At 43.9% G+C, this 121896-nt stretch overlaps 1 protein-coding gene across 5 annotated transcripts; it reads left to right on the forward strand.

Annotated features, from left to right (window-relative positions):
• Positions 1–23205: 23205 nt before the first annotated feature.
• ARHGAP25 (Rho GTPase activating protein 25) lies at positions 23206–117935 on the forward strand. 5 transcript variants are annotated; one of them, XM_015473507.3, is made up of 11 exons: positions 23206–23323; positions 69200–69399; positions 76133–76220; positions 83509–83625; positions 99474–99681; positions 105421–105553; positions 107552–107625; positions 109206–109327; positions 110102–110286; positions 114078–114604; positions 117071–117935. In XM_015473507.3, the coding sequence occupies exons 1-11, from the start codon at positions 23245–23247 to the stop codon at positions 117276–117278; spliced, it is 1941 nt and encodes a 646-aa protein (XP_015328993.1). In that variant the 5' UTR covers positions 23206–23244; the 3' UTR covers positions 117279–117935.
• The last annotated feature ends 3961 nt before the right edge of the window (positions 117936–121896 follow it).

Here is a 121896-nt window from a genome sequence, read left to right on the forward strand (position 1 = left end):
GTGAAATTTTAAAGGCACATTTTAAAACACTCAGTGTAGAGATTTTTATGATTCTCCCTTGCATTTACCCATCTGTGATTTGACGTATTTGATAGTGACATACATTCACTCTCTCTTTCCAAAGCCATTAACTTAATTTTCATAAAAAGAGTTCTGCTTTTTTCTTCACACTCATATTTCATTGGTTTAGGTAATCAACTTAATCCTATAATTAGAATAGTAAGTACAGCTTGTATTGCCTTGGGACACACTCACTTGGGAACAGAGCCAACTGAGTTTATATGTAGAATATACTTGGTAGGAGTGGAAATGAGTGATGCGACCTGCCCTGGGCATGCCTCAGACACCTGTCAAAGAGGTGTCTGAGGACTGGACAGAGTTGGGAAGGTGCCAAGCAAATGTATTCCCTTTGTCCGTGTTCACTGTTGGTGGAAATGTAAATTGGTGCAGCCACTATGGAAAACAATATGGAGGTTCCTTAAAAACTAAAAATAAAATTACCATATGATCCAGCAATTCTACTCTTGGGTGTATATCTGGAAAAGACAAAAACTCTAATTTGAGAAGATTCTCCTTAGTTCGTAGTAGCACTATTTACAATAGCCCAGACATAGCCAAGCACCCATCAACAGACAATTGGCTTAAGAAGATTATATATATATATATATACACACACACACATATATGTATATATATATGAATACACATACATGCATAGACACACATATATATGTGTGTGTGTGTGTGTATACACGTGTGCAGGCTCAGTCACTCAGTCACGTCTGACTTTTTGTGACCCCATGGAGTAGTCTGCCAGACTCCTCTGTCTATGGGATTTCCCAGGGAAGAATATTGGACTAGGGTGCCATTCTGTGGCTCATGCATTGGCAGGTGGATTCTTTACCACTGAGCCACCTGGGAAGCCATATATATGCACCCACACACATTAAAAAGAATGACATATTGCCATTTATAGCAACATGAATGGACCTACAAAACATTATACTTAGTGAAGTGAGTCACACAGAAAAAGACAAATATATGTGGAATCTAAAAAATAATACAAATGAATCTATGTATAAAACAGAAACAGACTCACAGACATAGGAAACAAATTTGTGGTTACCAAAGGGGAAAGAGAAGAGGGGGTAAATTAGGAGTATGGGATTAACAGTTATAAGCTACTATGTAATAAAATCGATAAGCAACAAGGAAATACCATATAGCACAGGGAACTATATAGTCAACACCTTGTAATAACCTATCATGAAAAATAACCTGAAAATATATAGATAATTGAATCACTTTACCACACCCTTGAATCCAACACACTATTGTAAATCAACAATGCTTCAGTTTTTAAAAATACATGTTCCTCTAGAGAGCCTGGCTACTCAAAGGCTGATCTGGGGACCCACAACGTTGCATCATCTGGAAAGTGTTAGCAATGCAGCGTCTCGGGCCTCATCCGAAACCTGAATCGGAATGTTCATTTTATTTATTTTTAATTCAACAACTTTTCTTACAATTCACATATTTCATAGAAGAAGGAATGTAGCACACAATCAGGGTGTATAAAAAACAATAAAATGCAGATTTGTTGTGGTTGCTCTACTGACACCTGGGGCAGGCTCTCCCCGACATCAGGCAGAGCAGCTGTGCTTGTCCAAGGCCTCTCTGCAGATGCAGCCCCGGGCACACTTGCCCAGCCTCCAGGGCAGCAGGAGTAGCAGCTCTCCTTGCAGGAGGTGCACTGCAGGCCCCTCGGGTGCAGGAGCTGCCAGTGGACAGGAGCGCTGGGGGCCCCTCGGGAGGAGAGCTGAGGCCTGAGGTCCAGAGGAAGTGGGCAATCAGATCTACTGGTCTGGTGCGGGGGGCATACAAGGTTCACTTTAACAAGAACCCTGATAATTCAAAGTCACAGAAAAGTCTGAGAATCACTGCTCCATGGTCTGCTTTAAGGCCTCTGTTCTTCCCACTCTCCATACTGTAAAAGCTATGTCATGGATAGGTTATAATCTTGTTCTGAAAAAAACGGAAAGATTGTTTTACTGGAAATTGCCTCCCTGGCCCAAGCTAGCTTATGAACCACCCAAGAAAATCAGTTTTAGAATCTTTGAGTTTTTGCTTGCTCTAATGACAAATTACCGCAAACTCAGTAACTTAACCTGGATTTATTTTGAATAATACTAGAGATCAGAACTCCAAAACCAGTCTCACTGGGCTAAATTCAAGGTCTTAGAAGGGCTTCCCTGACGGCTCAGACTGTAAAGAATCTGCCTGCAATCCAGGAGACCCAGATTCAATCCCTGGGTCAGAAAGATCCCTTGGAGAAGGGCATGGCAACCCACTCCAGTATTCTCACCCAGAGAATCCCATGGACAGAGGAGCCTGGTGGGCCACAGTTCATGGAGTTGCAAACGATTGGACACGACTGAGTGACCTGCAATTTCTTCACTTTCAGCAGAGCTAGTTCCCTCTGAAGGTTCTGAGGGAAGACCGACTGTCTCCTTACCTTTTCCAGCTTCTAGAGGTCACCTGGATTCCTTGGCTTGTGGCGCCTTTCTCACCGCACTCCAACCATGCTTCCATATTCACATAATCTCCCCGTCTCCTTCCTAGAAGACCCCTGGTGTTGACACTGGGCCCACCTGGCTAGTCCAGGATCGTGTTCCCATCTCAAGATCCCACTTAATCACACCTGCCAAGTCCTTTCACATATTTTCAGTTTCTGGGGATTAGGATGTGGAATCTATAGGCTGACCATTATTCAGCCTTCCACATCGTCAGACATTGTTTTAGGGAAAGTTAGCCTTATTATCCGGAGAAGGCACTGGCAACCCACTCCAGTACTCCTGCCTGGAAACTCCCATGGACGGAGGAACCTGCTAGGCTGCAGTCCATGGGGTCGCTAAGAGTCGGACATGACTGAGCGACTTCCCTTTCATTTTCCACTTTCAGGCATTGGAGAAGGAAATGGCAACCCACTCCACTATTCTTGCCTGGAGAATCCCAGGGGGAGCCTGATGGGCTGCCGTCTATGGGGTCGCACAGAGTCGGACATGACTGAAGTGACTTAGCAGCAGCAGCGGCGGCAGCCTTATTATCATTGTGGGCATGCTGCATGTTAAGTCGCTTCAGCTGTGTCCGATTCTTCGCGACTCCGTGGACTATAGCCTGCCAGTCTCCTCCGTCCATGGGATTCTCCAGGCAAGCATACTAGAGTGGGTTTCCATGCCCTCCTTCAGGGGATTTTCCCCACCAGGGATTGAACCTGCATCTCGTATGTCTCCTTCAATGGCAGGTAGGTTGTTTACCACTAGCATCGCCTGGGAAGTCACTATTTAACAATGCTGCTATGTCCTGGCACTGTACATCCATGAAGCCTAAGCTTCACAAGAATTATCCATAGTAGATATTATTATCTGGTCCTTGTAGATGAGAATCTGGGATTCAGACATCACAGTAACACAGAGACTGTTACCCAGACCCTCATGAGTCCAGACCTACCGAGCACCCCTTGGTACCTGGCTTGTTAACTCAGCACAAGTGATGAATCCAGGCTTGTCCAGTTCCCTGTTATGCCCACTGATCTTAAAGCACATGTTAATTTTGAGAAGAAATTTTGAAATGTTATTCAAAGACTAAAGTGATGGTTTTGGTGAAAAGCCCAAATGACTTCCTGTGTGCTATCAACTGAGTGATCAACCCATTTCTAGAAATCACACACCTAGACAGGAAAGGTTCCATCCTTAAAACTGCAGAAGTCAGAAATGCTGTCCCTTGGCAGGAGGCAACTTGTGAGATGCCACTCTGATGAGCTTCCAAGGCAAACCGTGGGCAGAGGAATGAAGCTGGGACAGAACAGAGGTGGCAGACATGGAGATGTTTCAATTTGTTTGTTTTTCTAAGAAAAAAATTGTTTTCAAACAAAAAAAGTTTGTTTTTCTCTTACACTTGCTCTGGAAGCTGTACTATGGGCAGAGGTCAAATTCCTCTCAATATGTGGCCATAATCACCTTGTTATTGGGATCATTTAAAGGGCAAGGACCACAGTTTGCTTTCAGGATTGCCCCATCCCCCAGATTCAAACATCCTTTGGCAAAGGTGGGCAAAATCTATGCGACTGTAAAATGTGTAGGCTCTTTTCTGATACACTTACCCCCACTCCCCACCAGATGTTCTGGAATATTTGAAGGTGATCTTGTTAGACTCCTCTGCTTGAGCAATATTATCTTTCAAACCTAAAATAAGCTTTTGTAGAAATCCAGCTGTGCTTACAGACTGAATGCAGAAACACTTACCGTATGCCCAAGCTCTAAGGTCTTACCATGGGTTTAAGTCTTCATTCTTTTTTCTGCCCAAGTGTCTGGAACCACACATGAAATTCCTTGGTGACAACTTTACTACCATCTCTCCATTAACACTGAAAAGAGTGATGTTTCAAAATGTGTCCAAGTTTTAATTTGTGCTGGCTATGTAAAATTTCATAAACAAAGCTTTTTTGGAATAGCATATAAAGTATGTCGACTCTTTTTCTAAGACTGGCCAAAACTCAGACATTTTACTGAACTCCTCTTTTTACCATCAGAACTAGCAACCAAAAATGAATTCCTGAGACTTCCCTGGTAGTTCTGTGGCTAAAACTCCATGCTCCCAATGCAGGAGATCTGGGTTGGATCCCTGGTTGCAGAACTAAAATAAAAGTTTGAGTACCCCAACTTAAGGGTTCCATATACCATGAAAATGAAAGATCCCAGGTGCAACAACTAAGACCTCAAGCAGCCAAATAAATACTTTAAAAAGGAAATGAATCCCTATGTATAAAACAGATAACCAACAAAGACTTACTGTATAGCATAGGGAACTATACTCAATATCTTATAATAACATATAAGGGGACAGAATGTAAAAAAAGAATATGTGTATGTTCTTATATGTATTAGTATACGCATATACATATACATAAAACTGAATCACTGTGCTGTACACCTGAAACTAACACAACATTGTATATCAACCGTATTTCAACAGAATTTTTTAAAAATAAATAAAATTAAAATTAAGAAAAAGAAATGAGTCCCTTGCTTTATTTTGCATTTTATATTTTCTTTTAAGGATTATGTTGTATGTTTTGGGATTATTAAGGTTTGCAACAACTCATGGACAAAACATACATGTCTGACCTTACTCTTAAACAAGTTAGCTCTCTAGTCCATGCTTCAGCTTTCTGATCTGTAAAATGGGATGAGTCGTACAAGTTTGTTATGAAAATCATGAGGGGAAAATGGGTTTGCAATGGGTGTGAAAGTCAAACTGTTCTCATCAGCAACGTGTGGAGTTAAAGTTCCATGCTCACACCAACTCTTCCCTTCCCTCAGCAGCAGGGTCTGGCTGTACTGTGTTAATCTCTCAATGTGAACCACGGGTTTTATATCACCGATGAAATCAGCTGCCCTTGTCATTTCCTGTTCTGGCAGCACCCTGTGAACATCTTGTGATCTCCGGGAACTAGAAGCTGGCTGACAGAGGATGGGCCTAACAATATAGCTACCCAGCTGTTGGATTAGATTTCCTCTTGGTGGCAAAGCTCCAGGTAGACAAGAGACAACACGTTTACCCTTCTGCAACTTGAATCCCTTTCTCTCATCTCGGTGTTGGGATTAGAACGCTACCCCCTCCCCACAACACCACTTCCTTCCTCCAATGTGTCCAGGCTGGCAGAATTGGGTGTGTCATTGTTTGCCCACGTGCTGGGCTGCTGTGGGGTAGGAGGGAGGGGAGCTCTTTAAACCACAGTGCTGGTTTGTGGTCCAGAATTAGTCACTACTCTCAGCATCTCAGCCCTGCAGTGCTTTGTGGACAGACAGCGCCCTTCCTCACTCCTGTCCACGCCCCTCCCCAACCAACCCAAGTTGGCTTTGCAGCCTCATGGACCACTGAAACAAGGCCGGGCCCTCCTGTTCCCCAAGTGGTAGCTGATACAGCACGTGTTAACTTCTAGCCATCAGCTTGCTGCTGCTGCTAAGTCACTTCAGTCGTGTCCGACTCTGTGCAACCCCATAGATGGCAGCCCACCAGGCTCCCCTGTCCCTGGGATTCTCCAGGCAAGAACACTGGAGTGGGCTGCCATTTCCTTCTTCAATGCATGAAAGTGAAAAGTGAAAGTGAAGTCGCTCAGTCGTGTCCGACTCTTCGTGACCCCATGGACTGCAGCTTACCAGGCTCCTCCATCCATGGGATTTTCCAGGCAAGAGTACTGGAGTGGGGTGCCATCGCCTTCTCCAAGCCATCAGCTTACTTTCTTATTAAATCACATGAAGTGGAACTTCAAGGACTCTTCAGGACGCATCATTTTGCCAGTACAAATTATATTCTTCTTCAACCTTTATTAAGAACTTGCTATGTGGCAGACACTACCTTCAGTGTTTTTGATGTATTGTCTCATCTGATCATCTCATCAGCTCTATGAGATAGATGTAATTACCTTCATTTTGTATATGGGAGAAGTAAAGCTTGGAGAAGTTCATTAACATGGTTACAGTCACACAGGTAGACTAGTGAGCAAGGAGGATTCAAACCTGGGAGTTGGCTTTAGAGGCCCTGCTCCCCATGGTGACTCCCACCCCAATTCAGGCTCCTGACCCTCCCAACACCCCACCCCGAGCCCCACCAACCTTTCCACATCAGTGATGGGTTCCTGAGCCCTCAAGGACAGCTTTGTGAAGCACTGGGCCAAAGACTCAGGGCAAACACCAGCCAGTGCCAGTAGGTGTGGATGCCCTTGGGCAGGCGGGGAATAGGTGAACCATTTCCCCACTCTCTGCACTGAGGGGAGTGCACTTGGCTTGGGTCCACACTGAAGGGGGTGTGCTTGGCCTGGGTCCACACTGAAGGGGGTGTGCTTGGCCTGGGTACACATTGAGAGGAGTAAACTTGGCCTGGGTTCACATTGAGAAGAGTGAGCTTGGCCTGGGTTCACACTGAGGGGGGTGAGCTTGGCCTAGTTCACCCTGAGTGGAGTGAACTTGGCCTGGGTTCACACTGAGGAGAGTGGGTTTGGCCTAGGTTCACACTGTGAGAAGTGAGCTTGGCCTGGGTTCACACTGAGGGGGGTGAGCTTGGCCTGGATTTACACTGAGGGGGGTGAGCCTGGCCTGGGTTCACACTGAAGAGAGTGAGCTTAACCTAGTTCACCCTGAGTGGAGTGAGCTTGGCCTGGGTTCATACTGCGAGGAGTGAGCTTGGCCTGCGTTTACACTGAAAGGAGTGAGCTTGGCCTGGGTTCACACTGAGGAGAGTGGGTTTGGCCTAGATTCACACTGTGAGAAGTGAGCTTGGCCTGGGTTCACACTGAGGGGGGTGAGCTTGGCCTGGATTTACACTGAAGGGGGTGAGCCTGGCCTGGGTTCACAATGAAGAGAGTGAGCTTAACCTAGTTCACCCTGAGTGGAGTGAGCTTGGCCTGGGTTCATACTGCGAGGAGTGAGCTTGGCCTGAGTTTACACTGAAAGGAGTGAGCTTGAGCTTGGCCTGGGTTCACACTGAGAGGAGTAAACTTTGGCCTAGGTTCATACTGAGGGGAGTGAGCTTGGCCTGGGTTCACACTGAGAGGAGTGAGCTTCACCTGCATTCACAATGAGAGTAGTGAACTTGGCCTGGGCTCACACTGCGAGGAGTAAACTTGGCCTGGGTTCACACTGAGGAGAGTGGGTTTGGCCTAGGTTCACACTGTGAGGAGTGAGCTTGGCCTGGGTTCACACTGAGAGGAGTGAGCTTGGCCTGCATTCACAATGAGAGAGGTGAACTTGGCCTGGGCTCACACGGCGAGGATTGAGCTCAACCTGGGCTCACATGGTGAGGATTGAGCTCAACCTGTGTTCACACTGTGAGGATTGAGCTTGGCCTGGGTTCACACTGAGGGGCGTGCACTTGGCCTGGATTCAGTTGGCATATGGGCCTGTATTCCAGCAGAAGGGCACCACCACCTCTTTGCTCTCTCTCCTTATGGGCAAGTGTGACAATGGCTATGTTTTGCTCTTGAGCTGGCCATTCCCGTGCTCACATAGCCCCATGGCTGAAGATGGTAAGGAGAGTGGAATAGACAGCAGATTCCGTGATGCTGGGCCCACTGGGAGGAGTGGTCATAAATGGAATTTCTCTAGTCAGAGATTTCCAGCACATGATAAAGGGGGTCATTTATCATCCAACAGTGTGTGGCCATCCATTTGAGAGAGATGGGCAATTCTGTGGCCTAAAGTGAAGCCCCGTGTTTGGGAGCAGGGAGCCTGGAAAGTTCATCTGTTTTAGCCAGACCCCTGGGGATGGAGGCCTTCTCACTTAGCTGGCAGACAATGCGTTTCTATATCTGATAGATTGCTAGTTGGCCTTCCTGGTCCGTGGTGGCTGTTCCCTCACTGTGCTCGTTTTGAGCACGGATCCTGCAGACCTCTGGGTGCTATGGGCTCACTGTCATGGCTGCTGTACCCAAAGGCTCCTTGTGGTTTTTCATTCCAAGTATTTTTAGTTTTCATAAGTGGACCCCTCACTCACCCCCGTAGAGCAAATCCAACATTTGCAGCCAAGAGGAGGGAGACCCTGGGTACCCACTGATCCTCCTGCCCATGGTCAACCCTGCACAAGTGATGGAACCAGTGTTTCCTCTGGTAAAGTGTGTTAATTTTGAGTAAATGCTGCCCAACTAGGTGTGCAGAAGGGCTGGATGGGGTCCCCAGGGTGGAAAGATGTCTCCCCCACCCCAAGGGTGCTAACAGGTCAGAAGAGAGCAGTAATCAGAGTGGCCACAATGTCAGCAGACCACTGAAATCCCTGAGAGGGCGGGTACAAACCCTAAGAAGGCGTGGCAGTCTGGTGGCCATGCATGGTAGACTCCCCACCTGGGGGAACTGGGGCCATCAGCCTGCAGCCCTTCCATCCCTCTGCTTCTCCTCACAATCTGGAAGGACTAGGGGAAAAATGGGACCCAAGATACTTCCCTTGGATGGAGCAGTTACTGTATGAATACACTGTCCAGCCTCTGGGAGAATGAGAACTGGGGTCCCTAAGGTGTGAGCCACCAGAATCTCTAGATGAAATCTCTGTGCTGTGGAGTGACAGGCAGCAAAGGGCTAATGCAGGCATTTTTTTTTTTAATGGAAAAATAAAGTATCTAGTCTAGCCGATCAAGAGTGGGTACACACACCTGGCCTAGCCTTTTTTTTTTTTTTCATTTTTAATACAATTTTTAAAGGTTATTTTGCATTTACAATTATCACAAAATGTTAACTATCCTCCTTGTGTTGTACAATGCATCACTGAGGCCTATATATTTTTAAATTTATTTATTTTAATTGGAGGATAGTTACTTTACTAGGGGTTTCCCTGATAGCTCAGTTGGTAAAGAATCTGCCTGCAATGCAGGAGACCTGGGTTTGATTCCTGGATTGGAAAGATCCGCTGGAGAAGGGATAGGCTACCCACTTCAGTATTCTCGGGCTTCCCTTGTGGCTCAGCTGGTAAAGAATCCGCCTGCAATGTGGGAGACCTGGGTTCGATCCCTGGGTTGGGAAAATCCCCTGAAGAAGGGAAAAGCTACTCACTCCAGTATTCTGGCCTGGATAATTCCATGGACTGTAGTCCATGGGGTTGCCAAGAGTCGGACACGACTAAGTGACTTTCACTTTCTTTCACTAACTTTACAATATTGTGATGGTTTTTGCTGTACATCAACATGAATCTGCCATACACATACGTGTGTCTCCTCTCTCCTGAAATCCCTTCCTACTTCCCTCCCCACCCCATCCCTCCAGGCTGTCACAGAGCACTGGCTTTGCATTTTCTGCATCACACATCAAATTCCCACTGGCTGTCTATTTTACATATTTTTGTATATGTTTATGTTAATGTATATGTTTCAATGTTATTGTCTCAAATCATCCCACCCTTTCCTTCTCCCACTGAGTCCAAAAGTCTGTTCTTTATGTCTGTGTCTCCTTTGCGCCCTGCATGTAGGACTGTCGATACCATCTTTCTAGATTCCATATATATGCATTAATACACTGTATTTGTCTTTCTCTTTCTGATTTACTTCACTCTGTATAATAGGCTCTAGGTTCATCCACCTCATTAGAAGCGACTAAAATGCATTCCTTTTTATAGCTGAGTAATATTCCATTGTGTATATGTACCACAACTTCCTTATCCATTCATCTAGGTTGCCAATGGACATCTAGGTTGCTTCCAAGTCCTGGCTATTGTAAATAGTGCTGCAGTGAACACTGGGGTACATGTGTCTTTTTCAATTTTGGTTTTCTCAAGGTATATGCTCAGTAGTGGGATTGCTGGGTCATATGGTAATTTTATTCCTAGTTTTTTAAGGAATCTCCATACTGTTCTCCACGGTGGTTGTATCAGGCCTATCTTACACCCAATAGTTTGTGCCTACTGACCCCTCATCCTTATACTGCCCCTCCTCCTCTCTCCCCACACCCAGCTCAGTCTTAAACTGGACTCACAGTGGATACATTTACATACCCATGTGGGGAACACGGGAAACCCCGGATGCAAAGTTGCACAGCCCTGCCAAGACCACAGGCAGCACCTGGATCAGCCTGCCCTGTGAAATCCCAGGCAGAATGGGGTACAATCCCCACGGCTCCATCTAGGAAAGAGGGGAAAAAGGGTAGAGAAAGCCCAAGAAGGGAGCTTGGGTCAAATAGCCATGAGAGGCCCTCACCTGAAGCAGTTTTGTTAGACAAGAAATGGAGGAGTTTCCAATTCCTAAGCCATAGGGGGAAATGCTGAAAGCCCAAAAGGGGAACCAGGCTTGGCAGAGTCTCGGGAGAACCCGGGCACGTGTGCCTGAGTTCTGTCCATCTCTGCATGGGGCAGCGGGCTTGTGTTCAAGGCCGGGGGACCCAGCTGGGCTTCAGAGAGCCTGTGGGCAGCCAGCTAGGTACCAGCACTGTGGCTGCTGGTTAATAGCAAAGAAGGCTCAACAAAATCAAAGTGAAGGAAGCGGGGCTGTCAGCCCAGTGAGGGGCATTTGGGTGGGCTTGCCCTTGCTGGACTCCTTGGGCAATCTGTCCAGACCTGTGGCCCTACTGTGGGACCAGCTGTGAAACAGAAAACCAGTGGGCTCCCTGCAAGCCTGGATGGGCCGTTTCTCAAAAATGACAGGAATGGACCAGATTTATTGAGAAATTTCTCTTGTGATAGTTGGACAGAGTAAGAAGGAACAGATTAAAAACCTCGAGCAGGTATGAGAGGGAGGGTGATCATCCAGAACACAGTCAAGGTCAAGGAGGAGAAAGAGCAAGAGGACTCCCTTCCTGCCCTAGGGCTCCCTCTAGGGATCAGCGCGCCCCTACTCCCCACTGGGCTCCAAGAGTGAGGGGAAATAAAGGGCACTAAATCTTGGCACCTCAACCATTTCCACCCATCTTTGGGGTCTGGGGTGAGCTGAGTGCTTGGGAAATGCTGGTCCGTAGGGACTTCCTGGGAGGTAATCATAAGGCCCAGGCTCCTCTTTGACGGAAGACCTCTGGGCCCCTGAGAGTGGATGAAGGAGGGGTGGGAGAGCTAGTCCTCCATCCCTTGCTCACAAGGCCTGCTTGGCCATGTGAGCCTCCGAGCTGCTCTGACCTCTCCTCCTTGCCTTCACTGCAAGACACTTGTAAAAGGGCTTGAATGAGGGGGACTGGGAGGAGACAGGCTCTAGTACTGCTTATAGCCAGTCAGTCTGGGATGGACACAAACTGGACCTGAAGATGGGCGTGGGTTTATACTAACACACTTTCTGGTCCCTAGAGGTTCCTTCTAGTGGCAGGATGGAAACTCTCTGAGCCTATTGCTCCAAAGAGAGGCACACATCACCTGACTCACTTGGGAAGGAACAGAAGACCCCAGCTGCTTGACCATGGACATGCCTGACACCGGGAGGTGGTGGAGTAGGGTAACTTCCCAATCCAGACACCACAGAGCTATGTTCTGTGTGCCGAGCCACTGGGGTCAGAGAGCCGAATTAGAGCTGAGCAGGGATGTCCGGTGGAGACTGCATGGCTGGGAAACACAGGGCTTCTCTTCTACCAGTGGGAGAGGCTGAGGCATCCCTGGACTCAACTTCCCACTGGACAGGGGGCCCTGACTCTCCAGGTTAAGGAGCGGATGTTTCCCCCAACCCCCTGAACACCTGGGGTGTCCCTGAGACCCCTTGACATATGAGCCTGCTTGACATCTGAGCCTAAATGGTATATATCTCCTGGGCAAGACCTCTCATGCCAGCCCCAGGGAAAAGGAGGACAACCTGGGGGAGCATCCCCACGGGGGCAAGGCCCACAGTGCATTATCTCTGCAGGATGCAGGGAAAACAGGGCCAGGAGCTCCTGAGGCCCTCAGGTTAATACCAACTGTACTTACTGATGTTCTTCCTGAGCCACTAGGGGGACCAAAATAGTGTAAGGTCAAGGAAGTGTTTGTTTACATGATGTAAAATATCCATCCAATGGATCTCAGCCCTGAACGCCAGACTCCCACCCAACTGCCCACTGGACCATCTCCACTTGGAGGTGTATCGGGCATCTTTAGCTCATGATGTGCTGACCTCCACCCTCTCCGCCTGGCCTGAACCTTCCCCATCTCAGCCAATGGAAGCCTCATTGTTCCATTTTCTCAGGCCAAGACCCCTGTATTTTCCTTTGATTCCTCTCATTCTCTCACACCCCTCACCCTATCTGTTAATAGAACTGACAGGACTCATCTACGAGGCATTTAGAATCTCACCCCTTCTCACTAGCTCCTTGGCCACTGCCAGAGCCTGTGCTGGTCCATATAGTGATGCTTTTGTAATATTTAGAAAAATATCACTCCATGACTTAATGGGTAGACAGAGCCTTTGAGAAAGGAATGGTTCCCCTTCTTCTGGAGGAATGCAGTGCCATACTCAGGCTCTGGCTGGATCCCAGGACCCCTTCAACCTGTTGGTATGGCCGGTGCCTCTGCAAACTATCAACCATGTGTGGTGTGCTGGCTGGTCCACACCAATCCGGACCCACCATGCCCTCTCACCTGCATTGTTGCAGTCAACCTCTGAAGTCTCTGCTTCTGTCCTTGCCCTTCTCAGCCTTCACACAATTTGCCCCTTTTTGTTTCCTTCCCACCTACTAAAGCTGGGATCTCTTATCCCCTCTTCCCCAGACCTCAACATGGAAGCCATAGCGATCTTTTTTTTTTTTTTTCTATTTACTGAAGTGCAGTTGCTATGCAATATTATATAAGTTACAGGTGTACCATATGGTGAGTCACACTTTTTAAACGATGTACTCCATTTATAGTTATAAAATGCTGGATATGTTCCCGGTTGCCGTGCAACCCCTCCTTGTAGATTATTTCATACCAAGTAGTTTGTCCCTCTTAACCCCCTGCCCCTCCCCCTCCCTCTCCCCACTGGTAACTACTAGTTTATTTCTCTATCTGTGAATTCACTTCTTTTAAAAAAATATTTACTAGTTTGTTGTACTTTTTTTAGATTATGCATTTAAGTGATGTCATACAGTATTTGTCTTTCTCTGTCTGACTTATTTTGCTTAGTGTAATGCCAAGTCCATCCATGTTGCTGCAAATGGCAAAATTTGATTCTTTTTTATGGCTGAATAGTATTCCATTACATGTATATTGCTCATATCTTCTTTATCCATTAATCTGTTGATCAGCATTTAGTTTGCTTCTGTATCTTGGCTGTTGTAAATAGTGCTGCTATAAACATTTGAATTAGTGTGTTTTTTTTTTTTGGATATATAACCAAGAGTGGAGTTAATAGGTTTTATGATGGTTCTTGGACTTTCCTGGTGGCTCAAGACGGTAAAGTGTCTGCCTACAACGTGGGAGACCTGGGTTCAATCTCTGTGTCGGGAAGACCTCCTAGAGAAGGAAATGGCTATCCACTCCAGTATTCTTGCTTGGAAAATCCCATGGACAGAAGAGCCTGGTAGGCTACAGTCCATGGGGTTGCAAAGAGTCGAACATGACTGAGTGACTTCACTGATGCTAGTTCTACTTTTTTTTGAGAAATGTCCATACTGTTCTCCATACTGGCTGCACCAATTTACACTCCCACTAACAATGCATGAGAGTCCCTTTTCTCCACATCATCACCAACGTTCGTTACTTATGTTCTTTGGATGGTAGCCGTTCTGACAGGTGCAAGGTGATAGCCCATTGTGGTTTTGATTTGTATTTCCCTGCTGATTAACAATGTTGAGCATCTTTTCATAGTGGTCTTTTAAAACTACAAGTCAAGTTACTCTTCTGCTCAAAACCTCACTCCAAGCATAAGCCAGAGTCCTGACCAGGTTCTAGAAGGCCCTGTGCAGTCAGCCCCCTGTTACCTCATCGACCCATCCCCAGTGATCTCCTTTTCTTCCCTGCATGCCATGTACAAGGCTGTCTCACAGTTGTACTTGAGTGGGGCCCTTGCATTCACTCTCCTTTCTTCTGGAATGTTCTTCCACAGATACGCACCTGGCTCATTCCTCACTTTCTCAGGTCTTTACTCAAGTGGGGCACGTCCACCCACTTACAGCTGCAGCCACCCCCTCCTGAAACTCAGCACCACTTTTCCCTTCCCAGGGCACAACTACTCTCCCCTACAGTTCTCACCCCTGCTTAACATAGCACACTCACTCTACTTATTATTGTGGTTGGTTATCTCTCTCCTTTCACTAGAATGAACTTCACAAAAGCAGGAGGTTTTGGCTATCTTGATTTTGGCCGTGTTCCCAGCACCTGGAACAGTGCCTGGAACATCACAGGTGAACAACTTATTTGCTGTTTGTTGAGTGAGTGAGCGGCAGGAAGCACAGTGGGACTTTTACACTGAAATATATGAAGCTGTTTTTGCAGGTTAAAAGTGGTCAAATATCAGGAACTTCATGCAGTTCATTCAGTCTAATATGATGTAACCCATGTTTGGCCCAAAGGATGTATTATGTGGGGGGACACTTTCCTCACATAACACTTGCTCTGTGTGCTCCCAATCAAAAACTTAAGATCCTGTGTAATCCTTGGGTGACAAATTTCCCATTTAAATGGATATTTGTCTTCCTAATCCTATGATAGATGGAACAACCTTCCTCTAGGTAAAATTCAACAGCATTATATATCTCTATTTCTATCTCTATATCCATATATATATATATATATATGTTTATGGGATATTTGGAATCAGTGAAGGTTAATAGACTGTCAAACTATGAGCAACCATAAAAATCAACACTAGAGCCTTGGCAGACATGAGATCAGTATCAAGTAGGGCAGGCTGACCTCATGGTTCAGGCCTGGAGGAACAAGGATCCCAGCAGAGATGCTTGTCTGCCATCCCTTGACCCAGACAGAGTGTTCAGTGGGCAGAGTCTCTTCCTCTACCAGGCTGGATTTCTTTTTTAATCTATTTTACTCATATAGCCAAGGGAAAAGGAATAAGACATTGAACTTGTGCTTTTTAAATTTCACTGTCTTAAAGGTACAGACTATTACAATCCATATGAAACACGATATTTCTCTTGGTATCTCTAAATGCCACACTCCAGAACACACCTTCTGTGTAATCAGTTATATCCCTGAAGGTGCAGCCTTTAATCCTGCAAGGGCTTCCCTGGTGGCTCAGACAGTAAAGAATCCGTCTGCAATTCAGGAGACCTGGGTTTTATCCTTGGGTCGGGAAGATCCCCTGGAGAAGGAAATGGCAACCCACTCAAGTATTCTTGCCTGGAGAATTCCATGGACAGAGAGCCTGGTGGGCTACAACCCATGGTGTCACAAAGAGTCAGACACAACTGAGTGACTTTCACTTCACTTGAGTAGTAACTTAAAGGACAGTTGCTGGTCGAGTGCACATCCAATATGGGGCACACATCCCAGTGCCAGTAAGAGCCAGGTAAGGAATATAAGTATGTGAGACTAGCTCACTCATGTCCACAAAGAACTGTTTTCTCCCAAATGTCTTGACCTTCCCAGACTACCTTTATTCTCCCCACTTTAGAATGAGACATTCTAGAATAAGTTGAGTAAACTCCAGGAGTTGGTGATGGACAGGGAGGTCTGGTGTGCTGCAGTCCATGGGGTCACAAAGAGTTGGACACGACTGAGTGACTGAACTGAACTGAACTGAGAATGAGACATGAGTGCAAAGTATCATACTCTTCTTTAATCTAGCCCAAGGAAAACAGCAGTACAAGTGTAACGACAAATGGCGCCTGGCTCCGCCTCTCTGGGGCAGAAGAGTCTCGGCACTCCCCACCTATGTGACCAGGGTAGACCCTGCTGAGCTTCTGCAGAATGTTTTTCTAAGCCGAACCATCTGATTCAAATTCCATGCTCACTGAAAAGCTGACAAGATGAGGTGGGTTGTTACAGACAATGACTGGGGAAGGTAGGGTAGGCGCTGGAATAGAGGTTCAAATCCCCAGACAGCTGGCGTGGGAAGGATCGGAAAGGACTGGGGATGGTGTTAATATTTGCAGGTGGGCAATCAAATTTCAGGAGCCCTGGGTGGGGTCCACAGAAAGGAGAGAATTCTCAATGGATGAGGTGGGATCAAAATCAACAGGGGTTGTGGGGGCCTACCAAAGTGGGGGTTGGAAGTGGTCCAACTAAGGGGAGGAGTGTTTTAGTAGATATTATTTAGAATTATCATGGGCGGTGATAACAAAAAAAGCAGATGGCTTTTAATTTTGTTATACTTTTTAAATTCTCCACAGACAATGACATTTATTGTCTGCTTAGGGCAGGTGCCTCCCATTGCTCCCTTTCCCGGCCCCAGCCCCACCTCACACTTACTACTGAGAAATAAAGACATTAGAGTCAGAGATCTGCCACCATAGACAATGCCTTATTATTATTATTTGACCAAGCATCTCTTCAAGGACTAGGGGAAACAGGTGGGATGACAGCCAATCCTTGACCTCCTGTTAGACTCCAAGATTTTGTTGTTAATAGTGAAATGGAAAGCCTCTTTTGTTTCACTTCCAATGCCAAGATGCTCAAGATTTATCTTTGTTTATATCCCACCTCCCAAAATATACAAGCAATGCTATTAAGGAAGGCCATTGGGCCAGCACTAGCAACAAAGCTTCTCTCTGTTCCTCCTAAGGAGAATCTTATTGATCACCAGTGTGTGTGTATGTGTGTGTGTGTGTGTGTGCACGCGTTAGTCACTCAGTTGTGTCTGACTTTTTGTGACCCCATGGACTGTAGCCTGCCAGTCTCCTCTGTCCATGGGATTCTCCAGGCAAGAATACTGGAGTGGGTTGCCATTTCCTTCTCCAGGGGATCTTCCCGACCCAGGGATTGAACCCAGATATCCTGCATTGCACGCAGATTGTTTATCATCTGAACCACCAGAGAAGTCCAAAGGTACTGCCCTATTTCACAAGAAGCTAAGATTCTGGGCTCAGAGAAACCTCCCTGACTTTGTCTCATAGGCAGAAACATCCTGACAAAGGTGGATACTCAGGTGTTTGTCCTGGAGTCTGTTATTCACTCAGAGACACACACCGTGGAGAATCTGGAAAGCTGAACTGCCTTCTCTGTCGTACATCTCTCTGATGCTCATCAGTGAGGTGGCTACTGTACCATCCTCCCTTCTTCTCTCCAGGCACTGCTACAAATCCCTGCAGAAAATACCAGCTACAATAGCAGTGATGGTGAGGATGATGATGACAAACACAACCTGGAGCATGTGATGGGGAAAGAGAGGGAGAAATCAAGGGGCAAAGGATTCTCTCTAGCAGACCTGACCACTGCTGGTAAGATGGGACTGTGGTTTCAGACCCAACATCACCTAAACATTCATCAGGCAGCAGGTAGGGGAAAGTGGTAATTCAGAAGTACATAGGAAAAAGACCACCAGAAATTTGGAATGAAATTCAGCATGATGTGCGTCAGCTTCTCCTTAAAGAAGGGCTTGAAGGAACGAAAACAAAGTAGTAGAAATTGGAAGCAGTCAAAACTGGAAGTCACGTTTTAACTGAATGTGGTTTTATAGAAATGTACACTCTTTATAGCTACTTCTTTGGATGTTTCAAGAAGCAGAATTTAAGCTTTAAAAAACAGAAACAGCCAATAAATAGATGGAAACATTACTGCCTTCAGGAAAATGCAAATCAAAAATACAATGAAATACCATTCCGTACCTACTAGAATGGCTCAAATAGATGATAACAAGTGTTACGGACAATATAGAAAAAATAGAACCCTCCGACATGGCTAGTGGGGACATAAAGTGAGGCAGCCACTTTGGAAAACATTCTGGCAGTTCCTCAGAAGTTTAAATGTGAGTCACCATATGATCCAGAAATCCCACTGCTCTGTATATACCCAAGAGAAACAAAAGCATATTTACATGAAAATTTGCACATGAATGTTCACAGGAATATTATCATAATATCTCCAAAGTAAAAATAATTCAAATTTCCATCACCTGATGAACAGATAAACAAAATCTGTCCGTATAATGGAATATTCTTTGGTCACAAAAAGAAATAAAATTCTGATATATGCCACAACATTGATGGACCTTCAAAACATTATGCCAAGTGAAAGTGAGTATTATTTTTCAAAAAACACATATTATATGACTCCATTTATATGAAATGTCCAGAATAGGCACATATATAGATTCAGAAAGTAGACTAGTGGTTGCCTGGGGCTGGTTGGGCGAATGGGGAGGGTCTGCTAAAGGGCATGGGTTTTTTTGCGGGGGATCGCTGACTCGATGGACGTGAGTCTCAGTGAACTCCGGGAGTTGGTGATGGACAGGGAGGCCTGGCATGCTGCGATTCATGGGGTCGCAAAGAGTCGGACACGACTGAGCAACTGATCTGATCTGAATGAAAATGTTCTAAAATTGTGGTGATGTTTGTGCAACTCTATGAATATAGTAAAGAAAATCACTGAATTTTACACTTTAGATGTGTGAATTGTGTGGTATATTATTAATCATATCTCAATAAAGCTGTTAAACAACCAAACCAGTGAGATGAACAAACACGAGAGACTGTCTCAAAATGTAGAGGACTATAACAGAAGTGACAAAATGAAAGACAAAGAGGCAACAAATAAAGAGCTAGCAGGTAGCTAACTGGAATTTCTGGAGATCCAAGTGCCAGCGGAACAAGTCACTAGTAAAGGTGTAAGATAATCTCCCTCTTGAGCGAGCTCCAGACTGCTCGGACACATAGATACCTAGGCATAGTTAAACCCTACAAATGGCCAATATGCATATTAAAAAGTAACTTCAGTTTCACTACTAATAAGAAGTTGTTTGTTTAATTGGCAATGATTCAAAAGAAAACATGCCAACTGTTAGCAAGGCCATGATGAAACTGGAGCCCTCCTATAGCACTGATGTGAACACGAACTGGTAGAACCTTCTGGAGGACAGTGTGAGAACACGTCAAGATAACTACTCATGTGTTTTTGTCAAGGCATGTTAGTGTTTATCAAACAACATGCATTCTAATGTTTTAAAAATTAAAACTATACATAAATATATATACAGACACTTCCCAGGTATATATACATAAATATATATGCAGACACTTCCTGCCTGCCAATGCAGGAGACATGAGAGATGCAGATTTGATCCCTGGGTCAGGAAGATCCCCTGGAGGAGGGCATGGCAACCCACCCCAGTATTCTTGCCTGGAGAATCCCATGGACAGTGGAGCCTGTTTGGCTACAGTCCATGGGGTCTCAAAGAGTCAGACACGACTAAGGCAACTTAGCACACAAATACATACACAGGATGTACTGTACAGCATGGTGACTATAACTAATGTTATATGTTTGAAAGTTGCTAAGAGTAGATCTTAGGCATTCTGACCACACACACACACACAAAGAGTAAGGATGTTAACTATGTGAGATGATGGGTGTGTGAATAATCTTAATCTTAGTAATCACACATGTAGAATGTATATGGATATCAAATCATCCCACTGTACACTTTCAGTATAAATAATTATATTTGTCAATTATTCCCTAATAAAGATAAAAATACATATACACCCAGTACATCCACAGAGAAGACAGAGAATGAGAAACATTTTCATTACATCTTAAACAATAACAGTGACTTTTATTGTCTTTATACTTATTTAAATATATGGAATTTAGAAAGACGGCAATGATGATCCTATATGCCAGGCAGCAAAAGAGACACAGATGCAAAGAACAGACTTTTGAACGATGTGGGAGAAGGCGAGGGTGGGACAATATAAGAAAATAGCATTGAAACATGTACATTACCATCTGTAAAATAGATGACCAGTGCAAGTTCGATACATGATGCAGGGCACTCAGAGCCAGTACTCTGGGACAACCCAGAGGGGTGGGGTGGGGAGGGAGGTGGCGGGGGTGGTTCAGGATGGGGGCGTTTGGGAGCACCCATGGCTGATTCATGTTGATGTATGGCAAAACCCACCACAATATTGTAAAGTAGTTATCCTCCAATTAAAACAAATAAATTAAAAAAAACTTGCATAGACATCTCTAATGGTAAAAATAACAATAAAAGAAATGTTTAAGAAATCCACTGTTGACTCTCATCTCAGGGTAGAGTCCAACCCCTCAGCCAGTGCCTGAGGCCCTGCCCCTTTGGCCCTTTTTCCTTCCTCCAGCCTTACCCCGCAGCCATATACTGCTCCAGGAACTTCCCTAAATGGGCTTCCTGTTGTAGCAGTTCTCTGCTCTTTCATCAGCCAGGACATCTTCCTCCCGCGCCCCGACCCTGCTCCTTGTCTGCCTGGTCTCTCCTGGGTCACCTATCCTGGGAAGCCACCCTGGCCACCCAAGCAGAGCTCACATTTCCTGCTCTCACCCTGCCCTGTGTGTGCACTGTTTTTATGCCACCAGTGACATTGCCGTGATGTTTACACTTCTCTCTCCTGAGTCATTTGAGGATTAGGCAGGTTGTTAATCATCCTGTTTACTCAGCATTCATCCAGCACAGTCCTGGATAAATGTTTATGGAGTGAAGTGGGGAACGAATGAATGTGAGCTCTGGGCTCTCACACCAGCAGAACATCTGCTCTTAGCACCTAGTAGCTCCAACCTGCCCTGGACGGACAGAGCCCACCGTCTTCTCCCTGGGGTATCTCTCCTTCCTCATTAGCAACGCTCACTCTTTCTGTCCACCCCCCATCTCTGTGATTGGAGCCTCCATCTCTGCAGGGACAGGGGCCAGGATCGTGGGCATCTTTTTTCTCCCATAGGAACTTGTCGGGTGCCATCAATCTTACCACCTGGCTGGCTCTTACCTTGTTTTCCCTCCTGCCATCTTTCACTCTCACTCTCCCTTGGATGTCTATCTCAGCCTCCCCATCCTTATCCCAATAAAAAGCTCCCCAGTGGCTTCTACTTCCTCCAGTGTAAAGTCAAACCTCTTTCCGGGGATCCAGCCCTGATCCAGCCCTGGTCTCTCTCCCCAGATTCACCTTTCCTCTATCCCTCCTCTTTTATCCTTTTTAGGAGCAACCTGATGAGTTCTTTCTTGCTTCTGTGCCTCTTGCATGCTGTTTGTTTCATCTAGAAAACATTTTAAATCCTTTTGCTTCCCTAACTCATTCATGAAGCCTTAAAAGACACTTCCTCCAGGAAGCCTTTCCTAACTCCCTAAGGCTCAATTAGGCCCCTCCAAGGCCAACAAAGGTCCATCTAGTCAAGGCTATGGTTTTTCCAGTGGTCATGTATGGATGTGAGAGTTGGACTGTGAAGAAAGCTGAGCACCGAAGAATTGATGCTTTTGAACTGTGGTGTTGGAGAAGACTCTTGAGAGCCCCGGGACTGCAAGGAGATCCAAACAAGTCCATTCTGAAGGATATCAGCCCTGGGATTTTTTTGCAAGGAATGATGCTAAAGCTGAAACTCCAGTACTTTGGCCACTTCATACGAAGAGTTGACTCATTGGAAAAGACTCTGATGCTGGCAGGGATTGGGGGCAGGAAGAGAAGGGGACGACAGAGGATGAGATGGCTGGATGGCATCACTGACTCGATGGACGTGAGTCTAAGTGAACTCCGGGAGTTGGTAATGGACAGGGAGGCCTGGCGTGCTGTGATTCATGGGGTCGCAAAGAGTTGGACACGACTGAGTGACTGAACTGAACTGAACTGAAGGTAAAGTCTCATGCTTCCCAAACTTTCAATTCAACATGCCCCTTCTCATGTCATATTTAATTGCTTACTTAATTGTTCTCTCTCAACAGACTGTAAGTTGAATGTGAAACAAGAGCGGCTTGTTTAACATTCTGAACGTGAACATTCCGCCAATATCCAGGAAAAAATTAACTCCTGGGACTGCCCTGATGGTCCAGTGGTTAAGACTTCACCTTCCAGTGCGGGGGTGAGGATTTGATCCCTGGTCAGCAGCAGCAGCAGCATGCCCAAAAAACCAAACATAAAACAGAAGCAATATTGTAGCAAATTCAATAAAGATTTTAAAAATGAACCACAACCTAGATGTCTATCGGCAGACGAATGGATACATAAACATAATGGAATATTACTCAGGTATAAAAAGGAATGCATCTCAACCAGTTCTAATGAGATGGATGAAACTGGAGCCTATTATTTAGAGTGAAATAAGTCAGAAAGAGAAAGACAAATACTGTATATTAATGCATATATAAATTAAGTTCTCAATAGCTGGTTAGAATTCAATAAGCAAAGAGATGAATGAATGTTTGCTTTTCCTTTTGCTGTTGCAGATGCTGATTCAGTCTTCGGAACCAGACAAGACATCTAGTTCTTCATTTTCTGGAGCCCAGGAATCGGGAGCAGCATGGCAGTGGTGCTGCCCTCCACCCCTACCCTGGCAGCGGAGGGCCCCAGAGCAGGCTCTTGGAGGCAAGGCAGTGGTGCTGGGCCTTTCCGGGGTGCTTTTCTTCTGGCTGCCTTTCTAAGTATTCACAAGCAACTTCCCCATCAGTCACGAGTTTTTCCAAGACTTACAGGAACGTACCCTGAAGAGTAAGGGAAGTTCTCTGCATGTTTCTACATGCTACCTTTAAGATCTTTTCAGAGTCCTTGAGTTTAAGGTCTCAGGGCTGAAACTTTGGGTGATATCAAGTTCCCTGTTGAGATGCTGCTGGGCTGAGCTCAGGATGGCTATCTACCTGTGCCCTCTCCCCACGCCCTCTCCAAGTGAGGACAGAAAAAGAATAGTGTTGTTTCGGTTGGGCAGGCAGTCATGCAGAGTGGGGGCTGTGAAATGTGCAGTTGGCTGAGTCAAGTTCAGAGGAATCCAGCACCCCTGGGGTGGTTGGAAGGTAGGTGGCTGAATGAGCTGGGTTGGTGGGATGGATTGGAGTATTGATCAGTCTCTTTTAGTCTCTCCTCCCTTCTTCCCCCTCCTCCTCAGGGCTGTGAGTATTTCCTGTCTCACTGACTTTGGACTTGGTCACGTGATATGTGTTGGCCACTGGAATGTGAGCAGGTATGGTAAGAACAGAAGCTTTAAATGTGCTCCTGTGGTTCTTCCCTCTTACAGACTTTTCACTCACAAGAAGGATATGCCTCAGGTCACCTTTGCCCCTTCAGCCTGGTTCCCCAAACATACATTTTGGAACAGCTTTGTTTGAGATGGTTATTCATTATATGAGCAGAGATGTATATGACTGGGGGGTTCAGGGAACAATTTGGGCTGGAAATCTACATTGGAGGGATCAGCAGATGCATAGCATGCAAGCCTTGAGAGAAATGAGCTCACTGAGGTGTGGGTATAGATGGAAAAACAGTTCACTGAGTGCATCCTGGTTTCTTCCAATGTTTAGAATTCAGAGAGATGAGATGGAGTCAGCAAGGATATGGAGATGGGGCAGAAAGATAGGCAAACAACCATGCCAGCAAGGAGTCGTGGGGGCCAAGTGGAGAGTGGGCCTGGAGCTGGAGGAAGTAATCAAATGTGTCCAAAGTGAAATGACAGGCGGAACTGACCAGTGGGTTCAGTGGCAGTGATGTTATCAATGTACTTGATAAGAATATATTTGGGGGAGTCATGGGATCAAAAGATATACGAAAGAGATTCAGAAGAGAATAATAAGACAGATATTTGCAAATACATACAATTCTTATGTAAACTTTGCTCAGAAATGAAGGAGAGAAATAGAGCCATAACCAAAGGGGGAAGAAGCATCAAGTGAGATTTTTTTAAAACTATAGGATGAAAAAGAATAAGTTTGAATGCTGGTAGGAATGATCCAAGAGAGGAGAAATTGATGATGCAGTAAAGATGGAAGAGTGGTCACACGATTCATCCTTTGTAGCCAGCAGAAGACTGAGTGTGTGAGCTTTCTTGCGTGGAGGTGGGACCTACAGTGGTGGGAGCTTACAGAAATTCTCCTCCATTGCATCAACTTTCTCAGCGAAACAGGAAGCCAGGTCACCAACAGAGTGAGCATGTGGGAGGCAAAGAAGAAAGCACGGCAGAGTCTTCTAGGAGAGGGAGAAGGAATGAACCAAAGTTTGCAGCTAGTATGCTGGCCAGTAGCGACTCTTGTGAGCCTTCTTACCTATTGCTGTATTAGCCCCATTACCCTGTGGTCTCATTAGTCTTATTACCTTCTATCTTTATTAAGCCTCATGACAGCCCTGTGAAGTAGGTCCTATTGTTTACCTCATTTACAGATAAGACTATTGAAGTACAGAGTAGTCAAGAAACTCGTCAAAATTCATACAGCTTGAAAGTGGTTGGGCCATGGTTCGAACACAAGCAGTCTGGCTCTGGGCCCAAGTACTTAATCATTAAGTTAGTCCAGCCCAGTTGAACATATGAAAGCCTGTCATGGAACCGAACTAAATGGAATAAGGATTGAAATATGTTTGTGGTGCACCTACTGTGTGTTCTAGATGCCTTCACAGCTCTGTGCAGTCATGGTTATTATCAACCCATTTTACTGCTGAGGATACTGAGGCCCGGAGAGATTCAGTTGCTTATTAAAAGCTATAGCACTAAAAAGTAGAAAAACTGAGTTTTGAACCCTTATCAGTCTGATTCCCAAACCCACAGCCTGTACACAAGGTCAAAGAACCATTGTAACACCTAAGTGGGTCTACTAAGCTAATGTTGACTTAAATACATCAGAATCCTCCTGACATCAGGTTGAGATCACTTGGAACCTTTACCCAGAGCAGGTGGAGAATTTACTATGTGGGCCTTATAGCAGGAAGAACTCAAAGAGGGTGCCTTCGAGGGAGTGCTGATTGTCTTACTGATCATTTTTGGAAGCGCAGTCTGTTCAGTGAGAAAGGAGGCTTAGAGGTATATGGCCAGAGTCTTCTAATTTTAATCAAACCTATAAAGTTTATAGCCCAACAGCAATTACTCTACTTATATAAGCATTTCTAAAACCTATTCTCTGAAAAAAGAGCTTCAGAGCTCAATGTATCATCTACACTGAACAGCCACCCACTTCCTCAAATGCAAGGAAGCAGACAGTTAAAAAAAAAAAAAAGCCAAGAGGCAGCCGTTGTTTATCACGACCTCGCCTCAGTGAGGCCTGAGATTCTTTCGAACAGGAGCTTTGCTTCCCATGACGCAGAGCGAAGTGTCAACTGGGATATTTCTGGTAATACTGAAAGCAAGAGAAGCTGGGTGTACACTTCACAAGGCACCAGCCCCACGAGGGACCGTGGGAGGGCTTGGGTGCCATCCCCCATGACAGATGGATGGACCTTTCATCTGAGAAAGGAGAAGATACTTGGGCAGATCAACCTCAAACCCAAGATTGCTTGTGAAGCAATTGTAAAGGGGAAACACACACACACACACACACACACACACACACACACACACAAGCTCGAGAGGCAAGAAGACCAAAAAGCCAAGAAGGGCGCGAATTGTGGCAGATTTCCCGCTTCAGCAGCGACTCACCCAAACCACAAGCAAAATGTCCCTGAAGTTGCCAAGAAACTGGGATTTCAACTTGCGAGGGGAGGCTGGCAAAATAGGTATGGTCAACGTCTTTTTGCTGCTTTTGTGGTTCTTACACTTGAGTTCCCACCATTTGCATGTTGGTCTGCAGGGAGCATAGTCTGCTTAAAAATGGATCTCTGGGCAAAGCTGGGTGTGGGGTGAAATTTGCATTCAGATTGGTATATTGGCTCAAAGTCCCCAAGCACCAGGGGAAGGCTTCTTTTTTTTTGGTTTGTTTGGAGGTGGTGGGAATGGAGCTTCTTGGCATGTGGGATCTGGGGTACTTGGCGTGGACTAAGGCTACAGATCTCACAAAACATGGTGAGTTTTTCTCTGTTTATCTTGGAAGGATAATTTCCCTCCTGTTTGGACACATCCATGTATGAGTGGGTTTTGATGGAGTCTTGGAAGTGCTTGATCTGTTCTGTTTTGTGAGCCTACTGGGTCGCCAGACCTCTGTGAACTTGGGGCCAAAATGGTGTTGCTTATAGCAAAAAGTAAACAGTGTGGAACATACAGGCATTTGAAGGTAAAGACACTTTTAATTAAAAAGGACAGAATGGAAGGGAAATCTAGAGGAGTTGAAATAGATGCATTCGAGATAAATTAAATTAAAGGACTCTGGTATGCTTTCTGAGATACTCTGGCCTTTAATTCTGGCTTCTTCTCATTAACAATATGGTGATATATTGATTTTTTAAATAAATTGTTATTGAAATACAGTTGATTTATAATATTGTGTTAGTTTCAGGTGTACAGCAAAATGATTCGGCTGTGTATGGGTGTGTGTGTGTGTGTGTGTATTCTTTTTTTTACATCGTCTTCCACTATAGGTTATGATAAGATATTGAGTATACATTTATGTCATTTTTTTAGATTCTACATGTAACCAATATCATATGATATTTGTCTTCCTTTGGCTTACTTTACTTAGTATGATTATCTCTAGGTCTACCATGTGATCCTTTGATTTTAATCTGTTCCATAATTGTTATCATCAGTTTCTTTATATGGGTTTGTTCTACAATTAAATTGATCACAGTAATTTACAATAGAGTAATTGGCTTGGAAATGATTCCCGTGTTTTACCCGTATACATGTATAGTGAGATAACTTCCTTGATACTAGACATAGACAAGTGTTAAGGTGTTTCTAATGACTTAGAAATGTTCAGTTTGGAACAGGTCTAACTTGGACTTCTAATGATGGTTAATGTGCTCTAAAACAAAGGGTGTGTTGCAAAAAGTCACGTATCTGAGTGTTAATGATTCCAGGTCTAAGAAAAGATTTGAAAAAAAATTGAGAGTAATCAGAGAAGCCATTTATCTTGGTAACCAGAGAGGATTAGTGGTCTCTAATCAAGCTGGGAACTATTGCAGGTTGGTTCAGAGAATAAGGAGAGATTTTAGATAATCAGAGATTTTTCTCCTAACTACTGTTGATAGCAAGGTACTTGGCTAATGCTCATTCTATTGTATGTCATAAAAATTTGCTTTTAGAAGTAAAACTTCTATAGTTCTGTTCCTTTGAAAGTGTCTTGCTTCTATTTATGTGGGGTCATTCTACCCTCTCCTCATCTGTGTTTCAGTCTTATTCTCCTTCTGTTTAAAAAATGGGAAATGAGACAATTAATGGTTAAATGATTAATTGATTAAATAATTAAGGTTTTTTTTTTTTCCAGCATATAGGACATTACCACATTAGAGTACAGGCCTACATAATCTCAGACTTGGGATTAGGTTGGGTAGATTTCATGTGATATCAACCAATGTTTCTTAAACCATGGTCCCATAGTTAGCCTGTGTCAGAAGTCACCACAGTGTTAGGTAAAAATACAGATTCCTGAGCATCATCCTGACTTGTAAAATCAGAATCTCTGAAGGGAGACCCAAGCATCTGCAATTTAATAAGCCCCCAGCCCTCCATCTCACCTCATCAAGAAGTCCTGCTGTAGGGGCTGTGGTCTAAGTCAGTGGATTTGGGAAATTGCCATTCATCTTATATAGCATGGTGCTTGGTCCCAGTGGGCACACAGCAAATATTTGTCAACTGAATGAATGATTGAGTACAAGCAGATGATGTTGTTTGGTACTATTTAATGAAAATATCAGGCTTCCCTGGTGGATCAGTGGTAAAGAATCCACCTGCCAAACAAGAGATGAGGGTTCAATCCCTGGGTCAGGAAGATCACCTGGAGCAGAAAATGGCAACCCACTCCAGTATCCTTGCCTGCGAAATCCCATGGACAGAGGAACCTGGTGGGTTATAGTCCATGGGGTTGCAAAAGAGTTGGACATGACTTAGCAACTAAACGACAGTAATAACGAAAAAAATTATAATCACAAAATGAAATGCAGAGGAGCCCTTGTCATTATCTATTCCATTTACAAGTTTGTCACCCCAAGGATGGGACTGCAGCCAGAATACTTTTTATGAATATCACGTTGGTGAGAATTCAAATCACAAACTGAGCCCTCCGAGGGAGGAGAGTCACTGACTCAGCCATGGGACCTCCGGTTCCCTCTCCAGCGTTCTGGGTCCAGGTGTGACTGTAGGAACTGACTTAAGAATAACCAATAAAGCTCATATCTATTAAGATATGAGCTGAGGGTCATGTCAGGGTGTCAACGACCTGTAGTTTCTCCAGCCTGGGCGAGTCAGGAGTAGATTAGTTTCTCAAGCTGGACACTACAAATTTTGGGGCTGGTTGATTGTTGTGATGGGGGTTATCCTCTGCATTGTAGCAATGGTCCTCAACCTTTTCGGCACCAGGGACTGGTTACATGGGAGACAGTTTTTCCATGGGCTGAGTGGGGGATGGCTTTGGGATGGCTCAAGTGCGTTACATTTATTATCCCCTTTATTTCTATTATTATTACATTGTGATAATGCAGTAATGTGAGCAATGGGGAGTGGCTATAAACACAGATGAAGCTTCATTCACTTGCTCACCTCCTGCTTTGTGACTGGGTTCTTAACTGAGTGGTTAAGCCCAGGGGTTGGGGACAGATATGCTGTCCAGTATGATGACCAGTACTGGTCCACGGCCTGGGGTTTGGGGACCCCTGCATTCTAGGATGTTAGTAGCATCCCCGGCCTCTATCCAGTAGATGGTGGTCGCACTCCCCTACCACCACTAGTGTGACAACCATACATATGTCCAGACATTACTAGATGTCCCGGGATGAGACAGCTCTCCTAGTTGAAAATCACTGAAGCAGATTATCATCAAGAAGGTGTGGTTATCAGGCCACTTGGATCTGGAATTCAACTACCACATCATGATTCATTGTCAAGGGCAACTTTCAAGAGGCTCTTAGTAAGTTATAACTTCAGGGGCTGGACAGTACCCTAGAAGGACACCAGGTTCAGCATTTGTTTAGGGAAATAGCAAGACACTGATGTGGCCCAGGAAAGGGCCCAATATCTTTTTGCTGAGTGGCACTTCTAATTCCCCTAAATCTTATCTTGAGAGTGCTGAGCTGAGGCTTCAATGAAAGTGAAAATTTCCAAGGTGGGGAGCAACTCTGTACTTCCATCTCAGAGACTGAGGAGACCCCAGTGAATGGGAGGTGGATGAAAGACCACACTGTGGGTCTGGATGTATGGGAGAACGTGACCCAGGCCACCCTGGATCTGATCTATTGGTCTTGGGAGGGAACAGGGGTTGGAGGTAAGGGAAATGCCGAGCCAACGACTTGACTTGAAATGGAGCCAAGAGCACTCATTTCTTCCTTTGATCCTTTGTCATCTTCAGTTTTAGTCCAACACTTAAAATTGCGACAGCTCTCCATTGCTTTCTTGCAGTGTTTTGTCTTATTCTTTGCAAATATGTTCTATCACTTATTTGTCTTTCTAACAGAATTGTAAGCCCTGAAGGGTGGTTTTAGAATGCAGTGTCCTTTCTTGCACTCTGTCCAAGGGTCTGGCACATCCAATGGATGGAATGTAGGTGCTCTATTGAGAAGTCATTGACCATCGAGGGAAAGCCCCTTCTGCCCTGCGGCTGGAAAGTGCTTAGTTAGAAGACGACTGGGTGAATTTCAGGACTTCATTGTATCCATCCAGTTGCAGGCACATCTTACTTTTTTCTCAGGTACCCTAAGCCGAACTAGGGGAGAATGGGCCCTAGAGAGCATATGACTCTGAGATACATTTTTAAAAAGAAGTGACTATGGAGGGGTACTGTTTTCAACTTTCTTTTGTGTGTGGACATATAGTTTTAAAAATTTTATTGGAATATAGTTGCTTTACAATGCTGTGTTAGCTTCTATTGTACACCAAAGTGAGTGAGCTATACTTTAAAAACAAATTTATTTTTATTTATATTTTGACTGTGGTAGTATGCGGGATCTCAGTTCCTTCACCTAGGGATCGAAACTGAAGCCCGTTCAGTGGAGAATCTTAACCACTGGACTGAAAGTCCACTCAACTTGTTTTTTCTTGCTGAAATTTAATGTTGAGAAAAACTTATTCAGAAACAAAAATTTATTGTTTTACTCTCCTAAGTAGTACAGTGAATAATGACAGTAGAGGAAGGTTTTTTCCCCACTTGATTAATCATTATTTTTCTGATATGGAATCTAGTTTTGTCCTTTAGAAAATTAGCATAAGGAGAATAAAAATATTTGTTACTTAAGGCCCTAGAACTAGATCAATTTCCAGTGTAAATTATTATTCTTGTTTAAAGAAGTTAGATTTGAAAGTATAGTTTTAGATAGATAGATGCATAGATAGATCAACAGAGACAGAGAGAACTGAATATATAAATAAGTCCAAGAATCCATAAAAATGCTTTAAAAAATGAACAAGCAACATGAATAGGCCTTTTACAGAATAGGAATAATGGTTCCAATAAATAAATAGAAATATGGTTAATCACAGTAATTAGGAAATGTAAATTAAAAGTACAATAATATACCTAATCTCACCCACAAAAATGATTAAAATTAAAAAGTCTGACAATACCAAGTGTTGTTGGGGATGTGGAGTGATAGGAACCGTCAGGCACTAATAACAACTTTGGAAAACAATTTGACATTCAGTTTAGTGAAACTTGGAGAAGGAAATGGCAGCCCACTCTAGTATTCTTGCCTGGAAAATCCCATGGATGGAGGAGCCTGGTAGGCTGCAGTCCATGGGGTCGCTAAGAGTCGGATATGACTGACTGACTTCACTTTCACTTTTCACTTTCATGCATTGGAGAAGGAAATGGCAACCCACTCCAGTGTTCTTGCCTGGAGAATCCCAGGGACGGGGGAGCTTGGTGGGCTGCCGTCTGTGAGGTCGCACAGAGACAGACACGACTGAAGTGACTTAGCAGTAGCAGTTAGTGAAACTGATGATATACAAACTCTATGAAGTAGTCGTTTCCTTCTGGAGAGTGCCCCCTGGAGAAAATATTGTGTGTATGAACACAAAGAGATATATAGCAGTTCCACAGTGGTATTTCTTGAAATAACAAGGGACAGGAAACAACCAAAGTGCCCATCAATAAAAGAAAAGAAAAAGAAATTTTAGTATCTTTATAAAATGAAAATACATTTATAATAAATTTATGAAATGTAATACTATCCAAGAGCAAAAAACTAATTGTGATGTATTTCAATGAGACTGAATGGTAAAAACTTACTATTAGACAGAAAAGGGAAGTCACAAAATCAGAATGGGATTCATTTATAAGAAACTTAAAAACTATGTACGTCTACGTATGTATATGGCAAAACTACAAGGGAAATAGAGAAACCAATTAACATAAAGTTCTGGGTGGTTGTTACTTCTGGAGGGAAAAGAACAAGAAATACATCTGGAAACTCCAAAGGTACCTAGATGGCTCACTGGTAAAGATCCTGCCTGCCAATGCAGGAGATGTGAGTTCAATCCCTGGTTCAGAAGAATCCCTGGAGTAGGAAACGGCAACCCATTCCACTATTCCTGCCTGTAATCCCATGGACAGAGGAGCCTGGTGTGGAGTCAGACATGACTTAGCGACTCAACAACAACAAAGCTACCTAACTAATCTTAATTGGTAGGCACATAAGAGGGTATTTTATTAATGTGTATAAAATGAACAAAGAAAGAAAGGTGTAAATAAACCCTCGAAAATCTGGAAGGAGGTATACAATTTGTTTATACACTTGACCCTTGAACAAGGTGGGGGTTAGGGGCACAGGGCCCTCCCTCCCCATTCCGTGCAGTCGGAAACCTGGGTACTGTTATCTCTGCCTCCAGAACAAAGGAATTGATAAATGACTCACCCAAGGAGGTAGGATATTGAAATAGGAAAAGAATCTCCAATTGGACATAAACTTTTTGCTACACTTAGTTTATTTAAAGACCTGTAAAGTGAAAACACAGAAACTATATTTACCAAAAAAATAATCACCTATAATTGGACATGCCAAGTTCAAACCCATGTTGTTCAAGGGTCAACCATAGTAGCTAATTATGGGTGAAGGATTTATGGGTGAGGTATACCCACACATATATGTACTATTACATCATAGGTATTTGCCAGACTTTGTATAGTGAACAAATATTATTAATAACTATATCATTAAGAATGTGTGGGTGCTCAGTTGTATCTGACTCTTTGCAACCCCATGGAATGTGGGCCTTCAGGCCTCTCTGTCCATGGGATTTCTCAGTCAAGAATACTAAAATCTTCCAGGGGATCTTCTCCACCCAGGGATCGAACCCATGCCTCCTGGTGCTCCGGTGTTAGCAGGCGGATTCTTAACCACTGAACCACACAAAACAAATTTCAGTGCTTGGCCAGGCAGGTTGACATGAGGTTTGGCAGGCGGCACATGCTCTTTGGTGATTTAGAGCCAGTTGCAAAGCCCTCCTTCAGCTACAGAGGTTGCAACCAGCCAGGACTTATACATGGCCATCTGCAGACTTTCTGGGCCTCTAGCCTTGGGATACAGGGTTTTTTTTTGAGCTACATGGTCCTTCTGTGACCAGGCCAGCCTGGTTGAACTCCCCAGATTGGAACAACCAAGATCATGTAGCCTGTGGTGACTGGTCTATGTTTGTGGCATTCGACTCAGGTGAAGGCTTTCTTTATAATTCACTGCCAAACTTCCAAAGCGCTCATCCAGACCAGCCTGGGGTCTGGCCCAAATGTATGAGGCTATATGCTGTAGCTGCCTTTGCACACCCCGAGCAGCTCCTGGTCCCTGAGGCATAAGGGGCACCCCCACACACGCCGAGTCCAAAGGAGGAGTGTTGATTCCTCAGCCCATGACACAAGGGTACTACTCCTCTCGGGACCCACCCCTGTCTCTGTTCCTTGTTCCAGTAAAAATGTCTCTCCCTATGTAGTCACTGACTTACCTTTAGATACAAATTAAATACATGCCTCTTGCTGCCGAGGTCGAGAGCCTCCTGACCACTTGGGGAACGAGGACTGACGTCATCCTAAACAGCAGCAGAGCGAAGACCAACTTGAGTAATGATGGGAAGTCAAAATCTTGTTTTCTGCTCACTTATGGATAAAGTCCTCCTGGCAGACACTAGGCAAGGCTGACTTTGATTCTGACTTAGCTTCTGCACTTTTGTTAGATTGGAGCCAAGTGCCCTTGGATTGGCAGAGGTGAGCTCAGTTGCTCTTGGTACATGAACTTCCAAAAATGTGTCTAGGGTGAGCCTAGACATACACCTAGGCATGGCATACACAGACGTAAGTACCTTCCAGGCATGGTCAAGCTGTTGTCTCTGGCTCTCTGTTTATAAAGCATTGGCAGAGAGCATCCTATGGGAGAACTAGGGAAACTCTGCCCTTTCCCTTCACAGCTGGAGCGTGGTCCTTTGAGAAAAGGACACTCATTATATGGCAGTTAGAAAGATCCTGTGACTGATTAAAAAGACTAAGTTGGTGATAATGGTCCCACCACACACAAGACAGCTTGAAAGAAAAAAAAAAGTAACCTCTCATGAGGCAGCTCTGTTGTTGAGTAACTGGATATGAGAAGGGAGTGTATAAGCAGCTTTTATGAAGCCCCAGCTGTGGCCACAGCAGCTGACACCAAAGGACACTCATAGAGATTCAAGGAAATACCGCAGGGAGAACCAGCGTGGGGCACAGGCCAGTGGGAGGGATTCTAGCTAGAGCGTGGTATATAAATTTTGTATAATCCCCAGACAGGAACTGAGATGCAGAAGTTACAAACAGAGAAGATAAATTTACATTTCTTGATACTTTACTCATCACCATTTTTCTCCTTGAAAACTTGATTTTTCCTTTGAAAATGTTCTAAAAAATCAAAATCACTTTGCAAACAAATGATACCCATAGGTCTGACAAACAAATATAAAGGCAGTCAGTCCTGCTCTCTGCTTTTTCAAGGCTTACAGGCTAGTGGGGCACAGACAAGCAATCACAGGACATCAAGACAAGTCCTGTGATGAGAACAGTCATGGGAGCCATAGGAGGGCGCCTAGGAATCTGCATTCTGGCCCCGCCACCTCTCTCCCCATTACTGCCATCCCTTTTCTTTAATATATAGATGCATGTGTTCTTCAGTGAGTCCCAGACTTGCCATCCTTCTCACACTGATTTTCCTGTACATGGTCTTTGTTCTTTCAGAGAAGAAAAAAGTTCGATAATTTTGTGTAGCTCCTCCCTGTGGAGGGATTACACCTGCCCACTTGTCTCTTGTAGCACCTGCTTCCCCAAGCAGACACAGACAGACACACTCTAGACCCCAGTCACATCTTCTGCAGTTCCTGCCCTTTCTCATCTGTGTGGAAGCCAGTCTCCTCAGGGCCCCCTTAACCACCACCCAATTCCTGCTCACGTTTTAGCCTTCCCTTGATCTCATTGGACAGACTGACATGCTTCCTCCTTTCTGTAAAGACAGTTGTGAAACTGACTGTGTGTCTTTTTTGTCTTGGCTGCCAGGAAGCTCAGAACTAAATCGAAACTCTATCATGTTTTAGTCATAGCATAAACATCTTGTCCCCTGGGAGTCCTGAGCCTGCAAATCACTGGAAGGAGAATATAGCAATCCTTTCCCAGCCCATTTAAACAGAGACACTCACAGCTCTAGAAACTGTAGACTTCCTTTGTGGTGAACTCAGTGAAGGCTCCTGAACATTCAAGATATGATTAAAACCTACTAATTGATCACTTGGTTTTAAACAAAGCATTTCTCCTTAATCAGTAATGTGCCACACCGGTGCCCTAGGCCCTCCCTGGAGAGAATTAACTTGAATTGTCTGTAGAAAGTGGCATTGACTGAGGTGTGTCTAAGGGATGAATTGCCCATTGGTTTTTCTTGATAGGAGTGTAGGAGAACAAGAGGGTATGTGTGGAACTGAAGACAGTGCATGAGCTTGGGATGCCTTTTCTGACTTGCAGAAACATTCACTTCATTATTAAACAGAATTAATAATACATATGTTGAGAGGAAGACGTTTCATGCATATAACACAGCAGATGTTTAGCAACACCTGTTTCCTTTCTTTATAGATAATCTCATTTCTAACCTCAGATCAAATGAGAAGCTGTACTAGGGCTGCCTTCCCTTGGCGTCCTCAGTGAGACGAGCTCACTGAGCTGGGCTTTACTGTCACATCATCAGTTTTGAATACCACCACAGGTAATGAGTTCTTGAAACCTGCTCCTGATTATTTTGTAACAAGGAGAACAAGAAATGAACAAGGCAGGTGACTCTTAGATGTAATTCTAGGTGAGAAAATTCGCTGAGAATTCAGTGCCTGTGCTTTGTCTCCTTTGAGGGATTGACATTCTTCCTCCTTTCTGTTAAGACAGTTGTGAAACTTACTGTATTTCTCTTTTTATCTTGGCTGCCAGGAAGCTCAGAGTTAAATTGAAGCTCCATCACAACTTTCACCCATGCAGCTAGCACGCATATTTTCCTTTGTCTTTGGTATGAATTTATGTGTTCATTGCAAATGAGTTTTCTATTTGAATATGAAAAACCCATGAAGTCTTTTCTTTTAAGGAGAGAGTATAAGTATATGCAATCTATCAATATATACCTCCTCAGGTATCCTGGGAGTAGATTTCCTACTTATTAGTGGCAACTGGATATTGTAATTTTTCTAAAACCAGTGTTCAGAGAATATTGGTGCTGAGAATCAATTCTTTTAGTTCACAAATGAAAGCACATTTCTATGGTCACTCATATTTTTTCACTACTTATATAAAATCATGGTGTGTTCAGTACACTGAGACCAAACATTTTAATTTCATTCATTCATGCAACATTTATTTGCTCACCTTTACATTATAGACCCTTTTAAGGAGCATCCTCAATATCACGCCTAGTGATAGCTGGTTCACTTCCTCCCTGTGCTACTCAGTTCATTTCAGTCACTCAGTTGTGTCTGACTCTTTGCGACCCCATGAACCGCAGCACGCCAGGTCTCCCTGTCCATCACCAACTCCCGGAGTCCACCCAAGCCCATGTCTGTTGTGTCGGTGATGCCATCCAACCATCTCATCCTCTGTCATCCCCTTCTCCTCCTGTCCTCAATCTTTCCCAGCATCAGGGTCTTTTCAAATGAGTCAGCTCTTCGCATGAGGTGGCCAAAGTATTGGAGTTTCAGCTTCAACATCAGTCCCTCCAATGAACACCCAGGACTGATCTCCTTTAGGATGGACTGGTTGGATCTCCTTGCAGTCCAAGGGACTCTCAGGAGTCTTCTCCAACACCACACTTCAAAAGCATCAATTCTTCAGTGCTCAGCTTTCTTTATAGTCCAACTCTCATGTCCATACATGACCACTGGAAAAACCATAGCCTTGACAAGATGGACCTTTGTTGACAAAGTAATGTCTCTGGTTTTTAATATGCTGTCTAGATTGGTCATAACTTTCTCTCCAAAGAGCAAGCGTCTTTTAATTTCATGGCTGCAATCACCATCTGCAGTGATTTTGGAGCCCCCAAAAATAAAGTCAGCCACTGTTTCCACTGTTTCCCCATCTATTTGCCATGAAGTGATGGGACCAGATGCCATGATCTTAATTTTCTGAATGTTGAACTTTAAGCCAACTTTATCACTCTCCTCTTTCACTTTCATCAAGAGGCTCTTTAGTTCTTCACTTTCTGCCATAAGGGTGGTGTCATCTGCGTATCTGAGGTTATTGATCTTTCTCCCAGCAATCTTGATTCCAGCTTGTGCTTCTTCCAGTCCAAAATTTCTCATGATGTACTCTGTATACAAGTTAAATAAGCAGGATGACAATATATAGCCTTGACGTACTCCTTTTCCTATTTGGAACCAGTTTGTTGTTCCACGTCCAGTTCTAACTGTTGCTTCCTGACCTGCACATAGGTTTCTCAAGAGGCAGGTCAGGTGGTCTGGTATTCCCATCTCTTTCAGAATTTTCCACAGTTTATTGTGATCCACACAGTCAAAGGCTTTGGCATAGTCAATAAAGCAGAAATAGATGCTTTTCTGGAACTCTCTTGCTTTTTCCATGATCCAGCGGATGTTGGCAATTTGATCTCTGGCTTTTCTAAAACCAGCTTGACCATCTGAAAGTTCACGATTCACGTATTGCTGAAGCCTGGCTTGGAGAATTTTGAGCATTTCTTTACTAGTGTGTGAGATGAGTGCAATTGTGCAGTAGTTTGAGCATTCTTTGGCATTACCTTTCTTTGGGATTGGAATGAAAACTGACTTTTTCCAGTCTTGTGGCCACTGCTGAGTTCTCCAAATTTGCTGACATATTGAGTACAGGACTTTCACAGCATCATCTTTCAGGATTTGAAATAGCTCAACTGGAATTCCATAACCTCCACTAGCTTTGTTCATAGTGATCCACCCCCAAAATGTGTACACACAGATCTTGTTTCCAGATGGGGCTGGTGACACTCTACTGCTGGAACTCTGGCCTATGACTTCTGAACCATCTGTATGTTTCCTTGTTGGTTTGGGGGTTTCAAAGTGAAAGAGGAAGTGGTACAGTATTATGTTTCTGTTGCTTATATAAAATATTTTTTAATATTTACAAGTAATTTTATAAAGTTTACCAAAGAAATTTATAACAAAGTCTGAACTAGCTACAGTGGCATGAACCAACTATGTATAGTATGGTAGTTAGAAAGTTACCTTGGAGTCAGACTGCCTAAATTTGAATACCACAGTCACTTGTTGCTGGTCGTGTGACCTTGGTTCTCACTTTCTTTATCTGTAAGATGGGCATAATCACAGTGCTAACCCATATGGCTATTGCAATGATTAAAGGAGATGATCTTGGTAAAAATCCTTTAGCATAACAGCAGACATTGACATGTGTTTCATAGATATCACTTATCATCATCACCATCAAGGGCATTACTACAATCTAGGTTTTCTACTACAACACCTTTTAGCCAAGCCATTGGTGAAGGCCACAGCCAGCAATGCTAGCGTCCACTTTGGTTTGTCTTGGTCCATTTTAGTTCCTCTCTATTTTCTTTAGACAAATGGTCTTTGCAATATCTGCTGACCCACTTTCCTGCCCAGTGTTGGTCGCCTGGCATGTCTTGTTTCTGACTCCCTTACCTCCAGTCTTTCAATCTGCTATCCTTCTTTAAGACATACAAATTTCATCCATTATGTTTATATAACTTTGTCATTTTTCCTTTTTCTTTCTTCTTGCTTTTCTCTCCCTCTCTTTTTTTATTGACATTTCTTTCCCAAGTTGGTAAAGAACCTGGGTTGTGATTTTCCTATAAGGATAAGGAGGAGCTTCTGGTAAGTTTCCTGTAGGATGCCTGCTGTTGAAAGTTCAGTCTCCATGCTGTTGTGATGGGGGCCATTCCTCATGCTTCTCTTAACTCTGGGTGGGAAAAGAGTGAGTGACTCTGGGTGGTACACCACTGGGAAGACCTCCTACTGTTTGAGAAGCTGTCTCCTCCAGGGCTGCAGGCATCTCCCACATCACAAGTCTCTGGCCTCTGATGTGAGCTTGCATCTTGTTTGTTTGGGCCTCACTCGGGTCAATGTTTAATGTCTGTGATCACTTACGTGTGAGTTACAGTAGCAGCAGACTAGATTTTCCAGTTCTGTAAGAATCCTGCATGTAGCCATCCATTCATTTCCACATCATTATTTTTAGATACAAGTGAAGAAAGAGCAGGACCTTCTAAATGAGATCTCTGTTTTTCTTGGCCTCAATTCTGCTGTTGCAACTGAAGGGCTCTTGTGAGTGTCTTCTCCTTTCCCTGTCCTTCTGCATTTTGCTCTGAACATTTGGTCATTTAGATACTGGAAACCCATTTTGCTGGTAGATGAGGAATCTCACCGGGCATGCAACCCAGAGTTATTAGGATCACAGGTACAGAGCATAGTTGTCACTCTCAGTCCATTCTTAGCCAGGGCTCTTTGTGCTCCGTCCTGAGACCAGCTTGGGCAGCCCTCTTCTCTGTGTGAGCCATCCTTTCTCCCACTCAGCTAGCATGACCAGCTGTCCTGACTGGCCTGGAACTCAAGGGGTTCTTGAAATATGAGACACTCAGTATAGAAACCAGAAAAGTCACCCTAGTCCCATGCTCTGAGTTTGAGATGTTTTGACAGACAATTGCCATCTCTCTATTCATTGAGCTGGATTTCCAATGAGGTTGTACAGTTTAGGGTAAAAATAAATAGGAAGAAACATCTTTAAACCTTGACTTTTTCTTTTTTTGGTACTTATGATCAAAAGTCCTTTCAGATTCTTCCTTCAGGTTACCTGAATCTGCCATGCTAACTTTCTCTGTTTTCATGAAATTTTAAAATTCTTGCTCATACTTTCTCTTGAAGAATTAAGAGCCACACCTGTCAGTCATGGCAAGGAACGTCTTCCCAGAATGACACAAAAATCCCCCCTTTGTGGAATCTATATCTGGCCCCTGGGTTTGCCATTATACTTTCTGGGTTTTCTTTCAATTCTACCCCTTCCTCCCCACCACTATGGCCACCACCCATGTGCCTCTGGAAGGCTTCCTGAAATTGCCCAAGTATACCCCCGCTTGTGTGAAATTGTTCCATTTTGCTTCTCTTTTGACGAACACATTTATCAGACACCTACAATGTGCTGGGCACTGTGCTAGGCTGGGGGTGTAAGAAGATAAGAAACACTGATCTTCACGTGGAGTAGCTCAGGCTCATTGGAGAGACAGGAAAGCAGGGCTCTCCCATTAGAATCAGAAAGTCATAAGTGACGTAAGTCGATTGTAACATTTAAAAAGCTGACGCAGGGTTTGTTCTGTAACTAAAGTTTCCTAGCCCCAACTGAACCACAGCCCCTAAGTACCTACAAGTGGCGAGTTTTCACTTGTCAATTATAATACGCGCGCGCCCCGCCTTCTTCCCGCAAAAGCCTCCACCTCCAGGTGGCTATTCTGACTAAGTGCCAGTAGAGGGCGCCCACAGACAACATAGCTACATTAACAAACGGGTTGTTTTCCCTGGTTTCTCTCCAGAAAGCCCTGGATTTAACCAGGCTGTGATCATCATAAAGTTGTCCCCATATCTCATTCCTCTGTGGCCTGAAACACCCAGCATTATAACAAAAGTCACCTTTGTAACTTTAGAGATACAAAGTGAGTTCCAGATAATACCTGTTTCTTGAAAGGGACTGCTCATAGTCCTAAATAAACCATGTCATTCTTTATCACTGTACCCTCTCTGAAGTCTCACTCGCAGGCTTCCCACATGGAAAAGTGATGTGACCACCACATCTTACCTGCCCAGGCTACGCACTCCAGCAATTCCTCCCATTCCATTGGTTCTACCACTTTTCCACCATCAATCATCCATTATATTCTCTTTAACATACACAGATAATTATGGGATTGCAGAGCTGTTAAACAAACACCCTCGACTCCTCTGCCCTTCCATCTTGCCTTGATAATCACCTGGTAAAACCCTTCACTATGTTTAAACTCAACAACTGACTTTCTTGGTGCCTTGGGCATCTAATCAATGGTAGGGAAAATCAGGCCATTGAGCTGCCTGGATTTACTTAAAATTTGTGATCGATCATGTTAGGTGGATGTTCAGCCAAGCCAGAGAAGCCTACTATGCTTACCTAATAAATCTCCTTTCCTTTTTGCTGGAACATTTTTTTCTTTTCTGAATGCTTTAACACCTACTTCCACAGTCACACTCACTTTTACATTTCTTAGAGAAAAGTGGGTGCAACTGATTGAGAACCGCCTTGTTTTCCTACCACCAAGTGCTTCTGTCTACCCACATCTACCCCCATCTTCCCCTCAAGAACTTCCCTTTAGATCTGGACATGGGACCCCCATTTGGAAACTTGGATCTTATAGGGTCCTGCTCAGGTCTGGCTCTGTGTTCCTCCTCATAAGACAAGGCATCTTCCCACCTGTAGCCTGGGCCCTGCATGCCATCTAGAGCACTTGGGAATGTGAAATTCCTACAAGGATGGCCAGAGCTGTCTTCCTGGGTCCCCCCAGTGGCTGTTCTACAGATGGTTGTTGGCGAGGAGGCCCAGAATAGAGCTTGGATGTCTGGGCTGGTGTGTCCACATGCATGTATGTGAAGCCCCTCACTCTGCTAAATGGAGCTGGGATTGGGAGGAGAAGGGGTGTGGGCTATATGATGAGAGGCCTCTATCTGTATTCTTGCCATACTTTCTCCAAGGTTGGTGGTGGAAACCTGGCCACTTGTCATCTACAGTCAGCCAAGGTAATCACTGGGGACCCCACTCCACTAAGAATGTCCTTGTCAGCCTCACTGATTGTTGGTATCTGGGCCAAGGGTGCATGGCTGTCCTGGTCTCATTCTACTACCCTGCAGCGTTTCACCGAGTTAGCCATTTCCGCCTTGAAATAATCTCCAGGCTGGCTAGATGCCACACTCGGGGCCTTCCTTACTGCATTAGCCACTCTTTCTGAGTCTTCTTTAATGGAGTCTCCTTCTCTACCAGACATTTAGCTTTGAGATGTTCAAGGCAGAACTGGCTCCATCATTTTTAGGGCCTGGTGCTGAGTGAAAATGTGGCGCCCCTCATTCCAAGTTATGAAGAATTTCAAGATGGTGAGCTTGAAGAGCACTGCAAGTAGAGCACTGATGCAGGTGCTGAGATGTGGGGCCCAGCGCGACCTCGCAGGCTATGTGTCTGTGAGGCCAACCAGGCTCAGGACTCAGTTCCCTGGTCTTCTACTATTTATCCAGCCTCACTTATTGGGCACTCTCATCCCTCCCCATGGCTTTAAATTCCATCTACCCTTTTCTGTGTTCACCCTAGTCTTTCTGCTGGGCTCCAGACTGCTCACCCCTTCTTGGGCTTCGCTCTCCCAGTATGTCCAACACAGACTCCAGAATTCTCTCTCTTCCCACTCCTCCCTACTCTGTTTACTAGATCTCAATAAAAGACTCCACTTTTCACCAGGTTTCTCAAGCTTCCACCTACAGTCATCTTCCACTCAGCTTTTTCTCTCTCACCCTGCATCTAACCCATCAGAAAAAAATTTTTTGATTCATTATCGATTTGAGTTCCCCATCTGATTTTTTTTTGGTTATTTCTGATACTGTAAACACCATCATTTCCGGCCAAGTCTTCTGCATTTGTTTGCTAATTAGTCTTCCTGTCTCCCATCTTGTCCTATACAATTTACACTCTGCACTGTGGCCAGTCTCAATAGTGTTTTTTTTTTTCCTTTTCCCCCCTTCAATTATTTGCTTTAATATAATGAAGTTGTTATCCAGATGATTTTTACAACACCAGTCCTGATTTCTCAGAACATTGAATAACCACCCCCTCAATAGAATTTAAAAGCAGAAATCAACTTGTGGAATGCTTTCTCCAGTATATTTAGAATGAGATTCAAACCAATGAGACCTGCCTATGGAATCTGACCCCAACCATTTTCCCCAACCCACCTGCTGCTTCTCTGCTTCTCTCACATTGCCCTTCAGCCACACTCACCTTCTAGTTCCTTAAACACTTGGAGTTCAAGGTCACCTAGAGGTCTGTCTTGCCACTGTCTCTCTGACATGCCCTTCCCCAGCTCTTACCATGACCTTTCATCCATTTGGCTTCAGTTCAAATATCCTCTCTTTGAAGATGTGTTTCCTGCCCACAGCATCTAGTATAATAACATCCCCTTACTCCAGTCTCTCTTTATCTCATTACTTTATTCTATTTTCTTCATAGCACTTTAGTACCAGAAATGATATTTATTTGATTTCATTTTATGATCTCCAATTCCTACTAGACTATAAGCACCTTGAAGGAAGGGCTTTGTCTATTTCCCTCACTTTTAGGGCATTGCTGCCAAGAACAGAGCCTGGAATCTAAACAGGTGATCTTGGAGATTTTTGTGGTATATCTGGGGACTCTCCTGTGGCCTGCTAACTTTTCTCCACCCCAGTGAAATTCGTGAGTAAAAATAAGATCAATGCATGTTTTTTTCTGCTGCCCTTACTAGTGTGGAGCAATGATTTGATTCAGAGAGACGATTCTGAATTTCTTTAAGAGAAGGAAGTAGAACTTTTGGTTTCTGAAGCTATTTTGGAAGAACATGCAGGTGACTGAGCGTCAGCTGTTCTCAAGAGAGGTCAGGACCAAGTCACAGGGTTTAAGTTGCTGAATAGGGTGGCAAACTGGACTGGCTTTGGTAAGCCCACAACCCTCCCAAATTTGTATGAACAATTATATGTGCAGATTCTCAAAGGAGTCTATACAAAGGCTAAAACCACTGTTTTATGTTTCCAAGCACCAAAAAAAAAAAAAAAAAACAACCCTCACTAAGGAACCTGGTGATAATTAAACACAATGTAGTGGGCACGTGGGTCCGTCCTCTGTCTTGTCCAAGGGTATTTTCTGGGTGTCGTGTGTAGAGAGTGAAAGGAGAGAAGACTCAGTGGTGGGAAAATGCCACACGGCTCCCTAGTTCACGGCCTTTCCTGGCCCCACAGTGTTCCTGGCCTGGGGCAATTTGAGGGTGACAACTAACTGGGAAGTTCCTAGAACTGCTTCTTGTTGCTGACCTGCAGGTCCAGGCATCCTGGACCACATCCCGGTCATGGATGTGTAAGCTGAAGTGGACTGTGGCCACCAGAGGGCAGCACACTCAGCGGCAGCTGGGGCGGATCTGTTGGCCCAGCCAGACCTCTGAAGCTCCCTTGGGCAACTGAACCGGTTCAAGGCTGCCATTTCATTCGCTTCAAAATAACGTGCTCTTGTGCTGCAGATGACTGATTTTGGCCCCCATTTGCTATGTTGGGGCGGGGGTTGACTGTACTTTCTGTACACTGACTTGGTCCTCAAACCATAAAGTTCAGGTGGAAAATTACCCTTCATATCCTGATAGCTCTAAGAGAGAGAAACTTGGGACTGACATAAGCAAGCAAAACTTATAAATGTTTGTGGAATCAATTATGCAAACAGGGGAACATAAATTATGGTTCCATTTGTTGTACAGTAGCATAAAAAATGCAAACTGTTCTTCAAGGGCGAAAAAAGAAAGCTTATGAATTCCATTTCAAGGAGAAACCTACTGCTTGTACTTCCAAGGGACTTGAGAACCACGGTCATTTATTTAACGGTAGGCTTCTAGTGGGTAGGTGGCCTTGTCATCACTTTACAGATACGTTCAATAACGTCTTGGGGGATGTATTCCCAGCTCCCCCTCTTGGCTTCTAACCCATCTGCATGGATGGCCACAGGCTCAGCCTTTGCAAGTCTGCCCTTGGACAGAGCTGACTCAAGCTGCATCTAGCTTGTTCTCTCTCAGCCTGAGGTTCACAGAGAATGGGCATTTGCAACAAAACCTGCAAATTGTAGGGCGCTGAGAGAAAGGTCCTTGAACTCTAAGAGCTCAAAACTTGCAAAATCTATCTTAATTTCTGATCATCTTGAGCCATGGTATTTTTCCCCAAATTGACTTAGTTTTTTAAAATAATTTGCTATCTTTACAAAAATTATGCACACACGCACATACATACATAAGGTATACACATGTACGCGTGTGTCTGTATCAGGGTTTGTCAGCTTCAGCACTGGCCCATTTTGGTCTAGACATCTGTTTCCTGGGAGGGCTGCCCTGAACACTGTGGGGTATTTACCAGCATCCCTGGACTTCTCCACCTCATGGCAATAGCAACCCTCCAAGTTGTGACAAACAGAATATCTCTGGACATTGCCAAATATACCCTGGGGTAAAAACGTCCCCCAATAAGAATGATTGATTGATCTAGCTATTGGTTCATGTATGTGTGTTTGTGTGTATATATGTATGTATGTACACATGTGTCTATCTATCCATCTATATTAACCAGCTTGATTCAGAGTCTGTTTTTTGCAGCCAAAAAAAAAAAAAGTTAGTAAGACAATGATAAAACATGAATAAATTCTGTAAACTGCTCAAATAAGCACACAGTAAGTTAGCAGCAAAACCAGGCCTGGAAAATCAGATCTCAGAAACACTGCCCAGTGGGACTTCTACTACTTGCTGCCAGGAAACTCCTTTTGGGGGTCTCTCAGCCCACCAACTTGCCTATCACTGTGCTCTCCCTTGTACTACAGCATGGTAACACTGCAATGAAGAAATGGTGTGGAGGTGAGGAAACAGCATGGCTGCGTTGCCTTGTTAGCCTGGGACACCAAAATGAGTCACCCGGGTGAGGATCACGGTCAGACTTTCTTCCTTGGATGTAGGCTTGGTGCTGGGGATGGCGGGCTATGAGGTGGACCAGCCTTTGCAGGGCTACCATCCACCCTTCCTGTGCTCCTGCTCCCTTGCCATCTGGGGAGATTTGGCTTAATATTTTGGTCCTCCTGACATTCCCTTGTTTTTTGAGGTCACTCACCTCACCCAAGTCCTGTGGGATGGTAGGAGTCACTTTTTTTTCCATTCAGAACTTATATTAGCTATGGAAACTTTTGAAGGTCAGGAGGAAGTGAGACTGTCAGGTGGTTCTGTGTAACAAACATACAACAAATGAGAGTGGATGAAAGAATTATTTTGAAATTCACATCTAGGGAAACATATTTACTTTGGTCTGTAGTTGTGTGCATTTTGGAAAGTGCCTAGAGTCATGTGATAACCATCACAGTCAAGATACAGACAGGTCCAGCACCATCTCTTTTTAATCATCCCGTCTGGGCCAACCCTGGGCAGCCTCTCATCTGTTCTCTGTCCCTATAGTTTTTCTTTGTCCTAAATGCTGTGTAAATGCAATTGTGCGGGATGTAGCCCGTCTGGAGTCCAATCTCTTTTGCACAGCAGAATGTATTTGAGGTCCATCCATGTTCCTACTTCTATCAATAGTTGTGCCTTTTTATTGCTGAGTATTATTCCATCATATAGATGTAGCCACCTGTCAAAGACACTGGATTGCTTCCAATTTTTGGAGGTTATGAATCACCTGCTATAAATATGGTGCTTACAGGTTTGGTATAAATATAATGCCTCATTTCTCTTGGGTAAATTTTGAGTAGTGGGACTGCTGGGTCATATTGTAAGTGTGTGTTTAGCTTTGTAAGAAACCACCAAATTGTTTTCCAAAGTAGCGGAACCGTTTTGTACTCCCACCAGCCAGGTTTTAAAGTTCCAGAGGCTTCTCATCATTGCCAGTCCACACTGTTTGTTTTGAAATTTTATTTCAGTCATTCTAATATGATTGTAAAGGTATCTCTTGTGGTTTTCCTTTGTTTTCCTAATGGTTGATGCTGTTTGGCATCTTTTCATTTAGCAAATTATCTGTTCAGTGTTTTACCCATTTCAAAAATTGGTTTGTTTGTTTACTTATAGTTGAGTTTTAAGAATTCTTTATGTATTCTGGGTACAATAGCTTTGTCAGATATGTGATTGGCAAACATTTTTTTCCCCCAATCTGTGGCTTGCTTTTCATTCTCTTAGTGCCTTTCAAAGAGCAAAAGGTTTTAATTTTGACGAAAGCCACCATCAATTTTTTCTCTTCTAGACTGTGCTTTCGGTGGCAGGAGTAGTTTCCGCTAACTCTGACCCAGGATACTCCACAGATATCAAATATGTTTTGAAAATGTTATAGACTCTTTGAGTCTCTCATTCAGCTCCTGCCTGCAATGGTTTGCAAACATTTTCTTTCATGTTTCCTCTCCAGCACTGCCCATGTGAACACACCCACACACTTAAGCATTACAAGCACAGATTTCCTGTGTCACTCTGAAACCTCAGCCCTCCTTTTCCAGGCCTCCTCCCAATGATCACAGAAGTCACATTTTCCAAAGTACTTTTTATCATGCAGAGGAAAGTGCTGGAGATCGAAACGGTCAGTGCTGTTTTTAACGGCCAAACAGTCCAGAACCTCATTGTGAAGCCTGTCTGAAAATCATGCAAGTAAAAATGGCATTCTGGAATCTCGTCCCTGCAAATACATCCATCCCTTGTGTAACAAAGCTCACACTTTGTGTCAATGGGATTTAATGTTCAAGTGAATTAATCAGCTATGTTTGTCTACTTGTATTTTGAAATATCTTTCCATATATTCAAAGGAACAGATGATTTTGGGGGCTATTTTTAAGTCTGGGTACAACTTCCTGTCACTATCTTAGGTGAGATTTGAAGTCCTCCCATTTCACAGCTGATACAAACTAAGGAAATGCCAGAAAAGTGAAGAAGAGAGGGGAAGGGTGGAGTTAAGGAATTGAAGGAGAAAAAAAGTGTGATCCATTCTTGAGCACATGAATAAATCTTTTCTTCCATGTTTAAAATTCCACATTAAGACGCTTGCTACTTCTTTTCTGATTGAACCCCATGGAAGTCATTATAAAACATGTCGGTTATTTTATCTTTATTTAGTGCATACCTTGAGTTGAATGAAATCACTCCCTTTCAACAAAACCTCATGCAAGCATAAGTGATTTTTTACGTTTTATGCTGTAAGATGGGCCAGACCAGAGGGACTTGGGACTGGGGATAAATCTTGCGTGTCATAGGGCCAATCACTAAGTCACCCATGTGTGGTTCCCTGTCTTCTGCTTCCTGTTTATCCATCTGGGCTTCCTGCTTCTTCAGCTTGTGCGCCTACAACTTCAAGGCTTAGTTTGTCTTCCAATGGCCATTGGCTAAAAGCAAACAAATGGATAATGGAGGAAGAAAGAAAAGTGATGTTTTTCTAGATCTTCTATGGACAACAAGAGATGTAGTGCAGAGGTGGGAGGACCGAGGGTGGGTGGGGGGAAAGGTCAGCTACAGAGAGCCATCAGGGGAAAGGTCTGTGTCTGCCCATCAAAAAAACCCACACTTCAGACAGATGCTTTCAGAAAAAATCCTAACATTTTTGTGAGGACCTTGAGCGATAATAGGGAAACCCCCTTGAGCATTTTTTTTTTCAGACAGCTGATAACGTTTGACAGCTTTGAAGAGGAAGCACAACTGTAGGATGTCAGCAGCAGAGTCACAGGGGAAATTCTGTCTTCTGCGAAGCCTCACTCAAATACTGTGATGCACAGCCTGAAATGGATAGAAATGCTGGTAAAGAATATTATTTCATAAAAAAGTGAAATCTCAATGATTTCCCACATCATTAGCTCTATGTGAGACCTTGACGTTAAGTTTTTGTTTCTATCGGATTATGTTTTGTGGACTTTAATTTCTTCTGTCAATCCTCAAAAAAATGTTTCATGGAACTGTAAACTGTCCCCGCAATGGAAATGTTCACACATTCCACAGCCCTCGATTATATGACCCGGGAAAAGTGGCAGGAATTTTCTGCTGTGTCATCTTCTGTTTCTTTGCAATTCTCACCTTCATCACTTTTCCTTACACAGCTAAACACCAAACACTTGGCCCTGCTCCTAAGAACTTTCTTGACGTTTTCTTAAAGATGCTTTCAAATTTCAGTAGTTGAATTTTAGGCAATGTAGAGTATCCTTTCAGCTTCCTGTTTCTGGTTTGAGATAGACCTTTCTTACCACCTAAGAATGTATTCTATTCTTGATAATTAATTTTGTAATATCAATCGATATTGTTAATTTATCACATGTAAATTCAAAATATTAAAAAAAACAAAATGGCTTTTCAATTCTTTATTGCTGTAATAAACCATTGTATAATTTTCTTAATAATGAAATATTTGCCTTCCTGGAGTATTCTAGACACTTGGGCTACCTAAGTGGGAAAACAGGCAAATCACTTAATTTGTGGAGTTTAATGATCTATTTTAAATGGTGAAGTGAAAGTCACTCAGTTGTGTCCGACTCTTTGCGACCCCATGGACTATACAGTCCATGGAATTCTCCAAGCCTTTATAAATGAGTTATAAAGTGGAATTATAAAATGGAGTGGAGCTACCCACTCCAGTATTCTTGGGCTTCTCTTGTGACTCAGCTGGTAAAGAATCTGCCTGCAATGCGGGAGACCTGGGTTCAATCCCTGGGTTTGGAAGATCCCCTGGAGAAGGGAAAGGCTACCCACTCCAGTATACTGGCCTGGAGAATTCCATGGACTCTATAGTCCATGGGGTCACAAAGAGTCAGACACGACTGAGAGACTTTCACTATAACATGAGTTAGGAATTGTTCCTTGTACAGTAATTAACCACAACTCAGTTTTAGAACAATTTCATCTTTCCAGAAAGTTCCCTCTTGCCCATGCACATTCAGTCTCTACTTTTACTCTCAGCTCCAGGCAACTGCTCATCTGCTTTCTGTCTCTATAATGTTGCCTTTTCTGGATAGTTCTTACATGGATTTGCAGTATGCTATCTTTTGCATTCAGCATCTTTCACTTAGCATAAGGCTCTTGAGGGTCACCATGTAGCAACATGTATCAGTTCTTCATTCCTTTTTATTTGTGGGGCAGTGATGCATTGCATAGCCATGGCTTTGTGTTCATCCATCCAGCAGCTGATGGATTATGGATCTTTCCGGTTTGACCATTATGAATAATACTACTGGAAACACTTGCATGCAAGCAATCTGTGGACATGCGCTTTCACTTCTTCTGAGTAGATTCCTAGAAGTGGAATTGAGGCAGCATGGTAAACCTTACCTGTAACTTTTAAAGAAGCATTCAGTTTAGGAAGTTCAGCTTTGTTCACGGGCAATTTTTTTTTTCCTCTTTGGGGCCACCCCAGGTTAGCTGAAAAAATTTCCCCCACTCTAACTGGTTCAGTGGCCCAGGTTAGGCATCTGCAAGACAGGACCTCCCTTGCTTTTCTGGCAGGACTGGTATAAGCTGGAGATGGCATAGCCTGCCCAGCCAGGCCTCCGTGCTTTGGGGGTCTCCCTCTGCTCCCCTCTCCAGTGCTGCTGTTCCGCTTGAGGAGGTGGGCAGATTCTTTGGGGGACCATCCCCATCTCTTGGACAACTGCCCCTCCACAGACACTGAACTGTGGGTTGGTCAACTCTTCTCTCAGTTTAGTCCTGCTAAGCCTCCAGGTCATAGAAATCCTCCTCACCACCAGCAGCTGACACTGTTTCTTCTTTAGTTTTACTTTCATTTCACATGTCCTCTTATTACTGAAGTCATTCTTTGGTCGTTTCGATGGAAATTTGGAAGTGGGGCTGTTATACCATAGGGTCAAATCGTCCAAAATTCCAGGGGATCCTTCCTTCCTGGGATCCCTCAGGTTGCCTCTTCTTTTTCCCCAAGCCCTGCCCTTCTTAACCCCAAAGAGCTTGTTCAGGTTCTATGGTTTCTGTGATGTCTTGGCTGACGGCTCCAAACTATACTGATCTCCCTTCCTCCCTGAGTGCTTTCTCTCTTATTTTCTTTCCTAAAAAATTAGTCGGCTCTGCTCCCCTTTTCTCTAATTCTGTATTCTGTGTGCATATTGTATTAGTAGAAACTGCTTGGATACGGAGAGTAGAAGAATTTGGGGCTGAAGAGGACCTTAGCAAGACTCCTGCTCAACCACTTCATTTAAAATATGTAGAAACCAAGATGTGCAGAAATTATTCTTATTAATGACAATGCTGTGTGTGAGTGTGTGTGTGCGCTCAGCTGCTCAATTGTCCAATTCTTTGGGGCCCCACGGACTGTAGCCCACTAGGCTCCTCTGCCCATGGAAATTTCCAGGCAAGAATATTGGAGAGGTTTGCCATGTCTTCCTCCAGGGGATCTTCCCAACCCAGGGACTGAACCCACGTCTCTTCTGCCTGCATTGGCAGGCAGATTCTTTATCACTAGCACCACTAGCATAACTGGGAAGCCTGCTTAATGAGGATAATACTAAGCAAAATGTCCTATCCCTCCTGTATAGGACAGTTATATATTGTATCCTGCTGGCAAATAATACCATCAGGCAGGGAAGGGGGATTTGCCCAAGATAACATACTAGTGTCTGAAATGCTTTATTTGAAAACTTTTGGACTTTACTTTGGTTTAGATTATGGAAATTTTTCTAACACTGGGACAGATTCCCCTCATTCAGTTCTTTCGTTTTTCAACGCATGGCCAATCTTGTTTATGAATAATAATGAATTATTCTAAAGTTTCAGTCAGTTCTTTCTTGACTCACACACATTAAGTTTTAAAATTTTTAAATTGGGAGATAGCCTGTAGATCCCTGAAGAAAAAGCCGATGTAGAGATTTTACAAATAACTGTTGTTTTCTTTATGAAAAAATGACAGCAGGTAGAAGACATAAAAATTAACTATAATTACACCTACCAGGAAAGTAACCTATAACCCTACATCAGTTTGGTGTGAATATTGCATCATGTTTTTCTGTGCTATACCACACACATATTTGTGAATTTCCTGCACTATAATATATATGTGTGTGTATTTAACAAAATGAAGTCATATGCTATTTTGGAGTAAGTAGATTTTAACCTAGCTATCAGTATATAAATTCAATGTTTCCATGTCATTATAACCCAGGGAAGCATCAACTTTAATGCACAGCATTTTATTTTATGGGCACACCATACTTCATTCAACCGATTCCATGTTGTTGAACATTTAATATTTACATTTTTTAAACAATAATGCTGCAGTGAGTACCTTTACTTACATTATTGTCTCCTTAACTAAATTAGTAGAAGACTTCTTGGTCAAAAAGGCATGGATGTACCTGCAGATGTTGATATGGAAAGCATGATTTAAAGTTGGAGAGATGCATCCAGAAAGATGATGGGTCCATAATATCTGGGAGCTAAGGTGTCATGCCAGAATAAATCGATCATGCAGCCTATTTAACTGTCAGTCGTTGAGGAATAGTTACAGTGGCTTTTGTCTTTGTGTTTCCTATCCTGTATTATTAGTGGGACTTCTCAGAGGAATCTTCTTTAGCCTTCTATTGAAATTAGCACTATAACTAGAGTGTGCCTAATCATCTGGTTTGATTAACATCACCAGATTATGTCTTTTTCCACATTAATTTTTCTTAATCAATTACATAAATGCATTGCTAGAGACCTGTGATTTTGGTATGCAGTCTTGACTGGGTTGGCAAATTGTTAGACATGTTGCATCTGAAAAGCAGAGTTACAGCACAAAGTAGTTGGCTGAAAGATATTTAATAGGCTAATCGGAAAAATTTAGAGTTGAAAAAACTTGTTTCTAATTTAGAGTTGGAAAAGCATTCAAGGTGCTTTATTCTCATCCTTTTATTTTACAAAGGAGGAAATGAAGACTCAGAAAGGCCCAGAGAATGACACAGCTGCTTTGTGTCTGAGCTGGAACTTGAGCTTCGGTCTCTTGACGCCCAATGAGATGGCCTTCCACTGCTCTAGGCTGACTGCCTGTCGGCTTGTCTGCTGCAGGCTGGGGTCACCATCATCAAGTGTAAACGAGTTACCAGGTTTCAGTAGCCTATGGACAAGCACTTCCTTCAATTCTTGTCATTGTAAATGCTGATAATCAGTCACTCCATTCTTTACATTGATCTTGAATTAAGCGTCCGACATCCCAGACATTACTTCCGGCCAGAAGGAATTGTTAAGCAAGACGAAGCCTCTTTGCCTGCCTTGCAACAGCTGTTTTTAAAGCTCCTTCTGCGACCCTGGGGAATTGTGTGTGTGTGTATGTACATGCACACACACAGACCATCACCACCACTAACAGTTTGAGTAAAAGCCGATTTTACAGGAAATATCCTAAATTGAAAGCGTCAGGGGTTCCTGGGTTCTTCCCCTTCATTAACTGATAAAGTGACAGAGCTGGGAAACGGAGGGGCAGGCTCTGTCCGGAGGGGAATGCGTACGTGTGTGGTAGAACATCTGTCTAACATCACTCTGGGACACTCAGGGGAACATCCAACAGGTCTGGAAATGCAGGCCTGGGAAAACCAACAAGTTGAAGTTCAGGGCAACAGCTGATATGTGCAAAAAATTAAGCTTAAAAGAATTTATTTTTAAAGACTAGTGAATCTGGAAGGAGTCTTTTTAAAAAAAATTATACATACATTTCAAATACCAAAATAGAGAATAAAAATAATGACCCTCACCATGTATATCTATTACTGAAATTCAGAATTATCAAGATTTTATCACATTTGCTCTATTACTTTCTTTTTCTTTTTTTGCTGAGATATTTTAAAGCCAATCCCAGACACTGTGTAACTTAATTCCTCTTACTTAAGTGTGCACCTCTGAAAATATGGACACTTAATTTCCTAACCATATGCCTGATTACATCTATGAAACTAATAATTTATAAGTATCCTTTGTCCTCCATCCATAATCTAACTGCCTCCATTTTTAATAGAATCTTTTTATCAGATCGTACAGTACGAGAAGAGCCGACTCATTGGAAAAGACCCTGATGCCAGGAAAGATTGAGGGCAAGAGAAGAGGGTGACAGAGGATGAGATGGTTGGATGGTATCACTGACTCAATGGATATGAATTTGAGCAAACTGGGAGATTGTAAAGGATAGGGAAGCCTAGTATGCTGTAATCCATGGGGACCTTGAAGAGTTGGACATGATTTAGCGACTGAACAACAGTAAGAGAAACATGTCTTGTAAGCGAGGCCCATCCCACTGCAAGAACTGTTCATTGTTAACACTCTTAATAGAACTGTAATATTAAAAATCACTATTCCCAAGACCATAGAGGGCCCCTAGAAACAGACTGGAGTGACATCTGTAGGCTAGTTAATGGCTTGTAGCATCATCAGACCCACTCCAGTGTTCTTGCCTGGAGAATCCCAGGGACGGGGGAGCCTGGTGGGCTGCTGTCTATGGGGTCGCACAGAGCTGGGCATGTCTGAAGCGACTTAGTAGCAGCAGCAGCAGCATCAGGGCCCAGTGTTTGATTATTGGGGCCAGCCCTAGGGCATGGCCCTGGTTGGATCCCTACTGTGAGTTCCCGGAGCCACAGAATTTATTTGGGCTTATAAAATGCAAATAGTTCAAGCATTCTAATGCACTACTTATTTATGAATGCCAGTGACTAAGCAGAACCCCTTGCCTAGAACACATGACTGATTTCGACAGAGGAAGGGTCAATACTGATGAGTACATCTGACTGTGCTAATGTCCTACCGGTCTTAACGATGCAGAGTGCCTCCTTCTGTTCATGTCTGGGGAGCCAGGTAGCTTAGATACAGTGAAGGGGCCACAGTGTGTGCTCCAGGGTGCGTGTGCCACTCAGTTGCCAAATCTCCTCTTCACCATGAGCTGAGGAAGAGGCAGCCTTGAGCAGTGTTTATTCGGAAGTGCTCACAATTCTGTGTGCTTCTTGTTTTTATGCTGGCTTCCTGTTATGCAAAGATCGGCCGAGGGGGCCAGTGAAGTGTTGCAACGGATGGAGACACACACCCACAAGAGGCAGCAGCTCTGTGCATTCCCAAGAGACACACAAGTTCCAGAATGTGAACACCAGAGGGGTGGCCCTGGAGAGGCAGCCTAGGTCAGGTGAATTCAAAGTGTAGACCTTGAAAGCCTGAAGACCCTTGTTCTCTTCTTCGTAATCTACGGAGACCACATTCTTACCTATTTCTACAAAAGACGTAGCTGTGTGTGTTAAGCCCCTTTGCAAGGCAGAGTTTGCTTTTTTAGACTGAAAGGCTCACTTGTCAAACAATGAATGTCTCTGAGCTATAGAACACAGGAGCATTAAACCTGCACAGGTCCTGGGTCTGGAGGCAGGTATTCAAGGAACAACTTTAGGTATTTCTTTGAATTCTGTCTTGTGAATTTGTCTCAAGGCCAGTGTCCTGGGTAGGCCCATGTGACCTCATTCTGGGTGCACAGAGCTGTCCTCGGTCTTACATCTCATTACCTTTTGCAGGGGTGGGGGTGGAGCAAAGATTTTCAAGCCAAAGTTAAAAATGAAACTGAGAATTTATGACAAAATTCCAGGAGAGTAATCACAGGATAAATGTATTCTAAAGTCTAAATGCCAGGTTTTGAAAGTGGAAAGATTTTTTAAAGCTCCCCACCTCCATGAATAGTGGGTGTTTCAAAATAGAGGTCAGTTTGCCTTGGAGAAGGAAAAGAGAAGAGGAGGAGAAAAAGTGGGCCTGGAGGTTCTGAAGTTAAAAGACGTCATTTTTTTCCTAGGAAAGCTGTCTTCCCACAGTCTGTTAACTGGATATCCGAGGGTCTGCATGTGTGGTGGGGCGGATAGTGTGTGGGTGGGTGTGTGACTGTATGTGAGTGCGAACGGATGTGTAAGTTTAGGTGTGAGTGTGGGGAGTATATGTGTGTGGGTAAATGTAAGTGTGTGTGTGTGCACGCGCGAATGTGGCTATGTATGAGTGTGGAAGGGGTGGGTGTGAGTGTGTGTGTGTGTGCAAATGTGTGTGGCTATGTATGAGTGTGTAGGGGGTGACTGTGAGTGTGTGGGTGTGTATGAGTGTATGGGTGTGTGTGCAGGGTGTATGGAGGGTCTAGGCAATGGTGTAATGACCCCTAGTGACCATCTCCAGGAGGCAGCCATGAGGGGCTACTGTTTCCCACGGCTGCCAGGGCTGCCCCCTCAGCCACGTGGGGGATCCGCTGTGAGCTGCCCTGTGCACCGAGTGCTGGGCCCCCTGGGGTTGGTTCCAAGTTCCTACTTCCCAGGTCTCAGCCCCTGGGATCTGCTCAGGTCTCCTCGAAGGAGCTTGTGCAGAGAGCCAGTAAGGCGCGGCAGGACTGCCTAATATGTCCATTTTCCCGTGGGGGTGTCAGCACCGCCTTGGTGCCGGGTGGCGGTTTCAGTGCTACTGTTCCCCATCGCTCTTTCATCAAGGCCTGCTGAGCCCTGCAGAGCTTACGTTGGACGGAAAAAGTAGCACAGAGTGGTTTACACATGACATTGCAGCAAGATGGGTGGAGGCCAAGGCAGGTGTCTCCCACGATGGGCGGGGAACTGGCTCCTCTTCACTTCCCTCTGACTGTCTAGCTCTGTGAATTTTTACACACGATTCCCACTCCCAGTGTCTCTCTTTGCCACTACAATACGTGCCTCTCTGTGGGCTCTTAGGTGGTGCTAGTGGTAGAGAACCCACTGTCAATGCTGGAGACTTAAGAGACGCAGGTTCAAACCCTGGGTCAGGAAGATCCCCTGGAGAAGGAAATGGCAACCTACTTCAGTATTCTTGCCTGGGAAATCCCGTGGACAGAGGAGCCTGGCGGGCTACAGTCCACAGGGTCACGAAGAGTCAGACACGACTGAAACAACTTCGTGCACAGCACATGTGCCTCTATGGACTGTGTGCCTGGGTATGGATTCTGGGCTTTGAAATTAGATTTCTTGCCGTGTACCTGGGCCAGTCACTTCACTTCTCTGAGCTCCAGTTACTGGTCTGTAAAATTTAGAGCTTTCCGTGAAGACACAGGGTGAGCATTCAACCACGCTGGACTTGACCCTGATAGTGTGCTTGCACGGTGGCTGGCACAGCTAAGACCTCACTAAACACAGCACTGTTTGTGTGGATCTTTCACATCAGGGGTTTCATCTTCCCTGGCTGCTCTGACTGCATGGGCACAAGTGAACATATCTAGAAATCCCTTGGTTGCAAATATATACAATGTCTGGTGATGACTCACATTTCTCACTAAAATATTTATTTTATTCACTCAAGAAATATTTACTGACAACCTTTAGTTGACCAAATGCTTTTCTAGGAGGTGTGGTTAGACTGGTGAAAAAAGTTTATAAAAATCCCTGTCCCTGGGAATCTACTTTCTCATGCCTGAACTTCTGTCTTTTCACACTTTGCGGTTTGTGATCAACAATGAATCCCCTTTTTTATACAAGAGGAATATGAGAGGGCTCTGGTCCACCAATAACTAGGTCAGAGTGGAGTCAACTATAGACATCAGGGTGCAGTAGAATGTATTTTTGTGTGCCAGGCTGCACAGCAAATGTTTGAAGCCTTGTAAGTCTTGAGTTCACTCATTTAGAGGGTTTCCTCTATATTTTAAACTCTGCACATTACCTAGCAGCATGCTCTGCACACAGGAAATGCCCAAGAAATTTTACTGGTTGGTTAATTTAAAGGATATAAGTTTCTTTGTTAAAGAGAACATATCCTATGAATCTTCTGCCTGTGTGTGGGCTTAGCAGCTCAGTCCTGTCTGACTCATTGAGACTCTTTCAACTGTAGCCCGCCAGACTCCTCTGTCCATGAGATTTTTTTTTCAGGCAGTAATACTGGTATGGCTTGCTATTTCCTCCCCTGGGAATCTTCTGGACCCAAGGATCAAACCCCCTCTTCCTGTGCTTCCTGCATCGTAGGTGGATTCTTTACCTGCTGAGCCTTATTCAACATTATTTTCTCCCCTTCTAACACACACACACACACACACACACTTTCCTCCTCTCTCTTTGTTACTTCCAATTAGCTTTTCTGAGCAAGACACAGTGAGGGTGCTCCTTCATGATACCAAATGAATAAGACATGGTCCTTGTCTCAAGAACTGCTTCATAGCTCTAGCACCTGCAGACATGCAATAAAAAGCACAAAGATATTTATTCCTTATACTGAGCCATAGTTCAGTTCAGTTGCTCAGTCATGTCTGACTCTTTGAAACCCCATGAATCAAAGCAGGCCAGGCCTCCCTGTCCATCACCAACCCCCGGAGTTTATTCAAACTCATGTCCATCGAGTTGGTGATGCCATGCAGCCATCTCATGCTCTGTCGTCCCCTTCTCCTCCTGCCCCCAATTCTTCCCAGCATCAGAGTCTTTTCCAATGAGTCAACTCTTCGCATGAGCTGGCCAAAGTATTGGAGTTTCAGCTTTAGCATTAGTACTTCCAATGAACATCCAGGACTGATCTCCCTTAGAATGGATTGGTTGGATCTCCTTGCAGTCCAAGGGACTCTCAAAAGTCTTCTCCAACACCACAGTTCAAAAGCATCAATTCTTCGGCACTCAGCTTTCTTCACAGTCCAACTCTCACATTCATACATGACCACTGGGAAAACCATAGCCTTGACTAGATGGACCTTTGTTGGCAAAGTAATGTCTCTGCTTTTGAATATGCTATCTAGGTTGGTCATAACTTTCCTTCCAAGGAGTAAGCATCTTTTAACTTTATGGCTGCAATCACCATCTGCAGTGATTTTGGAGCCCCAAAAATAAAGTCTGGCACTGTTTCCACTGTTTCCCCATCTATTTCCCATGAAGTGATGGGATCAGATGCCATGATCTTAGTTTTCTGAATGCTGAGCTTTATGTCAACTTTTTCACTCTCCTCTTTCACTTTCATCAAGAGGCTTTTTAGTTCCTCTTCACTTTCTGCAATAAGGGTGGTGTCATCTGCATATCTGAGCTTATTGATATTTCTCCAGGCAATCTTGATTCCAGCTTGTGCTTCTTCCAGCCCAGCGTTTCTCATGATATATTCTGCATATAAGTTAACTAAGCAAGTTAACAATATACAGCCTTGACCTACTCCTTTTCCTATTTGGAACCAGTCTGTTGTTCCATGTCCAGTTCTAACTATTGCTTCCTGACCTGCACATAGGTTTCTCAAGAGGCAGGTCAGGTGGTCTGGTATTCCCATCTCCTTCAGAATTTTCCACAGTTTATTGTGATCCACACAGTCAAAGGCTTTGGCATAGTTAATAAAGCAGAAATAGATGTTTTTCTGGAACTCTCTTGCTTTTTCCATGATCCAGCAGATGTTGGCAATTTGATCTCTGGTTCCTCTGCCTTTTATAAAACTAGCTTGGACATCTGGAAGTTCACGGTTCACGTATTGCTGAAGCCTGGCTTGGAGAATTTTGAGCATTACTTTACTAGCGTGTGAGATGAGTGCAATTGTGCAGTAGTTTGAGCATTCTTTGGCATTGCCTTTCTTTGGGATTGGAATGAACACTGACCTTTTCCAGTCTTGTGGCCACTGCTGAGTTTTCCAAATTTGCTGACATATTGAATACAGGACTTTCACAGCATCATCTTTCAGGATTTGAAATAGCTCCACTGGAATTCCATCACCTCCACTAGCTTTGTTCGTAGTGATGCTTTTTAAGGCCCACTTGACTTCACATTCCAGGATGTCTGGCTCTAGGTGAGTGATCACACCATCCTGATTATCTTGGTCGTGAAGATCTTTTTTGTACAGTTCTTCTGTGTATTCTTGCCACCTCTTCTTAATATCTTCTGCTTCTGTTAGGTCCCTACCATTTCTGTTCTTTATCGAGCCCATCTTTGCATGAAATGTTTCCTTGGTATCTCTAATTTTCTTGAAGAGATCTCCAGTCTTTTCCATTCTGTTGTTTTCCTCTATTTCTCTGCATTGATCACTGAGGAAGGCTTCCTTATCTCTCCTTGCTGTTCTTTGGAACTCTGCATTCAGATGCTTATATCCTTCCTTTTCTCATTTGCTTTTCACTTCTCTTCTTTTCACAGCTATTTGTAAGGCCTCCCCAGACAGACATTTTACTTTTTTGCATTTCTTTTCCATGGGGATGGTCTTGATCCCTGTCTCCTGTACAATGTCGTGAACCTCCGTCCATAGTTCATCAGGCACTCTATCTATCATATCTAGTCCCCTAAATCTATTACTCGCTTCCACTGTATAATCATAGGGTATTTGATTTAGGTCATACCTGAGTGGTCTAGTGGTTTTCCCTACTTTCTTCAATTTAAGTCTGAATTTGGTGGAGAGGGGAATGGCAAACCACTTCAGTATTCTTGCCTTGAGAACCCCATGAACAATATGAAAAGGCAAAATGATAGGATACTGAAAGAGGAACTACCCAGGTCGGTATGTGCCCAATATGCTACTGGAGATCACTGGAGAAATAACTCTAGAAAGAATGAAGGGATGGAGCCAAAGCAAAAACAATACCAAGCTGTGGGTGTGACTGGTGATAGAAGCAAGGTCTGATGCTGTAAAGAGCAATATTGCATAGGAACTTGGAATGTTAGGCCCATGAAGCAAGGCAAATTGGAAGTGGTCAAACAGGAGATGGCAAGAGTGAATGTCGACATTCTAGGAATCAGCGAACTAAAATGGACTGGAATAGGTGAATTTAACTCAGATGACCATTATATCTACTACTGTGGGCAGGAATCCCTTAGAAGAAATGGAGTAGCCATCAAGGTCAACAAAAGAGTCCAAAATGCAATACTTGGATGCAATCTCAAAAACAACAAATGATCTCTGTTTGTTTCCAAGGCAAACCATTCAATATCACAGTAATCCAAGTCTACACCCCAACCAGTAACACTGAAGAAGCTGAAGTTGAACGGTTCTATGAAGACCTACAAGACTTTTAGAACTAACAGCCAAAAAAGATGCTCTTTTTATTATAGGAGACTGGAATCCAAAAGTAGGAAGTCAAGAAACATCTAGGGTAACAGGCAAATTTGGCCTTGGAATATGGAATGAAGCAGGGCAAAGGCTAATAGAGTCTTGCCAAGAGAACGCACTGGTCATAGCAAACACCCACTTCCAACAACACAAGAGAAGACTCTACACAGAGACATCACCAAATGATCAACACAGAAATCAGATTGATTATATTCTTTGCAGCCAAAGATGGAGAAGCCCTATACAGTCAGCAAAAACAAGATCAGGAGCTGACTGTGGCTCAGATCATGAACTCCTTATTGCCAAATTCAGACTGAGCCATAAAAAGGATGAAAATAATACAATTTGAAGCAACATGGATGCAACTAGAGGTTATCATACTAAGTGAAGTAAGTCAGAAAGAGAAAGACTAATAACATATAATATCACTTATATGTGGGATCTAAAATATGGCATAAATGAAATCATCTACAAAATAGGAACAGACTCACAGACATAGAGAACACACTTGTGAACACCAAGGGAATAGTGGGGGAAGGAGCGGGATGGACTGGGAGTTTGGGTTTAACAGGTGCAAACTATTAAATATAGGATGGATACATAAGGTCCTACTGTATAGCACAGGGAACTATATCCAATATCCTGTTATAAACCATAAAGAAAAAGGAAAGAATATGAAAAGGAATGTGGGCACATGACTCCCTGGTGGCTCAGTTGGTAAAGAATCTACCTGCAATGCAGGAGACCGGGCTCAATCTCTGGGTCAGGAAGACCCCCTGGAGAAGGGAATGGCAACCCACTCCAGTATTCTTCTTGGAGAATTCCATGGACAGAGGAGCCTGGTGGTTACTGTCCATCAAGTCACAAAGAGTCAGACATGACTGAGTGACTAACATACACACACAGACATATATGTAACTGAGTCACTTTTTTGTGCAATGGTAATTAACACAACATTCAACTAGGCTTCTATAAAAGCATAAATTAAAAAAGAGCTATTTATTTCCAAGCCATGGGGCCTTTGCTCACCTACACAGCCAAATATGCTTTTCTGAAAGTGAACACTGAGATCAGAAGCTCAAACACTTCTTTATAAAGGACCTCTTGCTTTTGAACAGTACCTGTACCCTTAAGGGTCCTCTAACAGAACATGGACGTTTGTGTAAGTGTGTGGTCGAGAGTCTTGGCAGAAAGAGTGATCAGGGCTGAAACCCAGCCAATGCTCCTCTCATGAAGCTGTTAGCTGGCGAGTGGCTACATCCATCCCTCCAGGGGTACTATCCTCTCCTCCAGGACAGCTCCTGGCCCAGGGGTGTGAGATGGGCCAATACTGGCCCTGGATCTTTGCTTAGCGTGGAATGACAGCCTCTCCTTTCACATCCCTTCCAGGCATCAGCCCCTGCTCCATCACTAAACTCTTGGGGAGACTGGATTTTCTTGCTGTACTTCCCTTCTTCCACACTTACACCTAGTACAAGCTCTCTGTAAAGAGAAGGAAAACAGTAACTTTTCTGCCTTGTATCTAAGTTGATCTCCAGTGCCCTGATTTAAAAATGTTTCCCTCAATGCTAGTCTCCCCTGGGCTCAGCTTTTTCTTTGATTTCTGAACATCTGTTATGTTACTTTCCAGATAGGAGACTCTCACATCCTTTCACTTATACCTCTTTTCCCCCAATAACCTCTTTCTGAACACATAGGCCTCACCTGTCAAAACCAGAATTCTGGGGAAGTCAAAAGCTCTCAGTTCGGTTCAGTTCAGTCGCTCAGTCATGTCCAACTCTTTGCAACCCCATGAATCGCAGCATGCCAGGCCTCCCTGTCCATCACCAACCTCCGGAGTCCACCCAAACCCATGTCCATTGAGTCGGTGATGCCATCCAACCATCTCATCCTCTGTCGTCCCCTTCTCCTGCCTTCAGCATCAGGGTCTTTTCAAATGAGTCAGCTCTTCGTATCAGGTGGCCAAAGTATTGGAGTTTCAGCTTCAACATCAGTCCCTACAATGAACACCCAAGACTGATATCCTTTAGGATGGACTGGTTGGATCTCCTTGCAGTCCAAGGTACTCTGAAGAGTCTTCTCCAACTGCACAGTTCAAAAGCATCAATTCTTCACCACTCAGCTTTCTTTATAGTCCAACTCTCACATCCATATGTGACCACTGGGAAAACCATAGCCTCGACTAGACAGACTTTTGTTGACAAAGTAATGTCTCTGCTTTTTAATATGCTGTCTAGGTTGGTCATAACTTTCCTTTCAAGGAGTAAGCATCTTTTAATTTCATGGCTGCTATCAGCAGCCCACCCTTATATTTCATCACACCCAGAACAGGACTTTCCTGCCCATTCCAACCCACCACGCTCTCTGCTTCTTTCTTTGCATCTACAAAAGGGCCTCTGAGGTCTATGAACTGTCTGGAGGCAGGGTTATTTCTAGCTGATCTTAGATCCCAGATCCAGTCCCTGTTTCCAGTCTGTGCCAAGTGCTTAGCCAATATGCATAGAATGAATGGATGGAGAAGGCCCCCTCACCTGAGCCACTCAAACCCCAAACCTCACCCCCACCTCCTGTTCAGCCGGGTGTGGGGCTCCAGTGATCCACCTCACCATTACCTCTCCTGTGCTCTCTGTCCCCCTGCCATCATCCTAATTCAGACCTCTGGATTTGTACCCAGAATATTGTACACTGTCCAGTTAGTTTTCCCCTTTTCCTTTCCTCCTTTCCTCTTCCTTCCTTCATCTCTTTCCTTTCATCATTTCTATCTTTTCTCTCATTTAATATAAAATCAAATCTATACTATGATAATAATGCTAACAATTATGACCTCCATTTAATGCCCATGTTTTAAGAGGCAGACATAGGCTGACACTTGTCCTGTTAGAGTTCAAGTAGAGAGGGAAGACAGAATAAGAAAAGGACCAGAAGGCATGATAAGTGTTTTGAAGGACATGTATCCCCAGCTAAGAGAGACCAGAGCCCAGGGCTTGATTGAGTCTGTCTGAGCTGAAAAGGCTTCTTGTGGGATGTGTGGCCAGAAGTCCTAAAGAATGAACAAGAACATTCCAAGAGGTCCAACTGGGGGTGGCTAAGGATGGGTGGGAGAATATTCCAGCAGAGAGACTAGAATATTGTCATGGATAAAGTTCAGGATGGGTATGGAGGAAGGGCAGGAAACACCATAGGAAAATCACAAAGGATTCTGAATCCCATGGTAGGTAGTTTAGCCTTCATCTTTTGGGATAAAGATGTTGGAGGGTCATTGAAGGCTTCTAGGTCAAAGAGTGACATGGTTAGACTTGTGTTTCAGAAGATCCATGTCGTAAACAATGTTATCAGTGGGTTAGAGGTGAGATTGGTGGGAGGGAGACAGGTCAGGCAACTATTGTAGAAATCCAGGGAGATTTTTGGGCCCCCCAAAATGGAGGAGGGATCAGAGAGAAAGAAAGCTGTTGATTGTGAGGATGTAGGAATGGAGCAGCCTTCTGGATTGGCTGGTTGACTGGGAAGAGGTCAGTCACAACAAACCATAGAAAAGCAGGTTTGAATGTGTCTGTTGCACAACATGAAGAATGGGTAGGAGATGGGGGAGGAAGTGGTTAAGTTCAACTAGCAACACATGACCTTAAGATCTTCACGGTGGTACATGTGGGCAGTTGGGTAGATGAGTCCACAGCTCAGAAGAGGGTGTCTGGGGGGCAGCCATGTAAATTCTACCCCCTTTTCAAATTTATTTAAACAAGGTTCCCAGACTAATGCACTGCTCAGATCAACATATTGAGAAAATATCTTCAGAGATTTCTGGCTTTGACCGAACTATTCCCATCTCACTCACATGTTCACAGCTTCTAAAATAGAATCTAAACGGATGCAGAGTTGGGAGAAGTTGGAAGAAACATCTGCGAAGTAGACCTTAGAAGATTTTGTGATTGATTATCTGGAGGGGAAGGGGTCAGAAGATGAGAAGATAAAGAAAGGAAGTGATAATGCCTCCCCAGCTGACTTCTCTGTTTAAACTTCCTCCTTTAATTTTTTCTCATTCCAATTTGGGGCAAAAAGCACCTAACTTCTACTGTAGAAACTTCATCACTGAGAATATGGAAATTCTTCTGTGTCTTTTTTTCTGTGTCTCATCTTGCCCTCCCTCACCTGCAGACTAGAGTGCAACCTATTCAGTTCAATTAAATCACTTGTCTATTTTACCACAGACCTCTCTTGCTCAGATAGGTGAGCTGGCTCCCTCTAACCTCTCAGATCAAGGCTGAACTTCTAACTCTGCCATCAGAAGCCACTTCTTGTCTGGACCCTCCAGTTTCATTTCTCTATTTGATGAAATGATACTCCCACCGTTATGGCCTGTTTCATCTCATGCTTGAAGTGCCAACCAATAGAACTTTCTGTGATGATGGAAATACTCTATATTGTCTATTACTAGCCATGAGCCTCATGGGATATTGAGCCCTTGAGATGTGGCTGGTGTGAACAAGGCACTGAATTTAATTTATTCTAATTCACTTTGATGTATGTAGCCAGTCATAACAAGTGGTTACTATATTATTGGTCAGTGCAGGTCGTGGGGCCTATTCTTTCTTTATCTATGAGAGTAAAGGTGGATTTCCCACATCCCTAGAGTGTTCTGTAAACTTTTTAACAACTGCCTTCCAACTGCCCACCTTGCCTCACTGGCCACTCGCCACCCCCTCTCCAGCCCACAGTCCAGCTCAGACTTCCTGCCTGAAGGGCTGGGAGCATGCAGTAGTATGTGATGACTGGCTTACAAGCAAAACTTATTACACTTATTATTTTTATTATGAGAAACAGCTCCCATAAATAGTAACAGATTTCTTTGTTTACTTTATTCAGGAACAAGTCACACCCACAGAGAAGAGAGACTGTTCGAAGGAAAACATCAGGAAATGTAGTTAAAACTAAGTCCAACTTAGGGCCCATCAGGCTTTCTTCTCTGGTATTTGACTCATCTCATGATGAACGGGTTGGCTGAGGGGCCTTACTGAGGGCCGAGGTGGGAGACAGCTCTGATGTGGGACAGAAGGAGCCCCGGCTTCTTTACTGTCTCATCAGAAACTCTGCTATCATCTCCCCAGTATTCAGGCCTGATTCTAGCAGTGAGAATTTGTTCTGAATCACCTGTACTCATGGCCCAGTGCCCCAACTCACATCACATTTGATGGACGTACGGGTGAATGGGATAATTTCTGAAATATAACAGATGGTCAGCCAAGGCCTAGATCCCACACGTGTGGACAAAGTGGTCACTCACTCGCCTCCAGGACATCAAGACCCCTCTTAACCAAGTCTGAGGATATAAGCTTCGTATATCTACTCTTCCTCTGCCAGGCTCTTCTACGATGCACGGATGCTTCTGGGGGGAGGTGTGAGCTTGCATGTTTGTTTCTGTTACTGCTGTTTTGGCCACTTTTGTTGTTGTTGTTCAGTCGCTCGGTTGTGTCCGACTGTTTGTGACCCCATGGACTGTGGCACACCAGGTTTCCCTGTCCTTTGCTGTCTCCCGGACTTGGCTCAAACTCATGTCCGTTGAGTCAATGATACCATCCAGTCATTTCATCCTGTCACCCCCTTCTCCTACCCTCAATCTTTCCCAGCATCAGGGTCTATTCCAATGAATCAGCTCTTCGCATCGGGTGGCCGAAGTGTTGGAGCTTCAGCATCAGTTCTTCCAATGATTATTTAGGGTTGACTTTCTTTAGGATTGACTGGTTTGATCTCCTTGCATTTCAAGGGATTCTCAAGAGTCTTCTCCAGCACCACAGTTTGAAAGCATCAGTTCTTCAGCACTCAGCCTTCTTTATGGTCCAACTGTCACAATTTTTGCCACTATAGAGCATGAAAAATTTCCCAGAGCTATCCCAGCATCTGAATTCTTCTTCACTGAGTTGGTTCTCTTCAGTCTCCAGTGTCTTTTTGGGTCCTGCTCCACTGCTCCTACTTCGTCAGTGCTTCTGGAGTCCTCTGGTTTCTCCTATCTCCTGGAGGAGTTCTAACAGTTTCTGTGGATCTCTTGGTGGGGGTGGGGCATAGCCTGAGTCTGGGGATACCAGAGTCTTCAGAACCACCACATGGTACCCACCCGATTCCCTGCTCTCCTGCACAGGCTGCCTTTAGTGGCACCATCCTAGAAGCCATATGAACGTTTCTCATTAAGCACTCGCTAGGAGGGATGCCATCCCTCCCAAGTCTGGTGCTGCTTCAGCTGAATGATCACATGAGTCCCATTGAGCTGGGCTACACAGAGGCTATTGAGGTGAGAGAAGATCCCTGTGCATCCGTCAGAATCCCTCACTCTTCAGTCTTCTTCCAAAATTCTGAATACAAACCATTCTTTCCACTTCTGCCCTCTTTCTAGTACAAATGTGAGTCTTTCCAAGTGACAGTCTCTGGCCTAGAGAGACACTTCAAATTCCCTCCTCCCTTTGGGTACTCCTACCCAAACCCTCCTCGGGTTCCCTCGGATCACTGAAACAGCCTTAGAGCAAGTGATCAGCCCCACAGTGGCTGTTCTTTGAGTTACAGATGGAAGACCTTGAAGACAGCAGTAAAGGGAAGAGCAAGATCTAAGATAAAATCCTTAACTGGCAGGCCAGGACACATGGATATAAAGCAAATGTGTGGCTAGCGTGCTGCTGAATTGTCATCAGAATGTCAAGTTACTTTTTACTACAATGGGGTATCTGCACTGTTATGATGTCTGTGCAAAGGAGGTTGAATTAAGTATGTCTTGTGTCCTGGTGTACAACACAGGCTGACCCCTCCAGTCCCTGGTGAGAGGCAAGGGGTGATGCTGCAAGCTGCACCTTGGGAATGACAGTATGTGGCAGGAACGCAGACCCTTTGTGGGGTCAAGGAAGCCTAGTTAGGGAAGAGTCCATCTCAGACAGCAATACAGGATGAAATATATAAATAGGGTGATAACTCTGGATCCAATTAGAGTCAGTGGAAGAAAAACTCTGTAATGCTGTATACAATTCTGGTATTTGAAAGCATGTCGTGAACAGAAATACAGGATGAAAAACCAACAGGGAATCAAAAGCCATGAGAGAAGTTGTTGCTTCAATGCACTGAAGGTGGGAATGAAGGAAGAAGGAAGGTTTGATGATGGAGCAACATTTTGAAACGAACAGGGAAGCTTAGGAGATCCTCAATGGTGATCTCCATCTTCAAAGTAGGAAGTAAAGTCATCTGTTGATAAAAATAATGAGTGACATTTGTTCACCTTGGACGAGAGACTGTGCAAAGTGGTATATATATATATATACATACATACATATATATTCATTTAATCTCCACAGCAATTCCATAGAATAGGGGCTATGATGATCTTAGTTTAACAAGTGAGGAAACAGGCTCAGAGAAGTTGCCTGATGTATCCAGGCTGAAAGATCCAAGAAAGGAAAAACCGGTCTTTAACCAGGTGAGATGAGATGGGCTGAGAGAGGAGCTGGCTTAGTTCAGCAACGTCATGAACGTTCTGGGAACTGACAAAAACTGGACAAAGGGATTATAAGATGGAGACTTCCTCCAGCAAGTAGGAAACTGCAGACACAGCAGACTGACAGGTACGGAGTTCACTTAGCACAAGGTTGAGGAGACAGGGAGTGCCAACATGATTTTAAGGGCACTGTTGAACCAGCTGGGAAACAAGGAAGGGAGAAACAGAGAAAGGATGTGCTGACCCGCGGGGGACCCCCCAGTTGGCTGACCGATTGCTGTGGAAAGGAGGGAAGGAGAGAGTTATCCTCAGTGGGAGTTACCATGGAGACAAGCTGTGGTCGCCTGGACCTAATCTGATGACAGGCAGAGCTCTCCTGTGAAAGCAAAAGGAAACTACACAGTGCAGTGGGTTGAAGGGTCTGGATTCAAATTCTGCTTCTGTGTCCTGTCGGCAGACTCATGTTCCTTTCAAATGCTTGTATGCTGTCAGCCACACGGAAGGGGCAACCCAACCGAAAGGGTAATGGGAAGGCAGCCACAGGAGGCCCTTGGTCCAGCAGAAAGGGCTGTGAACTCGCCCAGTGGGCAGGGGGACAGAAAGCACTTGACGACCCTGAGCAGAAGGATTTGGGAGGTGCCCACATCCTGCATGGTGGCTGTAAGGTCGGGGTAAGGGGCTATTGAGGGCAGCCGGGGCAGGGCAGAACCAGACAGTGAGGTTGGGGAACACAGCAACTCCTTCTGCGGAAGAAGTCAGGCAGCTTCTGGGGGCTCTGCAGCTGCGTGGGACTCACCCTGAACCCTGAGAGCAAGAGGCACTATTTTCTCCCCTCTCTTGTCAGATATTGACTCCCACGCAGGAAAAAGGAAGCACCTTTTGTCAGATGCTGCGGCCACTTCCTCTTCAGACGGCTCCAGCCAATCTCTGGCTTTGTAGAAGGAGGGAGCAGACTCCAGCTGCCGGACCTTGCGGGTGGAGAGCCCCAGGGCCGGCGCTGGTGGGAGTGGGCCCCTCGGCTGGTTCGCTGGGTCCCGGGGCATCCTCTCTGCAGCAGATCTGGAGCCCTGAGCCCGGCCAGGCTGGGGCCCAGTGCCTCCCGGGCCCTCCCTGCACACTGCTTACAGCCCAGGTCAGCCCGCCTGTCTGTCCCTCTCCACAGCTCGGTCAAGGAGCGTGATGACCGGAGAGCAGATGGCAGCCTTTCACCCTGCATCCACCCCCAACCCGCTGGAAAGGCCCATCAAGATGGGCTGGCTGAAGAAGCAGAGGTCCATCGTGAGAAACTGGCAGCAGAGGTACTTCGTGCTGAGGGCGCAGCAGCTCTATTACTACAAGGACGAGGAGGACGTAAAGCCACAGGTACCCAACCAGGCTTTTTGCACCTTCTTCCTACAGCGGTCCCCTCCCGGGCGTGGGAGGCGGATAGAGCGCCGGAGATTCCTACAAACTCACAGGGGGCTTCTCACTAGGATAACATCCTGTCCATTCGAAAGGACTTCTCTGTCTTTCTCAGCCTTGTCAAGATAATATAAACTGGGCTTCAGAGATGACATGGTGATGATGCTCCATGGAGCCCCAAGATGATCACTGGGGCTGTTCCTAAACACAGCACAAAGTCAAGCCTGGCAGCTGTGGTCTTTTCTTTTTAACTTTTTATTTTGTATTGGGATATAGCCAATTAACAATGCTGTGATAGTTTCAGGCGAACAGCGAAGGAGACTCCGTGACAGCGTGGTCTTGATGGTGATGCAGAGCACAAGGGCTCAGGGAGAGTGGATTTGGGTTCAGGAAAACTGATCTGAGGCTTTGATTTATTTGTCTGTTCAATCAGTATTTGTTGAGCATCTGCTTTGCACCAGGCAGTGTTTTGGGGAATTGAAATAACCCCAGTGAGTAAAACAGATTAAAAAAAAAAAAAAAAAAAAAAACCCTGGCATGTAGAACTTAGAAGACAGGGTGGGGAAGACAGAAAATAAACATAATCATTAAGACAAGTATGTGGTTTGTTAGAAAATGACTATTTCTATGAGGAAAAAAATAGAGTGGACTAGGGGGATTGGTCATTTGAGGGACTTGGTACTATTTCAAGAAGGGTGGTCAGGATGATTTCATGAAGAGTGGGACATCTGAGCAAAGATTAAGGAGGAGTGGTAATTGGCCAGGCAGATCTCTGGGGAAAGAGCACTCCAGGTGGCAGGGACAGGCAATGCAAAGGCCCAGAGGCCTGAGGTAGAGTGTGTCTGACACGAGTGGGAAATAGCAAGGACAGCAGAGTGGGGATGTAAGAGTTCGAGAATGAGAGTATCAGAGGGGATGAGTCAGAAAGGAGAGGGCAGGAGGTGGGGGTGCAAATTGCAAAGGACACGGTAGGCCTCTGTGAGGACTTGAGCCTTCATACTGAGGTAAATGGGAGGCCTAACAAGGTTTCCAGCAGAAAGGGGTCATTCTTGGTGTGTGTTGTAAAAAGATGGCTCTGGCTACCATGGTCCAAAATAATCCAAGGCGGAAGTGGAGAGGCATAAGGGTGATTTAGATGAGAGGCTATAATGTTTAAAATCTCAACAGGAGTTGGGGGCTGCAGGAAAATGACCAGATTGCCTGGTATACTTTGAAAGTACAGTAAACGGGATTTCCAGGTGGAGTGGATGGGGCTAGAGAGGGCTTTGATCCTAAATCTTGGGCTTGGGTCTTTTCTTCCGGCCTCATGGCCATTGTGGTAAATGAGAGCAAAAGGAGATGTTACTGACATCTGAGAAGCCCCAGGTGTTAACTGTATGTCTCAAGGCAACCAGGAGGGCTGGACACCCTCTCCTAGAGTGGTGGAGGTGAAAGAGTAGGCTTGGCTGGAAAGGGTTTACTAGGGAGAACAGAGTCTAGAACCTTCTGGAGGCAGGGAAAAAGTCCCCAAGAAGGGTGAAGATATTAGAAGTGGGTGACAGGGTATGTAAAGAAATGAGAAGTTTCTTTTGGAAGAGGACAGTTCTCTCTAAGGGCGGGCTTGAGGCTCTGTAACACATCAGCAATGCCTGGTTGCCCCTCCACCCAGAGGGCTGGGAGTGTTTGTTCCTACAGAGGCTGGAGAGGGGCTGGAGACCCCACCACTGATTGAGCTCTTGATCAGTGTCCTGTGTGTAGAAACCAGACTTTCTTCACTTGACAAACAGACCCCATCAGAGTCAAGCAATTACAGGCTAAGATGGAGTTCCTAGTGCGTTAATAGTGAGTCAGGAAGTCTTCCCATCTGCGAAGAGTGAGGGAGATAGCAATGTGTTGGCCTTCTGAAATTAGCAGAAAGGGCAGCTCAGTGAGACTTACTTCACTGAGGTGTAGGGGGGGAGCTTATGTTTGGTTCGACTACTATCCGGCCATGTAATTATTTAATTTTTCTAGACCCCTCTTTCTTCTTTTGTAAAATGAGACAGTTATCTGCCACAGGATTATATGAAGCACATGTAAAAAGTTGTTTTGTAAAAGCATAAACTGATGTCAAAGGATAAAATAAATTTATTGGTGGTCTTAACTTTTTTCCCTTACCTTGGGGTGAGGAAACTCAGAATCCTCTCAGGATTAAATTAGTAAAGCTGCTTCGAGGATGACAAGTGTGGCTTATATTTTAGGAAACCTATTAATGTATCAAGCCAATAAGTCAAGATCCAGAAGTCAAATGAGAAAAATTACACATCCCCTAAAGAGATGGCTGAAAAGAGAATTTGATAAAATTCAAAACTCATTTCAGATATAAAAAGTTTTTTAAAAAAGCTTTTAGTAATAAAATGATAGTTTCTTAGAATATTTTACATTATATGGGTATGAACATTTTGACTACAAAAGCCATATGGGAACATGGTAGGAAATTTGGAGGATGCAAAAAATCAGAAAGTAGAAAATAAAAATTATTCCATTAGGAAGAAATAGCTACCCAAATCCTCAATTCTTCCAGTTTTTTCTATGCATACACATTTAGAAATATCTATTCTAAGTGCAAAATTAGTATAATAATATTTTAATTAAAAATTAATAATATGTCATGAATATTGTCCCTTATTATTAAATATTCTTCTACAATGTAATTCTTAGTGGTGGCAAAATAATTTCTTGTGTGGACATTCTATAATTTTTTAACCAATTTCATCCTAGAAATTAGTTGAGAATTTGGGCTGATGTTTCTATATTACTGTAACAAACAAGAATTAAGTGGACATCTTGTAGACTTTTCATGTATCTATCATTATTTCGTTAAGATAAATAAAAATCTATACAAACTAAAGAACTTTTATTATACTATCATTTAACATTGTTTTGGGATCCATAGACATTGCAGATATCTTGAAGTGAAATCAAAGATATAAACTAAATTCGTGGGAAAAAAATAAAGGTCTATTTCCACCCTATGTTTCACACCATTCATGATGCTGGATGGAATAGACTTACGTGTGAAAACAAGTTCATAAAGATCCTAGAAGAAAGTGTAATTACCTGCATGATCTTTGGGAAGCAGGTATTTCTTAAGCACATTTTAATTTCTTAAGCTGATTTTAATTGCATAAATAGAAATTTCTCTATCTTAAAAACCAAAATAACAAGGTGAAAAGGCAAGGAATAAACAGGAAAAACTGTTCATATACATCTGGTAAATATTCTTCATATCTAAAGTACTCTCGAGCCTATAAGAAACAGCAATAGGAAAATGAGCAAAGGACTTAAACGGACAATTTCCCAAAGAAATGTAATAGGCAAAAGGCATATGTAAAAAATTTCACTCTCAGTCGTAATTAAAGACATGCAGTGGAAGTTAATGAGACATCATTGTCCTTTTATAAAACCGGCAAAGATTTTCCAGAAATTCCAATATTAGTGAAGACTAGGGAGCAGGAATTCTCATGCACTATTGGTAGAAATGAGAATCTGTACAACCTATGCCTCTTTAAAAATGCAAATTATTTGACCCTGCATTCCTAACGTAGGGGTTTATAATAGTGACATAGAAAGAATATATAGCAAAAGGGGCTAAGTTATATCAGGGAACTTATATATATTTATACAATAGAATATAATTCAGCTGTTGATGCTGAAATTGATACTTTTTGAAAATGAAAGACATTGATAATTTAATTGCTTGGGAAAAAAGCACTTAACAGCAGAGGATGATTTATATGCTAATCCCATTTTTGAGGGAAAAAAGAATCATGAATCTGTAATTTACGGGAAAAGACTTGGAAAGAAATACACAGATGGGTTAACTGAGTTATCTGAGTACTGGAGTTACACAAAACTTTAATTTTCTCTTTCTCTATAACTAAAATATAAATTAGTTGTAAATTTAAAAAGAACACACATCCCTAAAAAGCTCAAAACACAAAAATGCTGCAATCATCTTAGAGCAATGATATGAAAAAGGCCCTCATGTATACTGATGATGAGTACGTGCAGCCTTTCTAGAAAGCAATTTGGCTAGATTTCTAAGAGCCAAAAATATCATATCCAGAATGACCCTGTCATTCTGGTTTTAAGAAGCTCTTCAAAAGAAATCAGATATGTGTAGTGCTATTTGTAAATGAGAAGCATTGGATAAAGTGTCTGACAAAGGAGAATGATTAAGTAAATTACAGAGTCCTGTGTAATGGACTCTTATTTATGCTCTTCCAGGGGGGGGTTTGGGAGAAGGCAATCTGTACATTTTTTCCTCTGAGTTCTCAGAAAGGTCTGTCCAGCTCTAACAGTATAATGCCCTGTAAGTCCATGACCTAGTTTTCTATAACTCATTCCAAAATTTCTTTGTCAAGGAAGTTGTTTAAAACGGAATCTCAGTGAATTGCTCTAAGTCTGTGCTACAGTAATGGTTTTAGACAATCCTGGTATAGCTGTCCCGTTGCTTCATCTGGTTTCTCTGAAGTCAGAGCAGATGGCTGTCTATGGGGGGCAAGCTGGGAAGTATTTAACCAACAGCCTGCCGGTAGAGGAACTATTTTGGATGAAGCACTTGCCAATTTCTGTGGTGTAAATACTCCCACCATGGCTGATTCAAGCTACCAGCATCCCTGAACTCAGAATTGAGAATGGAAGTACAGTAGCACAGTGTTAGACACTATTTCTACCACACAGATTGATTACATGTAAATAACTACATGAAGAAAAATGATAGTAAACTATAGCAAATCATTAGGTAAATAGAAATTGTTTTTATATATTTATATGAGATGATGGATGTTCACCAGACTTATTACAGTGATCGTTTCACGGTGTTTGTGGGTCAAATCATTGTGCTGTGTGTCTTGAACTTGGACAGTGTGGTATGTCACTTGTGTCTCAGGAGAACTGCAAGAAAAAAAAAGAAAAAAAGAATTAGAAAATTATAAATTCCGCATAGTACTATCTTTATTTTTAATACAAAATATTTCATTGAAAGGTCATAGAATTTAACTTTTAATAATGGCTATTAGCTATGGGAACAAAACAAAACACTTGTTTTTTAGACAGGAGGGAGCCCTGCCTAGTAGGAAGAAAAATAAAATGTCATTTCAGAGGTGTCTGTCTCTCCTAAATACATCTCTAAACTATTATTTGATAAATCTAATTCAAATAGAGTAAAAATAAAATGTGTAAGTACCATTTATTGAATAGTTATTTGGTGCTGGGATCTGTGTTAAAAGTCCTGCATATACTATCCAGCAGCATAATCTCAGGGTCAATTTTTTCCTGAGGCCACTGATATTTAAAGATAATGAGGAGTGTGTAGGTGGTGGCTATTTTTAAATAATAAAATTAGAGAAGTATAAGCAGATATTTTTCATTTTCCTTCTTCCCCTGCCTCCCTCCTCCCACTCCTTCTCCTCTTCCCCTTTCTCCCCTCCCCCTCCTCTTCCTCTTCTTGTTTATTTTCTACTGTTTCTCAGTCTTAGACATTTTCATTTCTAGACCCCCAAGGAACCTTTATTCTTTTGGGATTCTGGGCTGATATGAGAGTTGCTTAAGACTCTTCCTTTATAACTTCTCTGTTGCCAATCCTTTCATCTGTGGTTTGTTCTAGAAATAAGACGTCCCTGTTTACTCAACTCTGAGTCAGATACACTACCTATTACAGTCAGTGAGATGTAAATTATGAGTGAGTAACTCGAGGACAAATTAGTTATGTCCTTTCCTGCAGTTACTTAGACTTTGAAAGCATTGGTTTCCTCATCTGTGAAATGGGTGTGGCCATCCTGCCCTGCTTTTGATCTGGGGCTGTTCTGAGGTCTAAGGAGATAGTGCGTGTGACGGTGCACTGTCAGTGGTGAAGCAGTGAGTGCACACGTGGTGGAGGTGACTTGTTTTTCTGATGACATTTTCATGAGTAAGGTCACAAGTTCCACCCTCGCTCTTCTACCCCACCCACCCCCGCGAATCCATGATCCTCCTCCCCTGTCCCTTCAAGGGACATTATGCTGAAGGGTCTCAGCACCTCAGCTGTGATGTGAAGAGCACAGGCTGTGAACTCACTTCTGAGATGAATTTCTGCCACTTCCTAGCTCTGTGACATTGAGCAAATCACAGAACCATTCTGATCCCATTTCCTCACCTGTGAATTTGTGTAGCAATACTTTACTTGGAGAATTGATGCAAGGACTATATGAATAATACACAGTTGAAGTGCTTAGCAAAGGCACAGACTCCTGGAGTATGCTGCTGCTAAGCACTGCATCTCCTTGATGACCTTGGTTCAGTCCTCAGTGCCCCCTCTGGTGACCTGGCAGGTGGTAGGATCCCCCCAGTCTCAACATGGCCTCCACAGAGATCAGGTGTCTGGTTTGGCCATGAATTTGGGCTCTTGGAAAAGTAGGAAGAGACACAGGTTGTTGACAGCACCCTCTCCGCTCATTCTGTGGTCAAGACCTTGTCCTCTTTGTCTCCTCAGGCACCTCCCTTGTGCTCACATTGCTTCCACTTAATTTGACCGAGGTCTGAAGAGCCGAAGGGCCCCATTCGAAGCTGAGATGCTCACTTTCATGTTCCTCTCCACCAGCCCATCACTATCCTGCCTGTCCTTCAACTTAAGTTTAGTTTGAAGCTGATGACATTTCTGTTTATCTTAAAGGCCTCGCTTTCAATCTTTCAGGGCTGCATGTATCTACCTGGAAGTACAATCAAGGAGATTGCCACAAATCCAGAAGAAGCGGGGAAGTTTGTCTTCGAAGTCATTCCAGGTAGGTGACAAAAAGTGGGAGAGATGTTCGTTACATTCCCGGGTTACTTCTGATCCCAGAAGTCAAGGCCAGATTCAGTGAGTCTGTCAACCAGCTAGCCAACCAACCTAGTAAGAATGCATAATAGTTCTATATATAGTTAATGATCCTATACTCATTCATTAATAACATAGAAACTAAGTGGATGTGTGTCTGATTCAGCTCTGTAAGCATTTCAGGGGCACCCTCTTGGAGCCAGCTATTCATTGGGCACTGGGACACTGATCTGAAAGTATATCACCCTCGCTAACTAAAAGGGAGCTTCCCTGGTGGCTCAGTGGTTTGTAAAGAATCTGCCTGCCAATGCAGGAGACACAGGATCGATTCCTGGATCAGGAAGATCCTCTGGAGAAGGAAATGGCAACCCACTCCAGTATTCTTGCCTGGGAAATCCCATGGATAGAGGAGCTTGGCAAGCTACAGTCCATGGGGGTCACAAAAATGTTGAACTTGACTTAGCAACTAAGCAACAACATGGAAAGGAACTTAGCTTTGAAGGTGAGTGGGACAATAAAATGAACAAAGTATAAACAGAACCATGAGAAACTGCCGTGTTGGTAGGTCAAAAATGGTTGATAATCAGCAGTCTTATATGGTGCAATGTGATCTAATAAGAAATGACAGCTCCAACTTACTGAGAACTCATTACGTGTCACATGCTGTAATTCACCTACTACACAAGTTAACAGCACGCTGGAGATGCCTCTTTCTAATCAAGAGTTACCTTCCTCGAGTGCATGTAGGGAACCGGGGAATTTGTCTCAGTTTGTCTCAAGGGGAGTTGATGTGTCACACCGAAGCTGCTTCTGCCCGTCTCTTGCCCCACCAGGAACTCCAGGGCTGCTGGTCCAGCTCTGCAGCCAGGTTTTGCTGCTGCCATGGTGACACAGCAGGAGAGGCCCCAAGTCCCCTGAGTGCCCCTTCCCTTAATTCTCTCTTTAACCCTCACACAAGTCAGTCGTATGCATAAGAAGCTTGAGGGGGAAGGCAGTACAGCAGAGAGGGTACACGTGCACTGTTGGAGCCAGCCTGTGTGGGGCCACATCTGGCCCTGCCGTTTGCTGTGTGTGTGATAGAGTAAAGTGAAAGTCGCTCAGTCGTGTCCAACTCTTTGCGACCTCACCAGGTCCATGGAATTCTCCAGGCAAGAATACTGGAGTGGGTTGCCTTTCCCTTCTCCAGGGGATCTTCCTGACCCAGGGATCGAACCTGGGTCTCCTGCATTGCAGGCAGATTCCTTACCATCTGAGCCCCCAGGGAAGCCCCTGCTATGTGTGTAATTGTGGTCAGTTATTGAATTTAATAATTTAATTATTTAATTTCTCCTTGCCTCTGTTTCTTTACCTGTGAAATAGGGACAATGATGATGATAGTGAGGATTAAGTAAACAAATATATATGTCATACTTGGTATAGTATCTGGTAACAGTGTTGTCATGTCAGTGTTTGATGTTTTGGCAATAACTAGAGGAAATTGTTGGAGAAGGCAATGGCACGCCACTCTGGTACTCTTGCCTGCAAAATCCCATGGATAGAGGAGCCTGGTGGGCTGCAGTCCATGGGGTCGAGAAGAGTCGGACATGACTGAGCGACTTCACTTTCACTTTTCACTTTCATGCACTGGAGAAGGAAATGGCAACCCACTCCGGTGTTCTTGCCTGGAGAATCCCAGAGACGGGGGAGCCTGGTGGGCTGCCGTCTATGGGGTCGCACAGAGTTGGACACAACTGAAGCGACTTAGCAGCAGCAGCAGAGGAAATTGTAAAATTCAGAAATCAATCTCCAAACTGGCTATGACTGTTATAGAAAACAAAGAAAAATAGGATTTTTTTTTTAAAGTTCAGCTCTTCCTAAGTGGCCACCTCATGGGCCTTCCCTTGATTTTTATATGAGGAGCTATCCATTTTTCTTCCTTCTGAAAGAAGAGCCTACTTTTCCAATCTCTCTTTTCTGGGAGAACTCCACCCCTTTCCCACAAAATTTCTTCTCTTTCTAGGGCCCCTTTCCCAGCACAAATCATGAGACACAGCCACTTATGATAACTTGTGTTCCATAGCCTGATTTTTCAATATAGGGTGATCCTACTGAGAGTTCCAACTAGAAATTTACTGTGGGCTTTGCACCAAGAAGCCAGTGCCTTTGGAGACTCTGTGCTAGGGTAGGGTGAAGATTTGTCCTCTCATCGTAACTTACACTTGCAGTTGTCTCCTGGGCTGCTGGGGCAGTTCTTGGGCAGATTCACACATGTATGTAGGTGCACGCACACACTCATCACATAAGGAAAAACAACACTTATAAAGCAATAGTAAGGTAGGGAGCCATTTTCCCAAACATGTCATCATTCACCCAACCTGAAATGAGACAATGCTTTCTATTACAATGTAGGGAATTTTCAGTTCCTTTTTTGGTCATCTTTTTGTATGAAAAGATTCTCAGGGGTCAACCCTGGCATAAGAAATGGCCTTCCTAATCAGGGCCCCCTCTCTGTGATCACCAGTGTTAGCTGTACAAAGCCCACAGAGAAGAATTCCACTGTTGTTACGCTCTGCTTTTCTTTATTTGGAGCAGGCAAAGATTTGTCGCAGGCTTCCCTTCCCTACTTAACTCAAGCAGAATAGCAGTCTCCCACCCAAAGGGAATCATCAGGTAGCGGGGGGCTATTCCTTCTGTGGAATATGTAGGATTTAATTCTCATACTGCTTTCTGAGATGTGGCACAAAATTTCTTGAGCACCCGCTATGAGCTTCACATGTTGTAGGAACTGGGAACCCAGCAATGAATGAAACAGCCTGTAAGCAGCTTAGAATCAAGGGGGGAGACTGACAACAAGCCAAATGAATGAATACATTGTATAGTTTTATGATGAGATCAGTACTATAAGAAGAAAACAAAGTAAGAGGCAGTTCTGGGTGAAGTGGGGATGGCAACTGTTGATTTATCATTTGAAGGAGAGCAGGCAGAATAGACATCATTGAGAAGGTGACCTTTGAGCCAAGATCTAAAGGAAGTGAAGGCATGAGCCAAGTGTGTATCTGGAGAAGAGCATTAGAGGGAAGGGAACAGCCGATGCCAAGTCTCTGAGCCTATTTCTCATGTTCAGGAAACAGCAAAGCGGTCAAGGTGGTTACAGTGGAGTGCTGAGAGGGGAGAAGAGGAAGCGATTTGGTCAGGGGTGGGCCCAAGTTTCACAGGCACTGGTCAGTAACCACAAAGTTTGATTTTTGTGCTGGAAGGATGGAAAGCCATTGGGAGTTTTGAGCAGAGAAGTAACATGATCTAACTTTTGTTTTAAAACTCTTTTGAGGCTAAAAAGGGGCAAAGACATAGCAGGAGCAGCAGAGAGGAGGTTATTGCAATTATACAATTGAGTGATAGAGACAATGAAGGGGATGAAAAATAAAGCAACTTCTGGACACATTTTGAAGACAGAGAGTACTTCATTTGCTGACAGATTAGAGGTAGCAAAGAGAAGTCAAGGTTGACTTCAAGGTTTTCACGCAAACAGGAAAGCTGGCTTTCCTGAGATTTGTGCATGTAGAAGATCAAGGCTTTAGCTTTGTATTTTTGTTTTAGTATTAAGTAGTTAACTTGATTTTAATGACAAGGAAAACAATGTTCAGGGTAATTTAGCTACTGCTTCCATAGAGGTAAGGATATGATGTTAAGAGATTTAGAAAAAAACTCCCCACTAGATTTGGAATGGGAGGGGAGATGTGAAGGAAGGGTCCCTAGAGAAAATAACATTTGTACTATATTTTAAAGGATGGGCTTCTCTGATAGCTCAGATGGTAAAGAATCTGCTTGCAATAAGGGAGACCCGGAGTTTGATCACTGGGTGGGGAAGATCCCCAAGAAGGTAATGGCTACCACTCTAGTATTCTTACCTGGAGAATTCTGCGGACAGAGGAGCCTGCCAGGCTACAGTCCATGGGGTCACAAAGAGTTGGACACAACTGAGCAATTAAACTTTGACTTTAAAGGCTGGCTAGGAGTTCCTTAGGCAAGGGAAGAAAAGAAGGCAGGTTCCTCTCTAACAAGATAAACAGCCCAATAGGTGACACATGCTGAACAGACTGTTTAAGTCAGAGAAAGTATGTGTCTGAGGGAAGAGCTGCTGTTCTTGGGCTTTGTATTAATGTCAAACAGTTTCTCTCAAAGACAGCTCTTCCTAGCACCTCAGTGTGTCTAAACACTCATTTGTTTGTAGGGCAACAAGAACTTTCAAATTCCTTGTGGTTCTTGTCTCTCAAATCTATCTTAATCTCATTCAGCCTCACTTTCCTTAGCCTTTGAGAGAACCTACTTCTGAATCCATCTTGTCATCAGCTCTTCTGATCAGAAAGATCAGTCATAGAAGCTCTGATTATTTAGAAACATCAAGATCTGGGTATTTCTTAATTGTTGCCATTATGCAACCAAACGAATCTCTCAGGAATGAGTGTGAATTGAAAGGCATGTTCTCTCAGACTGGAGTGTACGCGTGATGGAAGACACCAGATGAATTTTGGCCAAGGTCAAATTTGAAGCACCATGGGCTGATGGAGACTCTTGAGAGAAAGATCTGTAGCCTTGCCCTGAGTGTGGTGGTAACTTACTGGGTAACTTCTGGGCTTCTCATGTGGTGCTGGTGGTAAAGAAGCTGCCTGCCAATGCAGGTGATATAAGAGACGTGGGTTCAATCCCTGAGTCGGGAAGATCCCCTAGAGCAGGAAATGGCAACCCACTCCAGTATTCTTGCCTGGAAAATCCCATGGGTGAGGAGCCTGGTGGGCTACAGTCCATAGAGTTGCAAACAGTTGAACATGACTGAAGTGACTTAGTACATACTGGGTACCAATGGGCAAGGCCCGTTGCACCTCTGGGCTTCATTTATTTGTGGAGCAGAAATGATAGTAGAGCCTCATTCTACTTCAAAGGGATATTGTGATTCCTTTGGGATTCCTTAGTTCTTCCCCGAGGGCTTTTTACTGCCTATTTTACTTCTGGAAACATCTGGATGTTCCTCAATAGCCAGTGCTTCCATGGACTGAGACCAGAAGAGCTGTTGATGACCCAACGATAAGATGGATTCAGAATCAGGTTTGTTGTCATTGTTGAGCCACTAAGTCATGTCTGACTTTGTGACTCTGTGGACTGTAGCATGCCAGGCTACAGAATCAGGTTTCTCCAAAGCATAAAGAAAGTGAGACTGGGTAATTTTAAGGTGGGTTCAAGAGACTGGAAACAGAGGAACTTTGGAAGTATTCTGTTGCTATGAAAGAAAATACAGGTTTGGGCCCAACTGGGCAGATATAACAGGTTCTTTTTAAAAGTTTTTTTTTTTAAACAGATGAACCTATTGCCAGGAAGGAATAGAGACACAGACATAGAGAAGGGACATGTGGACACCGTGGAGGAAGGGGAAGGTGCGATGAATTGGGAGAGTAGCATTGAGATACAGACACTAGCATGTAAAATAGCCAGCTAGTGGAAGGCTGCTGTATAACATAGGAACTCAGCTCAGTGCTCTGTGGTGACCTAGAGGGGTAGGGTGGAGGGTGCGGGGGAGGGACGCTAAAAAGGGAGGGGGTATATGTATACATATAGCTGATTCACTTTGCTGTACAGCAGAAACTAACACAAAATTATAAAGCAATAATACTCAAATAAAAAAATAAATGAAAAAACAAATAAAATTGGGACTATGTTTTCTGACATCTAAAAGAAATTGAACTTATTTGATGTACATTATTATGTAAATTACAGGTGTCCAATATAGTGATTCACAATTTTTAAAGGTTGTACTCCATATATAGTTAGTATAAAATATTGGCTATCTTCCCCATGTTGTACAATAAATCCTTGTAGCTTATTTTATTTTATACCCAATAGTGTGTGCCACTTAATCCTCTATCCCAGATTCTCTCTCTCTACTTCCCTCTCCCTACTAGTGACCACTAGTTTGTTTTCTATATCTATGAGTTTGTGTCTCTTTTTTTTTTATTATTATATCCACTAGCCTGTTGTATTTTTTAGATGTTATCTATAAGCAATATCATACAATAATTATCTTTCTCTGTTTGACTTATTCTACTTTGCATAACGCCCTCCAAGTTCGTCCATGTTGCTGCAAATGACAAAATTTCATACTTTTTTACTGGCTGAGTAATATCCCATTGTATGTATATACCACATTTTCTTTATCCATTCTTCTGTTGATGGACATTTAGGTTGCTTCCATATCTTGGTAATTGTAAATAATGCTGCTATGAACATTGAAGTGTTTGTATCTTTTCAAATTAGTGGGGTTTTTTTTTCTTTTGTTTTTTGATAAATACCCAGGAGTGGAATTTCTGGGTCATATGGTAGTAGAACAAACTCTTTTTGAAGGAAATGCCCTGATATTTTGAAAAGAATGGGTTGATATCCCCTAGAACAATTTGAGATTTAATAGTATCTTGTCGTTGCCCTTATTTTCTTGCTGTTTTTAAGACCTATGTTTGACATGTTCCCTCTCTACGCCTCTCCTTCTCTCTCCCTACTTGTCTCTGTCACTTTCTCTCATTCTTTGTTTCGGTTTCCGGTCCCTACTCTGCCCCCTCGTCATTTCCTCTACCCTTTTGTCCACTTGAGAACTCCAACCCAGGACATACTACAGATGTATGTCTATAATATTGGGTTTAAAGTGAAAACAGACTTCATTGGTCTGTCAACTATGTATCAATAGCCACTGTTTGCAATGTCTCGTGCAGGCAGGAGAGCAGTAATCCTGAACAAGAAGCACTGATTCACAAGAGAGACACCTGTGTGCTCACTGTCCCTCCCTCCTGAGTTGCTGTTTCCTTTCCCACACCCACAGCTGAGCTCAGGGTAGCCGAAGAAAGTATCCATGACTGGCGTGATAGACTGAAGTCTTCAAAACTTGTACGGGCTGAGCCTGTCTCCTCTAGTACTGACATTGCCCCTCGCACTTCCTCTTACTTTTGGTAGGAAATGGCTTCTGTCATTCAAGGGAGCAGATCTCAGCCCAAATCAACTCAATTGTCAACCACTGGGTTCAGTGATTCATCTATAGAATTGGGAGTTTCAGCAAAAACAGCAAAGGTGCATGGATATTCAGTTCTTCTGGGAATAAGTAGATGCTTTTGTGTTGTTTGACTGATTGTTTAATTGGACCAAAGAAGCAATTCAGGCTTGACTTCCCCCTTGCTGCCCCTTGCTCTACTCCCTGGCAAATGTAAGACCTTCATTAATGTTACTTCTTCCTCCAGCCTCATGTGACCAGAGTCGTACAGGACAGGATTCCTATGTCCTCATGGCCAGCTCCCAGGCGGAAATGGAGGAGTGGGTTAAATTCCTTAGGAGAGTCTCTGGCACGCCCTCTGGAGGTAAGGACCCCTGCAGGCTTTTCTGAACAGGTGTCTGTGACATCTCAGAGATGGGAAGGAAGTAGTTTCAGACATGATCTTTCCTGGAACAGTGTTCAAAGAAGACCACGAGGGGACAACTCTGAGGCCGTGCTCATTGCCAAGGCTCTAACTTCCCTCCCCCAGTGATATCAAAGCCAACTCTAGATTGGCTGGAAAGATCTGTGTTTGCACTCATCGACAAATGTGTGTGATGCCCTGAAGTGGTCCTTTCTCCCCTCTGGACACAGTGCTTTTGTCTGTAAAATGAATGGATTGGAGCAGCTGATGCCAGTCTCCAGCAGCACTAACCTTCAGCGGTACCAAGAGTCTGCCCAGTTATAGGGACTTCGGAACCTAAAAGCGTTGATGGCAGGATCTATGCTAAAAGCATAATTAAGGCTGATCAGCACAGGAAAGGAAAGTTGCTGTGGGGGTCAGACTGGGGAGAGGTTCTGGATTTGTGTCTAGTGTAATAGGTATGCAATGAATTCAGAACTGAACACTTTTCTGGCTTACAAGTATTTGAGTGTACAAGCTCAAGTTCAAGGTTACAAGCCTGAGTATTTGAGCTCTCTGACATACTTGATGTTGTGTCCACCAGGAGCCCTGCCTGTGAATAACTAATGTGAAAAAAAATGAAATTAATAAACAGGTGAATCCAGTATGTGATTTTTCATGTCATTAAAAAATATGAAAGAACTGATGTGGACATGATCTCAAGAGACCACATAACACAAATGAGTGTATTCAACTTTTTTAAGAAGACACTCATTTTTGTCAACTTCAGGATAACTGTGTAATACATGATTATTTATCAGTTATGCTGCCTGTTAATTTATAAATCATTGGAGGGGGTGCTTTTACAACTCAAATATTATGTATTTTTTAATTGCCCAATTATTTCTTTCAAAAATGATGAGCACCTTAACAATTTTGTGGACATTTGAAAAAATATAGGAAAATAACCACCCATAAGGCTACCGAAGATATTTTTATATTTTCCTTTCAGCCAGTGTTCATATATACACACTTCTTCCCCAGGATGATAAACATAGGTTATATGCAATTCAATGCCTTTTATTTTCTAGCTTAATTTTCCAAAATGGTTGTATAATCTTAATTGGAAAGATGTATGCAAATGATGTTAAACAAGAAAGAGGGACGCACTGGGCATCTGTAGTCACTTCTTCAGGAAACCAAGGGCAGGAACTTCCAGGAGGACTCAAGGAGCTGAGACTGAGAACTGATCAGCATTAGCTTATCCTGTTTGTTTCTGAGGGGCCATGCAGCTGTTCATTCTGTTTTTCTCTGCCTGCTTGTCTGTTTTCATCTAGTTAACAGCCCTCTACCACTCATGCCAGTCCCAAATACTGCTGTGCTAGCTCCAGCTTTCCTGTATTTCTCCCTTAACTACCAGTGGAGATTGAGCTCAACCTCTTGTTGTTCAGTCACTAAGTCCTGTCCAGCTCTTTGCGACCCCCATGGACCTGCAGTACACCAGGCTCATCTGTCCTCCAGTATTTCCCGGAGTTTGCTCAAATTCATGTTCACTGAGTCAGTGGTACTATCTAACCATCTCATCCTCTGTCGCCCCTTTCTCCTTTTGCCTTCAATCTTTCCCAGCATCAGGGTCCTTTCTAATGAGTCGGCTCTTCACATCAGGTGGCCAAAATATCGGAGCTTCAGTTTCAGCAACAGTGCTTCCAATGAATGGGGTGGCAGCAGAGGCTGAGCTCATTCCCTTTCATGGATCACAGCCTTGTGGCGAAGGCACTTGCCTTACTCAATGAAACTATGAGTCATGCCTTGCAGAGCTACCCAAGACGGATGGGTCATAGTGAAGGGTTCTGATAAAGTGTAAGGAAATGGCAACCCATTCAGTATTCTTCCCTGGAGAACCCTATGAACAGTATGAGCTCAGCCTCTACCATGGCCCCATTCCAAACTCCTGGCTCAGCTGTGGTCAGGATCAGGGGCAGAGATGCTGTCCTATGACCTGCATGGGGGGTTGAGGGGTGGGCTGTGAGAACAGAAGTGACTTGGATGGGACAGCCCAACTCAAGAGTGCCTGCCTCCTACAAAGAGCTGCAACCTATTACCAAAAAAAAAAAGTGTGATTTCATTAACCATTTCCCAATTCCTAAATATGGCATTTTTGGGGGTGCTAATCTAGTAGAGATGAGATGTTTATTTATTAAATGTCTATTCGGTGATGCTCACCCTGGTGAGCTGTGTCTCACCAGCTGGTGGCTAGTCTTATCTGTGACCTTCCTTACTGCCCTGGATTGTGAGATGGTTGACGTTTTCTTTCCTGGATCCAGTGCTTTCACTAAACTGACAAGGGTAGTAGATGCCTTCTAAAATATGTACCTGTTCTGAGTCAGAATGCTGTGGCTGTGCTGTGACCAGCATCCGTGCCCCCTGTGGTGCTCTGCTCCGCCTTGTCAGAGTGAACTGCTGCTACAGTCATAACACAAACGGGGATTTCTTCCTCACCCCACCTGGAGGCCACCACCATCAAAAGCAAGTCAAGCATAAGTCCTGTAGGCAGAGGAAAGTCCAGGGGAGGAAAAATAAGAGCACGGCACTATTTATTTATTCAGAGAACAAGGTTTGGATTTGATGTGGCATCTCAGACCCTTAAAAGTTTTCCGTTGAACCAGACTCAGAGATCTCAGGATGAGAAGGCATTTGAAGACAGCAGAGTCCAGTCTGAGGCCATGGGACAAGTCAGACATTTGCCTTTCCTGTTTTTAAGTCAGGACAGTCCAGTCCTGAGGAAGTAAATGATTTTTCCAAGGGGCCCAGGTATCAAGGGGCAGCAGCAAGGCTACTGTCTCTGTAGGGGGCCCTCTTTCGCCTTGTAAAGTGCCGCGCATCTGCGTCTACTGGATCCCCAGGGCACATCCTTCAAACACCGGGAAGACACTGAGATCTGCTGCTGCTGTCTTTTTCCAGCTCTTCATGAAACTTCTTATGACTTTTTTTCACCCAGAACCTAATCACGTCTCACCACCTTCACTACCACCATCCGAGTTGAGATGCCAGACTGTCTTGTTCCAAGTGCGGCTTTGATCTCCACACTCTCTCCAGGCTTTCAGCCTCTCCATCTTACAGTCTGTTTTCAACAGAGCAGAAGAGCAAGCCTGTTAACTCTGTCATATCAAGATCCTGCTTTACTCATCACAGTCCAATAGCTTCCTTTCTCTGTCAGAGGAAAAGTCAGAAGCGTTAGGATGAACCTGTACACAATCTGCCCCCATCCCTGTGACCTCTCCAACCTTGTTTTCTAGAACCCTCTCCAGTGCTCATTTCATTCCAGCTTCACCAGCCTCCGTGCTCTTCCCCAAACACCCTGGACACAGTCCTGTCTCAGGGCCCTGGCACTTACTGCTTTCTCTGTCCGTAATCCTCCTTTCTCAGACAGCTGTGTGACTTGGTCCTTTGCTTTGCTCAAGTCCTTGCTCAAATATCACGTCAGCAAGCCCTGCCGCAATCGTACCGTTTAATATCAAGCACTTTTCCCATCAAGTCATTCTCATGACAGTTCTGCAGAGCTGAGGCTTCTTCCTGCCCCAGTTCCTTTTCTAACTCCCGTGATGGGAAAGATAGTCCACGTGGTTCCCACGCAAACCTAACTTCTTCCCCATGGCTCTTCCTGCCTTGGAACTGATTCTGAACACGCCTATAACCGTGTCTGATTCTGGGACCAACTTCGGCGGATATGTGTTGTAGGGAGGGGGAGGGTTCCCCCACAAGTTCAAGCAATTCTCCTACAGGAGCTAGGTGTTATGCAATTGAACTCAATTTTGACACTATCTACAAAGGTAAAGAGTCCGCCTGCCAGTGAAGGAGATGCAGGAGACGTGGGTTCAATCCCTGGGTTGGGAAGATCCCATAGAGGAGGAAATGGCAACCCACTCCAGTATTCTTGCCTAGAGAACCCCATGGACAGAGGAGCCAGGTGGGCTACAGTCCTTGGGGTGCAGAGTCAGATAAGACTGAGTGACTGAGCACACACGCATTCATCAAGAGATAGCTTCAGGTTTCACAGATTAAGAGCTCAGTCCTGCAAGACTGCCCACAAGCACACACTCACTTCATATGCCTTCAACAAGTCCATATTGTACCATATGTATGTGACCAAACAGCTAGAGATTAGAAATTCCAACAATCCCTCCTTGGGTTCTAATAATTTTCTGGAGTGGCTCAGAGTGCAGAGGAAACCAGTTTACGTACTAGATTACTGGTTTATTATAAAAGGACAAAACTCATGAACAGACAAGTAGAAGATATGTGTAGGAAAGGTATGGGTAAGCCCTCTCCCCGCACCCTTCTATCAGTTCCTCCTTGTGTTCAGCAACCTGACATCTTTCTGAACCCATTTTGTTTGTTTTTTTCTGGAGGCTTCATTACATAGGCAGGATTGATTAAATCAGTGGTCACTGGTCATTGAATTCAGTCGCCAGCCCCTCTCCCCTTCCAGGGAGGCTGAGAAGGCTGAGACTGAAAGTTCCAAACCAATAGTCACATGGTTGGTTCCCCTAGCAACCAGCCCCCATTCTTAGCTAGGATCCAAAAATTACCTCTTTAACATAACAAAAGACACTTGATCACTCTCATCTCAGGAAATTCCAAGAGTTTTAGGAACTCTGTGCCAGGAAATGGGTGGAAGAGCAAACATATATTTCTTATTATAAATCATGATATTGCACCTTGGAAAGCAACATTTTGGTGCACCTTGGTATTCCAGCTTTTTCTTTTTTTTTATCTTGCTAATAAAGATATTTATAATTTACAAAGCAGTGGTAGTATTTGCACACATTCATTGTGTTTTTTTTATTTTGAATCAATTCTTTATTTATAAATTCAGTATCTTTTTTTTTCATTTTTATTTTATTTTTTAAATTTTATTTTATTTTTAAACTTTACAATATTGTATTGGTTTTGCCAAATATCGAAATGAATCCGCCACAGGTATACTTGTGTTCCCCATTCTGAACCCTCCTCCCTTCTCCCTCCCCATACCATCCCTCTGGGTCATCCCAGTGCACCAGCCCCAAGCATCCAGTATCGTGCATTGAACCTGGACTGGCGACTTGTTTCATACATGATATTACACATGTTTCAATGCCATTCTCCCAAATCTTTCCACCCTCTCCCTCTCCCACAGAGTCCATAAGACTGTTCTATACATCAGTGTCTCTTTTGCTGTCTCGTACACAGGGTTATTGTTACCATCTTTCTAAATTCCATATATATGTGTTAGTGTACTGTATTTATGTTTTTCCTTCTGGCTTACTTCACTCTGTATAATAGGCTCCAGTTTCATCCACCTCATTAGAACTGATTCAAATGTATTCTTTTTAATGGCTGAGTAATACTCCATTGTGTATATATACCACAGCTTTCTTATCCATTCATCTGCTGATGGATATCTAGGTTGCTTCCATGTCCTGGCTATTATAAACAGTGCTGCGATGAACATTGGGGTACACGTGTCTCTTTCCCTTCTGGTTTCCTCAGTGTGTATGCCCAGCAGTGGGATTGCTGGATCACTTATGATCTGCCTTAGCAGTTCTATTTCCAGTTTTTTAAGGAATCTCCACACTGTTCTCCATAGTGGCTGTACTAGTTTGCATTCCCACCAACAGTGTAAGAGGGTTCCCTTTTCTCCACACCCTCTCCAGCATTTATTGCTTGTAGACTTTTGGATCACAGCCATTCTGACTGGCGTGAAATGGTACCTCATAGTGGTTTTGATTTGCATTTCTCTGATAATGAGTGATGTTGAGCATCTTTTCATGTGTTTGTTAGCCATCTGTATGTCTTCTTTGGAGAAATGTCTATTTAGTTCTTTGGCCCATTTTTTGATTGGGTCATTTATTTTTCTGGAGTTGAGCTGTAGGAGTTGCTTGTATATTTTTGAGATTAGTTGTTTGTCAGTTGCTTCATTTGATATTATTTTCTCCCATTCTGAAGGCTGCCTTTTCACCTTGCTAATAGTTTCCTTTGTTGTGCAGAAGCTTTTAAGGTTAACTAGGTCCCATTTGTTTATTTTTGCTTTTATTTCCAATATTCTGGGAGGTGGGTCATAGAGAATCCTGCTGTGATGTATGTCGGAGAGTGTTTTGCCTATGTTCTCCTCTAGGAGTTTTATAGTTTCTGGTCTTACCTTTAGATCTTTAATCCATTTTGAGTTTATTTTTGTGTATGGTGTTAGAAAGTGTTCTAGTTTCATTCTTTTACAAGTGGTTGACCAGTTTTCCCAGCACCACTTGTTAAAGAGATTGTCTTTAATCCATTGTATATTCTTGCCTCCTTTGTCAAAGATAAGGTGCCCATATGTGCGTGGATTTATCTCTGGGTTTTCTATTTTGTTCCATTGATCTATATTTCTATCTTTGTGCCAGTACCATACTGTCTTGATCCTTCCTAGACAACCAGTTTATCTCTCTCCTCCTCCCCGCTCCTTTTTTTTACTACGCTTTTCCTAAGGGTCTGTCTGGAAAGGTTAGATTAATTTTTCCCGGAAGTTCTGGATGCAATTCTAGAGTTTTCTAGAATTAAGGAGAACAGAAAGGGAAGTGATCACACCTAAACTTTAAATGACTCTTCCCCAGACTCCCAGCTGTGCATTTTCTTCAAACCATCTCCTCCCTTTAGTAAGACGGCTCTGCTTCCCTGGATCCGGCCCATCCCCAGGAGGCTGTTAGCCACTTTGCAAATCGGTCCTCAGTGGGGACCCGCTTTGCCCTCTTCCTCTGGAGGCTGGCCTCTGAGGTTTTCCTGAGCCGTCGCTGGACACAGAAGCGCTGCTCTAGGTTGTGTGCAGTTTTGTTCCACCCAACCAGGATATAAGAGCCTGGGGGCAGGTCCCACAGTTTAAGAGTCTTTGTGTGTTTGCTAGCACTAGGCATGGAGCATATAAATATGCAATTGTTCTATTCCTTGGGTTCTTTTTCTCTCTCATTTCTTACTGTGTCTGCAGCCCTCAGAGCAAAATTTCACAACCCTCAGCCCAGTGTTGCCTAAGGGAGTGTGGTTTCTGTAATTCACTGTTACCCCGTGTGCCCTGCTTTTTTCTCTAGCTAAATGGGACATTACAAGGGATGGTCTCTGTTTCTTTTCTTTAATTCTTTCACCTCCTTCCCCCTGAGGCCTCAGCACGTGACAGATACTCAACAAATATTTATTTACTCAACAAGTATTTCTTGAGCATGTGTCATGCATATACCAAGCACTATGCCAGCACTGGGTACAACAGTGAGAGAGAGAAAGAGGAGAGAAAAAAAGACCAAGTCTCTACTTTCATAGTCTAGTAAAAAGACACAGAAAAGAAGTTAAAACTCCAAGGAAACCTGTAAAATTACAATTGCATAAAGTACCATGAAGAATAAGTCTCATGATGCCATATGGGGGGAAAACGTCTTTATTAAGAAGTTCAGGAAACTAATGATGATTCAGCTTCTATCTGAAAGGCCAGAAAAGGCCAACTAGGCAAAGAAGGGGGAAGAGGCACAGTGTCTCAGCCAGAGGAACAGCATGTACAAAGGTCCTGTGGCAGAAAGGAGAATGGGCTCTGGAGTGAGAGGAAGGTGTGAACAGTGGAGATAGCCTGGTTAAAGCTGGGTCTTTATGCTAAGGTGGTTTGGATGAGGGTAAGGAAGGTGGAGATGGAGAGAAGTAAGCAGGTTTGCATAATGTTTCAGGGGTAACATTGCCCAGACATGGGAGTGAATTTGATAATTGAAGAGAATGTGGTATCAAAGATGAGTCCTCCATTTCTATGAGTGCATGGAGGGATGAACTTGGTTGGCAGCATCACACTGTCCAGGATCCTACCTGGCAGTCCTTCCCTGACCTTTCCTGTCTTCCCCCTGACGCCAAGAGTCCATTTCAAGTCTCCTGGGCACGCCTAGCTGGCTTGCTGCACTCTTTGCTGAGTCTTCTCAGTGGGAGGGGGGAAATCTTCTCATTTTACCCAGCAACCCACCTCCAAGATCCTTTTCTCTGAAGGCTCAACTGAGCCACGTGCAACTCATTTCTAGGGAAGGGTGGGCTGGCTTCATCAGCGCTAAGTGAAATCCTGTGTTCCTGCCAGAGGCTTTGATATATGGAGCGATGCTGGGAAGGGCTGTGTGTGGGCTTTCTTTTTTTTTTTTTTTTTTTAACGCACCTCCCTGGTACTCCTTGAATGGCAGTTGACAATTAGCTGCTAAGTAAAAGGGGGCACTTATTTTTATTGCGGGGGCCTTGACAGCTTTATGTTCACTCTTTAAAAGCCAAGAGTCATGTGTGTTAAGGTGAGTGGGGAGGAGAAGATGTGTGGGAAGGAGGAAGGGAGGGCCAGGGGCAGGTGCCGACAGATCCCATGGTTTCAGTGCTGGAGTCAGAACCTGAGCAGTGTTTACAAGCATGTGTTGATCTGGAAACAAGAGAGAATGGTTCCTGCAGCTTGTGGAGGAGGGAAGGTCTGAGGCTGGCCCTGCAGAAAGTACGATTCCTGGGCCCCCGCCATGCCTCATATCCCCAGGATGCCGCGGTGGGAGCTGGGCTGTGGCTTTCCTGCCCTGGCACTGTTCTTTTGCTGGAATTTCAGGAAGAAAACCCCAAAGCTCCAAAAGAAAGGTATTTCTTTCCAATTTTGTGATTTGCTTCTTCCACGAAAAGACGCTTTGCCCAGTGTTCCCCTTCCCTCTCCTGTCTGAGAGGGGGATGCTCCTAGGACTGAGCCTCTGGGGACAGGAGTGGGAGAGAGAGGCAGAGAGGGGGCTCTCCGTGACCTGGGCTGGACCGGAGGCCGGGTGGGAGGGCTCTTGTCCTGAATCCAGGAGTGTTTGAGCAATGATGAAGGAGGAATGAGATTAAAAAGGAGGTGACAGCTAATCCTACTTGTGCTTAACAGAATCAATACAGTGTTCAGGGGTTTTCCAGCAAATCTGGGGTGGAAGCTAGAGAAGTAAGGAGTGAAGGATGGCTTGTGAGAGGAGACTAGACAGTTTACCCCTTTCTCTGTCTCCTTGAGCTTTTTGGATGTCTGAAATTTTACCTGGACAATTTTATTCCACTGACTTTACACAAGAAGGATTAAAGTATACTGGTTTTAGAATCCCAGGGTAAACATTAATACGACCTTGGACAGATTTGTAACCTGAGTCTCAGTTTTCTCATCTGTAAAATGGGCCAATAATATCTAATTTATTATTTTTTTTAATTTTTTTAAATTTATTATTTTTATGAGGACTAAATGAAAGAGCACATGAAAACTTTTAAGGTAGTTTGTCATAAAATTAGCTTAATTAATTAAATGTATTAATAATTATATGGCATATTATAATTACTTAAGATTTGTACCTGTTTAGATGGAAATGCGTTTGTTAATGGTAACGGGTCCAAAGTAATGAGCAATTCTGAGTGGACGAGTGGTTGGAGAGAGTAGAAAGGGCAGTTCCCTGAAGGGCTGAGTGCAAGCTAGGAGGGCAGAGAAAGGGGAGCTGGGTTTCTCCTCTTAGTATCCGTGGGGTGGGAAATGGTCTTTGAGTACTTTCTAACCCACTGTCTGTTGTCTTCCTCCTTCACTGATCCTTCACTGGTTTCCCTAGATTTCTCAGTTCATCTAATCCCTTATAGCTAGGCTATTTCTTGTCCACCCAGGATCAAAGAATGCAGGATCTTTGAATTCTTTGTCCACCCAGGATCAAAGAATTCAGGATACTCTAGCAATCAGGATCCAGAATTCAGAGGTAGGTAGAACTCAGGATTGGGTCTTTGAAGTTCCAGGGATATTTCGGACTCCAAACTCATGACATGTGATGTGACATGAATAGTGACAAACCCTGATGTAGACAAACTGAAGAAACAAGGTTGCCCTCGTGTTAGAAGGGATCTGTGGGGTCCTGGTGTCTCCAGAGCAGGCAGTGGTCATCTCTTGTTGGTAAGACTAGCTTGCACTGATTTCTAGGCTGGAGCTGGAAAGTTTGGAGTCTTCATCATATAGGTGATATTTAAAGTCATGAGATTATAAAGTACATGCAAAGGTGGAAGGAAAAGCTTGAGACATTAACCTTTAGCGGACAGGGAGAAAGGAGGAATCATCCAAGGGGGCCGAGAATGAGGCTGGTGAAGTAAATGGAGAACCGAAAGCCATGTGAGAAACTGTCTCCAGAAGGAAGGGGTGATTTGCTGTGTCACATGTTGCTGATGCAGCAGTTCAGAAAAAGACTGAGAATTTGATCACCAGACTTTAAAAATGTAGAAACCATTGATTTCCTTTCCAATTAATCCTAAAGGAAATCAACCTTGAAGATTCATTGAAAGGATTGATGCTAGAGCTCCAATACTTTGGCCACTGATGGGAAGAGCCCAACTCACTAGAAAAGATCCTGATGCTGAGAAAGATTAAAGGCAAAAGGAGTCAGCGGCAGCAGAGGATAAGATGGTTAGATAGCATCACTGACTCAATGGACGTGAATCTGAGCAAACTCTGGCATGCTGCCAGTCCATGGGGTCACAAAGAGTCAGACATAGTGACTGAACAACAACAACAAATTGATTTCCTTGGCAAGTGCAAGTTTGGGGAAGTGCTGACCAGAGTGCCTTTGGGAGAGAAGGGACGAGGAACAGGAGGAGTGGGAGACAGCAGGTAACAGCTCTGTGAGGACGTCTGTCATGTGCCAGGCTCTGTGCCAGGAGATAAAAATAGATGGTGAGCCAGACAGGCTGTCTGCCTCTGAGGAACCCACAGTCCAGTGGAAGAGAGATACTTAAATAAATCATCATAAGACGACATGAGAAGTGATGGAGGTATACACAGGGAGTGCCGTGAGCACAACGTAGGGAATAACCAAGTCCCTCTTAGGAGAAGGCATTTGAGTTCAGGCTGCAGGAAAATCAGGTTTCCCGGTGGGGAGGAGGAAGGGCTTTCACTCCAGAGTTTCAAGAGGAAGGCTGGTTTCCCTTCTATCATAATCTACAGTTACCAAAGAGTCTGGGCTGCAGCAGATGCTCAAGCTATATTTGCCAAATGATTTTGTGAATTCCAGTGGAAGGAGTTTGCAAAAAAAAGAATTGCAGAAGCACCCATTACAATAATGTTTGCAGTACAAGTGAGGATTGAGAAGAGAGGCAGTTTAAAATGAATTGAGAATGTCCTGATCTGTTAAGAAGGAAGGAAGGGGTGTTGCACATCATTCTAATGTGCAATAATTAGTACCTTGTGATAACGGCTTTGTATTCTCAATGCCTAGGAAAGTGCCTACTGCTTGAATGATTGACTGAATTGCTATTGCTTGTGAGAAAATCTATAGAAGGAGCAGTGACTTGGGAGAGTTGGGAGTGGGATGAGAGTGAGATTGGAGAAGACAGTGGGAGAACTGCCATCAGACATTGGGTTCACAGGAATACAGGAGAGAGAGAAAGAAATGAGAGAGGCAGAGATGATATCTATAGAAAGAGATTGGACCAGATATGCAGATTTGTGTCAATTTTGGGTGCTATCCAAATGCATGGACTTGTATGAACTTTCCCAAGGATAACATCTAGAGTGAGGAGAAGTCTGAATTGGGATGCTAGGAAATGACACACTGAAGGAGCAGGTAGAAGATGGGCAAGTACAGGAACCTGCAGAGGAGCCTGCAGGGAGATGAGACTAAAATGAGGGTGGATGGTTTCATTGCCACGTAGGGAGGAAGTCTTGAGGAAGGAAGAAGAATCAATACCATTGGTCTTCAGAGAAGACCAGCAGATTGTGGAATGAATGAAAGTCAGTTCAGTTCAGCGGCTCAGTTGTGTCTGACTCTTTGTGACCAAAGAGTCACATCACCAACTCCTGGAGCCTACTCAAACTCATGTCCATCGAGTCAGTGATGCCATCCAACCATCTCATCCTCTGTCATCCCCTTCTCCTCCTGCCTTCAATCTTTCCCAGTATCAGGGTCTTTTCTAATGAGTCAGCTCTTCTCATCAGGTAGCCAAAGGATTGGAGCTTCAGCTTCAGCATCAGTCCTTCCAATGAATATTCAAGATTGATTTCCTTTAGGATCAACTGGTTTGATCTCTGTGCAGTCCAAGGGACTCTCATGAGTCTTCTCCAACACCACAGTTCAAAAGCATTAATTCTTCAGCGCTCAACTTTCTTTATGGTCCAACTCTCACATCCATACATGACTACTGGAAAAACCATAGCTTTGACTATAGGGACCTTTGTTGGCAAAGTAATGTCTCTTCTTTTTAATATGCTGTTTAGGTTTGTCAGACTTGGCCATTAAGAGGGCATGAGAAATCTTAGAGAACAGATTGGGTGGGAAGATGCTGGTGAGGATACCAGATTGAAATAGATTGAGAGGTTACATGAATAACAAGGGAAACAATGGAGGCCATGAGGGTGGATGACTCTTTCCAGAAGCATACATGTTTCACTGTAAGCATATTGGTGAAGAAAAGAAAGGAAGTATTTATTGATTGCAGGAGAGCTGGGGTGGGAAATGATTCTTTAATAAACAGGTGAAGACTTAGATGCAGATGCTCTTTCAATTTAAGATATCAAAGAAGAATGAAGTCCTAGAAAAGACAGAAAATTAGGGTACCCCCATTTAAGAAACATCATCTTAGACAAAAGCACAGGGTACTCTTCTTCCTCCAAGAGAGGACAGGCAGATGGGCAGAGGAGGGGGGATAGGAAAGGCAGGAACTAGAGATCACAGTTTCTTTCATGATGTTCTCCATTTGGGGAGATAAGGACAAGAGGAGACAAGGTCACCTGCTAAGACAGAGGGGAGGGGATGGGTGGTAGGCTCAAGGGTGTGCTGAAAATTTGGACCCAAGGAGATGCTGGAGGGTAAAGGGATGTTGGGAAATGCGTGTCCTGGGGAGAATGACATTGAAAGTCGTGACTGTGGACCATGGGAGGAAGAGACGATCAACACAGGAACAAGGCTGAGAGACTCAGATGAGGAGGAAAGCTGATGGACAGGCTGTGCAGAGGTGTGTAAGAAGGAGCTTGATTTCAGATCATCTGCCTCAAGACTTCAGAAATAGAGCTCACATTTGACAGCTCTGACATCTTTGTGTTTGGGGTATCTTTCTCTACTGTGATCCAGTGGGCCCCTTGAGCCCAAATGTCAACTGCTCTGAAGCACATCTGCTTTTCTGTCTAAGGTGCCCTCCCTAGAACTCTCAAAGGGAATTTTTAAAATGCCCATTGTCTATGCTTTAAGTCAGATCATTTAATCGTTTCCTTCCAATTTGGTGCAAATATCTATCTAGCTCCTTTCACAGACAAGTAGAAAACTAATTCTGTATATTTCCTGACACCCTCTAATTGTTTCTTATCATTTTGCATGGGCCCTTTCATTTTCATAACGTGGTAGTAGGCTAATTGAAAGTGAGAGTCACCTCTTACAGGCCCTTGTCTGTAGAACCCATTCCACATGGCCTCATGCTGATACATGCAGGGCACTCAGTAGATGCCAGTGTGAGGCTGATTCACTTACTGAGGGCATCCCTGTTAGGGTTTAAACTACAGAAATGCTCAAATTGTCATTAATCGTGGAAAGCACTTGATTAAAGATGGCATAGCTCATTAAGTAATTCAGCAAAATTGTTTGACTGTCTACCTTGTCCCCATGCTAAACATAAGGATGAAATCAGGTTGAGTTGGACTGAGAGATTACATGAATGACAAGAGAAGAAGTAGAAGCTCTGAGGGCAGGTGACTCTCCTGGCCTACTCCTGGCATTATGGAGCTTACAGTCTTGCAGTGGGCACAGGGCAGATAAGTGATAGTAACCCAGTGAGAAAAGGATTGGGATAGTACAGAAGGGATATGGATGCATTGAGTGAGGATGGAGTTCCTCAGGCTGGGTCAGGGAAGTCTTGGCAGAGGTGATGGTATTTGAGTTGAGCCAAGGAAGACATGGGCTTCCCTTCTGGCTCAAATGGTGAAGAATCTCCCTGCAATGCAGGATACTGGGGTTTGATTCCTGGGACAGGAAGATTCCCTAGAGAAGGAAATGGCAATCCACTCTAGTATTCTTGCCTGGAGAATTCCATGGACAGAGGAGCCTGGTAGGCTACAGTCCATGGGGTCGCAGAGTCAGACACGACTGAGTGACTAACACTCTCACTTCAAGGAAGTCACAGAATCTTAGTAGACAGGGAAGAGAGAGATGAGCAGACTGGGCAGCTAGAAGAGACTGTCCAAGAGTGTATAGTTTGGTGAGTACTGTGGGCTTTGAGATCATCAGGGTGAGGTGCCTTTGGGGGCATGGGAGGAAGTCAGGCCAGAAAGGTAGGTAGGGGCTGGTCCAGTTGCTGACCTAAGGGATGCTGGCCCTGGTTTTCAATTTTTACCCACAGAAATATTTAAGCAGACAGTCTCACTGGAATGCTGTAAGTAAAACAGATAACAGCCCAGCAGGTCTGAGGTGATGAGGATCCCCTGGAGCTTTGAGGGGTAATTTGAAAAATGCTGCTGTGGCAACTGGGGAGGAAGTGGGTGACTATTAAAAATGGAAGCATACTTGGGTAGACCAGTTGTTTACAAAGGTAAATAGCAGGAGGATTTTGAACAATTATAGGAAAGGAGACCACAGCAGAGGTAGGGAAGGGAGGAGTCCAGCTTGGCCTCGGGCAGTGGGGAGTAAGGAGGACCCGGATTCCAGAGATATGGCTGCAGCTCTTACATGTGGCAAACACATTAATTAGAGACCAAATAAAGGGGACCCACCAGAGAGTGAATCATGGGGAAAACCAAAGGACTTCGGGCACAGTGTCCTAGGGATTGGAGTGGTCAGTGTAGCAGAGCCCTAATGATGCCAGAGAGAAAACCAGGCAGGACAGAAATGAAACTGTGACTGTCTTCTGACCTCCAGGACAGGAAGGGCATGGGGCCCTGGTGGGGAAATGGGTAGCCAGCCAGTGTCCTGATTCATAAACTAACCTTGTTCCACTGCTGGGGTGGGGAAATTATAGAGCCAGATGCTGGCAGGGCTGGGTGGAGCTGGTCCACACATGCTTCGCTGGAGGCAGTGTAATTCGGAAAAATATTTCTGGAGATCAATTTGCATACCATAGTCATTAAAATGTTCAAACGGCTTGACCTAGTAATTCTACATGTGAGAATTGGCCCTAAGGAGATAGTTCAAAAGGAGGAACAACCAATGTTCATCCAATCCAAATGTTAATTAAGCAATTAATTAGAAATTATACATTGAACTAGATACATTCCTGGACCTCTGCTAGGCTAGTGACCATGGTCACTGTGGCAGTGTTAGCAACAGTAGAACATAGTAAACAACATAAATTATTTAAAATGCTGCGATGGTTTAATACAGTATGAGACATCCATATGATAGACTATTATGCTTTAATGCTAAATGACACAAGCAGAATTCAAAAGCTTCTCTTGCATTTACTGCCTGGGTGTGAATTCTGACTTGTACTGTGTCCTGGCACCTGACATTGGCAAGTTCATTAGCGCCTCTAAGGCTCCGTATCTTTAATAGTAACACAGGTATAACAATACTATCTCATGGAGTTGGCTGTCAAGGTTAAGTGAGGAAACGTGTTCAAATTTAGCACAATTCCTAGCACAAAACAAGCAGTCATTGAAAGTGACTGGCATTTGAATACTATAAATGTAGATGGACAGACTGACCGACAGCCTCAAATGGACAGCCCCTACTTTAGAGCCCCAGGAAATATGACGTGTGGTTTGTCTTGTATATTTTGTTCAGTATCATTGCAGAAAATCCTATCACTTTGACTGCTCAGTTCTGCCAAGGGAAATTGGAGTGACTGGCAGGCTCTGCTTTCTCTCTTCCCAGCCGTGTTTGGCCAGCGCTTGGATGAGACCGTGGCTTATGAGCAGAAGTTTGGCCCCCACCTGGTGCCCATCCTGGTGGAGAAGTGTGCCGAGTTCATCCTGGAGCATGGTCTGAACGAAGAGGGCATCTTCCGACTGCCTGGGCAGGACAACCTGGTGAAGCAGCTGAGAGATGCTTTTGACGCGGGGGAGCGGCCCTCCTTTGACAGGTATGCTGTGCTCACCTCGTCGCCCCTGTGCCCTGCTTGGCTGAGAGGACCTTTGTCTACCAGTTGAGCTATGGGACTTGCATAGATGCTTCCAAAATCCCTGGCTTGCAACAGAAAAAGCCTTTTGTTCTGCTCGTAACTCAGAATTTGGGAGCCTGGAGCATGGTTAGAGAAGCATGCTGAGCATTTGTGTGAGAAAGGACATGAACTAGGACTAGGGCCTTGCAGGTCAGTCAAGAGGTATGTAAGGATATTCGGGGAGGGGAATGCGGACTAAGGGAGAAAGATGGGACCTAGCTCAAGGCGCACGATTTGAAGCAGATGAGGGATGGAGAATGGCAGAGCTGGCTGGGCAGGCTTGGGGTGGTGGATTAGGTACCGTGTCAATATCCAAGGATTCTGATGGTCTTCCTTGGCTTTCCAGAAATGGCCAGGGCCAGGACTTCTTGCTTATCTGTGGAAACACAGTCCTGTGCAACTCTGAACTTAATTCAGAACCCTTTGGGAGGGAGTACAGACTGACATCATGGCAGCCTGGTGTTTTCCCAATCTCGTCTATGGAGGTTGCCCAGCCCTGTTTGGGGCATTTCAGGCGCAGTGATGTTTCTTCCACCCTCCCCCTTCCCCCACTGCAGCTACACAGCCCAGGTTCTTCTCTGCCCTGCTCAACTGGCACAACCCCCACCGACATTGGATACTTTTAACCTGTTGTGCAATATTTGCTCAGTTGCCTGCACGCGCTTGTCCTGCTGGCAAGAAAGAGCCATTGTTCTTTCCAAATCAGCAGCCCATAAACCGAGGTTTAGTGAGCCGAGCCTGAACTCTCACCAGTCTCCAAAGATTGAAATCCCCCCAGGAGCTTGTTTACGATGGAGGACTAGGGCTGATCCTGGGGCAACCATGAACAGCTAAGTGTGGTACTGTGGCGACTGTCTCGCCCTCCCTTTCCCTCACCTCCCACTCCAGTCACCAATGATGCCCACTCTCCTTCAGAAGCATTGCTGAGACCCGTCTCTTGCTCTCCATTCTCAGCCACTGTCTTGGTTTGGAGCATCATATGTCTGTCTCTGCTGTCCTTGGCATCCAGCAGGTTAATTTATCAAGGTGCTGTGTTTTAACAGGAAAGCAACAGGGGAAGATGTTACTGGAATGAGAGCAGGTTACAGGCATCAGATTTACAGAGCTTTCTGGGAGGACCATAAATCACATTTCACCATCAGGCACCTGTTCAATCAAGTGCATTACCTTCACACTGACTTTTCTTCTTGTTTTTAGCTAGCTTTGTGTGGATCAAAAGATGCAGATGGGTTATTGCTAAAGCAATGAGAGCAGTCAGCCAGGAGGACTAGAGGTGATTATAGGAGTTGCCAAACACCTGCCTGAGGCTTGAGCTCCTACATCTATAAAGTCAGCCTGGGTGGTTGGAGTTGAGTCTTTGATTCCTGTGAAGTATTTGGGGCTGGAGGAAGGAGAGTTTCACACACCTTGTCTGATTGCTCCACCCCCTAGGACTGAGGAGTAGAATTTACACATTCAAAGTAAGAAGGGTCACCTGAGGCTCTTCAGAGCCGACTCTTGGGGCCACGTGACCCCTAGGGTACTTGTCTAGATCTTCTACATTGGTCATGTGTGCAGTTCCACCGTCAGATCCCCCGAATTACCTCTCTAGAAAGAAGAAAACAAAGGTGCTCTTATTTGGTAGGTTCTACTGCAGATACATATGGTTCTCATTAAACATATAAGTAAGAAGTTTACAATGTCTTTGTTGAGTTACTTCTGGGCTGGATACTGCCCATATATGATCCACTTCCCATACCTATATTTCTGTGAGAAAAGGACAAGTGTGCCACATTATAAGATCAGTGTTACAACGCAAGGCTTGGCAGACCATCTGAGAGGCCTTGGCTAATCTCTGATGGGTCAGTCATTGAACTCAGAAGTCACTTAGCTCCTGACTTGTTCTTAGTCTTTGATTTAAAAAAAAAAAAAAAAAATATATATATATATATGGACATTTCATTAGGTTTGAGGAAAAGCAAACTCAGGAAAAATCATGCTGGAAATTTAAACTATAACTGTAATATTCGAGCCAGTTCTGTAACCATGGGGCACAGACATTAAACCAAAAATTTAGAGACAAAACTGTATAGTTCTATTGTGTTAAGTGCCAAAAAATGAAAAATAGATGGTATTTTTTTCATCTATTTTTAGTTTCATTTTTTCATCATTTTTCATGTCAGCAGGGGGCTTTTGACATGATCTGCTGGATTTAGGGGGCTTCCCTGGTGGCTCAGACAGTAAAGAATCCGCCTGCAATGCAGGAGACCTGGGTTCCATCCCTGGGTTTGGAAGATCCCCTGGGAGGAGGGCATGGCAACCCAGTATTTTTGCTTTCACCCCAAAATGATACTTAATCTGAGATACAATAAACAAGCCTAAGGATTTAGCCAAGCCAAGCAGAATTATCTTCCCTTGACAAAATGTACTGGAAAGCTTTCAGTGGGTTGCAATAGTCTATGATGATTTAGATGGCTAATTGTGTTTTTTGATGATAACTTCAAAGTATGAATCCTGTATCTGTGGTTACAGTCCCTTTCTCTTTTCTAATGTTGGCTATTGCCTTCTCCCAATTGAGCTATCTATAGAGTTTGACTTTTTTGTTGTTATGTTTATCTTCAAAATTTTCTGGTTCTTGATGTACCATCTATACTGTTTTTCTCATTTCAAATTCTTTGTTTTCCATATTTGTTCTGTGGGTGTGTTCTGAGTTTTGGGGGCTGTGCCACATGATGGACGATGCATTGGAGAATGGAGTCGTGGCAGTAGGAAGCCAAATAGGGGCTAGGGCAGAATCTGGCAAAAGACGATGGCCTTCTGGAACAGGGCGGGGAAAGGAGGGGAAGGACTTAGGGGGATTCCAGGGGCACTTGCAGAGTAAGATTAGAGGATGTGCAGTATGGGAAGGGCTTCAATTAAACCAGAGATGCCCGTTGGGTGGACAGTGATTCAGGGGCACTGGGACAAAGGAGATTTCTGGACTTAGGAGAATGCTGCTCTGCAAAGTATCAGATGCTATTTTCTGGGGAACTTCTCCTGCATTTTGATGCTAGGGCTTTGCCAAGGTATTTTTAGGCAGTGACTCAGCAGGGAAGTCTTTTCCATAATCCCCACCTTAAAGTGAATAGTCCCCACCCCTGGTTTCCTGAGGGCAGCAGTGGAGCAGAGGCAGGGCCCTGTGCTTGCTCGAGTTCTGCTTTGGAGTTAGAGTTCACGGGCTGCAAAGGCTGGAGACTTTTCAGGAGGCAGCGCCAACCACCAGCCATCAAAACAAACCAAAGAGAAAACATTTACATGAAATGTCAAGACAGAGAGCTCCACAGTCAAGCTGTGATGTTCTGGTTTCTGAGGCTTCAAATGCCTGCCTTCTCCTCCTCATGCCCAAATCCACCCCTCCTGGCCCTCCTCCAAGAGTGGTTCCCACCTAGCCCATCCACTTCTGTATCCCCCATTGCCGATGTCCAGGAAGCACTCAGATCAGCTGAACCTTTTACCACATCACAGCTTTTCAAAATACTACTGGGGCTGTCTCTTACAAACACGAGTTTTTCTTTTTCTGTCTTTTTTAATCGAAGCATAGTTGAATTACAGAGTTTCGAGTGTACAGCCAAGTGATTCAGTTACACACACACATATATCTATTCTTTTTCAGATTCTCTTCCATTATCGGTTATTAAAAGATATGGACTATAGTTCCCTGTGCTATGCAGTAGTCCTTGTTTACTTATTTTATATGTAGTAGTGTGTATATCGGAGAAGGCAATGGCACCCCACTCCAGTACTCCTGCCTGGAGAGTCCCATGGATGGAGGAGCCTGGTAAGCTGCAGTCCATGGGGTCTCAAAGAGTCTGACATGACTGCGCGACTTCACTTTCACTTTTCACTTGCATGCATTGGAGAAGGAAATGGCAACCCACTCCAGTGTTCTTGCCTGGAGAATCCCAGGGACAGGGCAGCCTGGTGGGCTGCCGTCTATAGCGTCGCACAGAGTTGGACACGACTGAAGCGACTGAAGCAGCAGCAGCAGCAGCAGTGTGTATATGTTAATCCCAGACTCCCAATTTACCCCAACCCTCCTCCTTCCTTTGGTAACCATGCGTTTGTTTCTGTGTCTGTGAGTCTGTTTCTGTTTTGTAAGTAAGTCCATTTGTACCATTGTTTTAGATTCCACATATAAGCAACATCGTATATTTGTCTTTCTCTATCTGACTTACTTTACTTAGTATAATCTCTAGATCCATCCATGTTGCTGCAAATGGCATTATAATATTTTTTTTAAAGGCAGAGTAACATTCCATTGTGCAAATATGTAGCACATCTTCTTTATCCATTCATCTTCAATGGACATTTAGGTTGCTTCCATGTCTTGGCTATTATAAATAGTGCTGCTTTGAACAGTGGAGTGCATGACCAGTTTTCCTTGATATGAATGAAATAAGCATATGTTTTTTCACTATTGAGCTTCAAGTTTATGGTATATTCAGACTCATTTTCTCTTATAGAGCTGTGGGATAAATGCAATAGCTCCATAAACCCCAGGGATCAGTAGACTTTTCTTAAAGGGCCACAAATAAAATATTTAGGCTTTGTGGGTCAGACAATATTTACTGCAGCTACTCAACTCTGTTCTTATAGCATGAAATCAGCTGAAGACAATACAAAAATGAATGAGCATGGCTATGTTCCTATAACACTTTATTTATGGATGCTGAACTTCAAATTTCATATGATTTTTCACTTGCCATGAAATATTCTTCTTTTGACCCCCCCGCAACTATTTGAAAATGTAAAGCCCATTCTTAGCTCACAGGATGTACACATAAAGGCGATGGGCCAGATTTGGCTTCTGGGCCACGGTTTACCCAGTCTTGCCTCCATTCTCCTTGTTGATAACGTGCTGCCTGGCCTATGCCCTAATTCCTCATCATCCTTCAAATTTTTTCTAAAGCGTCTCCTAGGACTCCCCAGTTCTCTGTTGGATATCCCTTTTCTACATTTCGATGCAGTCCCAGGTCCTGAACGTCCCTTGTCTTTGCACTAACCACACAGTATTATAATGACTGGTAACATTTGAGTCTGTACAGCTTTGTTACTACATGAAGACAGGGGTCTTATGTGTCTCTCAGGTTCACTGCTGAAATCCCTATATCTGACATAGTATCTTGAACTTAGTAGGTTCTCTCAACACTTACTGTTGAGAGTAAATGTTGAATAAATGATCGTGTAAATATATGAATGAAGCCCAGAACTATGTAAACTCTCTGAGGGATTAAAGAGAACAATGGGCCATAGCTATAAATGAGTTATCATGTGAAAAACTATAGACTACATAGAAAATGCTAAGTTGTAATATACTAAGTGACTTAGAGAAAGAAGAAAGCAATGAAGGCTAGATAGTTTAACAGGTTTAATGGAAAAGTAGACCTTCAACTTATCTTTGAGGCTCTTAGATAGAAGAGATAAAGGAAATGGTGTTGGGGATTGTTATTCCAGAAGGGGGAGTAGCAAAAATATTTTAGTCAAATGCATCTTTATCAAACTCTGCTGCTGCTGCTGCTGCTGCTGAGTCTACTTTGCAAAATTTCCTTTTGGGGACCTGGTTTTATTCAGTAGATCACCAGCAGGGAGGTGAGGAGAATTCTGAAACTTTACTTTCAAAAAGCATTGCTTATTTTCTTCCAGAGATACAGATGTCCACACAGTGGCCTCCCTGCTGAAGCTCTACCTCCGAGACCTCCCAGAGCCCGTCGTTCCCTGGAGCCAGTACGATGGGTTCCTGCTCTGTGGGCAGCTAATGAATTCAGATGAGGCAAAGGTTTGTATGTCATTAGAGTAAATTGTCCTACTTTAGAAGAAGGTAATGGTTACTGAACACTAGTCTGTTAGGCAGGCAACAGTGGGTCAAGGGTGGACCTTTTGGTGAGATACTTTGTTAAACTAGAACTTTCTCAACAGCAAAAAGTTGAATGAAGCCAATCATGGTAACAGTCTTTATGGGATGTTGCATGCCAACAAAGAACTGGACTGTCATCAAATACCCTCAAGTCACTTTAAAGCTAGTAAGAGAAGGAGGATGCTTCTGAGAAGGTTTCAAGCAATATGGCCTTGCTGAAACCTGCTGGAACAGAAAGACAGACTGACCAACCTGGAGGGCAGATGCAGGGTCCGAGTGTTCTAGCTTTGTGATACCATGCATGGCAGGCGTGGGTATATAAGGAACATATGCCAGGGAGAGGAAGGACAGGAACTTTCCTTGGCTCATTTCAGCCACAGCTGCCTGCAGGGCCTACAGTTCCTGTCTGCAACATCACAAAGCTCTTCACCAGCAGGAGTTTTGATCCTCAGGTAAATTGTTTCCTTAAAGGGCTTAGAATCAACAGTTAACCACATTAGAATCATGTTAAAGAAACTAACCAACCAGCAAAAGAAACCAGTAAAACCCTACTGACAACGATAAAACCTTCATGGTTTTTAATCAAGATTTGCAAAACTAAATGGTCCATGAATGTGTTTGTATTACACAGCTATTAAAGGGGTCTAACTCCCCACGTTGGGGGCGGGGGGAGATTTGTGTTTAGCACTACTAAGCTAAAAGCTCTCTCTGGCAAAATGGTGCACAGAAAAACTTGCAATAAATTTAACTTTGATTTTGCTATTTATTAATAGCAAATGATGTATCTTCTGTAAGACTCAGTTTATTTTCGTAGACCAAGAGAACTTTCTACAATGATTGAACTGTTACATAGCTGCACCATCCAATGTAGTAACTGCTCATTGTATGTGGCCACTAGGTACTTGAAATGTGGCTAGTACAACTAAGGAACGAAATTTCTACTTTTATTGTATTTTATAATAGTCACATGCGGCAAGTTGCTGTTATAGTAGACAGTACAAACTTAGGTTTCATAACAGGATCGTTTGGAGAACCAAAGGATATGTGTCACAAGTGAGTCACATTTTAAAATTATTGATTCGGGACTTCCCTGGTGGTCCAGAGGTTAAGACTTCACTTTCCAATGCAGGGGATGTGGGTTCCATCCCTGGTTAGGGAGCTAAGATTCCACATGCCTTGCAGCCAGAAACAACCAAAACATAAAACAGAAGCAACAATGTAACAAATTCAATAAATACTTTAATAATGATCCACATTTAAAAAAATCTTTAAAAAATAGTGATGGCAGCCCCTGCAGGTACTATGAGTGAAAACAGGAAAGAAAGTTTGCAGTCCTTCTTCTTCCTGGCACATGCTCTCCTTGTATGACTCTCTATGACATTCAGTGTCGTCATGGAGCTCTAACCTTCAGACCTCTCACCTGCCCTCCAGGTTGGTCATCCTGGCTTTGTGTCCCAGTGTGTTCCAGGAAAACCATATTGCTTGAAATCCCAGTTCTCAGAAGCATCCTCCTTCTCAATACATTTGAAGTTACTTGGGGGCATTTGGTTCTGGTCCAATTCTTTATTGGAGTGTTACATCTCTAGCATTTATGAAACAAACAATTATTGTGAGTATGGTTATCACTTAGTTCTTGCCTTAGAGTAGTTCTGAGTTGGGGAGGAGAGCATAATTGCAGATGAATAAAGAAATACACTGTACTAAAAGCAATGAGCATCTCCATGCTGTTTTTGCAGCTTCCTGTGGATTTATAGTTATTTCAAAATGAAACATTTTTTTAAAAAACATAGAAAACTATGGTGACAGATAGGATTGACTGCCAAAGCGTTGCTCCTGCAGAGATGAACCCCAGTTATGTTCCAGGGTCCCATTGCTGGCAAGTGAGCAGCCTCATTCACTGGTGTTGAAATCTCTTCCCAGGCCCAGCAGGAGTTGATAAAACAGCTTTCTATTCTTCCCCGAGAAAACTATAGCCTCCTGAGCTACATCTGCAGGTAAGAGGCCCCTAGAATCAGCTCCATAATTTTCAGCCACACCAGAAAGAGGCCCCCAGTTATAGGAGGAAAGAGGATCTCTGTGAACTCAAGAGATTCTGGTCCAGACCTTTGGAAGATCAACTCTATTCACAAACCACTGAGGTAGTTTTCCTGTGACCCCAAGATAATTTAAAGGATCCCCTGAAAATCTGATCAACACAAAAAGGAAACATACGTCTTCCTTCAAACCTACTCCAAGGCTGCCCAGAATCCTGGAACAGACATTAGAACCCAAAATCCTTAAAATTTTCTAGAATTATCTCCCATTTTCCTGACTCTGGATCATAACTTAGTACCCAGAGGCATTCATTCCAGGCTATCTTTCTTAGTTCCCTTTCTGAGGACCTGCTGTGTGCTGACTTTGCGGCAACACACAGTAAGTAGATTGACCCAGATCAGGCTGAGTTGGGAACCTGGATCTCCATCCCAGACATAGCTGAATTTCTCTTTATTATTTTTTTTAAATTTTCTATAGTTTCCAAATTATAGAAGAGATACATGCTTGGTTTGGAAACCAGCAAAATACAAAATACTGTATATAAACAAAAATTACCCCAAGTCCATTCACCCAGCAAAAATCACTATTAACATTTGAATGTGTTTCCTTCTGAATGTTGTTGTCTCTGTGCTACATCTTCACATCTATCAATATAAATAATAGGGAAACAATTTTTATACCAAATTAGAAATATGTATATATGTTAATAATATATATATATATATATATATATATATATTTGTAAGCTGCTTCTTTTGGCTAAACATTATAGTTTGAGAATTTTCCTATGTTGCAAAATAGGGTTATATATGACTCTAATATTCCATTAAGTATCCATTCCATATCTCATTTGGACACCACACCCTTCTCTGAGAATTTCTCCATATTGGGAATTTTATATTGTTTCAGCCTATTCCTTTAAAAGTGTTTTTTAGAGATAGTGTTTAGAAATCCCTTTGCTGATCTTTTCAGAGTTTTTTTTTTTTTTAATAATGAGTCTGAGAGCTTCATGCCTCAGCTGGGTAGAATTATAGTGAAAATTCATTGTTAGTTTTTGAGCACCTGCTGAAAATTTGAGATGCTCGGTGGTGTACTCTGAGGATGAGAGCACGGAGGGATCATGAATTCCCATTTATGAAATCTCACTATAACATTTTCTTCTCTGGAGACTCAGCTGGGATGTACAGAAAGCCTGGGAGATAAGCCTGTAAAGTGAAGACTAGGCATGGTCCACACTCATTTTAATCTTTCTCATCTCCTCTTAGCTCCTTGCACTGGACCCTGCTTTGTGCCAATGTAACTTCCTAGCCACCCTTGACCCCTACACCACCCTCAGCAGCTGGGCTGCTTGTTTCTTGTCTGCCTTGATCTTGAATCTTTTGAGACAAAACCAAATTCCTGTAGTCAAAGCAGACTGGTCCCATTCCTGAGACCAGGAGGAAAGAGTTGAGACATACCTCTGTGATCTTGTTGGTACCTGGAAGTACTTCCTTGTGGCAACTTCTTGTCTCCCACTCTGGGATATCCTGGCTGCCCGCAGGTTCCTCCATGAAATCCAGCTGAACTGTGGAGTTAACAAAATGAGTGTGGACAATCTGGCTACTGTGATTGGTGTGAATCTCATCAGGTCGAAGGTCGAGGACCCTGCTGTGATCATGAGAGGTACCGCTGGTCCCATGGTGATGGCAGGGGCAGAGGAAGTAATAACAGTGACATCACTACCAAATTGCTCTGCAATTTGCTGAGAGTTTTCTGTAGATTATCTTATCTGAGTTGTAAAATAACCCTGTGAAATCAGCAGGCAGTTTATTTTCTGGGTCACAGCAGAGCAGAGAGGTTAGAGATTTACCAGTCATCACACAAACATTTAGCTGGTGTTTCTTAATCTTTTAGTATTTTTAAACACCCTTAACCAGAGAGTACGAACAAATGTAATTTTATAAGACACCTCAGCAAGAGGCTACGTGTAAAGCTGTGCTGAAAAGACTTCTGAGGCTGTGTCTTAGTTCAGTGAACAAGAGTTCTGACACAGAGTATTGATGTCTGCCATAATTTCGGGGAGGCAGTACGCTTGGCGCACATTAGGTATGTGTGCAGTAAGAAATCAGATGTCATATTGAGGACCACATCAGGAGAGAAAGATGTCTTCATTTTTTTTCTTGTTGTAGTCCCTACTTCCTAATCAAAGATGATGCAGAGGACTATAGGCTGAAAACAACCCTTTTTCACCCCAGTCCCATATCCTTCTGTCTCATCCTTTTCAGGATCCCCTATCCCAAGCAATTAAGAAGGATTCTGTGAGGAATAACTGAAGTCCGTGGGGGCCATGTGGTTTTAGAGTCAAGTTTAGTGACACTTCATGGGTGGAGACCCTTGAGGACTGCCTGCCCCCTGCCCATGGTCTTGCACTACAAATCTCTTTCTTCTTTCTTTCAGGGACTCCTCAAATCCAAAGAGTGATGACCATGATGATCAGAGACCACGAAGTCCTTTTCCCCAAGTCCAAGGACGCACCTTTGTCACCCCCTGCCCCCCAAAATGACCCCAAGAAACCTCCAGTTGCACGAAGCTCTGTGGGCTGGGATGCCACTGAGGACCCTCCAATTTCTAGGACTGACAGTGTAAGTAACATGGTAAGGTGTAGAAAACCTTCCTCTTTCCATCCAACTCTTCCTTCAGTCCAGGTCATTCCATGTAAGAGCTGCTCTGGGCTGGCAATCTGGGGAGTCCTGGGAGATGCTATGGCAGTGGGCGCAGCTGGTATAGACTCCTTTGAATGCATCTTGAAAGCCTGGCATCTTTCAAAATCTAGTTTCTGTTCGTATCCTGGAGATGAGATTAGTGACATGTGTGCCCACCCCTCAGTGACTGAGCAATGGGAGTCCTCACTGAAGCCCACATTAAAAAGGAAACCCTTTCAAATGCAGTCCAGGGAAGTTTGATAGGGAAATTAATGTATACCACAGTGTAAATGTTTCAGTGAGAGTTGTTGAAAATTCCGGGTGAAAGTCCAGAGAGAACTGGTTTCCTGCTGAGCCATGAAACGTGATTTCTTTCTCAGAGTATGTGATGTGTTTGTGTATTATTTCCCTTTCCCTGATAAGCTGTCTCAGCAATGTCAACCCCTCATTTGTACTGAAGGATTGTGGCTCACGTTCACAATGTCAAAAAACTCTGCAGACTCTGAAATTTAGAGTAAGGCCAACAATTTACAAAGCTCAGCTACTTTTACATCTTTAGAGAAACAAATATTTTTTAAAAGAACATGTGAACTTTACGTAGCAGCTTGATTCTTGATGTGTGACCAAGTAATGAATCTAAAAGTCCCGGTTGACCAGGTGCTGTCAGCTGCCTTCAGTACTGTTAATCCTGTGGATGGTGAAGAAAGTATTGAAAAAAAGGTGGTGGTGGTTGTGATTTTTTTCCTGGATGATGCCTGTCTGGATACAGTGCATCTTACTAATACTCTAAAATCAAATTAATATTTAGGAATGTTCCTACTTCATATAGTGAAATCATCCTGGACGTCCTTGAGAGTGGCCATTTTGCTCATTTGACAGGTTTCTGTACTTAGTGTAACCCTAAAGAGAGGCACTGTGCTGGAGACCTTGAATAGATCACGTGTGGAGTCGTCACCCTTCCTCTGTAGGGCAGAATTTATCTTACACATCTGATAGCTGAGGTGCTGAGGCTCAGGGAGGTGGACCAGCTAGCCCAAGGTGATGGTACTAGAATGGCAGGAGAGTGGGACTTAGACCTAGTTTGCATCTCAGGGCCCAGGCCCTTCTGATTCCAGGTGGGGTTGCTGGCGCAGGTGATAAGCTAGAAGCCTCCAGTGCAGCTTGAGCCCTGATTTTCTGATTTTACATTTAGGGCTCAGTCTTTTTCTCTTTCTTCTTAATTTAATCTAAACATATATATCCATGATACAAAAACATCAAAACAAAAGAAAAAGAGATATGTTTAGAACTTCAGCTCCCTCTGCTCTCTCCACCCACCTCATTCTTCCCTGCCTTTATCAGTTCCTTTTTCGTCTTCCCAATGTTCCTTTATGAAAACATAAGTAAATATGAATGTAAACTGTTATTTACCTCCCTTTTTATACAAGGTATAACATACTCATTCTCTCCCCTTACACACACACACACAGGCACACATGCATGCTACTCTGTATCTTGAAGTTTTCTGTTTAATGGCATACTCTGGAGACATTTTCATGTCAATACATAGACAGCAACTTCATAAACTGTGTTTTTGGCAGATGTATGATGGTAAAGAATCTGCCTGCAATGCAGAAGACCTAGGTTTGATCCCTGGGTCAAGAAGATCCCCTAGAGAAGGGCATGGCAGCCCGCTCCAATATTCTTGCCTGGAGAATTCCATGGGCAGAGGAGCCTGGCAGACCACAGTCCATGTGGTCACAGAGTCGGACATGACTGAGCGACTCACACACATGGTATTCCATTCTGTGCATGGACCATGATCTACTCAGCCAGCCCCTAGAGACGAGCAGGTTACTTTTATTCCTTTATACTACAAACAAGGATGCCATAAATAATCTTGACCATGCTTTATTTAATGCTCAGACAAATATATTTCTGGCATAAATTCCTCGAAGTGGGATTGATGAGTCAGTAAATAGATTTGTAATGTAATTTTGATTAAAATTGTTAAATAGTGGTTGTCCTCTTTTGTGCTTCCACCAGTGATGCATGAAGTTATCTATTTCCCTACACTTTTCCCAGCAGAGTATGTTAGCTTTCAGGGGGTGGGGGTTCCCATCTGATAGGAAAGAACTGATATTTCATTAATTTTAATTGTGAAGTTTTCCTGTTGTAAGAGAATCCAAACATTGTTGTCATATGTGTAAGGGCCAGTTGCATTTTCCTGCATAAACCGTCTGACCTTGTTCTTTGCCTATGTCTCTATTGATTATTGGTCTTCTTCTCAAATTTTATGAACTTTATGTATTAGGGAAAATAGCCTATTGTCTGTGATATGCATTGCAAATATTTTTGTTAGTTTGTTAATTCTTTTTTGATTTAGCATGTAGTGATTTCTGTGGCTTACTTTTAATTTGGAAAATCATGGAAACCCATGTAGATTGAATTTATCAAACTTTTCTTTTATGGCTTCTGGATTTTGGTCATGGAAAAGCCTCCCCATTCTAAGGTTATTTTAAAAGATCCTATTTTAAGACTCCTTCCCACAAGCAATTGATTTTAGTCAGCATTTCACTTCTAGAGCATGAGTTCCTTCAAGTATTAATGTAATATTCTTCTGAAAAAAATGCCTGGCAGAAAATCAACTAATGTGACAAATTAAGAGATGGTCTTACCTAAACAGACATTTCCCCAAAGAAGACATATAGATAGCTAAGAAACACATGAAAAGATGCTCAACATTGCTCATTATTAGAGAAATGCCAATCAAAACTACAATCAGGTATCATCTTACACCAGTCAGAATGGTCATCATCAAAAAGTCTACAAATGATAAATGCTAGAGAGTGGGGAGAAAAGGGAACCCTTCTACACTGTTTGTGGGAATGCAAATTGATACAGCCTCTATGAAGAACAATCTGGAGATTCCTTAATAAACTAGGAATAAAACTACCATACAACCCAGCAATCCCACTACTGGACATATATCCTGAGGAAACCATAACTGAAAAATACACAGGTACTCAAATGTTCATTGCAGTACTATTTACAATAGCTAGGACATAGAAGCAACCTGGATGTCCATCGACAGATAATGGGTAAAGAAGTTGTGGTACATATACACAATAGAATGTTACTCAGCTATAAAAAGGAATGCATTTGAGTCAGTTCTAATGAGGTGGATGAACCTAGAGCTTATTATGCAGAGTCAAGTAAGTCATAAAGGTCATATATTAATACATATATATGGAATCTAGAAAGATAGTATTGACAACCCTATATGCAGGACAGCAAAAGAGATACAGTCATAAAGAACAGACTTTTGGACACAGTGGGGGAAGGAGAGGGGGGATGATTTGAGAGAATAGCATTGAAACATATACATTGTCGTATGTAAAATACATAGCCACTGGGAGTCTAATGTAAGATGCAGGGAACTCAAAGTGCTCTCTGACAATTTAGAGGGGTGGGATGGGGTGGACGATGGAAGGGGGATTCAGGAAGGAAGGGACATATGTATACCTGTGGCCAATTCATGTTTATGTGTGGCAAAGACCATCACAATATTGTTAAGTATTTATCCTCTAATCTAAAATACAATAATAAAATACCAAGGAAATAAAAGAGACGGTCTTCTGGAGTTTCATAGATGCGCACCCAGGAGATGGCTTCTTTCAAGTTTCTCATCCTGAGAACATGACACATGTGACAAAAACCCATGTAACATCCATGGCCATTTTTTTTTTCAGGCCAGTGACTCAGATGCAACCAGCCCCACTGGACAACAGCCAAACGATGGGTGTCTAGAAGACAAAGCATCCAGGGACAAGCCAGGGGATTGGAAGCCGCAATCACGAAAAAGGACTCAGACGCTCCCAAACCGGAAATGCTTCTTGACCTCTGCTTTGCAAGGTGCCAACAGCTGCAAAACAGAGATATTTAAAAATGAATTCTGGTCATCTTCTTCGGAGGCGAAGGCTGGGGATGGGCACAGGAGAACGATGTCTCAAGGTGTGCCGCAGCTTTTCGACTCCCAGCGAACTTCCACCTATGATAATGTCCCCACCCAGCCCGGGTCGCCTGGGGACAAAGCCAGTACACTCTCACCCCAGGCCTGTGACTCCAAGAGAGATGCTCTTGCCAGCCTAAACTCTGAAACTGGGCCTGGGAAAAAAATCTCTGGTGAAGAGGAACTTGAATCTTTGCAGAGGATGGTCCAGGAGCTGCGAAAGGAAATAGAAACACAGAAGCAAATGTACGAGGAACAGATTGAAAAGTAAGTCAATCCCAGAGGGGCTTGGGCAGCCACTTGGTTTCCATATTAAAAGCAAATAGGGATTTTTCTCTGCCAAAGGAGTGACATCATGAAACTTCAATTATAGACGACAGATTCTATAGTAAGTAGTCTGGCCTAATGAAGAAAAAGGGCAAAAAGATTGAGGAGATGACCAAATTAGTGAAAACACTAAACTTTAAATTCGTGGAAAAGTAAGTATGTAGCTTAAGTAGCTTAACCAGCTATTTCCAAAAAGTGATTGTTTAAGCATCAACGTGCCTTAATACGAGCTTCCCAGGTAGAGTAGTGGTAAAGAATGTGCCTGCCAATGCAGGAGACACATGGGAGGCAGATTCAATCCCTGGGTTGGAAAGATTCCCTGGAGGAGGAAATGGCAACCCACTCCGGTATTCTTGCCTGGAAAATTCCATGGACACAGGAGCCTAGAGGACTGCAGTCCATGGGATCGCAAAGAGTCTCATGCATTTGCCCTAAAACATTAAGAGAAATTTAAAAACTTTTTTGTATTAATGTCATTCACCAACTCTGCAAATATTTATTAAGGTGGCCACTCCTCCTGAAGGGGACAAAGTCTTCTGAATCCAAAATTGGGTGGGGGGTGGGGACTCCCAACTCCTCCATGGGAGAGGAAAGAGGACTCAGTCTATAATACTTTCTCTAATCTTCATGCTTCAGACATCCCTTCTCATATAATACCTTCAGTAATGAGGTGAAATAAGTAATACCCTCATTTTACAGAAGAAATAAGAGTTTGGGAAGTATAAAAAGGTTCCTAAAGATTGCACAGCTTATCATTGATGGGCCTGGGATTTGAACCCGGGTCAGCCACCCTCCCGAGCCCACTCAGATTCTACCTCTCCACCACTGGAATCAGTGGTCAAGATCTAGCAGTGTCTCGTGAGGTTGCCCTCTGAACAAGAGGGATGTGGAGAACTGTGAGAAGAAAATTAGATTTGTGATGAGTACGATTACAGAAAGTAAAAGTGTTACTCAGTCAGTCGTGTCTGACTCTTTGCAACCCCATGGACTGTAACCCACCAGACTCCTCTGTCCATAGGATTGCCTAGACAAGAATACTGGAGTGGGTTGCCGTTTCCTCCTGCCAAGTATCTTCCCAAATCAGGGATCAAACCTGGGTTTCCCACGTTGCAGGTAGATTGTATACTGTCTGAGTCACTAGGGAAGATGGGAAAGAATCTTCCTGCAATGTGGATTCCAGAGGAATGTCTAATTTGGCTTTAAGAAGAAATGGGCAGTGGTAGGCAATACTCTGATGAGAGGCCATTACGTGCAGCATCGACCGGGCCTGTGAAGTTAGAAGCCAGTGAAAGTGTTAGTTGCTCAGTTGTGTTCAACTCTTTGCAACCCCATGGTCAGTAGCCCGCCAAGCTCCTTTGTCCATGGAATTCACCAGGCAAGAATAGTGGAGTAGGTTGCCATTCCCTTCTTCAGGGGATCTTCCCGACCCAGGGATTGAACCGGGATCCCCTGCACACGCTGTAGATGGGTCTCCTGCATTGCAGGCAGATTCCTTACCATCTGAGCTACCAGGGGAGCCCAGGGATGGGCTCAAACAGGAGCTCAAGTCTCCATTTAAGAATGTCTCTGCCATTGGGTAGCATGGAGGCAGTATCTCACAGAATGAAACTCTGAAGTGACTTTTCTAATCACATTCTCCTCACAGGCCTGAAATTCCCTACCGTGGTTTAAAAATGTCATATATACGCTCATTTTTCAAGGGTTAATTCAGCACAGCCTGAAGGGGGACAGACAGGCACCTGGGATGAGACCAAGATTTGGGGCAGTAACAGTGAAAATCCTGGGAATTCAGGAATCCAGTAGATCTTGCACTTTGAGTAGGATTCAGAAGTGTGGGTGGGGCTGGAAAGACCATTGCTGTCAAAGGGCAGCTCCCTGGATTCTCCAAATCTTGGTCTCCAGGAGCCTTCATGAGAGAAGGCTCTGATCCATGGTCTGCGTGGAGCAGGATGAGAAGGCACACATGTGTACACAGGGGCTGGGGATCCCTACACAGGGGCTGGGGATCCGTACACATGGAATCTGGGTGAGATTCAGCTGTCAATCAACACTTCCACAGAGCAGGACAGATGTAAGACGCTAGTGGGCTCTAAGTATTAGAGGTGGTATCTTCATTCAAAGACTTTATAGGGTGGTAGAAGATACAAAACACAAAACGACATGAAAAACAACACGAGATGTCACAGGATGGATGATAAATGACGAAAGAGGAGCAGGAACATGCTGTGGGAGTTCAGCTTTACTGGGAAGTCCTCCTGTCTGGGGTGGGACACACTAGGAGGCACAGGCTGGAGATGGGTCTTGTGATATGGAAGGTGAAACGGACAGGGTGGCAGTGGGCAAGGCCGGAGGGAGAGTCTAGAGGTCATGCCTTGTCATCCCATTCTTTTCTTCCCTTCTTCATAGCCTCGAGAAGGAAAATTATGACGTGTGGGCTAAGGTGGTGAGGCTCAATGAAGAACTGGAGAATGAGAAGAAGAAGTCAGCAGCCTTGGAAATCAGCCTCCGCAACGTGGAACGCTGCCGGGAGGATGTGGAGAAGAGGAACAAGGTCTTGGAAGAGGAGGTCAAGGAGTTTGTCAAATCGATAAAGGAACCCAAGACCGACGCTTGAGGATCCCAGGAACCACAGAGACCGCCTGCAGAGACCCAGCACTGCTGCCTTTCTTGCTGCTAACCAATAGCCAGGAAGCAACATCACTCCCTAAGAGGGAGACGACATTTGGAGGGAAAAACATCACATTTCCCAATAAATAGATCGGTGGAGTTTGCAAGAGGAGAAGAGTGAGCGGGGACTTGTGTGGACAGCTCTGAGCCCATGGGGCTGTATTTGAAAGGATTGCATTATTCCACGGTGGTTTCAGCGGAGTGAAACGGCACCTTCCATAACTGGATGGCTGTGTCCAGTGGAGACTGATGCAGGCCACAGGCAACAGGCTGCCCCCGACATAGGCTGGACTGAAGTGTTAGCTGTGTTTCCGTTGTGGAACAACTTGCTTGGTCAGATGTCTGACTGGGATGTCTCTGAGACACAGGGGCCAAAAATAATATTCAGCTTTTGAGTTCTCTGCCTTGGGGGAGGGGAACTGTGTTTTGAAGAGCGGCACCTGCTGAAGCCGGGACCCCATTCTGCCACCCCCACCATGAGGCACACTCTCCAGGGCTGGAAACTCAAAATTAGTGTTAGGCAAAGACAAACCAAGCAATAAACTGTATTTATGAAAGCAAAACTCGTTAGAAAATTATATTCAAATAAAGAAAAAAAAAAGCAGCAGCAGGGCTGTTGGTAATCCATGCAACACCTTTATGAGAGTAAATGACTCCCCTTCCTGGGGGCAGAGACATCCCTCTCGAGGCACACGGTGAGCAGGACATGGGCTGTGTTCTAATTCCACTTGCATTTCAGGGGCCGCGATTGCATAGGTCAGGCCCACGATGATACAACTTTTTTTAGACGCTGTTTGTGTGTTTAGAGTCATGTCCATCAAGTGAACTCCGGGAGTTGGTGATGGACAGGGAGGCCTGGCGTGCTGTGATTCATGGGGTCGCAAAGAGTCAGACACGACTGAGCGACTGAACTGAAGTGAACTGTGAGTTTAGATAGTAACAGTCATATAATAATATTTTTCCTGTTTCATGAAAATGCATATGATTTTTTCTTTAAATGATCCCGAGGCACTAGAGAAAAGCTAGGGCTTTCCCAGCTGAGAGTTGACTTTTCCTTCTATATTAAGCCAACCTGGTAGAGGCCCCTCGTGAGGCCCCAGGCCTTCCTAGGAAGCATGGTGGAGTCTTTAATGGTTTTTGTCATCATTCTAGTTGAGTAGTCTCTAAGCTCTTTTGATCATGTACCCCATCAATAGAAAATATTTGAGCATACCTTCCTCAACATGAAAAAAAGTGAAAGTGTTAGTCGCTCAGTCGTATCCTATTTTTGCAATCCCATGGACTGTAGCCTGCCAAGCTCCTCTGGCCATGGGATTGTCCAGGCAAGAATGCTGGGGTGGATTGCCATTCCCTTCTCCAGGGTATCTTCCCAACCCAGGGGTCAAACCCGGGTCTCCTGCATTGCAGACTAATTCTTTACCATCTGAGCAGCCAGGGAAGTCCATCCTTCTCAACATGTTTATTTATTTATAAATGATATACACATACTACTATATTAATTTATCATGTATATCACAAAACATACACAGGAAGAAGCTGAATAACGATGAGATAAAAACTGACCTAAGTAAATATTCTCAAATGTGCTTTCAGCTCTGGAAGCCCCTAGCCCAGTTTCCCAGTGGGTGTTACCTGTACTCATATTACATATTACATATTTCATCCATTACTCCCATAAATATGCTTGACTTTGGGAAGACGCATGGCTGAATTAGTGGTTTGGAATCTCCGGTTACCACAATGAGAGTTTAGCCTTCCCCAGCATCTGTGTCTCCTCGTTACTTCTTTTTCTCCCTTTTCTTCCTCTTTTCCTCACTCTGGTCATCATATCCCTCACAGAGTGAAAGGCCTGGACAGGAGCTGTTTCCCAGTCTTACTACCCAGGCCCTGTTCCTCCCACCTCCAGCACCCTGAGGACCAGACGGATGGAGGACAAGGATGACACGTAGAGTTCCTAGTAGAGGCCTGCTTACAGCCCATTGAGGGCAGGGAGACTGATTTGGGACATTATTAAGTAAAGCAGTTAAATATTTGATTTCCTGGGATTTGTTTTTCAATGACAGAGTAGCAAACGTAGAAACACTTCCTGAATACTTGATGTCCACTGATGAGTGTCTGTAGTTCTGCCAGGCATGTGTGCCACATGTTCCCATGGGCTCCTGACATGGACCCTTTGGATGCTAATACAGACTTGAGTGTGGAAGTAGCCGGCTTCATAGTTCCAAAGGGAACATTTGTCTGCAGGTACAGCGAGGAAGCCCTGAAGCCTGTTTGTTTGGGGGTCCACATTATAGGAACTTGCTGGCCCACATTTGAGTCCCAAGCGCCTCCTGGTCAGATCATGCCTCTCATTCCACGCCTTTTGCCAGAACCACAAGATCACAGAGCGACCGGTCCAGCTTCTGAAGCCAGTGTCTCAATACCTCTTCACAATTGAGGGCATCTGGCTTACCGAAGCTGCCCCTACCTGCTCTGGTGCCACCCTCCACATAAGGAGAACACAAAGAAGCGTTTCTCCAGGCCCTCAGGCCCTCAAATCCAAGGAAGGGCCAGGGAAGCAGATCTGGGGTCTGAGGCCAGTGTCATCAAAGCCCCCAAAGACCACCTACAAGCTGCATAGCAGTGTAGCTGCAGCTCACCTGGACCCGGGAGCTGGTTTCTGGAAGCCAAACCCAGACTGACCTTTGCCACCTCTGTTGGAGCCTGGAGCTCCCAGTGTTACTTTCAAAGCCCTGCAATGCGCAGGATCTAAGGAATCTGCCTTTTCCCTGCCACCAGCCCTTTACCGTCCCTTTTCTTCTACCTGCACAGGTGCTGAGAACTTCAAAAAGTCTGCAATATGCACTTTCAAACCCCTTGCCCTCTTCTCACCAACATTCTTCACTTCCTCACTGCCTCGAGCATGGCACGTTTTCTCCTATGCGTGAAGCAGACCTGATGGTCTTCCATCTGTTTGTGCATAGGGCAGGAGACTTTGTATTAGGGAATTGCCTGGGGTAAGTCCTGATTTCATCTAACAAAATTCCACAGATGGGGTGGCATTTATTTGTCACAATTCTGGAGGCTGGAGGCTGAGATCAAGGTCAGGTGAGGTCCTTTTCTGGGCTGAAGGCTTCCGGTTGTATGCATACATGGAAGAAGCTCTGTGGGGAGCTCCATGGGGGCTCTTTTGTAAGACATTAATCCCATTCTCAAGGGCTCCCGCCTTATGACTTACTTCCCATAGGCCACATCTCCTATTACCATCATCTTTAGGGCTGAGGATTTCTACATATGAACTTTGGGTGGAAGGGAAGCAAACATTCAGATCAGAGCCATTCTTTCCCAGTGAATTTTGGTCAGTTTGAGCCTCGAGAGATGGAATGTGACATCACAATACCGAACCTACTGCAGAGGATGCAAGCAATAATCGTTTTTGTTGTTGTTTTGACCAATTCTTTCAGTCCTGCTCAGATGCCCATCCTCTCGGGAAACATGGAGCAGAGGGCTCCCAAGCAGCCTGAGGCTCTGGAGAAGGGGAGGGCCAGGAGCTGCACGGCACAGGAGTGGATGGCTGGGCTCTGGGTTCAGGACAGGAGGATGCATATGCGCTGACATCATGTAAACTTCCACATTCCACTACTTCCTCTGCAGATAGCATCAGGTCACGTGCTGCCAGATAGCATCAGACGTGTGCTGCCGGGGAGCAGAGAGATCACTCAGAGGCTACTCCTGCAATTCACGTGGGCTGCCCTCATAAGAATTGCAGGAAAGCTTTCATCCTGCCGGGAAGGCTGGATAAAAGGAGGCCCCGGGGATGGAGATTCAGCTGTTGCTCAAGGCTGGCCTTTGGTCAGCCACAGAGAGAGCTGCTGACTGACTTCAGATGAGAAGTGAGTGCAGAATACCAACAGGGAGGCCAACCTCTCTTTCCTCTGCTGCCTGGAAACTGTTTTACGATCCTAGAATAACAGACTGGAAGATACCCTTGAACTTGTCTAATCTAACCTATTCACTTAATGGATAGTGAAACTGAAGCCCAGAGACAAGTAAATTGTCAGAGTTCACAGAGCAATGAGGAAAAGGTTTAAAGGGCTCCTCTGTTCCACCGTTCAGTGATGTTTGTGATTCTTAGCTTCTGTCCGAGGGTTCTGCCCCCAGACCAGGACCATGCTGTGAAACCCACTGAACGTCTGTCACTTCAGTGCTTCCGAAATATGGAGCTGGGCTTAGCTCTTGGTCACAACCAAGACCCACCTAATATGGCATTTTCCACCTACTCTGCATTACCAAAGCTGTCTTAAGACAGTGGTTCTCAGACTTAGCCTCACAATAGAACCCCCTTGATCTGAGCATCAGATCCTACTCCATATCAACTGAATCAGAATATTAGGAGTGGAGCCTAAGAATTAAAAAAAATACAAAAAACTTTTCAATTACTTCTAATACAGACAGGATTGTTAAACATGAGTCTAAAACTGCTAAGTATGACTCAAGTCATGACTAATAATAATATTAAATCTACCTGCTCCCTCTCCCATTTTCAATCAACACAAATATACACTCTGTCCTCCCTACATGTTGGT

This window comes from Bos taurus, chromosome 11, assembly GCF_002263795.3.
Source record: "Bos taurus isolate L1 Dominette 01449 registration number 42190680 breed Hereford chromosome 11, ARS-UCD2.0, whole genome shotgun sequence".
Taxonomy (NCBI): Eukaryota; Metazoa; Chordata; class Mammalia; order Artiodactyla; family Bovidae; genus Bos; species Bos taurus.

What these genes read in the sequence shown, in the direction of transcription:
- ARHGAP25 (XM_005212861.5), top strand. Translation starts at nt 26,064, where the DNA reads ATGTTGGTCTGCAGGGAGCATAGTCTGCTTAAAAATGGATCTCTGGGC. An exon ending in TACAGATCTCACAAAACATG is followed by an intron (nt 26,290 to 69,199) that starts GTGAGTTTTTCT and finishes CCCTCTCCACAG; the next exon opens with CTCGGTCAAGGAGCGTGATG. An exon ending in AGGAGGACGTAAAGCCACAG is followed by an intron (nt 69,400 to 76,132) that starts GTACCCAACCAG and finishes TCAATCTTTCAG; the next exon opens with GGCTGCATGTATCTACCTGG.